This window comes from Podarcis pityusensis, assembly GCF_964106645.2.
Source record: "Podarcis pityusensis genome assembly, chromosome: 5".
NCBI classification, from domain to species: Eukaryota; Metazoa; Chordata; class Lepidosauria; order Squamata; family Lacertidae; genus Podarcis; species Podarcis pityusensis.
In genome coordinates this window covers 74,495,204-74,601,005 of record NC_138032.1, presented here as the reverse complement: position 1 = coordinate 74,601,005, position 105,802 = coordinate 74,495,204, and the positions used below count along the sequence as shown (strand labels likewise).

The window sequence follows — 105,802 nt, the reverse complement described above, 5'->3', positions numbered from 1 at the left end:
TGAAATGATCCCAGAGCCTGGTGAAATTAGATGGTCTTGACTCCTGACCAAAGGGTTGCCAACTTTTTAATTGTTCCTGTCCTCTTAACAGCAGCCTGACACACAGAAATGTAGCAGTCAATTATTTCCGCATCAATTTATCTCTAGACAATAAAAGTGTCATCTGCTGCATTTCTGCATGTCAAGCTGCTGTTATAGACACAGGTACAGGGCCAATGAAAGAGCTGGCAACTCTGTTCACTTAGGAGCTTCTTCTTAGATCAGGGGTCAGCAACCATTTTCAGCCGGACCACCGTCCCTCAGACCATGTGGTGGGCCAGACTATTTTTTTTTGGGGGGGGGGAGAATGAACACATTCCTATGCCCCACAAATAACCCAGAGATGCATTTTAAATAAAAGGACACATTCTACTCATGTAAAAACACGCTGATTCCTGGACCGCCCATGGGCCAGATTTAGAAGGCAATTGGGCCGCATCTAGCCCATGGGCCTTAGGTTGCCTACCCCTGTCTTAGATGGTGCCCCCTGGACATGTGCCTGAAGTGTGGCAACGGCCTTTCCTAGTACTGCTGTGCCATTCAAGCAACACAGGGGGACAGATGTGGTTCACTGGAATTGTCCATGATGTTGTGCTGATGCCATCAGCTCTCTATCCACTGTCACAGATGAGCATGTTTCCAGGGCAACTTACTCAAAACCTTGGCATCTGAAAACATGGGCTGCTTGAATGTTTCCTAGTTTGCTGTGGTGCCTTTTGTTGTGCCCTTACTTGCGCAATGAAGAAACACACCCCAAGGGACTGCGTTGGTTTGGCCTATCCCTGCAAAATCTACATACCGTTCTTATTTGCAGCATGGCATCTCTGTTCTTTGCTTGTGTGTGTGTGTGTGTGTGTGTGAGAGAGAGAGAGAGAGAGAGAGAGAGAGAGAGAGAGAGAAGTGGGCCGAGATGAAAACAGCCAAGTGTGTGGTCAAACTTCTGAGCTGGATGCTCACTGAACCTAAAAACAGCAACATGGTATATAGCTTCAGTCTGTAGCATTATGAGATGCTGGTCCTTGAAGAGAGACCATTTTATGAACAGTTAAGTGTAGTATCCTGTAGGTTTGGGAAAAATCTTCACCGTGTGAGGAAACCTTGAAGTGGGGCTGCCCTAACATCAGGAAGCCGCAGAAGTCAGGAAAGCTTCAATAGTAGTATTTGTGAATGGTAGAAAATCAACTCAGGATAGCAGCTATCCTGCTATACAGGATAAGATGAAGGCAAGATGAAGGTTCCCACTGAGATATGGAAGGAGTCACACTCAGCAAGGGGAAGGGAGCTTTTGTTATAGACTAGGCATGTCTCTTAAAGGGACGCTGGTGGCACTGTGGTCTAAACCACTGAGCCTAGAGATTGCCGATCAGAAGGTCGGCAGTTCGAATCCCCGTGACAGGGTGAGCTCCTGTTGCTCGGTCCCAGCTTCTGCCAACCTAGCAGTTTGAAAGCACGTGTGCGCTGCTCTGGTTTCGCCAGAAGCTGCTTAGTCATGCTGACCGCATGACCCGGAAAAACTGCGGACAAACATCGGCTCCCTCGGCCAGTAAAGCGAGATGAGCGCCACAACCCCAGAGTCATTTGTGACTGGACTTAACTGTCAGGGGTCCTTCACCATTTTAGGCATGTCCCGTACAAAAACAGGCCACACTAACTACAGGGAGGGAACCCATGCCCTCAAAGTATGGTCATGGCCGTCCACTTGTTTGGCTATAAAATAGTTTCTAGAGAAATTAATGGTTAATAAGGCTGTCGATGACTAGAGCCGCAATAGGTATGTACTTCCTCCAGTGTGGGAGGAAATATGTCTCTGCATATCAGTTGCTGGGGGGGGAAGGGGGTGGGAGCTGTTGCGCTCAAGGGGGCACTGCTTGTGGGCCTCCTATAGGCGTTTGGTTGGCTCCTGTGAGAACCTGCACTAGATGGACCAATGGCCTGATCCAGCAGAGCTCTTCTTGCATCCCTGAATGCCTCAGCCAAATACCTCCGTCCATTCCCTCAAGCCCCTCCCCTCAAAGCCCACCTTTTCCAGGTTGCCTCTGGAGCATCTCCCCGGCCCCCTACTACCATACTGTAAGCTAAATTATGTGTAATTGAAATAACTGCATATCCTTCCCATTTAGCCACCTCGAGGGGCAGGGATCTGCCAGTCTTGTTCTTTGCAAAGCGCCATGCACGTAGGATTGTGTTATATAAATAAAGGGATAGCTGAATAAATAAATGCTTTGAATTTGCATAATTTATACGCATCAGAGAACCCGTGTTTTTATTAGCGCAGAGCACCGGCAGCTCTAACAACGAGCTCGTCATGTACTGCATCCTCCCAGTTAACATCTCCATATGGAGACAGCGCGTGTGCAGGATTAAGCACGGTGTTGCCGTCGTCAGGTAATATCGGCATACAGTGCAGCGCAGCATAATTGTATCTGTTTAAACAGGTTCAGGTTTCCAGGTTACAGCTACACCAAGCAGGGCTGAGTTACATGCAGATAAGAGAAAATAGAAAATAAAAAAGTAGCAAAGATCATTCAGCTCTGTTTCAAGAATTACTGCTAAATGCCCTATGTAATTATAACAGTCTACAAATGATATCAGTGACTAACTTAGAGTTGCTTCATTTGGCTAGCTTCCATCCTTTTATCTCCATTTACTTTTCAAGCATTAACAATAAATTGTTCCATCTCTCTCTCCCCCCTTCTCTGTCCCGGTATTACTTGGCTACTTGTCAAAATGCAGCACACAATACACAAAAAGCAGTTATGTGACACCTGGAACTGTTCCACCAGAATCTCTAATTTAGTGAATGGAGTTAAATTAAGAACCATTCTATTTAACTGGCTGTTCAGATGCAGAGGGATTTCCCACCTCCCCGCCCCCCAGAATAGCTTCCAAGTCTAGGGGCTCCCCTTTTTATGTATAACAGCCGCTGCCTCCACTTGCTTGGATTCCAAGGTAAGGTCACTTCAACCTCCTGAGAAACAGAAATAGAGAGATCCACATTGCACATTTAAAGCACACTCAACAAACATTTAAACCACATGACTTCTCACAATAATCCCAGAAACTGTAGTTTGCCCCTCACAGAGCTACAATTCCAAGTACCTTGAACAAACCGCAGTTCCCAGGATTCTTTTTTTTTGGGGGGGGGGTGCAATGCTATGTGCATTGAATGTGCTTTAAATGTGTGGTATAGATCTGGTTGGCAAGTGACCCCTTTCTCTCTCTGGTTTGTTCCATTTGCTGAGTGGATACTTGAATGCTAAGCACCTCCACAAATCTCACATTCCAGGTGGTCACCTGGATCTCCTGCCGCTACACCTGGCCCTGGCCATTGGTCTGGACAAAGTTAGTGTGTGGAGCCAATTTTTCTGGCCACCCAGCCCTCGCTCAGCTCAAAGGATGGCGGTCCTGTTAAAAATCAGTAGCCAGTTATACTTAGAACAGGCATTGGTAAACTCGGCCCTCCAGATGTTTTGGGACTACAGTTCCCATCATCCCTGACCACTGGTCCTGTTAGCTAGGGATGATGGGAGTTGTAGTCCGAAAACATCTGGAGGGCCGAGTTTGCCTATGACTGACTTAGAAGAATACGCTGACTGGGGTGATTTATGCGCAAAGCATGATGAAAAACGTTAGACTGGAACTATGTTTAAGTAATGTACTATTTCTTCAGTGTTTTGTAGTGCTCCTATCAGAGGAGGGGAAAATGGCCTGCTTAGCTATGTAGCAATGAAAATAAGAGTTGTGGGTTTCCTCGTTTATGCAATTATATATTTCCATTATGACACAGTAACTCCTTCAACTTTTAATTTTCAAGATGCAATTTTTGAAGATCCCAAGTATTAGAGTTGCCAGTTCTTTAAAACCATAAAAAGAAAAGTACCTCTTGAGGAGAGCCCTCTGAGTGCAGAGACCATGGGGATTTTTGCTTTTGGCTGGTTTGGAGGGAGAGCCCAGTGGTTTGGGGTGGGTTCAATGGAGAGATATGGGACAGAGCAAAGCTATTTATTCATACAGTTAACTCGGGTGTCTGGCACTTTTTTAAAATAACTAAAGGTGATGTGCAAAAACCAGCACACATTTTTTCGGCCAGATGTCCAGAAAGCGAACTAAACAAATAAATGTGTAGCCAGGCTACACCCCAATCCGTTGGCAATCTTACCAGAAATGGTTTCCGTGTCCTCTGCTGTATGAACTATAATGAACACATAGTTCTGATTTAAATCACCTAATTCATATTCTCAGATGAGTGAGCTTCGGTTTAGCTTCATCATTATGTAAAGGACAGAATATACTTTCTATGTTCTATTACAGAGATGCCATTGCTGCAGGGGAATATAATATGAATTTTAAAGACAAGACTACATTGACTCTTGCAGCTGCCTACTGGTCAGAAAATAAAACACACTTGTTATGGCTACACTGATGGATTCTTATCCATGATACAAGGCCTACACTATAATGGGGCAGGGGGATAGTCTGACTAGAAACAAACATGCATGCTACAACATTGTAGCCATTCAGAGGAATGCAGTAACAAGGGGACTAGAAAGCAAATCCTACCAGAAAAGGAGGTACCACCAGGGTGTGTTTGGCCTAGAGAAAAGACCACCAAGGAGCATGTCTGCATGAAATGTTTAAACAAGTTTTAAACACATTTGGCTACCTAACCATGAAATCCTAAGTATCATACTTTTGCAAAGCCATTAAAAATTGCCAAGATTCCTCAGCGTTCTCTCAAATCTACAATTCCCAGGTTTCTTTGGGTGGGGTGGTAGGAGCCACGATAATCCTGTGTCAATTTACATTATTTATTTAAGTTCAGTAACAAGCATGGCACGAAAGGGGGGGGGGAGAATGGGGAGGGAAAAGGAAAACAGGCACCCACTTTTAGAGTTGCAAAGTTCTTAAAATGACCAGCTTTAATAGAAAGTTGCTCAGGGAGAGAGGAGGAACCAAATGGAGCTGGTATCCCAGCAGAACTAATAAAGTAGCTGTGTGCTTCCCATCTCTGCTCAGTCAGACGGAGCCTGTCTGCACATGCAAAAGACCTCCCTAACTCACCAAGGGCTTGAGACTCAGCTGGTTTATGTGGCACGTAGAAGCTGTTCCCAGGGATGTGGCCGCTGTTGCATGCCAACAACTTCTAGGAGCCACAGGTGAGAGCTGAGTGCAGGGTAGAGACCAAAGGCAGACAAACTACCCTCTGCAAGGAGGGCTGAGCCTAGAACTCTATGCATATCAAGTCTGTGCTCTTCCATCTTGCTGCAGGCTGTCCATCTGAAAAACAAAAGTGAAGTATACTTGGACTCCTGTAGTGATTTCATGCTCTTTATTGCAGCTTGTAAAACAGTGATTGAATTGCCCCCCAAACCTCAGGCTTTTATATACATTATTTACACAATGAGTCCTGTCTGATTGGCTGATTCTGCTTCCCTCCTGGAGCCTGATTGGTCTTTTCCTGCAAGCCAATCAGTTGTTGCATTCTACGATCCTACCAGCCTAATAGGCTAATTAACTTCCTTCTGGAGCCTGATTGGACTTTTCCTGCAAGCCAATCAGTTGTTGCATTCTAGGATCCTACTTGCCTATTGTTCTAGGATCCAAGCTTAGTACAGTGGTACCTCAGGTTAAGTAATTAATTTGTTCCGGAGGTTCGTACTTAACCTGAAACTGTTCTTAACCTGAAGCACCACTTTAGCTAATGGGGCCTCCTGCTGCTGCCGGAGCACGATTTCTGTTCTCATCCTGAAGCAAAGTTCTTAACCTGAAGCACTATTTCTGGGTTAGCGGAGTCTGTAACCTGAAGCGCATGTAACCTGAAGCGTATGTAACTTGCATAGCCAACATAGCCAATGGTTAGAAGCAATGGGAGTTGTAGCCCAACAACCTCTGAGAGGCCACACATTCCCCATTCTTGCTCTAACCAGTGTTTCCCAAACTTGTGTCTCCAGCTGTTTTTGGACCACAGTTCCCATCATCCCTGACCACTGGTCCTGCTAGATCAAAAAGTCCAAAAGCAGCTGGAGACACAAGTTTGGGAAACACTGTTCTAGAAAAAGACATTTTTCAGAAGTCTGTCCTGCTGACTGTCTTTCTAAAACGAACTGCATGGAACATAGGCTATATATCTGCACATCCATCCGTTTGTCAGCTCTGCCCTCTAATGGGCAACTGTCAGAATAGCCACCAATAACATTCCACCCCCGCCAACTTTCCTCAAGTCTATTACAGATGAAATCCAACGAAGCTGTGATTTCGTCGACTGTTCGCTGCCTTAAAAGAGCATTTCTGTGATTCCAGCATTATTAAAATACGTTTAAGTACTTTAGGTTTCAATGTTATCTCCATTTCACTCAAAGTAAGCCCTGCTGTACAAAATGGGACTCTGAATAGGCATATATAGGATTGCAGGATTAAACTGTTTTAACATGTACAAACTTGTAGGCAGGGCCGGCTCTGTCATTAGGCAAACTGAGGCAACTGTCTCAGGTGGTAGAAGCCCCCCAAATGGCAGCTCTACAGGTGCCCCTTCACTGGTGCAGATTTGTTGCCGGTAGCGGCCAAAATTGCATCCGAAATCACACCCAAATTGGGCAAGATCTCACCAAAAATTGCAGAAGCAGCAGGGTGGGCAGAGAAGCAGCAATAGGTATAACAGCAGCAGGGCAGGGAATGGCAGTATTTTCTGTTTTGCCTGAAGCAATGAAATGGGATGTGCGGCCCCTGCTTACAGTGCAACTGAAAATAATAAAATGAACAAATTAATTATTAAAATTGCAGAGCTGACAAACGGATGGATGTGCAGATATATAGCCTATGTTCCTTAAACAAAGCGAAGCTACACAGAGGCAATAACTCCATGCAGTTCATTTTAGAAAGACAGTCAGCAGGACAAACTTCTGAAAAATGTCTTTTTCTAGAATAGTGTTTCCCAAACCTCTGTCTCCAGTTGCTTTTGGACTTTATGATCTAGCAGGACCAGTGGTCAGGGATGATGGGAACTGTCATCCAAAAAGGCCTGGGCAGGCCATCGGCTTGTGGATCCATGCTTTGTAACCACATTTTTGAGCTATTGAGGCTCCACGAAATAGTGGATGCGGTTTGTGGGTTTTTTGGTGCAGGCTGTAGCTGAGGCCATGCTGTGTGATCTGATGGTGAATTTGGGGTGACCCAATGCAAAAATCCTGAGGATCCATGTGCTTTTACCTCCCCCGTCTCAGGCAACCTCCTTTATCTCTAGAGTCCCTTATCTCCCTCCCGATCCCTTGCCGACCAGGTGCTCAGCGGCTTTGTTTCAACACCCCTTCCCTCTTGTTTGCCTTAGGGTCTTTTCCTTAGCTGGAGCAGTTTTTTGCTCCTCCTTTTCTTCTAATTTCTCTCCTCATTGCTTTAATCTTCCTGTCTCCTCTCCTTGCAAGTTTGCTGTCTTTACCTCCCCGTTCTCAGGCAGCCTCCTTTATCACTAGAGTCCCTTATCACAGATATTTCCCCTTACTTTTTAGGAGGAAAAAAGTGCATCTTATGGAGCAAAAAATATGGTATATCATTTCCCAGAATGCTTTTAGAACCTTACAGGTCCACCACATATGATAGAAGGTGCCTTCCTTTTGCTTACATTTCCAGCAGATATTTGCAGGTGTCTTATACATTTTTGCAAGCTTACTAGGAGTCAAATACCATGGTACATCATTTTCATATAATTTTCTTTCAGAGTACAGCATGCTGAGAATTTCACCACCATCCAAGCCTCCCTGGCCTGCCCAGGCCGGGTCTTCCTGTTCTAAAGGTAAACAACTATTTCCTAAAAAAAAAAGGCAACAACTTTGGGGTTGACTTTTTCCAGACCAATTGGCAGCAAGATTCTGCTGCCAAAATAGCTCCTCCTTCACGGCCTGGGCAGACCATCCAACCCTAATCCAACCCCCTGCAATGCTTGAACCCATGACCTTGAGATTAAGAGTCTCATGTTCTAGTGTCTGAGCCACTCTGAACAAGTGGGGGGGGGGAACCCTGAGGAATTAAGAATGCATTTTTCAGAATAGCTCTAGTTCTCAGTGGTATGTAGAGCTGACACCTTTCCTTCTGGGCAAGGCTGTTGTTTGTGAAAGTGACCTGAAGATATATGGTAGGTGAGAGACTGCGCAGCAAACGACCAAAGAGAGGTTTTGGACAGTAAGGAAAGCCAGTGTGGTGTGGTGATGAAGTTTGCTGGAGAACTTTGGTCCAAGGATTGTTGTGAAGGCAAAATGCGTTGACCCCATTTAGGCTGCCACGAGCTTCTTGGAGGAACCGTACAGTGCCAACGTGATAAATTAGACCATGGACCCTGAGAAGGAGTGGGGCTCATCTGCAGAACAGGTTGCAACTTACTAGAGTAGTGGACAGGGGAGAATTCATATGACCCAAGATCAAACCTACCTGTGAAGAGAGCCAGATGCCCGTGACACGTGGCCAAGCAGCATGTGACCTGATTGCGTCATCGCATAGCCATACAGTTTTTGGCCCCAGAAGGTGGTTAACAGCTTCACCTGCACACTTCCCCAGAGGCTCAAAATCAAAGGCAAAGTCTAATCAGCTTCATGTTGAGTCACTCATCATTTGACCCAAGCAGACTTCACTCTTATAACCACTTGCAAGGTGTGTTACAAAGACATCCATATTCAGCGAAAGGATTTGACTTGAAAGTTTATGAGCCATGGGGCTTGACCTTGATTTCAGAGTACAGAATGGTGTTTTTTTTACATGCATCCACTACGCTCCGTATCTCATGTCATCCATAAAGGGGAGTAAAACTGGCAGATGTTAATTTTCAGTCACAGCACGCCTAACCCTGCAACTGCAGACTCAGAAAAAACGTAAAGGAAAAAGAACAGCCTGCCCATCTGCTGAATCAGCTGTAGGTAAGTCTCTGCCACCCTCATCACTGCGTGTTATGGTGCTTAAAGCCAGTTTTGTCCTCAGAGGGGTGAGCTAACGTGCACCTTCCTGCCTGTCCCTCATAGGGATCCAAAATGTTCAATTTTCTTGTGCAGAATAACCACACTACTGTATTTTCCTTCGCTGGGGATGTTATTTGCAGGCAGGGCTGTTTTGCCTAATGCAATAGCTCTTTTGGATTCTGTGGCAGATCCCATTCGGGAGATTTAGTTGTCTTAGAACCTATAGTGGCTAGATGCTGGCTGGCCTGAGATTTAAATTCCTCCCACCTGCTAAGCTAGGTCAATATACCTGGACCACCATTGTTAATTAATCCTGCAGGTGCACTACTGCTGTCAGGCACTCAGCCTTCAACTGGTCCACAACTGGATCTTCCCACATCCTGCTGATACTTACCCCTGAAGCACAATCAGTAAATCAATATTTATTTTAAAAAATCCTGATGTGTCAAAAAAGGAAGAATCCTACAAACCAATTGACCTATCTCCTCGATATACAAAATTATTCTGCAACAGGTTTCCCCTTCAGGTTGGAAGAATGTTAATCTGCCCACCCTGCAGTATTTGCATGAGACAATGGACCAGTACGAGGTACCCAGTATATATGTCTCCCATTGGCTGTTAATTTTGCTGGATAGCACTGGAACCTCCATATTCAGAGGCAGTGTACCTCTGGGTAGGGCAGCTACTCACAAGTTGCCTAAAAGACGACACAGATTTGCATAGCATTTGCTTATGCTTATATGTAGAAATTCAAATGCAGAAATAGAGAGAGGACAGACCCTCCAAGTGTCCCTATTTTCCAGGGACATCCCCGATTTAGAGAAATCATCCCTGTTTCTTATTTGATCACAGAATGTCCCACTTTTCCTTAGGATGTCCCTATTTTCACTGGATAAATGTTGGAGGGTATGGAGTTATGACTCCTGAGCTATCTGAAGGCAATCCTGTACAGGAAAGTTTTTTTTAAAAAATGTTTATTATATTTTTATATACAGTGGTGCCTCGGGTTACATACGCTTCTGGTGACATACGCTTCAGGTTACAGACTTCGCTAACCCAGAAGTAGTAAGAACTTTGCTTCAGGATGAGAACAGAAATCGTGCTCTGGCGGCGTGGCGGTGGCAGGAGGCCCCATTAGCTAAAGTGGTGCTTCAGGTTAAGAATAGTTTCAGGTTAAGTACAGACCTCCGGAACGAATTAAGTACTTAACCCGAGGTACCACTGTATTTTGGAAGCTGCCCAGAGTGGCTAGGGAACCCAGTAAGGTGTGTGGGGTACAAATAGTAACATTATCATTATGGAATGGGACTTCCCTATTTTCGTCGGAGAAATGTTGGGAGGGTATGAGAGGACTGGGATAGCTCTGCTGGTAGAACATTAATCTCAGGGTTGTGGGTTCAAGCCCTACATTGAGCAAAAAATACCTGCATTGCAGGGGGTTGGACTAGATGATCCTCACGGTCCCTTCCAACTCTACAGTTCTACGATTCTATAACTGAAATAGAGATACAGGCCTAACTGGAATAGCATGCTAAGCACAAGAACTAACCTTGGCTGGAGCTTGCGGTTAGGGATGAGAGCGCTCAGCCAAGGAGCCCCAGTTGGCTTACTTAGCAGTAAGGGGAGCAGCAAGGCAGCTGCAAACTTCTCTCCCACACTTTCATATGGCCTCACTGACCCAAGGCTTGTCTTAAGAGCAGGGTTTCCAAAACCTGGGTTTCCAGCTGTTTTTGGACTACAATTCCCATCATCCTTGACCACTGGTCCAGCTAGCTAGGGATCATGGGAGTTGTAGGCCAAAAACATCTGGCGGGCCGAGGTTGAGGAAGCCTGGACTAGATGACCCTCAGAATCCCTTCCAACTCTACAATTCTATGAATCCATGTGGCTTTAAAGTTGCGCAGGCAGAAATTCAGCAGGTGAAGCTTTCCCAAGCAACAGGAGAACTTCACCAATGAATTTGCGCCTGTCGCGGAGCGCAGTTGAAGGTGCATCGGGGAGATGCGTTTAAGACGGGAGGAGCAGGCGGACTCCCGAATTGCGGAAGAAGTCCTCTGCAAAAAAAAACAAAAAAAAAAAAAAACAGCTTGTTCCAGAAAGGCTCTTCCAGCCGAAAAGGCAAACCTAAAATGCCAAACACCAATTAGACCCGCCCACGTTCGAATTCCTTGGCAATAACAGGCGGCGGCGGGTGGAGGAGAGCACGCTCCGCAGAACCCTTCCGCTCTGGTTGCTGCGCCCGCCCGCTGCGTGGCAACGGGGCCGCTCTTCTGCCCGGCTTTGGCGCCTGCCCTCCGATTGGCCCTTTTGAAAGCAGCGGCGCGGCCCCATTGGCGCGTTGGGAGTCGGCTCAGCGCGGTCGATTTGAATCCGTCTGCGCTCGGCCTCTCTTAAGCAGGCGCTGCTAAGCCGCCGCCTCCGCTTCCTCCGCCGGTTCTTCGGAAGGTGCGTCCTTGTTTTCGCAGGGAGGCGAGGGGAACGGCTGGAAGCAGTGGGGCTGGCCCGGGCGGAGAGGGTAAGGGGGCTGCAGGGGGGGGCGTGGGGGGCGGGAGAGAGAGACCCGTGGCTGGGATAGACCAGGGCAGGAGGCTGCCGGGAGGATAAGGGGCAGGGGGAGCGCATTAAACCCCAATTTTTAAAATAAATGTGCAACTCTTGTGTTCCTGTTCATTTTTCCTTCGCTCCTCTACACTTTTGCCTGGATGAGTGGGAGAACTTAAAAAAAAAAAAAAACCACAGAAGAAATGTTGCGTTTTCCCCAAACTGCATCCCTTAACTCACTTCCTCTTTTTTTAAAAAAATAAAAAGTTTTTATTCTGAAGGCTGCAAACTTACCACCCACTGGGGATTACTTTTGAGCAACCCCTGTAGGGGGGGCGGGGGGGGAGGCTAGCCAGAGTATTTCTGAACTCTTTTTTCTCTCTGATATAGCGTGTTAAAAATCTAGTCTATCTGGTGGGTTGGAGGGGAGACAGCTAGAGGTTCTTATCTCTCCCCCATGTGCTTACCTAATCCCCAAGATCTCTTTCTCCTTGGCCTTTGTAAATCTGCACTTGACTCTCCTGGCCTTAGCATGTGGCCTCCTGTATGAGCAAGCAGACATACAGTGAGTGCAGCACTTGGGAGCAGGATTGTGGCCTTTTCAGACTGCAGGTTCTGTTGGCTTGACTATTCTCAGGATCATAGGCACGGGAAGTAGTTTTCTGGAATGCATTTAAGCAGATGTCACTTTACAGCTTGTGCAATAACTTAATGGGTCTCTCCCACTTGGCGAACACCTAGCAAATAAATGCAATATTAAGAAGTGCAAACTACTGTCTCTCATTCTTTCTATATGTATCTGCCAACCTAAAACTATATAAACTCCCAATATGGACATGTAATGATTGCCCTGGTGAAAAACTTTTGTCTGGGATTGGAATGTGGAAGTGCAACACCCCCCCCCCCCAAAAAAAAAAATTACTTTAGGACTTCTCAGTGTCCTTTGATACCATTAATCATGGCATCCTTGACTGGCTTTTGTTTAGGGAGGTGGGGACACGATACTACAATGGTTCTCTTCTTCTGAGATGGTCAGTATCTTTGGTGGCACTAGGTGATTTCTGTTCTGTCTTACTACCTTTGGCTTACGAGGATTCCATCTTATCCCCAGTGTGTCACCCATAGGCAGATGACATGCAGCTCTATCTCCTTCCCACTCAAGAAAGGGGTCCTGGTTGACTCCAGCTGCAAAAGCCGAGGCTGCTGAATAGGCCACAGACCATTTTGGCTGTGCGTCCTGCCTTGCAGGCCTTTCTCCACTTGGCCTGAGAAGGCGGGGCCCTGGCTGACTCCAGCTACAAAAGCTGAGGCTGCTGATCAGATTCCTGGATCAGGGTGTCACTTGGGTTCTTGTTGCTGTTCACTGATATTTGGTTGTGCTCTTTTAAAAGTTTTATTTTTCTTTCTTGTTTGGGACTACTTTTGTAATTATGTAAATCTTCTCATGTTATAAGCTGTTTGAGCATGGTTTTAACTATGGAAAGGTGACATACAAATAAAATGATGATGATGATGATGTGCAACCAGCCCTGGATGTGGTAGAACTCCACCTGAGGAACCAGATGTGCAGCTTGGGGGGTGCTCCTGGATTTGTCACGGTCAGACACAGGTAGCTGAGGTGGCCAGGAGTGTTTTCACAAGCTCCAGTGTGTATCTCATATGCAGCCCCTGTTTAGATCAATGATCAGACCTGGCCTTGGTTATCTGGTGACCTGCAAACTAGACTGCTGCATTTTATGAGGAACTGCCTCTGAAAACTGTCTGGAAGCTACAGCTGATACAGAATGTTGCAGCCCAAATGTTGGTGGGAGCCAGAAGATCTACATAACTCAGGTTTTCCACTGGTTGGAGTAGCTACCTGTTTGCTTCCAGACCCAGTTCAATGTGCTGGTCTTAATCTTTAAAACACTAAATTGCTTGGGACTTGGTTATCTTCTATCCTACCTGAGTGCTCTTCTTGAGTGCCTGCTTTTAAGATATGTTAGGCTGGCATGCACAAGAGACAGGGCTTTCTTATTGGTGGCGCTAAAACTCTAGAGCTTGCTTTCAATGACTTCTGCCTTGCCCCTTTGATTCTGGCACTTATGCGGGCCCTCTATGGCTGCTTTTGGTTAAACCTTTGCTTGCCCTTTCTCTGCAAATTCTTAGCCTTTTCAACCCAGACTTGAACTGCTATAGGTCAAATTAACTGGAACAAAAGGGAAGGATGTCTTCTAGTTGACTTCTTTTGCAGGATGGCAGTAATACGGCAAAATACCTTTGCTTTAGCTTAATTACAGCTGGCTGAATTACTGCAGGAAGGAAAAGATCTACGTGCCCCTGAAAACACACCAAAGTTTCTCTTTGAAAAAATAAATAAATGTAGGGATGCACCTGTCGCTACAACTGCTTGACTCTCTTTGTTCTGTTTCAGGCCTTTTCATATTGAGGAATAATGGACGACTACACGAAAATAGAAAAGATTGGTGAAGGTAGGTAACGTTTGATCTATTACATAATCTTTCTTTGTCTTGCAAAGAAGGCATCTATATACTTGGAAGCAAGTCTCATCGAGTCAGAGTCATTGATGGCACTTACATGGGTCATGAGAGTCCCCCACTCATTAATAAAATGTAGCACCCCAAAGAACTGCATGGTGTGCTAACCCACATACCTGCCTAGGGATGATCACTGAAAAGCTTGCATTGTGATTCCGAAACTGCTTCCCTAATATTGTATTTGCAATTGGCACCCATTCATTACTACTAGTGAATTTATGAAATGGGAAATTTTGTGTGGAGAAATAAAGCCCTGGAAAATTATCAGCCCCACCTCACTGAGCCCCCCGCCACTTTCCTTCGGTTGTTGCACATGCACTTGTAAACTGAATGCCCAAATAGGACATAGATGTTTGCTCAGGGCAACGTGCTTCCACCCTTGCGCTGAAAGACTTTGTATCATGTTAAGCCTATGCCCTGGTTGTCACAACATGGTGGTCTCAGTGGGGCAGTGTGGGCTCCCGGAGAGGAGCTTTGCTCCTTTACTCCCATGGCATGCTGAGCTAAGCCAGGCTTCAGCTTAGGGCATCACCTAAACCTTGTGCTTGACCTCTCCTTGGAAACCACAAGTCATAGCTAGTAATAAAAGTTGGCTACAGTGTGGTTGTTGAAGAGAGAGCTCAACCACTAGACCAGAATCAGCAAGGCACGGTTTTTGACTGGTGCGGGTCCATCTGCAATCACGTGGAGACCTCTGGATGCCAGGCTGGTGGCTGGGGGAAGCAAAATGTCACTTGGAGAAGGATCTGAAATATTTTCCTTGAAGCTTGAATTGATTTTATTCTGGATTGTTTTATTTGATGTTTTAATGTGTTGTAAACCGCTTTGAGATTCGTTCTTTAAAATCTAAAGTGGTATAAAAAGGAAATGAATAAAATAATAATACATTCCTTTGTGGCGACCATAACCCAGGTTTAAGGTGCCATTTGGCAATTAAGTTACATACCTGAGTTTCTAACACTGCAGAAGACACTGCTAGCTCAGTGGGAGTTCACACATTTGGGTTAGCTTAATGCAGGGGTCAGCAAGCTTTTTTGGGGGTGGGCCAGTTCACCACACCACAGACCTCCGGGTGGGCCGTAGTGCATGTGTGTGCACACGCATGCGCACACGGCGGAGGGGGCTTCTCTCTCCCCCAGCCCCTCCCGTCCTCCTGCATACTCAGGGTGCTGCCAGGAGGCAGAGGCTGGTGGCGGCAGCGTCGGAGGAGGAACGAGCAGCCCAAAAGGGCTGCTTTCGGGCTGCTCGTTCCTCCACCGACAGCCTCTGCCGCTTGCAAGGGCAGGCACAGCAGCTGCGCTTGGCAGAGTGGCGGCAGCAAACAGCTTGCTCTGACAAGGGGCTGCTGGAAATGCGCTCAGCCAGCTCAGCCCAACCCCCTTCCTCCCCGCGGCCATACACAGCAGCCGCTCGCCCATTGGCCAGGGCCTCAAACCTTAGCAAGTGATTGCCTGGTGATTTGCTACACTGTGAGGAGGGAGGAAGTTCCACCACGGTGAGGGAGAGGGGGGGAAATGTCGGTGGGAAAAAATGGCCCTGCTCCACAAAAAAACCCCCACAGGTTACCCTCACCTATCCATGGAACTGGTTCTGGGAGGCCCATGGGCCTTAGGTTGCCGACCTCTGGTTTAATGTAGTGTGCAAACCTGGTGTCTGAGTCCAGAGGATTAAACTGGAGCTTTCTCCCCATTAGGCACTTATGGTGTTGTGTATAAAGGCAAACACAAAGCTACAGGCCAAGTGGTGGCCATGAAGAAAATCCGGTTAGAGAACGACGAAGAAGGTGTTCCCAGCACTGCAATCAGAGAGATTTCCTTATTAAAAGAGCTACGTCATCCCAACATAGTCTGGTATGTCTACACCTGTATAACCTGGGTTTTAACCATAAAATGGGGTTTTCATCCCTTTTTTTGGCACCCACTGAGTCTCCTGAATTACACCTAAAAATGTGAGGGCGTCTTTCATGCGTGATGATGAGGGAATTGGAGTTGGAAGGTACCCTGAGGGGTCCGGCTGGTGATGAGTTAAGCAGCAGCTGATGGCATGATTGGGCTATAATGCTCACCTGACCTCTTTCTGGCTGCGTTGCTGCATGTTAGAATGGGCCAGCCTGGTTGTAAACACACCGGCAGGAGTGCTGGCTATACAGCAGTGACTCCACTGGAGGGAGGTCGGGTTGAGCAGAGCAGCTTGCTGTCCACTGTTGGTCTTTAAGACACATAAGGGCTGGTCCTTTCCAGCTTTTCTCACGTCCCCGTCCCAACAGACAGACACAAAGCAAGCCCTGCGTTTAAGGTTGTGTCCTGTGCAAAAGTGGCTGATGGTAAGCCCCACTGAACAAACCTGAAATTAAGTTCCCCAGCAAAAGTGTTTAGATGTGTCCTGCGCTTGTTCTGTTCTACATGCATATGATTCGTGTTTCTTTAGGTAGGCTGGATACTTAGTTGCCCTCTATAGACACTAAATGTAATTAGAGTTTACAAACAATCTTATGCATGTGGAGAGGAAGAGCACCTCAGTTTGCATATATTCTGCAGGGTTTTTGTAGCATGCAAGGTGGCATGTGTGGTACCAAAAGAAAATGCTTACTAAACAATCGAATGTGAAGCGTTTCAAAGTCCTTGTCTTTCAGTGGGAGAGTTCAGCATATGCTTAAATGCCTTTATGATCAGTGGGACTGAAAGATGCTTAACTGTGGCTGGACCATGCTCATTTTTTTACATCCTTGGTTATTTCAGCATACTTTTAATAACAGACTCAGACTTTCTCAAGGAAGGCTCCATGCTGCTTCAGAGGGCCTAGTTATTTTGACTTAACTTGGTAGAGCTTCTCTGTTGAACCACCACCAGGAATTAAGGCAGTTTAATTATGAGAAGGTAACTTGAGTGGGTGTTACGCCTAAAGCCTAACCTGGAGGTCTGCCCAAAATTTTGGTTAAATTTAATGCGTATCTGGCTTGAATACGACTAAATTTGTTGCTCAGAAAATCATACACTTAGTTTAAATCCAAAGCTCTTCTGAATTCAACATTTCTAAGCAGTGAATTCTTCCAACTCTACAAATCTTTTGGGGGGGGGCAGAGCATGTTCATATGGATGTATATTTTGCTCTAGGAGGCTTAGTTTGGTCAGAATCAAGTATACACCTCCAAAGTTAATGCTAAATACGTTACTTCTGGTAAATGAGTCACCATAGCAGCTAGAGGGCTGTGAAAATTTGTGTCCCGGGTTTTTTAGACTCATCTACCCATGTAGACGCGGGTGGCGCTGTGGGTTGAACCACAGAGCCTAGGGCTTGCCGATCGGATGGTTGGCGGTTCGAATCCCTGCGACGGCGTGAGCTTCTGTTGCTCAGCCCCAGCTCCTGCCAACCTAGCAGTTCAAAAGCACGTCAGAGTGCAAGTAAATAAATAGGTACTTCTCCGGCGGGAAGGTAAACGGCGTTTTCGTGTGCTGCTCTGGTTTGCCAGAAGCGGCTTAGTCATGCTGGCCACATGACCCAGAAGCTGTACGCTGGCTCCCTCGGCCAATAAAGCGAGATGAGCGCCGCAACCCCAGAGTCGGCCACGACTGGACCTAATGGTATGGGGTACCTTTACCTTACTCGTGTATTACCTGAAACCAAAGCAGAACGTTGGTTGCCAGATGTGAAGTATATTGGCATTTTTCTCAGCTCTCCCACCCCACTACAGAAACAAGGGCTGATAGTACTAAGCAGAACACTATACTGGGTTGAGTGCCTAAATGTTCACCTTTGAAACAACTATATGCACCCTGGTGAACATATGCTTAAGTAACTAAGTGTATTAAGCTAGTTTCATTTAGGCCTCTGTTTCACATTAATTTATAATTCTCAGTCATCCGTCATCTTCATAAGATTTATAGCTGTAAGCTTAATGGATCAGGCAGCATGTGTAATTACCAGCTTTCACATAGGCATGTATATGCAGTGAACCTGCAGAAACCTTAGCTCGGCATGTTACGATGGCTGATTAGATAGAAGTATAATAAACTATGGGATGTTCGTCCAGTTAGATGAAGGGGCCTTAGTGCTGCGTATAACAAACCCACATTGTATGCTTGGTGAAAAGATTTGAACTGTTTTGACTTTCTTAAATAAAAGAAAATTCTTTTCAGTCTTCAGGATGTGCTTATGCAAGACTCAAGACTTTACCTGATATTTGAATTTCTTTCTATGGATCTCAAGAAATACTTGGACTCCATCCCATCTGGGCAGTACCTAGATCGTATGCTTGTTAAGGTAAGGAAACGATACTGCAGACGGGCAGCTTTTGCCCTACCTGCCCACGGAACCCCGTCCACGTTGATCTGTCTGCCAGAGACTCTTGAGGTGAATTGGTAAGAGTAGGCAAGTTGTGTTGGGCCAATGCTTCTCCGTCATCACAGTCCTTGACATCCAGGATCCTTTTGTAAGATCCCAAAGCGCCGTGAGGATATCTAGGAACAAAGTTTGAAAATGACTGCTGTGAATTGTTCTGCAGCAAATAGCTGCAGCAGCCTGGCATAAGAACTGGTGGCCCACGTGGCAGCCAACAGGCAATTCCGAAGCCTGTCTTGAGGACCACAGGTATAGCAGGGCTTTTGTGTTCTCCAGTTCACATCTTAAAGGTTATTCCCATTGTGCTAATTCAGTGTTCTAGAATCAAAACAGGGCAGTACAGTGGTACCTTGGTTCTTGAACGGCTTGGCTCCCACACGCCACAAACCCAAAAGTAAGTGTTTTGGTTTGCAAACGTTTTTTGGAAGTCGAACGTCCAACGCGGCTTCCGACTAAGTTCAGGAAGTTCCTGCAGCCAATTCGGAAGCCACGACTTGGTTTTGGAACGGTTTGGGAGTCGAACGGATTAAGTTCGAGAACTAAGGTACCACTGTAATGGTCTTTTAGGTGGCTTACTGAAATTTGAAGCTGACCCTTTGTAAGAAGCAGCTTTTCTAGCCATTTTATCTATAAAATCACCCTAGTAAATGATGTGGAGTTGCCACTGCAACATCATATTGAAGTTAAGTGCGTGTGGATCCGCTTGTCAACTTTCATTTGTCTTTTGTTTTAGTTGGTGCCATCAGTGTTCATGATGTTTCGGTTTCACAGAACTGTAGAGTTGGAAGGGTCCCCAAGGGTCATCTAGTCCAACCCCCTGCAATGCAGGAATCTCAACTAAAGCATCCACGACAGATGGCCACCCAGCCTCTGCTTAAAAACCTCCAAGGAGAAGGAGAGCCCACCGCCCCTCGTGGGAGTCTGTTCCACTGTCAAAGAGCTCCTACTGTCAGGAAAGGTCTACCTGTTGTTTTGTTGGAGTCCTCCTTTCTTGTAACATCCGCAAAGATAGGTCCCGAGCCCCGAAAAGCTTGATAGTGGACAAGGGGCGCAAGGGATGCATTTCGCAAATGAGGTGTATGTGATTGGACTCACGTAGCCTGGATTGCAGACCGCTAGGAACCTAGTGTAAGCGGCTCCATTCTTCTAAAGCAGCCTTTCTCAACCTGTGGGTCCCCAGATGTTGTTGAACTACAACTCCCATCACCCCTAGCTAGCTCAGGAATGATGGGAGTTGTAGTCCAACAACATCTGGGGACTCACAGGGTGGGAACTGCTGTGAGGGATGGAAGGTTTTGTAATACCTATTTTTACCACACCTGTCCCTTCTTGCCCTTCTCCTTTGGGCAGACAAGAGGTGAAGTGCATGCCCTTCTGAACACGCCGTCTTCCAATGCCAACTCTGTTTTAATATTCTTTCAGAGTTACTTGTACCAAATCTTGCAAGGTATTGTGTTCTGTCACTCGAGGAGAATTCTGCACAGAGACCTGAAGCCTCAGAACTTGTTGATTGATGACAACGGAGTAATTAAACTGGCCGACTTTGGCCTGGCTCGAGCTTTCGGCATCCCTGTGCGGGTCTACACCCATGAGGTAAGGGACTGTGGATCTCTCTGCGCTAAATCCTACACTAAAAGGTATAAGCTGTGGATTGTTGAAAGAACCAATGATTTGGGGTTTAGGCAATAAAAGCATTTGTGTTAAAAGCAGCTAATAAAAAGCAGTAAAAAAACAACACCAGGAAAGATGGGGTGGAATGTCAAGAAGAAACTATAAAGGTAAAGCGTCCAGTCGTGGCCGACTCTGGGGTTGTGGCGCTCATCTCTCTTTATTGGCCGAGGGAGCCAGCGTACAGCTTCTGGGTCATGTGGTCAGCATGACTAAGCCGCTTCTGGCGAACCAGAGCAGTGCACGGAAAAGCCGTTTACCTTCCCGCTGGAGCGGTACCTATTTATCTACTTGCACTTTGAGGTGCTTTCAAACTGCTAGGTTAGCAGGAGCAGGGACCAAGCAATGGGAGCTCACCCCGTTGCGGGGATTCGAACCACTGACCTTCTGATCGGCAAGTCCTAGGTTTAACCCACAGCGCCAAACACGTCCCATGAAGAAACTATATATGATGATAAATGCCTTGAAATACCTTTGGATAATTAATTTAAAAAATATATGGAAAAAATAATTCCTACACTGAGGCTAGCAAGTTTTTTTCCCATTTAATGTTGCTTATTAAGGAGGTTGCTGCATGCTATTAAGAAGAGCCCTGTTGAATCAGTCTGTCTAGGGCTGGGTGACACCTGGTGTTCGATATCACAATATATCACCAACTAAACATTATGCTATCTCGATATATCATGCTATGTATCTGCAGTGGCAGAGGGCCTCCCGGGAATCCCTCTGGTGGCGGAGGGCCTCACTGCACCTATTCACGGTGGCGGTTGACCTCGCCAGGCCTCCCTGCGGCAGCAGAGGACCCCACTGCGCCTCCCTGTGGAAGCGGAGGGCTCTGTGGGTATCCTCGCAGCAGACCTCACCACACCTTCCCACAGTCGTGGGGGGCCTTGCTGCGCCTCCCCATGGCAGTTGGGGGCTTTTAAGATGTAAGGAAGTAGTGGACTTAATAAAAAAACCAGGGAGCTCATGGAGGAGCTTTGAGCTGGATGCTGTTGCTCTGTGTGATCTCCTTTTACATGATAGCTATGCAGATGAAATGAGGTTGAGCGTGGAAGAAAGGACAGACGATCGGGGCAAGAATTCACCTCGAACAATTAATACGCGAACTTCCTTGAGTATATTCGCTTACAAAATAGGAACTAGAAAACTCGGCGGCTTTTTTTCTTTTTCTTTGAAAAACGACTTCAGAAACTGGCATGCTGATTCCAGAAATGTATACTGGACAGTGTGGTTGAGTGCAGTAATTCATGCATAATTGTTCCAAAGCACGTTAAATCCTCCCCCCCCCCACCCAGCTGGTGGGGTTTTTTTAATTAAAAAAAGCCTTCTAATGCCCACTGTTCTTGTGCTAGGTAGTAACTCTGTGGTACAGAGCTCCAGAAGTGCTGCTAGGTTCTGCACGTTACTCCACACCTGTCGATATATGGAGCATAGCGACGATATTTGCTGAAATGGCAACCAAGCAAGCACTCTTCCGTGGAGATTCAGAAATTGATCAGTTGTTCAGGATCTTCAGGTATCTAACTTAAAACGAGAAAAGTTTGCGGTCTTGTTTTCCTTCCGCGGAAATGTTGTATCCCATTGGTCTGATAATTGTGTGAATTTAATTTTTTAAAAAAATTATTATGGTGCAATGAATTGAGGCCTGTGGTTTTCCAGTGTCATAATGGCAAACTGCTAAACAAATAGTTCTAATTTGAAACAAAGTACGGTCCTTGCTATATTTGCTTTGAAGCACGTCCCACTTACTTCAAAGAGACTGGCTTATTATTGGTAAGTATACTCGGGAGTGCAACCTTGATAGCCGGATCCTATGAACAATGCGTAGAGGATATCATAAACAGACTGTTCAGATGTTGTTGTCAGGTGAGGGTATTGCAGCAGTGTCTTGTCAACTATTTCTCTGGCAATTGCTGTTGATGCTGGGTTTGGATATAGTGAACTGATATGTAAAAAGTACTACTTTGGCAACAGCTGGCATGACGGATTATGTTGAATCCATTTCACTTCTTTTAAGTGCACTGAGCATGCTACTCACGTTGCTTCTGTATGTTATGGAGAATATTTTTATTACAAGGTTTTTTATTTTCTCTTGCATAGCCTTCTTTGTGGTTCAAAAACACAGTGCAGATATCTCCCCACTCCCCACCCCCCACCCCCCATTTTGGCAGTACAGTCTTATTGACGCACATATATTTAAAAGTCGAGAGTTCCAACACAAGGCTGCATAACTTGTGTCTCGGTTATGTTGGATTCTGAAGCATCACTGCAAGGATCTTTCAGTAGGTAACACTCAAAGTGTCTGGCTGAATCCATTCGAGCAGATTTGCCAAGGCTGCTTAATCAACCCCCTTTTGACTGTTTTCCTTGCAGAGCTTTGGGGACGCCCAACAATGACGTGTGGCCGGAAGTAGAATCCTTGCAGGATTACAAGAACACTTTCCCCAAGTGGAAACCGAGCAGTCTGGCCTCTCTGGTGAAAAACCTGAATGAGGATGGACTAGACCTGCTTTTGGTAAGCGACTGTTTCACTCTCATAAAACTTGTGTATCATTTTAAAAAAAAATCATTCTGATGCAACATAGACAGTGTTGTACCTTACTGAAATAATTTTGTTTTCCCTGTGCATAAGCCTGCATAGAGTGCAGTGTATCCAGATGTATGCAGATAAGCTGTTTAATGTTCTTGGGGTTTTGTACATCTATAAAAATACAAGACAGAGAGGCCTGCTGCCTTGGAGCAAAGGCCGACACAGTCCAGTGTTGTACTTGCCACTGGTGCCCACCTGCACACCTTTGGAAGCAGGGCGCAAAGGCTAAAGCCCTCCCCAGCTGTTGCTTCTCCAGCTGCTATTTCTAGGTGTGCTGCCTCTGAACATGGAGGTTCTACTCTACTGCCATGGCTGTCCGCTACTGATGATAAACAAGCTCATGGAGATGTCTAATCTCCCCCCAAAAAGCCATCTGAAACCGTGACCATGGCTGCAATTGTACGGGATGTGAATGCTGAAAATATAATTGTGTGAAGAAGCACTTGGGTTTTTTTTTTTTTTTTCCCCATCAGTCCTGGAACAAAAGCCGCATCAGTTTCATAGGGTGATCCAGAATTCTAGCGCACTGACAGAGGAGTCTTTTGCGCTCTTGTCTACATATCCACACTGGGTTTTATAAAAGACCTCTCTCCACCCCATCCTCACTCCTGGTTTGTACCAGTTACCAAATTGTCACAGGATGATTCCATTCTCGCTCGAGAACCTGCGGAGGTTTACTGGGCAAAGTTAACAGGCTGTAGTTGGTGCTGTGGGTTAAACCACAGAGCCTAGGACTTGCTGATCAGAAGGTCGGCGGTTCGAATCCCCACAACGGGGTGAGCTCCCATTGCTCGGTCCCTGCTCCTGCCAACCTAGCAGTTCAATAGCATGTCAAAGTGCAAGTAGATAAATAGGTACCGCTCCGGCGGGAAGGTAAATGGCGTTTCCATGTGCTGCTCTGGTTCGCCAGAAGCGGCTTAGTCATGCTGGCCACATGACCCAGAAGCTGTACGCCGGCTCCCTCGGCCAATAAAGCAAGATGAGCACTGCAACCCCAGAGTCGGCCACGACTGGACCTAACGGTCAGGGGTCCCTTTACCTTTAGTGGGTTACATTACACATTGACTCACTCTGTTGCTTTCATAAGGCGTGGATGCCAAATTCACGCCATCTCCTTCAGAAAAGGAAGAGTGGAGAAGCATCAGGTGGGTTGGACATGAGCACATTTGAGTGTCTATTTCATAGGTTAGGTCACCTGTGTAGCAGATAGAAGAGGCATGTGAAGAGTGTGCCATAGAATACTAATATATGAACTGGGGCTCAGGTCAGCAGCCCAAGTGTTGACGTTGGGAAGGAAGTGATGGTATTAAGCTAGGGGCAGGTGAGAACACATCTTTTCTCACCCTAAAGGTTTTGGCCTAGTGTCTAATACTTCTAAAAGAAGAGGAACTCGAATACTGTACATCTTGGTCTGAGATTCATCATGGAAAGTCCGGTTCTGAGGACTCTGATCTCTCTAGGCTCCCCTACATAGCAAGAGGCCAGTGTGTAACCTGCCTTTGTTTCCACTTGCAGAAAATGTTGACCTATGATCCAGCAAAAAGGATTTCTGGCCGCGTGGCTCTGAATCATCCTTACTTTGATGACTTGGACAAATCCAAACTACCAGCCAATCGGATCAAGAAATGCTAACTGCCCCTGAATGTGGTTGAAGCAGAAATACTGAAACTCGTGGTATTTTTTCCCCACTGTCGAAGTTTATTGATATCCCTGTTTTTATATGTGTCTGTCTTGTCCTATCCTAAAACTGTAGCCCTGTCTATAGAGTGCTTTGGTTTGAATCTTCCTTTAATTGTAAATATTAACCTATTCACTTTCAATAAAGCTGTACACTGCTCAGTGAAGCCCACCATTATATATAAATAATAATAATAAATAATAATAATAATAATAAACTTTAAATCTGGCGTGGGAGCAGAGGAGGTCCCAGTTCTTCAGCATCAACCTCCCAACATAACTAAAGGAATCAAATTTGCACGGCAGTTGCCAAAAAAAGGAATTACGTATCTGAGTTTTGATATGGATTTTGTGAAAAGGATTGCGGCTATTTTAACAGATTCATCTCTCTCCCCCTCTCTTCCCACCCCCAGCACTACTCCCCACACCAAAGGCTTCCTCAATACTCTGAAGATCTGGGGAAGGGGCAATAAGGCTGCTGTCACACTGATGGGAGCCTTCGCTAGATTAGCAGATGGGGCTTGTACAATTGGATACAATCCGATGGATAAAATAAACTGCTAACTACACAGGGACAGGCTTGATCTCCTCCCCCCCACCCCCCAGATGGTTGGAGAGCACTTAAATGGTTGCAGCCCCTACCCCACCTAGCTGTGAAATCAAACAATTTGCTTACATGGGTTGGAAGTAGGCGTTGTGTAATGGGGGGGGGGAGGATGCGCAATTGCCCTATGGGTGTAGCCTGCTCCTCACTGATAGGCGTAGCGAATTCGGTATGCGCAGAGCACATAGATGCAGCCCATCACACGTCCTCTCTGTCACAATGGCGAGCATTTTGCTAGTAATTAGTGCTGTTTTTCTAGAGAAAGAGGTGCCGGAACTTGCTACAAATTCCTCCCTTCTCTTGTAATGGCAATGACGCACACCTGGGAGGTGCTGGAACTGAGTTCCGGCTGGGGGAAAAAAAGACCTGCTAGTAATGTATGCTTTTCATCTCTTGTGTGTGATGAAATTATCTGGAGCTATAATTAGGGCTCAAGTGCTGCTGTTACAGGTGCAGGATTGAAGCCAAACTGCTTGCCCAGGATTATGAATTGTATGGGACTTCTTGGTAGATCTGGTTTGGTTTAACCATTGGTCAGTTTGACTTGAGCATGGCAGGGGTTTCTTCCCTTCCCAGTCTCTTCTCTGATTCCCCCCCCCCCCCCGGGCAACTTCCCACTTATTATGTGGGTTAGTTAATTTCTCACATGATCTACAGAGGAACTCCCAATTTCTTTTTTTTTAAACGGTGAACCAATGTCTCCTCCTGCCGCCAGGAGGCAGCTTTACCAGGGATGCTGGTTACAGGTGTGACTGTTCCTATTTAGATTCTTGCAGAACAAAGAATGCCGAAACTGAAGGCTTATGGGTCTTGGCAGATGACCTTCGTGTGTGAGTGGTGTTTGGGCTATTCAAGCGCTGGGACTTGGGGAACTGAGATCACTGTTGGTACATTTGATGCTCCAGTCTCTTGATCAGGCATAGGCAAACTCGTTCCTCCAGATGTTTTGGGACTGCAACTCCCATCATCCCTAACCACAAGTCCTGTTAGCTAGGGCTGGTGGGAGTTGTAGTCCCAAAACATCGGAAGAGCCAAGTTTGCCTATGCCTGCTGTTAATCACTGGAGGTGTAGCATTCTACATTGCTGCTAGGCAAAGCAGCATCTGCTGAACATCAGCCTGCCACGTTGCTCTTAACTACAGAAGAGAGAAGGTGGTAACCTTACATGCAACTGCTGCATTTAAACAGTTACAAATGGAGAATTATATGTTGCAGGTCAACAAATGAGTTAGAATTGTAAAGCATAACTATTAATATTTTTGGTTGGGGTGTCATATTGTCCTTGACCACAAGATGCCACTGCAGTATCTAAACATTGATTCTGGCAGGGGGTGGAGGAATATCTGTCCAACGGCGATCAATTTTTCCATACGAAATGGGTAGTTTAATAGCATGTATGCCTAAATGGCAAACATGAGCTGGCTTTGTCTCAGATTAGGTGTTATTTTAATGTCTGAATTTCTGGAACTTGTAATTTGGTAAGGCTGCTGGCTCAGTTTATACGTCTACTTGGAATTGTACCAGGAGAGTTTGGTGCCTAAGGCAGAGTAGACCCAATCTGGTGACCTGTGTAGGGAGCTCACCCCCAAGGAACTGGAAGTAGCAGTTTGCTGTGTTCTCTTGGCTAGCAAGAAGACATAAACTTTTGATTAGAGTTGCTGCCTCAGTCCTGGTTAAAACTATGCTTGCTGAAGTAACTTGGTTGGGAACTAAGTGTTTATGTGCTACAAATTTCACGCATGGCTATATGGCAGTAACAAACCCTGGTAACATTTATGTTTAAGAAGGGTGGGGCACCTCCAACAGGTCTAGTTAGGCCTAGCAAAGGTCCTGATTTGACATGTTTCCCACAAGCCAAGCCCATTTGCTGACTTCAGATGCAGGTAAATGCTTGGTTGCCATGAATTTGAAGTCTGTTTGCATTGGAAACCACTTTCAGTGGGACGTCAAAACTCGTGGCTCTAAGCAGAATTATTGCAAAGGCAATGTGTCTCAGCAACCATCAGGTGATCGGCGCTGGTACATTGCCTTTAAAATTCAGTTCGCAAGCGTGTTTTAATGAGACAGCTTGTTCCTCATCTTGTGTGACCCTGAGGGTCAGAGAAAAAGAGAGTTTGATTCTTTCTTTCTTTTTTTAAAACCAAATCCATAAAACATGGTGTGGTAATTAAAATATATCTGTTTAATTGTAAGGGGGTAGCGGTCTCCATTGCTGAAGCAGTCCTGGCAGGGCCTGGCCAAAGCAGTGGGTGCACTTTCTCCTTCCTTGACACTTGAGTAAGGACAGAGGCACCAGTTTGCCCCCAAGATGGGGCAGTACGTGTCTCGCATGTGTGTCATCGCACACACAATGTCACACATGTCTCCCCATACCATGCAAGGCCAGCGCAGCCTTCCCTGATGGGCCCCCTCAACATTGGTGGGGCTGGGCCACCTTCAAACAAATATTGAGGGGTCCTAAGACACCTCTGCCCCCTAGAGTTGGTGCACCTGGTTCAGGATAGGATAGTGACCAGCTTTGTGATGTGAACAGAGGTGACCATTTTAAGGCCTGTAAATGTTGGAGCAGACAGCCTTATTTAAGCTCAGAAGGGATCTGTAGCTGGTCATGACATTTTCTTCCTGATAGTGCGCGCGCGCGCATATATATATATATATATATATATATATATATGCATATGCATGCACTGAATTTCTCCCAGATCAGCACATTTGAGACAATAAGCTTTTTTCCCCAGCTTGGAGGGGCCTACTTAGGCAGAGGAACAAGAGTAATAAGTGTCGCTCTGTATAATCCTCATTAGCTGCTACAGCTTAGAGAAGGAAATCCTCAGAGGGAATTCAGGATTTCACTTTAAAAAAGAAAGAGGGGAAAGATTTGCTTATGCAATAAAATCCGGCTTGTGCATAATATGACATACACAGAGTTGTGTTTTTTTTCTTCTTTTAAAAAGGAGAGGAGCTGCAAGAGTTAATCCTCACAAAACAATGCTCAACCTAATAAAACAAAAAGGCTAACCCAAACCATTGGTTGGTGTGTGTTTTTTACTTTTGACATGGTTATAAGGTGCAAAGGAGGTCAAGGACACCAGTATCTATGCAGCAGGCATAAAACTCAGCAGATGCTGCTCGTCTCACTGCAGGTTTACAGGTGTGCAATCTAGGTCAGTTGCTCTGTTTGCTTTTTTTGTGTACACACACACACACACACACACACACACACACCTGGCTGGATTAGGACATGGCTAGTGCTTTGGTCCCGATATGCCACTCCTACTGTGCATGCAAAGGCTTTAACCCTTCTTACAGCTATTCATTTCAGTATCTCAAGTGTGTCTTACGTTGCTCAGTTTTATAGAGTGTGTTAGTAAAGCTTGGTGCCGCAGAGCATGCCGCAAGTACCCAATGTTTACTTGTGGCAAATAATATGTATGTGTGGCAAGGTTTTACAAAGCATGTCTACCGATTAGGAAAAGTGACAAAATCACCCAGTCAGTGAAATGTAGACAGAGAACATGCTAGGTACCTACCCACTGCCACAATGTTTGTAGCTGCAGCTATATACCATACTGCAAGCAATGATCTGACAGGTGTAAAAAGTACAGCCATACCTCGGGTTACAGCCGCTTCAGGTTGCGTTTTTTTCGGTTGCGGACTGCCGAAACCCGGAAGTACCGGAACGGGTTACTTCCGGGTTTCGGTGGTCGTGCAAACGCAAAGCGCCGAATAGCAACCCGCATGTGCACAGTCGCGGGTTGCAAATGCTGTGGAATGCGAATGTGCATCCCACATGGATCATGTTCACAACCCAAGTGTCCACTGTACAGTGGTACCTCAGGTTACAGACTCCGCTAACCCAGAAATATGCTTCAGGTTAAGAATTTTGCTTCAGGATGAGAACACAAATCGTGCTCCGGTGGCGTGGCAGCCGCAGGAAGCCCCATTAGCTAAAGTGGTGCTTCAGGTTAAGAACAGTTTCAGGTTAAGAACGGACCTCCGGAACGAATTAAGTACTTAACCTGAGGTACCACTGTACTCTTTAGTATCTGAATCTGGATAAATATGGTTCTGAACAACCAGCTTATCCTATTGCTTGAACAGCTCCAATGGAAAGGCTGGAGGTTGTATGGTGACATAGCTCCCTAGAGAGAGAGCAGCATTGAAGACCTTGGGGGCAAGTGACTGAATCCAAGCCAAGGTAAAAGCAGGAAGAGCCATAAGCAGGAGCTGTAGGTCAGTTCCCAAAATGAAGCATATGTACTGTGTATGCAATGAATATGCCAAATGACACCAGAGTTGGGGCTGCCCCAAGAGGAAGGACAAAATTCATCTTCCCATCCTTCCATGTACTGACTCCAACCAGGCTGGTGGCTGACTAGATAGCATTCAGCACATATGAGAGCAGTAGTTTAGGGGAAGGCAAAGCAAGACTCCCAATACCTTTTTGCTATTCCCACCCACCCAAATCTTAACTGCTGCTTCATTCTGGTGTAGTCACATGGTGACAACAGCACAACCACACTTTTGCAAAAGCAAAAAAAAAATAGCTAACTGGTTTTCTTTTGTGTGTGTGTGTGTGTGTGTGTGTGTGTGTGATATACAAGATAGAAGATATACTTGTTTTTAGTAGCTATGATGCTTTTGCACCCATAATAAAAGCCTTTATGCACTCACTTGCAATATGCTTCCTTCACCTTGTTTCCTATCTGCTTTGGTGAAATTCATTCCTTTTTCTTTTGTGCTTCATGTTGGACCATTTAACTGGAGCATCATCGACAAGTTTGCCAAGGAATTTGATACTGGTTACCTCACTGTTTAGAAAACAAAATAAATTGTTCTCGTTGCTCAAGGTCCTTAGCAGATCAGTGCTTTAATAATCAAAGACAACCAAGCAGACTCAGAAACCATCATGGTGGCCTAGTGCTGGGTGGTGGCAAGAGCCGTTAAGAACTTGCAGAAACCCATCAGCACTAGGCAGACACCAAGCAGAAGCACATCATCATGATAAAACACCTAACTCTGGCAGCATTTGTATGTTCATTCACTTGTTAAAGTGATTGAGAGCTTGGCAGCACTTCCGAAGAGGAGTGGGAGCTTGCTTGTCCTCCATGGTGAAGGAAATTGCAAACACTTCTGTTGCTGAGACACTTAAAAAGAAACCCATTCAATTAGTATTGGACAAGTTTCTATGTGTTCATAAAATAATGGCTGTTAGAAGCGAGAAAATTCACCTTTTTCTCCCCCAAAAGGCATTTTTAAACACATCTTTTGGCGACTTCCTTTATGGCTTGAAATGTAAGGAAGATTAACTTTGGCAATTTAGAAGCCTAGCTGTAAAAATAGGAAAATTGCTGCTATATGGCTGCTATTTTTTAATGGGAATTCCTGCATGATGCTTGGAGAATGTCAGTAAACAAACAAACAAACACTTTAGAGACAAATACATAGTACGCTATAAAACTGCAACAAACCTGTCTGCTACTAGGAGTGAAATCTTATCCAAAATGGAGGATGTTTCTTGTTGCTTTGTTCTACTTTGTATCTGCCCATGCATGTGTACACACACAGTCTATAAAAACCACACGCAGCTGTTTTAAAATCAGAGGGAGCATGGAAAGCCATGGGTTTGCATTTTTATACCAAGAAAAGCTGCCTATTCCTTTTCTCCGTCAGTATGCATAATCTTGCAATGTTCTGCATCATGCTGCGGTGCAATTCTGCTGCATCACAGTCAAGCAGGGTTTGTGTGTGTGTATGTGTGTGTCAAGTGTTAACGAGGACACAATTTTGTACCGCTTTTCTGCATTTTGTGCACAGCAAATACACCCAAGAGAAAGAGGATTGCTCCTACCACTCCCCACTTGTTTCCATGCACGTGGTCAAATGTGAAACCAGTAGACAGAACCTCATCTCACCTAAAAGTAGATTAAAAGCAGGCTAGTGTGCTCATGTTCCTCTGCCTGCTCACCAAATGTAGAATATGTAGGGAACAGGAGGGATCCTACCATTGCCATGTAAGGGTGAAATTCTTAGGTCCTGGAATGATGACAGTGGGCATAACCATTCTAGCGAAGTACAGGGGTGAAAAACAACGATCCCACACTGTTGTGAAAGCCAGGCTGGGAGACTGTAGAACTCTACAGTCAGAGCAAAACTTCAGGCTGAGTCTGTCTTCTCTCAATAAAGCTTCAAGGACTCAGAGGTTCCCTGAACACAAAGGGACTGGTGTTGGTGGAGAGAAAAATTATATAGGGAACAGCAATGGAACAGTTAATTTCACCGGTTCTGAATGAAAAGGACTATGTGCAGATAGAAAAATTTTATAACACATTCCGAAACCGAGATGAAGGGAAGTCAGTCAGTGTTGTGTGTTATGTAGTTAATGTAGTTAATTTGTTGTCTTATGTCAGGAGTATATATATATTTTATATATATATATATATATATATATATTTTTTTTTTTTTCTTTATTTAGTTTTTTTGGTGTGAATGTGTTGTGTTTGTCTTCTTTGTTTGTATGGTGTTATAAAATAAAATTTATTTAAAAAAAAAGAAAAGAAAAGGACTATGTGCAAACTCTAGCTTGTTGGTCTTCTTCCCTGACCTGTTAAGAATAAACCCGCCCTGAAATATTCAACATGCAATACTTTCTGGCTATATTTTTTGGAAAAATGCATCTTAAATGTAAAAGATTCATTGTGACGATTTGAAACTAGACCCAATAACCAGGAAACATTTATAGCTAAACAATTTTTTTATTGAGGTTTTTTTTTTGTTTGTTTTTTGCAAAATAAAACAAAAAGAACCCCCCACCAAGATTAAAGGCCAAAGGCAGAATTAAACCAAATGAACCAGCCACTTGGTTACAGTAGCTGATAACTAATACAGCTGGTTATTATTGCATATACCCCTGGTTCATTTATGCACGTCCATGTCAGTTTGGCAAGATTACAATCATAGAGAAGCTTTGGTTTTGTAAAACTTTAGTAATAGTAATACTTATCAAAACATATAACCTGCTAATATAATTCAGGCTCAATCTACACGGAATGGCACAGACCCATTTGTCTAAATCATGATCTGCCCCCAACCCATATAGCAAGTATCAACTGCTTCACAGGTAAAGGGAGCTAAGCGCTCTCACCTTGTGCCTCCTGTGTACTTTGTCCCTTCTCTCTCTCCATAGGACCTCCTCCCCCATCACTACCTAATATTGGATACAACTGGTTGCAGTTAGGGTACTCCTTTTGCTTTACAAAGGAGGCCCTCGGACCCAGGCTTAAAATAACAGGTCTGCTCCTTTCACATGAAATTCAAGCCTCAGCAACGGTGGTTTCGCTAATGATGAACACACTACTGCTGACCATAAGTTTATACCATCCAGCTTGCAGTCATTTTTCGCTTCATAGCCCTTTATCAGAGTGCAATGATCATTCCTTTTGGGTAAATGGAGCTGGTCTTTTAATTTCTACACTGAAACATATTTCTTACTGTCCTCGCCAGAGGTTCTAGCTTCATCTATCACCCAGAACCTGGATTATTTTGGAAAGTTGGGTGGGCTTTGCCACTTTTCCTGTCCTTAGCAACCTGGTTTGGACTCAAGGTTGGGTTATAGTAGGAACAGAAAATGGGACAGCTCTTCCAAAGGGCATGTTGAGGCACCTGCAGGAGAGAACAAAGGAAACCAAGAAAATGCAGTTGATAAGCTTGACTGGAGAACTATACGTATAGCAGGAATAGGCGACTCTTTGTTTTTCCTCTAAAGCTTCTGCCACTGCTCCCACCCCACCCCTGGCTTAAGCACAATGCTCATAACTCTAACCACAACTACCTTCTGTGGCAAAGTTCAGGGCATGCTAAGATGCCAAATCCATCAACTCTGCCTGCACATAGTGTTCACTCGCCTCCAGTCTGCAATACTTGCTTCCTAAATATTTATTTCCCTCCCTAATTCTCCATATTAATTGGTGGCCAATGTGGGGGTTAGAAAACTCCCAGCATGCTGCTCTTCCACATGGTTGGAAACAGCTGGGGCACCAAAGTAACATCTAGGCTAGATCTCAAACACTTCACACACAAAATGAAATGCCACCACATAATATGTAGTAGTGCATTTACTATTGAACATTAGCATCACTGCCAGTGGGGCTATTGCCAAAGATAAGGGAAGGAAAGTGATGGGACAGGCTTCAAGCCAAAACTGGTGTGAGTGGAAAACAATTTTAGGAGTTCATCAATTAGGTGCATAAACCAAGGCAGGTGGGGGGAGGAATCAGTTGCTGGCTGTGAATGTTCCCCTGCTTGAAAGGCAGTCTTTAAAAGCTCTCTTATGCTATCCTTCCCCCAAGTAGCTCAGAGGACAGAGATCATAGAATCATAGGATTGTTTAGTTGAAAGGGACCCTGAGGATCATGTAGCCCAACCCCCTGCAATGCAGGAACATGCAGCTGTCCTGTACGGGGATCAAACCTGCAACCTTGGCGTTATCAGCACCACACTCTAACCAACTGAGCTATCCAGTTGCTATGCATCCAGATGGAGCGCATGTTGCATTTTATCCCTGCAGCAACTCTGTAAGGTAGGTTAGGCTGAGAGAGAGAGAGAGAGAGATGGCTGCAAGGTCATAGAAGTAAGCTTCACAGCTGAACAGGGATTTGACCTCAAGCCTCCTAAGTCCAGCACATCACCCATTATACTACACTGGCTCTTTTGGGAAGGAATTATCTAGTTTACTGCTAAAATATTAAGACGTGATGCAGAAAAGCCTCAAAGCGTTGTAAGCTTGGTGTGGGGCTGTGCATGCATTATTAAAACAAAAAACATTTGTCGTTTCTCTTTTCTCTCTCTCTTTTTTTACTTCATTAGTTCTAGATATAATTTTATTGTATTGTGAAAACTTTTAATAAAAATTTCTGGGGGGGGGGGGGGGAGGGAGCTTTTCCTGGGATATCTTTTGTAGCATATTTAAAAAGGCAAGACATACTTGTACACCTTACTGACCTGACAGCAGCCATGGGTAATGGGCTTCTCCATATAAGCCTGACTGGTGGTGCCTGCAAAAACCCTTCTTTTGTTACAGGTGGCGCAGTTGTGGTGTATCCACCACAGACCTCTGGGGTGCGAACTCTATACCTGGATAGACCAGCTCAAAGTGCATTAATGCCTGATGATGCACATGGAACATCTTACAGAGGCAAGCAGTTTGCCCACGCTGCCATCATGTCTGTTTCGGTGCTCGGAGATTATTTGGGCCAGAATACCATTGATGGTGAATAGGTGGGTGGGTCGCTCCTATATGAATATAACGGAAGGGATCAACTTATCTCCATAGCCCTTACTTAACATGTGGATATTCAACAAGCAAGCAAACAGTTTTAAATATACAGATATTTCTTTAAAAGGCATAGACAACTATAAAGAAACAAACCAAGTAATTAACTAAAAGTCTTACTGCCTTTAGGTTTAGGTCCCTAGGAAATCTGCAGTGGATAAAGACATAAGTGTAATGAGGTCTTCTAATTATTTTAAAATGGTCCTTTTGAAAATAAAGACATTGAAAGCCATGGAACACATAAAAGAGGAAGTATTAAATTTCACACGGCTGTTGCATTCTGCCCTTACATGGCAAATACTGAAAATACATCGGGTGCAGCTGAAAAGGTAAATTACACTTCATATTCTTCAGCTGGGGGGGAAAAAGATATAAATTCTGTATAACTTTGTTGTCACTGGATCATGTTACATCCCATTACTTCAGAAAAAATAAGGATCTAATTGTTGTGAATACATAGTGTTTGGGAAGAAGTGGGGGTGGGGGGGGTGGGAAGCCAGTTGCCTAGCAAGAGTTGGTTTGTTGCTAGGATGGCAATTTAAGCCAGGGAGGTTTGTCAGAGATGTTCATCATATTTCATTGTACTTGCAAGAGGAGAAACAAAAGAAACATAGTCTAAATCAAAGAGTTCCACAATAACTGTGGTCTGTGAAAGAACAATGCTGAAATAAAGACCTTCACATACATACACAACTGTATAAAAATACTGTCCACTTTGGAGATTGAAATATTAATTGCTGGGATTTGTTGTCAGTTTGTATAAAAAAAGAAAGAAAAAGAAAACCAATACTGATTTTATACAGTATTTTAGCTTATAAACAAACAAACAAAAATACAAACATTTGACATTTTAAGGAGCAGTTTCACACCCACTTCAGGTGAGCTTGTGCTTGTTGACCTTAGAGATGATAAATGCACACAGGTGGAATAAAAACAAGTGCCCCAAATATCTGCACAATCCACCAGAAACTTCTGTGGAAGCACCATTGAAATGAACTCCCATTTACTTCAATGGCATCTGGTACAAGAATGGTTCTCAGTGGACTGAGGTGCTCTCCTTCATGATAAGACTTCCTCTAAAGAAATGTTCTCCAAGCCACTCTATTGATAGGTTTGCCTCTCCTTTTCTCAGACAACAACTGTGGAGGAATTCCAGAAGCACCACTTTCGTTTTGAATGATGTTTATTCAGTGCAATATCTTCCTTTTCTCTTTCCTTTTTAACACGCTGGAAATGATCTTCTTCCTTAAGGTACCACACTGGAGGCCAGCGGTGCCTCTCGAAATATTCCTGATTATCTGTAAACAAACAAACAAAGAAGTCCCCAAATAACTAACGAATTCTGTAACTAGGACAACATTTTAATTCTGCTAATAGTTAGAAATTAGTTTTTATGGCATCAAGACAGTTAAGAAAAGTAGTTACTGTTACTTCTACATACCAGAACCTGAAATCTTGTGCAAAAATCCAGGAAAATCTCAGGCTTCATTTTTCAAATCAATATGTCATGTTTCTAGTTCTCAAGGTACATGACTGGTAATGTGTGTAATTCCAAATCTGCAATGGAGAACTAAGCTCTCCTCTATCTAGTTTTGCATTTTCAGATAATAGGGAAACTAAAAAAATAGGTATTTGCAAACTGTATTTACGATACAACATACAATGCTAGAATACAATAGCTTAAAAATAGAAATTCAAACTTTGCAACGATAAGAGATGCTGCAGAAATAAAAGAAGTACACACACAACAGCAGTACATAATAGCTCTGTTCTAATGTCAGACAATAAACAGAAAGCTAGAGAGTTCCAGAAAGACATCTACTTCTGCGTCATTGACTATGCAAAAGCCTTTGACTGTGTCGACCACAGCAAACTATGGCAAGTTCTTAAAGAAATGGGAGTGCCTGATCACCTCATCTGTCTCCTGAGAAATCTCTATGTGGGACAAGAAGCTACAGTTAGAACTGGATATGGAACAACTGATTGGTTCAAAATTGGGAAAGGAGTACGGCAAGGCTGTATATTGTCTCCCTGGTTATTTAACTTATATGCAGAATTCATCATGCGAAAGGCTGGGCTGGATGAATCCCAAGCCGGAATTAAGATCGCCGCAAGAAATATCAACAACCTCAGATATGCAGATGACACAACTTTGATGGCAGAAAGTGAGGAGGAATTAAAGAACCTTTTAATGAGGGTGAAAGAGGAGAGCGCAAAATATGGTCTGAAGCTCAACATCAAAAAAACTAAGATCATGGCCACTGGTCCCATCACCTCCTGGCAAATAGAAGGGGAAGAAATGGAGGCAGTGAGAGATTTTACTTTCTTGGGCTCCATGATCACTGCAGATGGTGACAGCAGTCACGAAATTAAAAGATGCCTGCTCCTTGGGAGAAAGGCGATGGCAAACCTAGACAGCATCTTAAAAAGCAGAGACATCACCTTGCCAACAAAGGTCCGTATAGTTAAAGCTATGGTTTTCCCAGTAGTGATGTATGGAAGTGAGAGCTGGACCATCAAGAAGGCTGATCGCCGAAGAATTGATGCTTTTGAATTATGGTGCTGGAGGAGACCCTTGAGAGTCCCATGGACTGCAAGAAGATCAAATGCATCCATTCTTAAGGAAATCAGCCCTGAGTGCTCACTGGAAGGACAGATCGTGAAGTTGAGGCTCCAGTACTTTGGCCACCTCATGAGAAGAGAAGACTCCCTGGAAAAGACCCTGATGTTGGGAAAGAGAAGGGGACAGAGGATGAGATGGTTGGACAGTGTTCTCGAAGCTACCAGCATGAGTTTGACCAAACTGCGGGAGGCAGTGGAAGACAGGAGTACCTGGCGTGCTCTGGTCCATGGGGTCACGAAGAGTCGGACACGACTAAATGACTGAACAACAACGTCAGACAAATTGTGAGACAAGTCTGATTTTTTAAAAAAGAAAATGATGAATTTTAGCAGCGCAGCAAAAAATAAAAATCCTCCTAGGAGGTTAAGCAACCCATGGGCTAAGCAACCCATGATACAAGTGACATGTGTGAAGCATCTAATGTCAACCTGTGATCCATAACCCCAGATATTACCAGATAAATATAAGGGATTATTGAGCCTATGCATGCATATACTGCTTTGATGTTATATCCAGTAAGTGGAAGTGAGATGGTTCCAGAGACAGCCACCCCTCAGGGAATGATGGTATAATTCTGCTGCCACACTGAATAAGCTTCTAGGCAGGTTGCCTGATGTTTAAACAGTACTATCAATATTTATAACGCAAAGTATTAACGATCAAATAAAAAAGAGGAAGTTTAAAACAAATCCAATGTGTATCAATATATTTATTCCCTAGCTAATGAAGCAATACCCAGTCCTTTCAAATCCATAGGCTAGGCTAAGGAGAAAGCAATATTATTCTCATGTAACTACTACTACATGGGGAGGAGAGCAATGCTATCAATGAAATTCACATGCATCTCAATCTCTAGTAAATGGGTAGGCAAACTAAGGCCCAGGGGCCAGATCCGGCCCAATCACCTTCTAAATCCAGCCCGCGGACGGTCTGGGAATCAGCATGTTTTTACATGAGTAGAATGTGTCCTTTTATTTAAAATGCATCTCTGGGTTACTTGTGGGGCATAGGAATTTGTTCTTTTTTTTCTCTTCCCAAAATATAGTCTGGCTCCCCACAAGGTCTGAAGGACAGTGGACTGGCCCCCTGGTGGAAAAATTTGCTGACCCCTGACAAGTAGGGTTGTCTTCTGAAGCCATATCCATAATGTCTTTTGTGAAAGCCACAAAGACCGTCAAGTAACAAAAGTTTGGGATTTCAGGCCACAGTTTAACTAATTGTAAACACATCCCCAAATTAATATATGCTTGTCTGCCCTTTCTTAAACCTCTGTTCCATCTCTGACAAACTTCACCTCCGATTCACTTCCTGCCGTCATTCACTTTTTGCAACCTTCCAACTTGAATTCAAACTTTGGTCAATTCAGCCAGGCCTAGATTATCTTAACACCAAAGGATCACACACGGCAGCAGCATACTTAATACAGGTAAACAGAACTCTGGGCATGGCTCCTGATGCAGGGAGAGATATGGTAGATGCAGCTCCTACCTGTCGCCTCCTGGCCTTTATGTTTGGTCCCAATCTCACCTAATGTGGTAAGAAGGATTTCATGTTAAAGGTGTGGGGGGGGGGGGGAGAGATGAAAATGAATTGGCATAAGATGCTGAGGTTGCTCCTGCTGCTTCCTACTGCATGGGAAGATTTCAAGGTGTCCTGTGTCTGAATAATTAGATGACAACACCATAGAGACTCCCTTCCCTTCCCATTGTTCTCTGCCAACCCAAACCTTGACAAAAGCTCAATGAAAACCTGGGTCTTGGGAGCCAAATGAAATAATGCAAAAATGCATGTATGAGCATGTAAATTTACTTGATTTGTAGTCCCCCCCTCCTCCCCAGCTTTAGAATAGAGAGAAGACAGATGTACAAAGGTTGTAAGAAAAGGTGGAGAAAGCTTGCTAAACAGCCTTACCAGGAGATTTAGTTTTGATTTCCTTTCGGAATTTGGAACAAACACTGTTGTAGTTGGTGCAGATATAGTGCAAGCACCAAGCCGCCAGCTGGTTAGCGTTGTGGAACTGGAAAAGAAGAGAACCGAATTTATATTCTGTAGAGTTAACAGTCAGTATGTGGAACAATTCTGAAGTTAAAGGCAAGGGAGAATTACTCAGGGATTGAGACATCACAGCGGCACGTGACAAAAACTGACAAAGCCACAGATACAGTACTATGGAACCAGCAGGGCTGAAAACCAAAAGTGCAACAGCACCCCCCCAAAAAAGCTGGGACCCAGAGCAGAGCTAACTACTTTGAATCAGGGTTGCAGATGGATTCACAATCAGAAATTAATTGAAAAAGCTGCTGGGGAAGGGCTGAAGCTGAGGGACAGAACATCTGCCTTGCATGCAAAATGTCTCAGGCATCTTCAGGTAAGACTGGGAGAGAGGGAGAGACCTTGGTCTGAAATCCTGGTCACTGCCAGTCAGAGTAGGCCTTACTGAGCTAGATGTACCAATGACCTGATTGTAGACTGTAAGGTTCTACACTTAGGTAGGAACAATCAGATGCACAAATATAGAACGTGGGACATCAGGCTTGACAGCAGCACCTGTGAAAAGGATCCTGGGGTCTTAGTTAGACCATAATCTTAACAGGAATAAATGGTGTGATGCAGCGCCTTCCAACTCCACAATTCTATGATACTATGACTCAGTGTTAAGGCAGATTCTTATGATCCCAGCTTGTCAATGTAAATAAAGTATTGAGGCAGCAGACCGCCAGGAACCCCATGGTATTTATTCAGTGTTTGCTGGTCTCCCAAGACCAGAATTAAGACCAAATTTTGGGAGAGGGGGAAATGCATGAGTGTGCATTTGTAGGGGTGAGTCAGTGGGCAGGGAAAGAGTTAAGCACCACTCTCATTCTCTCCTATGGATGCCCCACCCCTGCATTATCTCAGCAAACACAGGTTTGGGAACATGTGTCTCCTAAGATGATGTACTGACTTTTCTAAAGAAATAGCAGGTTGGTGGGAAGGTATCAATTCTCAGTAACCATGGTTATCATCACAGAGGCTTTCTAAAAATTGAAATATTCCTTTGATCCTTGGGAAACAGCAACCTTCCAAGCATTATACATTCACCATCAGGAAGTTCCTTCCCTCCCCCAATGTGACCACAGATAATATATTCTACTAACCTGGGCTATTTCCAAATCGTACAGCACATCTCCATCTATGCTAACACCACTCACTGATGTTTTGGTAAGCTCCTGCACAGCATGCTGCTCTGTTGGGGTTGAAGAGAAACACAAACCAGTTTACTGTGCAGCATAAATCTAGCTCCCTCCAGCCCCTGTTTCAACTGCCTTTCATCCATTGCAAGACTGCCCAAGGAAAAACAATACTACTGTTTGGGCTGACATAGATTTCTTTTTTTAAAGTCATGGAATAATCTTGCTTCCAGCCGCTTCTCTTTGAAACAATTGGAGGGCGGGGGGGGGGGGGGAGGAAATAAGCAATTATTGGAATTAACTATCATCAAATCACTAACAAAATAATTAACCATCAGATTAGAGCAGTAAAAGTAACTTGGACTGCTCTTTTATGCAATACTTGCTTGAACTGGATTAATTTAAAATTGCCCAAGCTCCATTATTAGACCCTTAAAACAGGAATTTGCAATGGAAACTTTAGTGTTCATGCTCTTTCAATTAAGAGTAATCAAGTTGCCTAATGGGCATTATGAATTGCAGACACTTATTTGTGTTTAGTAGCTTAAGCATACACAAGAATGTGGGCTAAATTAACTCAGCACAGAAAAAGAGTGGAGGAAGCAATTATGTTTCTCTAACTGAAAATATGTACTGCAGTTTGATTTTAGGAAGAAACACTGCATGTCTGTTTTTGCCCAAAGATCGTGGAAAAAAACAACAGCTGACAATTTCAACATCACTGGCAGGAAGCTGAAGGCGACACCTGTAAAGAGAGAGAAACCTTACCTGCAAGCGCAACCAAGTGTGGGAGGCAAAATCTGTTTGCCAGTGCAATTAATTCAAGCGTATCCAACTCCTGACTGGATGATAGCTGCTTGGTGTACAGATAATCCAGAACTGCTTGCATGGAAGTCTTGTTTATATTGGGAAGAACAACCTGAGGGAGGGGTGTGGGGGGGGGAAAGGGTATTTTTAAAACGCTCAGAGCTGGGAGATGATCTACTCAAGGATAAAACACTTGGGCCATATGGCTGTTGCTATTTCCCCTCAAATGCAACTCTGCAATGCTTTTATAAAACCAGAGAAAGAGGTTGAAAATAAGAACGTCTTGTTGCAGAATAATTTTATTATTTATACCCCACTCATCTGACTGGGCTGTCCAACCACTCTGGGCAGCTTCCAACTTATATAAAAACATAAAAAAACATTAAACATAACAAAATCCCTATGCAGGCCTGCCTTCAGATGTCTTCTAGAGGTTGTATGGTTACTTATCTCCTTAGCTCAAGGGGGTCACATAACTCCATACCCTCCAACATTTCTCCAATGAAAATAGGGACGTCCTAAGGAAAAATGTGACTTCCCAGAGTCAAATCAGAAACCAGGACAGCTTCTATATCTGGGACTATCCCTGGAAAATAGGGACACTTGAAGGATCTGTAAGAGGCCCTCATAGTAAAACAAATGAACCCCTTCACAGTAACCAAACTTCCTTCATAAAAGTACTGCTCAGCTTCTGTGTTGTTAAACTAAAAAAGAACAGCGGACACATTATTTTCAGCAGGTCATCACCATCTGTTTTGCACAGCAATGTATCAAGTGGGAATGTCCTTGCAGATGGGGTAGTTCAAATTAGATACTGAACTATTTGTGCACCACAGATGCACCGGTTTCCATTCCGGGCGGCTGTTTTGCTAATGTCTTGTAAAGGACCAAGTTGGCATAGATTGACCCCTTAGGATGAAGGCTCTCCACAGAGCGCTGCAGGTTAAGCCATGGACAACAAAATCTTCCCCAACAAAATCAAAGAACTTAAAAGTCCTTAACTTCAGATTGATCATGCACATGTGTTTGTGCATATACACATGCACACACAAGCAAGGATGAATGTACATCCATCATGAGCCAAACTCCTGAAGGGGGGGAAAAAACCCTACATATATCAGGTGAAGAAAAATAATAGGCACAATATACACAATGTCAAGGGCACTTCACATTGTCATTTTTGGACTTTGCCTCTGCATTAGCTCATTCTTGTTCTTAATATAAACACTGAACAGCTAAAAATAATTCAGAGACGCTCTCTGGGCTGCTGATTATTTTTCAGCACCTAGCAGTATTACCTTTCCTAGGACAATTGCTTTCAGTAACTCCGTGTTTGCTGCTACAAACACTCCCTTAGCGCTTCCAACAACTTTCTTTCCCAAATAAAAAGTGATTATGGCTATGGGATGAGAGCCCTTTGGCAGTAATGCAGAAAGAGGCCAACCTACTCCCCCAATGGTATAAATATAACAGTGTTTTCCAAACTTCTGATACTTGAGACACATCAATTTTTCTGAATTAGACTTGCAGACACACTTCGCTCTAGGTCTGGAAGAAAGAATGGCCAGAACACCAGCCGTGCATAAGTGCATCTGGAGATCTCTTTTAAAAAGCAGAGTGTTGTAATGCCCCTCTGCCCCAGGACAAACTGAGTCATCCTACTATAGCACAACATTGAAGCACACTGGAATTACCTGCCCCTACAAAAAGAAAGGAAGCCCCAGAGCACTTTCTAATTCATTCATTAAATTCCTCACAGAACTCCAACAGGTCTCATTAAATTACAGAAAGGTAATGCTCTGAAAAATATGTTTGGGGCTTTAAAAAGGGTGTGTTGTTGTTGTTTAAAGATAATATGTGGGTCTGTCCCAGCTGCTCCTCGTGGCTGAACTTGACAAATAGGCAACATGGTACCCTTGAATATCTGTCATCCTCCTTGACCACCCAAAGGCACCATTCACGAGATACCTGGGTATCCCTTACAGCTCACAGGGACCTCCTACTCACTAATGAGAAGTGCTTGCATTGGTTCATCAGCACTGTTGTTGTTTTCTTTGACATACCTTCCCATTCTTCCTTTCTCCCTTATATCCTGCCATTATTGATTTTTTAAAAAAATGTTTGTTCCATTTGGAATTGTATTTTGGAATGACTTAGTGACATTCTTAAGGGACTGTTGCTCCATCTCCTACCCCTTCCTGCCAACTAAGCCACTTGGGATTCAGATGCACACATTTTCGTGAAAATGTGAGGAAAGCAAGTTGCCCTTGCCCAGGGTGATGAGAAAGCTCTCCCTGCTGGATAATTGGCTTGGAGCTCTCTAGCCAGAATGAAAAGCAGATGTGGTGGCACAAATACACCAGAAAGCTGGACTCCTGTACAACTGGCATATCTCATAAGGCAGGTGCAAGCATAGCTTCTCTACATTTTTTTTTAAAAAATGTGGCCCATCAGGGAAGATGTAGGTAGAGGTATAAAAAGATCAGAGAGATGCAGGTGTCATAGGTCAGGCCTACATGCAAGTGTCTGCTACAAACTTTGGTTGGGTTCACATTGTTGACTGGTGAAGAGAAGTCATAGAATCATGGAATCATAGACTTGTAGAGTTGGATATCCTGGGGGTCATCCAGTCCAACTGCCTGCAATGCAGGAATCTCAACTAGATCATCCATGAGAGATGGCCATCTAAGCTCTGCATAAAACACCCAAGAAAGGAGAATCCATCCCCTTATCAGGGACTGCGTTCCACTGTTGAACAACTCTGACCATTAGAAAGTTCTTCCTGATGTCAGAATCTCCTTCCTTGTAACGTGAATCCTTTGGTTTGGATCCTAGCCTCTGGAGCAGGAGAAAAGATGCTTGTTCCATCCTCCATGTGACAGGCCTTTAGATATTTGAAGATGGCTATTATATCTCCTCTCAGTCTCCTCTTTACCAGGCTAAACCTACCCCATTCCCTCAACTGTTCCTCATAGCTTTTCTTTATTACAGTTTTCCTCAAAAAAAAAGGGGGGGGCATGATCAAATGTGAGAGGGAGTGGTCCTACTGATGTGTGGTTAAAGGACTGAGCTACGAAGACCAAGACCAACAGCTTCCTTTAAAATATTTTGCACTGCTGAGGTACAATTACTATGTACTTTCTGGCAGGAAAATAGGCTTTAAACATCATCATCAAGATGTGGTCAATCCCAGCCTCCACCTTTTCTATAACATGTTAAATGGCCCTGAATGTCAAAGAGCACAAATTTCTGAAGAATCAGAATAAACCCTATGTTCATCACAGGATTAATTTCAAATTGTATCCTCAGGAAGTAGATAAAACTTTCATTGCAACCCAAAAAGCCTAGCAAAACCTGATTAACTCTGGTTATTTTGTCTTACCTTCGCAGCTAAATGTAATTAAAAATGTAATTCCTAAGGCCACATTTTTAAAAAAATATTCAAATACTTTCCCTGTACTTTAGCCTTTTTTGTGCATGCAAACAGTTTTCAGGGAAGAGTCATCCAGTCTCTTCCTCACCCGCCCTGTAAACTCTGTGAGACTCAGAAAGAAACAGTGAGGAATAGGAAGCAACCTTGTTCAAATTTCAGTGTGAGAGTTGTGCCAACTACTTCTCGTTAACATCCTCCCATTTCATCAGTATGTATTGCTGCTCTCTATTCCAGTGTTGTACAAGAAGAGAGGCATATCCAGAATTACATGGCCAAAACAAATACTGCCAAAGAAGGAAGTCTTGACTCGCAAGTAGGGAATCTGTCAGTTTCAGTTTCTTCCAGTTTCCAAACTTAACTTCAGTTCTTCACATCAGATTGTGATTTTAAAAAATTAAAAAAGCTCTGCCCAATAATTCATCAGCATTTTAGTGCAAATCTCTCCTAATATACACAATTTTTAATATCCAATTTTGTACAATGTACACATTTTTGGAAGGCAATGCTGCCTTATATAATGCATTTTTGTATGTTATTTTTTCATAAATGTATGCATTTTTATGCACACTTTACCTCAGTAAGTACATTTTTTGTAAACATTGGTTGGCTGCACAACTGCGCTGTAACATTCAGAGAAGTGCAAATTTCAAAAGATGGCTGTTTCCTGGTTTGTGTATTGTTTCCAAAGTGTGAATTTGGTAGATTTGCCTTTAAATGTGTTTCCAAAGTGTGAATTTGGTAGATTTGCCTTTAAATGTGAACTCAATTAAATTTCTTCCACGTCTATACTTGCAAGCTTTGACTGTTTTTTGTTTTGTTTTTTCAATTGAAAAGAAAAGGGAGGAGTTAAGTACATGCTTGCACACAGCTTCCTTTATAGGTGAGCGGCTAGAAAGAAGCAACAGCCCTCCCAAGAAATAATATAATACAGCTCCACTGTCAAATAAACAAGGTATAGGCTACAGAGTCTTCAGCATTATTCTGACTGCAAGGGGATGGGTTGCCATTTTGCCTCATGTCCTTGACAGGCACATGCAAATCTAGTGTCAGCATGAAGCAACCTTGGGTTCCTGTCACGGCACCAACAGGGTACACCTCACGGAAACTTGCCTCTTCAAAGCTTTCACCCTGGAAGATTTCTCTTTAGTGGCCACCATTGTGTTTTCCCCACAGTGAACAGGTACTACATCAGAGTGGGGATTGAAGAGGTGGGATGATGGGTGCCAGGAAAAAAACCAACATGGCTCTCAGAAGCTTTGCCATCTCCTACAGCTAAAAACGAAACAAGAAAAGCCCACAACTGTGCCACAGTGTGAAATAAGTTCTCCATGAATCTCAAGTGGGCCAACCCACATGGATGGAAGGAGGTCCAAATAAGGTACTTTGCCAAGAGCACCCTCAAACCTGGGTGAAATCTACACACATAGAAAAACCATTCTGAAAATTCTTTTTAAAAAAAATACATTGAATTTTCCATAAGGCTCACCATCGCCATCTACTGTCACATTGTATATTGCACTTAAAGCACAGCAAATGTTTTATTTGAAGCTGTATAGCCGAGGCCCCAGAGCCAGTCCTAGGAACATTAAAAGTTAGGGTGGAGCTCTCCTTCCTGCTTTGGGCATCCTCAGTTAGGTGCAACTATATTCAGCGCGCCTCAGGGAAACCCCGAGCCACCTTAAAGTAAACACTGGAGGCATTGCTGCCAAATGGAAGCTCGTGGATTTCTTGACAGGGAGTGGAGCTAACAGCTAGGCACTGAACAGGAGGCAAACTAATATTAGCAAATCTCCAAAGCTACACTATATACCTATGAAAGCAACCCACAGGTGTTCCAGAGGCATTTTGAGCAGGAGCTGTTCTTGGGGGTTGGCTAGCGAAAGTAACTATTGCAAAAAGTGCAGCAACCGTCACCTTGCTTTCCTCCAGGAAAATTTAGCTAATATGATGTTAAATAAATGCAGAATGCATTCAAGCTCAGTTGCAAAATAATAATACAGTGGTGCCTCGCAAGACAAAATTAATTCGTTCTGCGAGTTTTGTCGTCTTGCGATTTTTTTCGTCTTGCGAAGCACGGTGTCAGGAAAGTTTTGGAAAAGCTTCAAAAATCACCAAAGTCTTTAAAAACCTCAAAAAAGGCTACCACACCACGTTCTATGAGTTGCTCCTCGAAGTCAAGTCGCAACTGTATTAACGGTGTTAAGAAAAAGGAAACAAACTTGCAAGACGTTTCCATCTTGCGAAGCCAGCCCATAGGGAAAATCGTCTTGCGAAGCAGCTCAAAAAACCCTTTCGTCTAGCGAGTTTTTTGTCTTGCGAGGCATTCGTCTTGCGAGGTACCACTGTAGTAATATTTGGAACCTACTGTTCTAAAAAGACAAGCGTGGTTTCTAGCTGCCACTAGGGGAGGGCAAAGACCCACCATCTCTCACAGAGGCTTAGATTTAGGTGGATTAAATTTGAAAACTGGAGATATTTTCGTCGGTGTCTGTTGCAAGGACTAAGTGTGAATGCATGAGTTATTGCTGCAAATAACCTGTTCTCCCTGCAGAATTTCAAAACAATAAATAAATTAGAAGCAGCTCATTATATTTATGTCAAATTGCCTCAGTCTCTACGTGCAATACACATCTTGGAACCAACTACTTCCCCGTACATTTCCATGGCTGCGCTTGTACTTTTGAACTTAAAGATCTCAGTTGCGGTGCTTTATGTGCTTCAGAAATCCAAGTCTTTGCAATTAATATTTTAAGGTTACCCAGAAGAACACGAGCTATTAGGGTTTATAATTAGGAAGCAGATTGTAGAAAATGAATATATGTTCTTGTTGCAGGAGAGCTGCTTACTAAAAAATCAAGGTATGTATTTTTAATGAGCCACCTGCTGAGCGTGCCTCTGGGGAGGGAATTATGCTTACTGCTGTTTTAAAAGTAATGAGAAAAAATTTAAAGTAGAACACAGACTTCCAGAATATTAAATACAAAAAAGAAAGAAAAAAAAGAGAAAGAGAAAGCAAGCTAAGCCACAGCATTGCTAAGGGGTATCATTTTCCCTTGATGTGGATGCCTCCCTCAATACTCAAGCAGAAAGCAAAGCTGCTATAGTTAAAATGTGATAAATAATTAGGAAGCTGTCCCAAGCATCTGAGTTTCGACAAAAACTAATCAGGCTGGGATGAGCCGATCTGCCCTTCTTATTTAAAAGCATAAATACGACACAAAACCGATAGTCTCTTTCCATGTTGCCACTAGCACTTTAGCATTCCAGATGATACTTCATAGCAGTGTAGATAATGAGTATTCTTCACTTTAAGAATGGAGGTGTCTCGAGGATCTTCTTTAAAAAATAATAATTTAAGACTGTAGTAGGTTTTGATTTAGAATTCTGGTTAAGGTCTGGCCAGCGCCATACCGAAGGCAACTTTATCACAAAACTGCTCTGCGGCATTTGCTCTGTAGCAGAGAATCATAGAATCTGTAGACCCGGAAGGGACCACAAGGGTCATCTGGTCCAACCAACTGCAATGCAGGAATTTTTTTTTTGCCTGGGAAGGCAGCCCATCTAGGAGAAGGAAAACTGACCCTAAACCTCTGCTGCCTTGTGGGATATCTTTGGGAGAAGAAAGGGTTAAGGAGTAAACCCTACGTATTGCTTTGCTTTGCTTCGGACCATATCAGCGATGCCAAGGGTGTGTGTGTCTCTTATCATATGGGCAGCCCAGGACCTGACCTTGAGGAGGTCACTTCAATGCTGCTAAAGCAGCTGTTTGGCTTCACCTCCCAAGGCACACTCCATTGTCTCTTGAGACAGACAGATGCCAACAACACTGGTTGTCAGTGCTCCTTTGAGCACAGTTTCAAGTTTTGTTTCCTTTCAAGCCCTAAATAGCTTACGGCTAGGTTATTTAAAGGACCATCTGAACTGATCTGAGCCTGCCTGATTCTTAAGATGGGCTTGCTTGCCAGCCTGCCAGTAAGGTCCGCTAGGTTGCTGGGTGTAAGAGACAGGGCTTCTCAGTGGTGGCCCCACTATTATGGAGCTTCCTCCCACAGGAAGTAAACTTGGCTCTTTCATTTATTGTTTTTTTTAATGGCCTCTGGGCATCTGGTTGTTTAGATCTACTTTTAAGTACTGTATTTTTCCGTGTATAACACGCCCCCATATGTAAGACACCTCCTATTTTTGGGAACTCAAAATTAAGAAAATGGGGGGAGATTGCCCCCGTGCATAAGACCAGCCCCCCCCTTAACATTATTTTTTAGTAAATAAACCTCCTAGTCTTATACACAGAAAAGTACGGTAATTAACGTGAAGCTGCGCTGGGCTTTTAAGCGTAATTCCATTACTGTTGCTGTTTTTTAAAAATAATTTCACTGCTGGTTTTTTGACTGAATTGTTACTTACACTGTTGAATTTGTATTTTATTATTTTAATTTGCTTTATGATGCAAACCACATTGAAAGGTGATATAAAGGTAAAGGGACCCCTGACCATTAGGTCCAGTCGCTGACGACTCTGATGTTGTGGACAAATACCTAAAATAACCCAGAAGGGATGGGATTAAAATATGGATGGAAACTAAATGAGGCAGTTTGCTTGATATTTAATTATGTTTCCAATAAGATCAGGCCCTTGCGGGTGTATACTTGGCAGAGAAAAAGCTATTGTTTAGGTGTGATTTTTCATGAATGATACAACATGCATTTATTTTGTAGCCTAGATTTAGAACCCGTCCAAGATGTCACAATGATTCCATTTGAAGACATAATGTGCTGCCTAGCAATTGAGACTTTCAGAAATGCCTGCTTTGATAACAGAGTCAGGGAAGGAGGGGCAAAACTCCTATTCTCCAGAGAAGGCCTGCTGGAAAATCCTATTGCCAGAAATGCCGATCACACTCTTTGGGTTAAAAATCAGGAAGCCAGACAATACTGCTCAGGAGACCAAATTTCATCCAGGGCACATCTATCTGCGACCCCCAGAAAAGTGGCTGTTTCCCTGTTCTTCTAGTTCCTCCCACCAAAGTTCATCTAAAACGATCCTTCTTATACACAACAACAGTACAGGGACACCAACATTTAATTTACTTTAAAATTCAAATTTAGGAAACGAGAGAGAGAGAGAGAGAGAAATTACCATAACAACTGAAATTTCTTGAGAAAGGAGTCATTTAGAACCTAAAACATTTTGAAAATGCTCTCTGGGCTAGTGATGACAAACTCCAGCAAAATGTCCCCTTTGTTTAAACCACCGCAATTTATCAACCCAAAGGGTAAAGCTTATGGCACATTATTGAGGCTACACACCAAAGAGAACAAGTACCTCAGTGTTTGAGCTTTCAATGAATGATCCTCCAAACATTGCAGACATCCATTCACAGCTACAGATCAGTAGTGGCTTGTGAGCATTAATGTTTCCATCTTCCAGCTTAAACGTCACATCTGCCAATGGGATCAGAGAAACAGAACCATAACCTATGGTGGAAAGTGCTTGGAGCCAAATACAACTGGAGGAGGGCGTTACAGAAACTGGAGGAGGGCGTTACACAGCTCTCTCTGACGAATATTACTGCAAATGCATCCAAAAGGGCACATAATAATTATTTCTAAGTGAGACACAGATGACCATTAAAACCTGGGCCTGCAGAGGAGGAACAGCTTTGCACTCTTCACTTTTTGGAAGTCTGGCCACTGAAGGCTTCATATACACAAATGGAAGCAGTTTAAACTCGTCCACTCAGACACGAGTCGTTTGCTTATGTGAATACAGGCAGCACCCAGCATCTGACAATATTCCATTGTACTCTTCGTGCAATTCACCCAAGAGGATGCATGTCTCAGAATTAAGGAGCATAGCTCAGTGGTTGGTGGTGCACATTCTTTCCAAGATACCGAACATTCCCACTTAGGGCTGACCAAAGATCCCTGTTTGAAACCCAGGAGAGCTCCTGCCAGTCAGTGCACACAGTTTCTGATATAAATAGAGTAATGCTTTGACTCAGTGTAAGGTAGCTTCTTAGGTTCTTGATTCCTGGTTATGTTAGTTCTTAGGAATGGGCTATAGAGAAAAATATTAATGAATCAGTCTGCCTGCATAAAGATGAAACAGGATGTACATATGCAACTTTCATTCCTAGACGCAGGTTCGTATTGATTTGAACTAGCCAGCCAAATCTTTGCTGTGGACCTCTAGTTATTTGTACTTTTTCTTGTGCAGACTAATGGTTTTGTCTACATTAAATTAAACTGATTCAAGAGCCTCACCCTGAGATTAGGGGTGGCGGAGCCCTGTTGCTCTAGTGCAGGCATAGGCAAACTTGGCTCTCCTGATGCTTTGGGACTACAACTCCCATCATCCCTGACCACTGGTCCTGTTAGCTAGGGATGTTGGAAGTTGTAGTCCCAAAACAACTGGAGGGCCAAGTTTGCCTATGCCTGCACTAGTGGGAGTCCTTGCACTGCCTTCTGCTAGTGGAATGGGCTAGCTGAATATGGCACCAATGACCCTTATTTCACTCCCTCATCTGAGAGGTCATTAATATTATCATTTAACAGGCACAGAACTGCAGCTGACAGACATTTGCACAAGGCCATCTATCATGTGTATGGACATCCAAGATTCACTTCTAATTACTTCCTGTTGTACCACAGTGGCCTCTGGTTCAGACACTCTGTAATCCTCCACACAGCATGGGCCTGTAGCTTCAACCACATGGAGGAAGGTAACATATCAGCCAGCATATTTCCTGGCAATGATTTCCATCAATGCAGTAGAAGCATTTTTTAAAAAAAAGCTGGCATGCTCACACAAATCCCTACCAGGAAACAGCTCATATGTTGCATCCTACATGGGCCTGTACCATAGAGCTAGGGATAGAATGATTTCCCCCACATATTAGCGCAATTTGATATTTTACTTTATTTTTAAATCCTCATGAAAATTCACCAGCATTTTACCACAAATCTCTCCTAATGTAATTTTATATGCAGTTTTGACCAATGTGCAATTTTTTGCAAGCAATTATCCCCAATATAATGCATTTTTGTACCCTAGTTTCACAAATAACTTCATTTTCCCCAATATATGTGTTTTTGTAAACACTAATTGGAGAACTGCATCACAAAACTTGGAGAAGTTTGAATTTTGAAGGATAGCTTTGTTTTGGTTTGCATATTGTTTCAGAAAGTGCAGATTTGATAGATTTGGCTTTCACTGCATTTTGGATCAAATTTCTCTTCCATCTTTACATAGAGCTGCTGTCCCTGGTAGGGTTTATGATGTTGGAACTGGACCAATGACTCCTACTTGAGTGTTATATATTGCTTTATATATGGAACTATTGATTGGATGACTTTTGTGGATTAATTCAAAGGGATAATGAGGATGTATTCATGTATTCTCACCAGAAAATGTTTCTTTAGAGAGGCATTCTTTTATCCTGTTAGCTTTTCTGACATGGAAAGCCTTTGTAATTTCCTGGTTCATGAAGGCTTCCTTATTCATAATGTTTTCCACCATCATCCGCAGGTCAAACACTTCCAATATCTCAGCAATCTGAGCTACTCTGGTAAGATCCTTCTCGTTTTCATCCAGCTGCCCTGTGTACAAAAACTGCAGAACAGTTTTAAAAGGCCCAGGCTGAATAGAAGCATCTATCTTGACCACTGTTACAGCACAAGTCCTCTTTGAAACAGGGTTGACTTGCACTTCTCTATGCATGCTAACAAAGCCTTTGCCCAAAAATGTTGACGCTTGCTTCAGGCAACTGGCTTCCCCTGCTTCAAGCTCTAACCTTGTTAAAGGGTTACCACCACCTGCTAATGACGTGAGTTTGGCATTAGAAGATTTTAAGGTTGCCATCTCACTACTCTCATCTGTTTCAAGGCTGCATTTTCTGGCCATAAAGCTTCTACCAGCCTTTTCTTTATTGCAAGGAGTTTCAGATAAGTCTGGGGTTTCTTCACATTCCATTAAAAAAAGGTCATAAAACTTCGAAGAGGAGGTAGCTAGGTAGATCTTGTGAGCAAAAATGTGAGTATCTTCCTGGAGGATAAACATGACATCTGCACACAATGGATTGTCCAATAAGTATCCGGCTTCATTGATACTGGTGATGGGGCACTCTGGGATTTTGATAACCGGAGGAGGTGCCTTTGGAGGTAGAAATGGAGCTTGAAGCAAAGGCTTCTGAACTTTCTTCAAATGCGATTTCCAGAACTGTAGATGTCTCCTGGAGATCAGGGCAGCTCTAATGGCATTATCAAACACATCCTTGACGCCAAACTGGTCAAATACACTGGTTTCGTAATATGGTATCCCAAGCTCCTTGGCAACCTCTCTGCCTCTTTCTGGTGGCAAGATGTCTCCCCGTTTGATAGGCCTGTGAAGTAAACAAACAAACAAACAAACAAATAAACAAGTAGTTCATGAGAGCTGGATATGGCTTCCATATCTCATTGAAATACACCTATGCATGGGTAGTAGTAGTAGTAATAATAATTATATATATATATATATATATATACATATAAAATATCACTTAATTCCCTGATGGTTTTAAAGCACTTTATGAAACATAAAAACCAATTGCACAACACTGCTAAAGTACATAATTAAAAATATATACAATAAAACAATCCCATAGCAAATAAAAGAGGAGACTTTGGTCAATGGAATGGTTGGTGGAATTCCAGTACAGATGGGGCCTCTTGTATTTCAGCAGGAAGTGCATTCCACAACACTGCTCCTACAAGTGGAAAAGACCATCTTCATGTCACCATAAGCTGATAATCATCAGGCTGTGTGGTAAAGACTATCAACTTGGTGATCTTAATGCCCCTACTGGGCAATGAAGGGGAAGTCAGCCTGTCAGGTGACTCTGGTCCAGAGTTATTTAGGGCTTTATATGTGAGTAACAAGAGACTAAAACTGCCTCAGTGGCTGTTACACTGCAGGTCCCCTCACCAACAATAGGATGTGTGCCAGGTAAAGTGCACCAATTACCACCCAGGCCACAACATTCAACACCAGATGCAGCCTCTGGACCAGTCATAAGGGAAGCCTCATGTAGAGGGCATTACAGTAGTCTAAACATGAGGTGAGCCACAGAGGCTATCTTTGTTCAGAAAAGGGTGCTGTGGATGCACCTAGGCCTCCATGGACAAAGATGGTTCCAAGAGCACTCCAAAACTAAGTAACTATTCCTTCCAAGAAAGAACAGCCCCATCCAGAACAAAGTATTTGAATCTTGGACCTGGGAACCACTGACCCACAATGTTTCTGTCCTAGCAGGATTCCGTTTCAGTCTATTCCGGCATCCTTAACTATCCCTCCAAAGCAGTGCCTGAATTTCATGGTTATAAGCTCAGCCTGCACTTCTTTTCTTTCCACAATCATTGCCTACCCCCTCCTTAGGTGGATTTTGAGCCCACTGTGTGATACTAAAGGTGCTCTTGAATTACTGATCCACAATAATAGCCTCAGGGCAAGCTGGATTTAACTTTTCTGTTTAAAACATTTAAAAATATTTAAGTTAACAAACATTACAATCTTAATAACATGCAGGTATATGGATCAGTATTTCATTTTTCCATTGATTTGAATTGTGTGTTGTTATTGAGGTAACAATAACAATATGTGAACAATAACTGGTTATAGAAAATATGCTGTAACAGCACCTACCATCCTCAGCTAAGGGTCAAGATTCCTTTGCATCAAGTATTATGGAAGTACTATTTCACACAATGCAAGGTTAACCTTGCCAGTTAGCTCAGTTGGTTAGAGCATGGTGCTGATAACGCCAAGGGTCATGGGTTTGATCCCCATATGGGTGCATATTCCTGCATTGCAGGGGATTAGACTAGATGATCCATGGGGTCCCTTTCCAACTCTATGTTTTTATCTTTATGGAATTCATTTCTGTACCACACAACCATTTCTGTTAGCTTCAATAGCTTTTAAAAGGGTTTAGGCAAGTTCAGGATGGCAAGCTTTACCAATGAGGCATATCCAATGGAACCTCCACATTCAGGGACAACGTAGCTCTGGATATAAAAGAAGAGAGCTATTGCCTTTATCAATGAGCATCTTTCTAGCTATTATTTGAAACAAGGTGCTTGAACTCCATTCTGATCCAACGAGGCCCTTATTATTTTGAACACTGTTCCACGCAACAAGGACATGGGCTTTCTGGGTCAATCTGACACAAAATAAACATCTTTTTTTAGAAACAGAAAGCAATTGCACTTGAAAATCAGAAGTATGCATCTGGCACCAAATCAAGCAATTGGCTGCAATTGTTGGGCCAGGTTTTTTTTGGTGTGAAACCTGGACCTCAGCAGCAGAGAATATGCTTTAGAGTCATTTGGTTCAATCCAAACAGATATAGGGTACTAGGTTGCAGGTTAAGACTTCTCCTTAAGATCTTGGAGATTCACTGTCAGGTGAAACAGAGAGTACAGTGTTATATGAACCAACAACCTGACACAGTATAAAGCAATGTGTCATATACGGGGATGAGGAACCAGTGGCCCTCCGGATGTTGCTGGACTACAACTTCCATGACCTCTGACCAGTGGCCATGCTGGCTGGGACTGATGGGAGTTGGAGTCCCAGAACACCTGGAGAGCCAAAGATTCCCCATCTCTGATATATACTGTTAGGACAGGGGCAGAGAATCTGTGGCCCAAGCTTGCATAGCCCTCATCCAGCTCTTACTGTCCAGACCACTGTTCTGAGAATTGCTTCCTCTTTGTGTCTGCACACATGTAAGAGGAAAGATGTGGTGGCACCGACAGATTAAAGAGTTTTGGCAGCAGCGGGCAACCTGATGTTGTTACACTACAACTCCCATCTTCCTTGACTACTGGACCCTGCTGCCTGGGCTGAAGAGAGCTGTAGTCCAACAATATCTGGGGGGCCCCAGGCTGCCCACCTGAAGCTATGCAATCCTGCAAGCACTGCTCCCTTTTGGTTATGGCTCCACCCACCACTAACTCTGGCTCCTAATTGGCTTTTGCCATTAGCCAATGTGCCTTCATAAGAAAAAGGTGAGCCACTCCTGATTTAGGAGGTAGAAGACTACATACTCCCCAGAAGCTGAGGTGCATACTAATATTGTCACAATTGGAAACATGGATTTCTCCTACTGAATATTGAAGCCAACTTTACCTTGCTAATGGCCTTCTGGCTCGGTTTACAGCTTCCAGATCAGCATATCGAAGATCCAGTTGGCAACCAACCAGAATAACAGGTGTGCGAGGACAGAAATGCTTGATTTCTTGGTACCACATGGTTTTCACATGATTCAGGGAGTTAGGGTTAGCAATGGAAAAACACAGGACAACAACATCGGACCTGGAATAAACATGCATTGGCTTAAATGAAAATTAAATCTCATCCTCTGTGTGTAAAAAGGAAAAGGAAAACAAAAAACCACAACCCCCAAGACACCAGAGAACCCTCCTTATCCCCTGACAGGTGTCATCTTCGGTGAGTAAGAGCCATTGCCAAATTGTACAACAGCAACTACAGATGGGAATGGGCTGCCATTTTGTTTCCATCACAACATGCCAAACTCTAATTTGTAGAGAAAAGTTAGGTGGCTGTCCAGCCATTTCTTAATAGGAACATGTAAGGTAACATGACACAGAGATTAGTCAAGAGTGCCTCTCAGATTGGACCATTTCACATAGAATATAGTAAAAATACCAGGTTTGCTGCCAAGTGTAAATGCAACAGGGAGGTATCTGGCTCTCTGTTGAGGATACCTGTAGGATGCCTGCATTTCCAACATTTTTTGTCTCATTCATACATATTTAGGTGTGCACTTTAAAAACAACACCACTTGCATACGTGCATATTTACAAGATGTGCCCTTAGCTTCTTCAAGCTGGGAAAAGAACGAACTTTCTTTAAGCTGGCAACAGTCAGCCCCTGTGTACTGAATGCTATAGGCTATGTTTTTTTTAAAGATTTATTTATTTTTAATCTTGTTTTTACCCAGTGCTAAGTTCACCAAGGCCAATCACTTCTTCAACGTGTGGAAATAAACACTGACAAAAAGGTGGAATTATGCAGATGCCCTGTTAACATTTTTGCACACTGAAGCTTTTAAATAAAAATAGCTATTGCAAAAAAAAAAAAAAAGAGCTGTGCTACATAAAACAGAGAAGGACTAGATCTTTAGAAGCAAGTGATATGGTAATTATAGTGAGTGAGTGAGGGTGTGTGTGTGTGTGTGTGTGTGTGTGTAGGTATATCATAATTAGGGTTGTGTTCCAGGCAATATAAGCATGTTTTTTTAAACACACACACACACACATATATAAAACATATGATTGAACACTTTTCCTGAAACAGGTACCAATATAATTAAGGAAATTAAGGGATCAGTTCATAATTCTCAGTCATGGATAGTAACTGCAAAACTTTAATAGGTAAAGTATCAAGTATAACAGTACTAGAAAGCAGAAATGCTCTTACAAGATTCCTGCAAACATGAGTAACAACAGCAATGGTGAACCAATAAAAAAACTAAAAAATGCAAACCATTCCATTCCAATTAATTTCTATTAAACTTTAATTTAGCACCAATTTGTTGTGCCTCCACATTTGGGTAATTAACAGAGCGAGACCTGTATGAATACCAACATTTGCCTTCTAAATCATTAATGATCTACCTGTTCCATACTGCTGCTCTCCTCATTTCACAGAGGACACAGCAGCTCTATCTAGCACTTCTTAGCAATACCTAAAAATAATCTGAAGTAGAATGCATTGCAGATAGTGCTGTACGTCTATGTTTAATAGTAGACAGGTGCACGTGTGTGTTATATAAATGACTGCAAACCCATAGAGCAGACGGCTTTAATATAAAAGTTTGTGGTAAACACATTCATTTCCCTTTGCTTTTGGGAGGCTACTTCAGAGTCAGATCTTCTCTGGGCACCTCACTAAAACTATCCCACAGTCTGTAGAAACACAGTTGGAAGAAACTGCAACACTTACTTGGGGCTTAACCTTGCTAACATTTGCTATCAGTTGCTTGCATTTCAAGCATTTTATATTCGCCAGGACTATATGACAGCTTAAATCATATGATTGTAACTCAATCCTTTTAAAACATATAAAAAAATAATAATTGTCCAGTAGCACCTTAAAGGTAAAGGTAAAGGTAAAGGGACCCCTGACCATTAGGTCCAGTCGTGACCGACTCTGGGGTTGCGGCGCTCATCTTGCTTTATTGGCCGAGGGAGCCGGCGTACAGATTCCGGGTCATGTGGCCAGCATGACTAAGCCGCTTCTGGCGAACCAGAGCAGCGCACGGAAACGGCATTTACCTTCCCGCTGGAGCGGTACCTATTTATTTACTTGCACTTTGACGTGCTTTCAAACTGCTAGGTTGGCAGTAGCACCTTAGAGACCAACTAAGTTTGTTCTTGGTATAAGCTTTCGTGTGCATACACACTTCTTCAGGTATCTGAATTCTTTTATATGTTTCGACTGCGTCAGACCAACACGGCTACCTAACTGAATCTCAAACCTTTTTAAGTTTCAAGGTCTCACCTGCTTGGTGTCTTCTCTCCACCAAGAACCCTTATAGGAGGTAGAAATTCACCAGACATTTGCAATGCACTGCCTACTTAGGCCTGAAATCTTAAGTTATCCCTGCAATACAGATATGTTTCCATCGTCATAATTATAAATAAAATTGTGCTGCTATAGAAGGGTTAAGGAGACAAGTCACATCCACAAAATATATTTAAAACACATTGTTTTCCCCAAAGAATCCTGAGAACTGTAGCCTGCTAAGGTTGCTGGGAACTGTAGTTCTTTGAGTGGTCAACTACAGTCCCCACAATTCTTTGAGGGAAGCCATATGACTGTTCAAGTGGTATAAATGTCATTTAAATGGTGTTGGTATCAGCTAACTTCTCATTCCCCGCCACCCTGCATGAACCACTCTCCTCAAAGGGCCAAGCATTTCAATTGAGGAAATCTGGACTAGAAATTTATCAGGTCAAAACCACACAAGACTGAAATTTCAGGGGGTTTCTTGTGCTGTCAAAATGGTACTAAAGCCCCAGTCCTTTGCACATTCACTTGAAGTCTCATGGAACTCAATGGCATTTCCAGTAAACACACATAGAATCAGGCTGCACAATAGTTTAACACAGCAAAAACTATTCCATACATAACCTTAAGATTGCAGGGACACTTGACTCAGCTGACTACAGCACTCTAATGTTATTTTATGCTGCGTATAGTATCACCTGACCTTCAGTATTTGTATTTCTAGTAAGGCAAGGTACACTGCACTTTCAGTACTGATAGAGATTAATTATTGCCAACCCCAATGGATTTCAAATCCAAATTTTGTAACAAGGACAACCAAATCCATAACCAGAAGCCTCAGTTATGCAACCAGGTTGTACTGTGCAATGGTACATCAGACTGCTTGCTTTTAAACAATTTTGATAGCACAACTTGTCTCGTTACATCATGGAATGCATTTTTTCCCTTTGGTAGGAAAGAGAGTACTAGAGAAAGAAGGGGAGGGGTCATAGAGGCTGTATCACCTACTCTGGAACTCATCCTATTACCTATTCTGGAGCAAACACCCTCTTCACTGTTAATATTTATCTCATTGTGCAACTGCTAAAGAGTAAGGCTTAGTGCAACTCTGCACATTATTGCTGCATTTCTCCTTTTCCCATGTATAGCCTATTATTATGACCAAATACTTGGGGTGGGGAGGCGGAAATCCCAGCTGCAACTTCTCTGACTCAGAGGCACAACAAACAACACAGGGGGTGCAGCAGCTTCTGGTTGGTGTTCGCTGCAGTAAAACATGCAATATGTGGAGATATGCCACCCCTAAAAACTTGTCCAATCAGATTAGCTGCAGCCCCCTGTATTTCTGGAGGTGCACATCTCCCCCTCACACTTTGGATGCCTGCTGCAGTAAACATGTAAATTCCTCAGTGGCCCAGGGATAAAGTTAATGTTGGTCAGTCATGTCCAGCGCTGCCTGCTCTACCATACAGAAGTAAGGATTTGTCCCAGGGAACATCCATAGGTCAGTGGCAGAACACATGCTTCATACTCAAAAGGTCCCCGGATAATCCCTAGTGTCACCAGGGTAGGGCTGGAAAAGACTCCTACCTGAAACCCTGGGAAGCTGCAAACAGTCAGTGATGATAGCACAGAGCTACATCCACAAATGACCTGGCCTGGTATGTGGCAGCTTCCTATGTTTCTATATTCATAAAAGTATTTATATACTGCAATATGTTGGGGTGGTAGACAGCAATGTATGTATACAATAAAACATATAACACCATCAGAAACAGTACAAACGTACAGACCGCAAGGGCTGGTTGCCTGGGTTCCCTTTAGTGGGAATGCCAGGTCTTGACTTTCGACATGCAAATCATGTTTTATACCACTGATCTATGGCCGCTCTCCTGCATAATTTAGCCTAGGCCAAAACCACCATTACAATATCTAATATTTAACAGTCGTTCTCTCTCACCAGGGAAATATAGTTCTTTGGGGCGAGGAAATGACTAAGGATCTCCAGCAGAGAATTCTTAGCACCCTTGCCAAGATACCGTTCCCAGCATGCTTTGGGGGAAGCTGTAGTATGGATATGCCTAATGAAGCTTAAGTATTTGATCAGCATAGCTCTGGGAAAAAGCCAGACCAACTATCTGTCAACTCCATTATATTGTTTAAGATGGAGAAAATCTGCTTTTACAAATGAGTTAACCGAGGCACAATTTTCCCCATTAATAAATGCAAACAGCATTCATGCACACATTTCAGTGCTGGGGAAGACAGAACCAAAAAGGCTTGCACAGATAGCTTGTAAGCAAGGCAGTGTCTTCACAATATTAAAAGTTTCAGTAAAATGTAGCAGCAGCCACCATATGAAGATGAAGTTCATAAGTGACTGGGAGGCATAACCAAATGATGTGAAAATGAATGACTATGGCTGCGTTCAGACATCACAATAAACCATTGTTTACTGTGACAGGAATGAGCCACAGCTAGCCTTGGGGTTATGTGATCCCTGTCACTCTCTGGTGTGTTCATAAGAAGTAGCTTGGAAGCTGTCATTTCCATTTTTAAAAAATTAACCATAGCTTGTTATCTCACCAGAATCTGACAAACTGTGATTAATCTTAACTGTGGTTTCTGTGAAAGAAGTAAATGTTAAATAACAGGTTATGAAGCTTGTTTCAAACCACAGTTAAGGCTAACCACAGTTTAGGTGTAAATGTAATGCTAAAACTGTGGTTAATCAAAAACAGAAGTGAAAGCTTCCAAACTCCTCCTCATGGCTGCACTCCAAGAAGGAGTGGAAGAGGGGAAACATTTGACCCCAAGGTTTGCTGCAGGTTTTCCCCCATCATGATAAACAATGGTTTATCATGGTGCCCACAGTTACAGCCTATGAGTGCACTCTCACAACAAATGGGACTGCAATGCAAGGAGTAGACTACAATATGAGGGGCCAAGAAGACATCCAACAAAGGCATGGCAAGACCATGCACCAGCCTGGATGGGAGCAGGAAAGAAAAATCAATTCTATACTTTACCGAGAGCAGTGAGGCTTCTTAAGTAGAGGTGTTATGTGCGAAACTGTCAAAACACCCTGAAATATATATTCAGATTTTGATAGTGAGGAGCATGCAGAGGTGTTTGGTTTTCCCCCCAAAGAACTTGCGTAACATGAGATTTCAGTTGAAGTCAGTACGAAAAACAGCAGCAGCTCTTGAGGGGAAAAGGTCATTTTCAACTTATATTGTTCAATGACAGCTCTAGAAGATGAGAATACTTAATTTCTGTACTAACCATGGGCTGCTTCACAATTAACATTTTTTTCTGAGGTAGCCCTGTATACTGAAGAGCATATTAACTAGTATTGAGCTGCAGAGTACTGTTATTTTCACCAAAACCACACCATTTGTCTTACTTCATCAGCGTATTTGCTACAAGAACTCTCAAGTGGTATGATCTGCTCTTTTCTTTATGGTTACTTACCATTTCCCTCCCCTATCCCTGATTTTGAATAAAAACTCAAAGCTGACCGTTGCTCCAGTTCATTCTCACATGCTGCTGTTGCCTGCAATGTGCTTCCATCTTCCTTTTGTAAGTCACACTCTGTGGTTGCTTGTCATTCTACTGTTCAAGAGGTACCCACTGAAAACTGGATGACTAACTCAGAGGTACAGAATGCAGCTCAATACATTTTTATTTTTATTTTTGAAGTTCATCTGCACAAGGTTTTGCTATAATACTTCCTTGGAGATTGAAAAGAGCTTTCCTGATATAAAAGAAATAGCACTGCACATTTCAGAATAATATTAGCAAGAATACTAGGTAAAGAATAAAAAGGGATGCATGCATTAAGCCTAGCATAATGACACCTAAGCAGCCTTCTCCAAATCCGAACTTTCCATAAGAACAAAATATGATACTTAGAAGCAATAAATGCTTTAATCTGTATATACTTTCCTAGAAAGGCATGAATTAAAATTGAGTCAACGGTGGTCCTTCTTTGAGTTCTGCTACACAGTTCCGTAAATGGGCAACTGTATCAACAAATCACTTGTCGAGGAACCCTTCCTTGCAGTGCCAAGAGAGGAAGCTTTGAAGCAGGCAGTGCACAAGAGAAAAGGAGGAACTTTTCTTATGCCAGTGATGGTGATAGGCTCTTGAAGCTGAAGTCTAAATAGCTAAAAACCCATTAAGCCACATTCATGTATCACTTTAACACTTAAGGCTTCCCCCCAAAAATCTTAGGATTCTTAAGGGTGTTGAGAATTATAGCTCGAAGGGCAGCACCCTTAACAAACTACAGTTCTCATTATTATTATTATTATTATTATTATTATTATTATTACTATTATTATTATTATTTTGGGAGGAGCCATGCCTGTTAAAAGTACTTTCAGTGGATAGTGTGGTAGATGTGACCTAGGTACATGACTTTACTACACTGAGATGAAGCCTATCTTCTATATCCCTGATTCCAGGTTCAGAACAGGCAAGATGCCACACGAAAGCACACCCAGCCTCTCTGAATTTCAAGAGCTTCATGTCACTACAAAGAGCACGTCACATTCTAAAGACTACTCTTTATGCTCCATTAACAAAATGGAACAGATATGCAGCAAAGCAATGAAACAGTCTTTAAAATAGAATGAAATTTAATCCACTAATCAAGTAAAAGTAGTTTAACAAAACTAAACTCCCTCTAAGTATGCATTTATTTATAATCATGATTATTAGTATATAAACTAATGTTACTGGTATATAACATATTATTATATTATATTATTATTATTATATGTTATATAAACATGTGCAGTGGTACCTCGGGTTACATACGCTTCAGGTTACATATGCTTCAGGTTACAGACTCCGCTAACCCAGAAATATTACCTCAGGTTAAGAACTTTGCTTCAGGATGAGAACAGAAATTGTGCAGCGCCGGTGCAGCAGCAGCAGGAGGCCCCATTAGCTAAGGTGGTGCTTCAGGTTAAGAACAGTTTCAGGTTAAGAACAAACCTCCAGAACAAATTAAGTTCTTAACCCGAGGTACCACTGTACACATCTAAAATACTAAAAACTAAAACAAACAAGCAAATATTAAAACAATACCAAGCACAGAGACTATTCTGTGGCACCTGCCAATAAATCTTACTAGTCTAATTATTTTTGACAATTTGATGTAATTTTTTATTGTTCTGAGCCAAAAGCCTTAAAGAAATGAAAAAGGGACGGGGGAGGTCAAAGCCTTATGTCCAGCTTGTTCACACAAATAATGCATATTATTTAGAAGGGAAGTTACACGCAAAACACGTGCCCCAACCCTTACAGATTAAAATACAAGAATATCCCTCTACTTTCATACTCAAGTGACAGCCTGCACTTGTCCTTCCCCTCCCCATACTATTAAGTATTATGATGATATATAAATTAATATACACTGAAATTCACTAATTTATTCCTCTCTATTTTGTTGTGATGAATAAATGCACATAATATACCATGTTTTACCAGCATGCCTCTGCTAATTGTCATGTGATATCAGACTTAGAGGCTGCAGTAGCAGATTAGCATCTTTTATTTTTATTTTTAATTAATTAAATTTGTACACCGCCCTTCATCTGTACATCTCAGGGTGGTTCACTACACAAAAATGTAAGATAAAAAACACAGAATACTTAATAACCCCCCCTTCTCCTACAATGCATTTAAAGGCATATTGGATATTAATTAGCCAAAGGCCTGGTTGGAGAGGAATATTTTTGCCTGGTACCTAAAGGTGTAGATAGAATGAAGGGTGCCACTGCAGAAAAGGCCCGTTCTCGTGTTGCCACCCTCCTGACCTCTTATGGAGGAGGCACAAGAAGAACGGCTCAGAGTATGATCTCAGGGTCCAGGTAGGTTCTTATGGAGAGAGGCAGTCCTAAAAAGTTGAGCATGACTTCTTCTATTTGTGTTATGATCTATCGTTTGAACAATTTTTATATAACCTTCTTATATTATGTCTGACAATTAGTGAGGTCAGGAACCTTTCCCATACCTCATGCATGTCTACTGTAACAAAGCCCCAGTCGAGCAGAATGGAAATAAATTGAACGTGAATTCATGATGATGAGCATGCTAAAACACGGTTTGATCAGAAACCGAATGGAAAATATAACCCTCAAATAGCACCAAGACACCAGATCAGTTCTGCATGGCACAAAATTAAAACAGAAGAGGAGAAAACACAAAGTAATAGGTTGCAGGGAGAGAAGAGTATGTATGTATGTATGTATGTGCATATACGTGTATCAGAGAGAGGTGTGTGTTTTGCACAAATGGAAGAGGAAGTACCACAAGCTCAAAAACGTGTCCTCCATGATATTTAACTCAGCAGCCAGTGGGGGGTGGGAAGAGTCAACATTATAAACTCATAACCACAGATGTAGACCAAAACCCCCATTTCACCCATAAACACCATTATAAAGTGTGGGAAAATCCACCATTTTACTATTTCTCTGGTAGTTTAACATCATTGTTAGAGAGTGCTTTTAACTAGCCATTCCACATTAAGTGATCTCAAGGATGAAAGCACACGTTATGTGCTGTTATGCAATTCTTTTTCCAGACCATTTTTCCTCTTACATACACTGAGGCTACATGATGAAGCAGAAGCCCAGCAAAACAAGAAAAGGGGGGGGGGGGAAGCTTCTTAACCCTTTATCCTTGTGCTGTTTTATTGCTGAAAATCTCTACCCAGCTACTTTTATCCCCACTGGAAAAAAGATGCAGGCATGTTTGATTTTGAATGTCACAGCTTGGCAGCTATGAAAAACCCTTGATTAAGATTAAGAAAAGTTCATTATTGCTTTTCAACATTGAGGTAAGTCAATTTTACCAACATTTTCCATAAGGAAATAACTTTTACAGCACAATTCTAAGCCTCAGTCAGTGCTGCTGGGGATGGTGGTGGGAAGATTAGGTGGGCATTTCTGCACCCAAATCATGGGCAGTGGACAAATACAGCTGTGAGCAGCCACAGACATTGCACCCCAAAAAAGTTGGGAGGTGGGTAGCTGAGTCAGCCATGAATCTAACAGATCCAAAACTGTTCTAACCCTCTGTTGTGCCAGGAGCTGGTACAGAAAAAACACGAAAACTCCCCGCTCGCCCACCTTCTGGCCAGGCCAGCAGATTTTTGGATTCAGCAGTGTTTTGGATGCAGCTGTCATGGGTTAGCCAGCAGTAAATCACACTGTGAAGGCTGGAGTTAACTATTAGCAAAAACACGATCAACACAGTAGTGTCAGGCCTAATGAGCATAGCAACTCATCTCCGGTAGGTCTTGCCTTCATGGAGCAGTTGCAGAGACTGAAGGTCCCCATCTCCCCACAGCTGGCTAAGTCCCCTCCTCTCCAGGGTTTTCTCCCAGTAGACTGTACTTCTGCGTCACTGATCTCTACTCCACTCTTTTCAAGCCTTTTCTGGTTCTGGAGACAAGAGGGGAGCAGAGCTTGTTCACAGCAGGAACCGGAAACACTTGTCACACTTCACCAACCTGACTCATCTCTGCCTCTTGGCCTCTCTCACCCCACTCTTTTGCTTCAGCTCCTGCATCTGATCATGGCCTTGTCTCTGCCACAGACTCTCTCAGCTCACTAAGCCCTGTTAAATCTTCAGCTTCCAACACCTTCTCCTCCCAGTCTTCTCCCTCTCCGTTGTCCCACCACCAGTCCCTGGTCTCTGAGCCTTCTTCCCTTTTGGGTTCCCCAGTTGGTTCCAGTCCATGAGATTATATCCCCAGTCCCTTGTTTGGATTGCTCTGACCCTCACATAACTATTCCTGAATAAAATATGCATAACCTTTGTAGGAGTGGGCATAAAATATGTCATCCTACACCTTCTCTCTCCAAAAACTGGAACATGCCTGATTTTGCCCTCTTAATCTATACTAATCTGCTCAGTGACAGAGTGTATGTTGACATAAGGACACAGCAAGCAGGGAGACGAAGAGTAAACACAGGAACCACTTAATTTAAAACTTGCTAGCACCTAAGTAAATTAGTATTTTGTGACTTTGAAAAATGCATTATATATTTTGCAATCTTTGAACAGTGCATTCAAGTGCAATACTTAAACATAGAAAGAATTTAAATTGTATGCTTTAATTAGGGCTTTGCTTGCCTTTCAAAAACAAGCAGTTAAGGCACTAGTCACCTCTCACAAAGCTCTCTGCATCAGGAAAGTGAATTCAAAGAAGAATGATATAAAGCAGCAAGGATGGCCAAAGCGTCCAAATCAAGGAATGGCACAGCAAACCTCTTCTGTGTTTGCATAAGCTTCCCTCCCAGCCTGATGCAACACATCTCCTTATCCCTCCCATTGCTTTTGCTACTTGCTCCTGTTGCTTTTCATTGTCCTACAGCCCTGCTTTCTGTGATAACTTCTGAGGGTCACCCATACATTACAGCCCCCATTTAGGGGCTCTAATGTTTGTGAACTTTTGATCACATGCTTCAGCCTGATGGTGTGATAGGTTTTGATACCAGCTTCTATCAGAAACATGCAGTTTTGTGCATGGGGATTCGCCATACAACCAGAGATGTGCTCACAGTTAAGAGGCTTGCAAATATTATGACTGTCTCATAAAAGCCATTTCTGCAGCTTCCACGTGGGAGAGCCATAATATACGAGGCTGCCTTCATTGCTGGTTCTTTTCCTCTCCTACCCAGTATACAATTGCTGGGCGAGACACACTGAAGCTATTACATTTTAAGTGTGATGGAAGTAGTCTAAAATAACTGCCCATGCCTTGAAAATGCATGTGCATTTTTGTGACATGGTTTATTCTTAGTTCTATAAGCCTGCTGAGAGAAAGCCAGATGTCTATTGGCTAATGTTTATGGTGTTGCTAACATATCTTCCCTTCTCTCAATCCTTCACAGTGTTTATAAACTTCTGACAGAATATGTAAACAGAAGGATGAACATATATGAGTATACATGCATGAAATGCCCTATATATTTCATATCTAAGGGGGATACCTTGCCTTAGGCATACGGGAAAGGGCAAGTCTAAAAACCTGTATAAAGGAAACTGTGAAATCAGATTCCTACTGTGGATGAAGTACTGTTAAAAATGTTACATCTGTCTCCTCCCATATGACTGGACTAACAGAGTAAAATACTACCACCACTATAGACTGTATTAAACTACTAAATTACTGCCCATGCAGACATCACCCAAGTTGCAATGTACTAAGCCACCAGTACTAAACAAAGAAGGCAATACAAACTTATTATCAGCAAATGAAAGGTGAGCTTAGATGCAAATGCCAGAATTGCAAGAACCACACAACTGGTTCTGCATAGCCAATGGGGTTTGGGCTTGTAGCTCTTCATCAGCACCGCCCCCCCCCCCCCCCAGTGCTACAGGCAGGCATACAAAACTACTTCTGATACCCAAAACTTTAGGGTTATGCTTAAAGTAGCTTTCTGGATCCCGGCCAGTGGTCTGTAATGCTGATGAAAGGATATCTGATATTCAGGTAACACAACCTGTTTCCTCTAGTTACATTTAAATCAACAAAATAGGAAGTAAGTCTTTAATGGACTTCAATCAGGTTACAATTCTACATGCATTTTAAGCAATTATTACTCTAACCCTGGTCAAACTGTGCTTAGGCCAATAAATTTAGGACTCGAGGACAAAAAGCATTTCCTTCATCCACACCAACATGCCTATCAGAACTGGACACCCATGAATAGCCCGGAGAAAACGGAGTCACGCTACACTCAAATATTAAGGAGAATCTGTGTTAGTCAAATTTCACATCATATGCTTGTACAGCAGTTGTAGTTGTGAAAGATTTCTCCCTGTGCAGAATCACAAGCATTTGTATTGTATTCTTTAAAACACCTGGCAGCTATTTTAGCAATAAGTGAATTGATTACCTTTCATCATAGCCAGTCAAGCAATTGACAACACTTCAGGGTGTGTGTTTTTTTTACATTTTTGCAAATGGTCTTTGAAATGCAAAATGTTTCAAGACTTTTGCTCAAAACCTTTATGGCACTGATAAACTACATAGATAAGCTATATTCCCTTCAAAGATGTATATATTCATAACCCTTGTGATAGATGCTGTTCTTCGAAAGAAAGAGGAATGTGAACACTCTTGATAAATTTAATACCTCACATTTCACACTTCAAAGCTGCAGTTCTTTTCCCACTAGGTTTTACTTGACTTGCAAATGAAAATTTGGGCTAACTCCCACTTACCTTCCATAAGCAAAGCGCCTATCTTTGTGATGATCGCCAAATGTGTCCCAGAGCCTGAGAGAAACACTCACTTCATCAACAACATCCCGGGAACGTTCAAGAACCTGAAATAGGTACATTTCTATCAGTTAAAACCTTGCTGCAGATACAATTTCCTGAAGAAAGTCCTAATATATCTGTATCCTCTGGGACATGCTCAAAGGCTTACTTGAGAAATTGTGCCAAATCATGGTTACAGAGGCTTGATTATGTTCTGGCATGATTTCTGATTGCTGAACCAGAACCAGAAGTTAGGTTTTGAAGGCCCAGAGTGAATTTATGAAGGTGAGTATTGAGAGGATGGAAAGACAGGCAGTGCTAAACCACAGTGTTGCACATTCATAAAATTCAAAACGTGGCCTGGATTATAAACTATGGTTCATACAATACATTGTTTGGCATAATGTCTAAATATAGCCATTTATGTTCTCTCTTAATTAATTAATTTTTTAATTTTATTTTACCTGTCATAAGGTCCCGGGACAGGATACAACAATATAATATAAGGTAATGATTGTTGTAACCTACCTTGGAACCTTTAGGTGAAGGGCAGTTTAGAAAACTTTTAAATAGATATATCACTCAGACTTAGCTGCAATTAATTTGGATTCTTACGCACCGGCGTGGTTCATCTCTCTCTCTCTCTCTCTCTCTCTCTCTCTCTCTCTCTTTCTCTCTCTTTTCTTCTCCTAACAAACTGTGATTATTTGTAATGAAAGAAACAAACCACAAGTACTGATTTGCATAGAATGGCAAGCCAGATTCTAATTCTGTTTCCTCCCTGGCACACTGAAGAAAGGAGCAGAGGAGGAACAATGCATGATATTTTAAGCAACATGCACCAGCCCACATCAAACTACAGTTTGTGATATGAGAAACAAGTCACTGTGAAGCTCTGCAGCACTGAAACCTGATTTGGGGGTCACTTGTGAATGCACATGGTGAGCTGAAAGGTGAGCAGCTTTCAACTTTGGCACAGGTTTTATTAAGAACACTGTCAGCTAGAGCCACCAGATGCAGCAAAGTTCCTGAACTTTTTTTTATTAAAGTTGCACTGAAAATGAAATCCAACAAGCATAGCCTTTCTCATTCAAGGTCTATTACAGGACCTGCTGCACCTGCTGGAATTTCTTCTGTCACACTGCTATGTGGAGGGTATATCAGCCTTGCTCAGTCACCAAGACCAGAAGCCAGAAAAGAGAGGGGTGTGGGTGTCTGTGAATCAAAACAGGGTGCTGAGATATTCCCAACATAACAAAGTCCTGAAACTGAATGGACATCAACCCTTTTAAAAATGAACTACAGGAAAGATTCCATGTATTATCCACAATGTGTGTAAGACATAGGTTTTCCTCTGTTTAAACATCACAGGAAAGCTTAGTTGTCTGCTCAGGAGAGTCTAAGATATTTACAAAATATTATACTTTTAAAACAAAGGAGACTGGATAAATAAACTCTAAAAGGATGTATGTATTCAAACACAACACAGATATTTCAAACAACAACCATATAGAGCTGTCACTTTTGAACAGAATGGTCCAATGATTTCAAAATATGTTCTATCAGCACTGACAGAAGACCAGTCTACTTGGTCCATTTTGAATTACTTCTCTCTCCTGAACACCATGCATTCAAAACAGACAACTCCACTGACTGTTACAAAGCAGCAACACTTAAAGCCAATAACTGGTTGATGCCAAGGCAAACTTCTTTATACATTATTGCACAACTTGATAAAGTGGACAGTACATACCTCTTGGCAGACTCGATACTGATCAATTGCCCAGACTGTAGGAACGTGAGTTGCTAGCAGCTGATACTGCGTCAGGGTGGTGTTACATGCTCTTGCACAAATTAAGCGAGTCTTCCCCACTGCATTGTCACCAACAACCACACACTTGATGGTTTCAACGTTAGGTCTTTCGTAGTCCATGTCAGCATCCATGTACCGGAGACTGTAAAAAGACAATAATGCCAGTTTCTAACAGTAGGAAACCCTATTATTTAAAGAGAGTTCTACTTTTTCCCCCTTTACTTGCTCAAAGGTAAGGATTGAAGTTCAGACTAAACTATACTGCTGCCAAGGCTGATTTATAAACTCCACACAGTTCATAAAATCCAGGCAGTTCTTTTGACCTTGAATGCCTGCCTTCCTTATTTTCTGCTTGGTTTTCTATAAACATAAACTTGCTTAAAGGAGATAAAGCATGGTGCAGCTAGGATTGCCAACAGGACCAGACAGCAGTTGCTTTAGCCTTTGCCACACAAAGTGTGACACAGCTCCATCACATTAATGTGAGTGCTCACTGCTATTCCCTCACAGCAAACATGAAAGGGAAATACAGTTAAAACAACAGCAACCAGCTTGTATTACTTTCTGAAAAACCAGTAGCCTCGAACCTGCCATTGCCTTGGAATTCTAATAAACAAAAGCAAAAGCATCAGTGCAGTTTAGAAAGCAGTGGTTAAAATCACTGGCATTTTGAAAGGTTCAGTCTGCCATCTTGATTCAAAATGGCATCCAACTGTATCCAAACAGACAAAAACCTGCCCTTTGACCTCAGGAATCATCATAAAATTAATTTTTTATGGTATCTTAAGAGGTGCCCAAACACATAAAGAACAGACAAAAAAAAATCCTTTCCAAAATAAATAGTTTACAGAAGCGAAACTGTTACAAATCATAAGGTAAAGGTAAAGGACCCCTGGACAGTTAAGAAACAATACTTTACATTCTGGAGTCATAACCAGGTTAATTCTAAGGAAATTAGCCGAACAGATTTCTTGAGTGCCCTACAAACTGACACTAGTAATGAACAAACTTGGCTCATTATAAAATGAGCACCACTTTTGATCTTAAATCCTCACCCTTGAACATACATTGGCCATTCACAGGGCAGGCCATTCACCTGCAGCTAATCATTGGTCACCAGTGTGCATATTCATGTGCTTAAGAAAAGGTTCCTCAGTGTTATGCTGCAAAAACTATCAGCATTAAAAATGGCACAAATTACTGCTGCATAAAGCATTTTGGCAGCATCTTGACCCATCAAAATTTGGATACAAATTGTAAGCTTGTTCTTAAATGATCCACTTGTGCTTTTGGGAGCATAAAACCTGGCTGGAAAAAAATAACACCTGTTAACAACTAAAATAGGAATGCACTGCTTTACAAGCAAAACTAGAGGAACCCGTATTTTATTCTGACTCGTGTCAACTTTATTATCCTATTATACTGTGCACAGAGGATTCCATAAATCTTTGCCCTGCTCTACCTTTTTAATTCTGAATGAAAACCAACCTCAACAACAATGCGAATGATTTAGAGGCAAAAGTTTCAAGATCAACCAGATTAATGTCTAAATTAAGAGTGTACTCTCACAAGGATATGTAAAACTTGTTATCTCATTTCCAAGCAGTGTTGATAAATTTTTGGGGTTGTTTTGTTTTAACAATTTGCTACAGAAAGCACGGTGGCTTTATAGGGACGCGGGTGGCGCTGTGGGTTAAACCACAGAGCCTAGGAGTTGCCGATCAGAAGGTCGGCGGTTCGAATCCCCACGACTGAGTGAGCTCCCATTGCTCGGTCCCTGCTCCTGCCAACCTAGCAGTTCGAAAGTATGTCAAAGTGCAAGTAGATAAATAGATACCGCTTCAATGGGAAGGTAAACGGTGTTTCCGTGCACTGCTCTGGATTGCCAGAAGTGGCTTAGTCATGCTGGCCACATGACCCGGAAGCTGTACGCCGGCTCCCTCGACCAATAAAGCGAGATGAGCACCGCAACCCCAGAGTCGGTCACGACTGGACCTAATGGTCAGGGGTCCCTTTACCTTTACCTTTTACAGAAAGCACAAGTTCATATTTTGTATTTCCTTCCCACTGCCCCAAGTTTGGAGGAGAAAATTGGTGATGAAGTTCCACACAAAAGTGAAGAACTGTGTTTTGCAGATCATCACATGGGTGCTAGGTCCAAAGGTTCCCTTCTGAATGCAAACAGCACCAGACCTTGCACAGAACAGCACAAGAAAACTGGAACTAAGTCCACAAACATTACCCTGCTTCTGCATCCTCTTGGGCAAAGCATTATTGAGTTTCCCATAAGAAAAATGGATAATCATTCAATTAAAGATATCAGTGAATCTGCAAGCCCACATTGTCTAGCATATAAATACATTTCAGTGTGAATGGCTTGTAAGGGAATTAATTCACTTTTGTTTTTCAATCACCCTACATTTTCTTTTGTATTCATTTGGGTGGGGAAGGGTAGCACTGAATAATCTGACAGTCAAGTCTTGAAACGCCCCTTGTTTTCTCCACCAAATCTCTTCATCTATTTTTCTTTGGTGAGGGGAGGGGTAATTCAGCAATACTCCTCCTCCCCCCACCAGCCACATGTGTTGGCATAAAAATGTGCAAAGGTCCAAGACATGAGATTCCTGGGCCTATATGAACATGTTTGTTCACCAGTCTGCAAATGTCATGCTGAAGGGATCCAACTCTAGTGTCCAGAAGTGGCAGGGAGAATAAAGACTCATCAGAAACAAACAAGGACCCCCTAACCTGACTATTTCGCCTAGTATATATGAAGGACAGAGCCAAACAACCACCACAATTTGCAGGTGAGGGAACCCTAAGATTTTTCTGTTTAAACAGAAGCCTTCCTGGAAATGTTCAATAGCTGTCAAAACTTAATTAAATCTTTTATCGTTGCACTGTATTTTTCTACACAGAAAAGCAATTTCAGAATTAAGGAACAGGTATAATTACAGGGGCGAGCAATTTCGCCTTTATGCGTGCTGCATAAGTACAGTCCTCCCCCCTTCATAGCTATAGAATGAGCATTAAAAGCATTCTTCCAGTAGTTTTAAGTGCTATTCTGCTGTTCAATATTTGTTCTGTCCAATCAATTATACTTTGTAAAGTGCAATAAGAGATGTTTTAATAATGGATGGACTGTAACTAGTGTTAATTTTACTTTTGTTTCAGTTGACACAGCTCTTGAGACATAGGTAATGTAAAAACTAAATATTACCTAAGCAAAAGTTCACACATTGAAATGTGAAGGCTAATTATAGGGGGGATCTGACTTATAGTATATTTATTACCAGTCTAGAGTGGAGCAACAACATTACATTAACTGGTCATGCTGCTCTATGCATGTAGGAAGCTAGAGCATTAGGAAAACCACAGCGGGGGCAATTCATAGACAACTTTATGGCCACAGGGAGCATAAAAGCATAGTCAACAGAATGAGTAGAGGAGGGAAGCTGGGGGAAGTCTAAACAAGTTAAGGGACTTTGACTTGTAGTGTCACAGACAGCTACAATACATCAACAACCATGACTGTTTCTAATTTAAGCCTCAGATAAAACTATTTTGTAATCAGATAAAATTAAAATGTATGTACTAAATAAAAAAGCCAAGTGTTTGGTAAGTGTATTTCAAACACTGGTGGCACCCCATAGCTCAAGAGCTAGGGGGTCAAGAAACACTCATCCAATGCTACCTTCTAGAACTGCCCCCAGAGATAAGATTGGGATCCATGGAGAACAGTGTTCCTGGTGGCAACATCCTATAGACTGCAGAAGAGGATACCATGGTTGATAGTGTCAAACGCTAATGAAAGATCTAAGAAGAGCAACAGGGTTGTGCTCCCTCCACTCCTGGGGCAAAATAATGGATGAGTCATTATAGGGAACAGTGGCATATGAATAACAACACAAGTTCTTTTCCTTTTATGTTTTACAAGTTGTTGAAATCAAAGGAGGAGGGATGAGATAATTGCTAACATTTCTTTTCGGACTGGAGAGGGTTGAATGGGTAGAAGAGTGGCAACTGAAGAAATGTAGTGTACAACTGTTCCATCAACTCAGGTGAATAAAAGCAGGTGTAAAAAACCCCCCCCACATCTAGATGCATCCCAAGTATGCAAAATAACTTCTGGACACCCCCACCCTTACACACCTGCCCCTGCCCTCTGCACCCACCACAGAAGCATACAACACTACACAGCTTGTAGGAGCAAGAGAAAGACAAGAGAGGAAAATAAATCATTGAAATTGGGATTCGTAACTATAGCCGAAGACCATGCTGAAAAAGCAGTGCAGATGTGGTCAAACAACTGAGCTTTTAAAAAATTTACCAGGAAGAAAGATACAGTGTCATAGTCAGAACCTATAAGGTTACTCTGGTGAAGAAAGGCAATACAAAGTACAACTGGTTAGTTTCCGAAAAGAAGGCTGCATGAGAAAGCTGGGGCAGATAAAAGGAGAATGGTAGAAAGAATGCAGATGGTCAAGGACATAGAGATAAAATTTCTAGAAGTCAAAAGCACTGGCTGTCCATGAGCTGCAACAGAATAATTTGCTGTTATTCACTTCCTTCGATGCATAGCACTTTGTTTTCTAAAACTGACTATATCACACTAGGCTCTATTATTGCCTTTCCTCCCCTCTTTTCTTTTCTTCAGGTATGCTAGAGTTCCATTTCAAGATAACTACTAAAAATTGAAGTCAAAAAAGAAAACAACCACACTCATGTTAGAATTATTTGTTTGACAGAGAAACTTTGCTGCTGCTGCTGTTACATCAAACAAATTGGATTTCAGGAGGCAAAGGACAAGTTCAGCTACTTGACCAAAGGTCCGACCCAAAGGTCCTATTCTGTTGCTGGGACAAAAAATGCTACTTATTTGAGAGCAGCTAAATAAGAATAGCAGAATAGGTTTTTCTTGGCAATTCTGGACTTCATCCCCTCCCAAAGACCCAGATTTACATGCTCCTTCCATCTTGTGATAGCAGAGATGTTTCTTTTTGATCTGTAGCATATGCTGGTGCCTTTGTCGTTAAGGCCCAAGAGGTGGAGGGCATGATCACTAATATTCAAAAGCAATATACTGACACATTCTGGATCCCTGAATGTCTGCTCTTGTCACCCTGATATGGTGCTGGCCTTGAAACTTTGGGCTTCTCCAAACTCTTGAAAAACTCCAACCTTGGAAGAATAGGACGACAGGGAGTGCAATCATCTGTTCTGTTCTCTTCCCTTCTTCTAAGCTACAGTTATGTACAAACTTTGGTGTATTTTAACTCCGAAATTGTACTTTGCTAATCAAGAAGAACACACCACAGTTCCTTGATCTTATATGTAATAGGAAGGCATAGTTTAATCAAAAGTGGAAGCTTTCACCCTTAGCCTCCACATGCAGAGGAGGATAGAAGTAATGAGCAAGCCTGCAGTTCATCAGGGCAGTATCTGAGCTGATGCACGTTTTGTTTAAGAATCCTATGAGATCATTACCCCTTTAAATTCAACTTTAGAAGCAGAAGTTAATATACAAACACATGCTGCTTCACTGATAGAGTTGCTCTAGCTGAAATATTACATCTTGTGTTACACGGGCTAGCAGCCTGTATCATCTACAAAATCATACTACTTAGTGTTGGGAAAGAAAAGTTTTAGGGTATCACCTTGACAAAAAGGGGCACAAAGATGGTCCACAACAATATTATCCATACCAGACAGCCTTTCCGAAGCAATAGCTACAATCAAAACCCAACTGATTCAAATTATAGGATAGGAGATTCCATGTAAACGTTAGGAAGAACTTTCTGACAGTAAGAGCTGTTTGACAGTGGAATGAACTACCCTGGAAGGAGGTGGACTCTCCTTTATTAGAGGTTTCTAAACAGAGGTTGAGTGGCCCTTTTCATGGATTCTTTAACTGCGATCCCTGCATTGCAAGGGCTGAACTATATGACCCTTGGTATCCCATCCAACTCTACAATTCTATGATCTTCATGTTCTGCTTTTGAACTTCCAAAAATACCTGGCTGCCTTCTGCTAGAAACGGAATGCTGACTACATAGACTTCGATCTGATCTAAGCAATACAATTATTAGGTTCCCATTGTATCGTAAAGCAGTGTGAAAATAAAAGGGGAATTCCTTCCCTAGTACAAATCCTGGATTTTGCCTTGAAATTACCAGTTTCTGCAGCGTGAGTAACATTAGAACCAAAGCATGTTGACACAACAATCAACAGTCAATGCTGAGTTGGTTTATTTAGCTTGCAGCTGATGTGCAGTGTTTACACTGAAAACATCTGAAAATTGTTGTAGGAAATCACATTTCACACTGTAATGCTTCTAGTTTTCCAAATCAAAACATTTCACAATACAAAACTGTGTGCAGAAAACCCACATTATGCCATGTCTGAGTGAGCCTGTCTTTCTGCCTGTGCTCCTCCTGGGCTTGGCAGTTGGCACAAGAGACACTGGCAAGCTCACTTTCCACCACCTGTTTTGTGAGACTTCTGCACTACCATTTCCTGATGCAGATGTAACAGTGTAATATTTTCAGCATTCTGTGCTCAGCATAGAATCAGGTTCCCAGCACCATCATCGACGGACCTTTATTTTCTTGTTGGGAAATGGTACTTTCTGCTGTGCTGAAGAAATTGATGTTGTTCCTTGGTACTGGTGCATGAAGCCCGTAAGCCCTGCAAGTGTATGGCAAAAGGGAAAGTGTTTAATTGAGGCTTCCAATGGCCTCTTGCACCTCATTCTAAGGCCCTGATGCTAGTTGGCTGGCAGCTCTGGCAGCATGGTTTTCTCCTTGCTTTTGGAGGCCAGCAGAGTGCCCAGCTCTAGTTGCCTTGCACTGAATGCTGCAGCAACTCTCTCAAGACATTGCTTCTAGTTGCACTGCAATGGATGTAGGATAGGATAAAGCTCAGTAGTCCATTTGTGTGGCCAAATGCCACACCAGCAGATTACAAAAGAAGCAAAAGCACCTTTTTTGTGATGCCTTGGACCAATCAAAATGAAGCATAATTAAATGAAATTTCATTAGCTCACATTTATCCCTGATTGCCCTTGTTTTCCTCTTATCCTCTCCTCCCTTGACTCTGATGTTGACAAAATATATAATATAAACTCCTTGGGGTGGGGTGGGGGAGAGAGAGAAGGATCGTACATAGTAAAATATGTTACTCTGCAATGTGCCATGCATATTAATGGTGCTTTATGTATGAATGGTAACTTTAACAAAGTTTGAAGCAACAGCACCATAAAGCACAACAAAGGAGAAAAAGTCATACTGAAATTGTGTTTTTTGTGCTTGTCTCTTCACTATGAATCCCACCCCAAACTGTTTCTTAGTCCCCCTGCAGGATGGCCCCGTTGTAAGGAATTCTTTTCCCATATGAATCAACTCAACTGTCCAATGTAAACATTCTTAAACAGCCCTCACTGCCATTGAGGTCACTGACAGCTTGCTTGTACAAACACTCTGGCATACAGTATAAATTAAAGATATGAAAGCATACACCAATATTCTTCTTCTTAGGCTCATACAGCTGATGCATTTTCCGAGCTGGGGAAATGCTATTGTCCTCTTCTTGTTGTGTGCACAATATACACATTTATGGCTTTTCCCCCTGTTGTACTTTCATCACTATCAAACCAGTTTTCTGGTGGCATTTTCATATTTTGAAATATACCTACTAAGATTCTAACATCCCCTGGCCCAGGTTTATGCCTGCAACAGCCATCTATTGAATAGTGCCTATGACATCAATGCCAGTTTTGTGTCATCACTGATGACAAAACATAATCTCTCAGTGTCTATACAGACTAAGAACATGTTTTCATGGTTTTTACATTAGTATATGGCAGGAAATTTGTTTAAGCATTCAGCTCAAGAATGCTTCAGTAGCCTCTTAAAGAAAAAGCAGGGCAAGGTTTTCCTTTCCACACTGCAGCTCACAATGTCTAGACCCGTTGCTTTTTCTTTGAAGATGTGAGCTCCCTAGTGCCCCCTAGCACTGGAGTACACTTTTCTCTTCTTTACTATTAAAAGAAGTGCTTACCACCATGGGAGCACTTCTGCTGAAAGCACCATACGCTATAATAAACGCAAATGACAGCAACAATGTCAGTGTACCATTGCACCTCTTCCACCATTACAACAAGAGGAAGGCTTTAGCTCAATGCTGGTTTATCTGCGTTGCATGAAGAAGATGCTAGATTCAATCCCTGACAACTACAGGCAGGGCTAGAACAGTTTCTCTGCCTGAAACCTTGCAGAGCCACATTTCATCGGTATAGACCAGTCTTCCCCACCCAGACACCCTCCAGATGTTGGCCTCCATCAGCCCCAGCCACCATGGCCAGTGATGATGGAAGTTGCAGACCAACATCTGGAGGGTACCAGGTTGGAGGAGGCTAGTGTAGACAATACTGAGGTAAGTTAAACTATGTTCCTAAGCCCTCCTCTCCTTTACATTTGTACATCACTTACATTACTGTTGCTGGACTGCAGCAAGTGCCACTGTATCATTAGGAGGGAAGTTGTTCCCATTACTCTGAGAAAATGATATCAGATACAAGTCTTTATAGATGCATTATCTCTCTCCTTCACAACAAGAAAATATTACTTACTGGTATTTGAATCAATTTCTATGGCTGCCATATTTTAACACAAAAGGACTTTACCAAATAATTAAATAAACAGCCTTATTGGATGTTTCCAAACCCCACATCCCTTCCATTTGTATATTAATATGTTGCTTTATTCTATATATTAATAGATGTAGGGATGGTGGGACTTAATTATTGCCTTACTAATCCTTCTTCTTGTTAGAATGATGCCAAACTATTCATTGTCAAATAAAGCTTTTATGTGATAAAGGCCTAAGAGCAGACAGTGGAATATTAGTGCAAACATTGTAAACTTAAGCCAAATTCATATATGGATTTTGATCAAACTGTAGCAATAGTGCGTTCAAAGTTTCCTGAGAGATGATGAAAACTATTCTCCTGAGTGTGGATTTCAGTATCTAGCTTTTATTAATGACTGATTTTTTCCCAATCCACTGAAAAAAGTGTCTCCTAGATAAGAATGTACTTCAACTGATCCCAGCTATCAACTATCCAAAAGTAGTCCAGAAGCACAACTCCTCAGGCCTTTGGAGAATTGCAGATTAGTCAATGTATAGATACCACTAATGCATGCAAAACAACACTAAAAAGTGAAATAATGTTTTAACGAAGTCTTATTTGTTTGCTTTCTTGCTCACAAAACATTTAGAAGAGCTTTGCTCATTAAAACAAAAAGATAATTTAAAAGGTAATTTCAGGTGTAAGCAAAACATACTTTCTTGAAGAGGGCAAAGGAAGCATGATAGGTATGCAGAACCGTCTTCTGCAAACTTCTGACTTAGCAATGATTAATTAAGCGAACCATTCTAATGGCCATTGGCCGGGTTCCAAAAATACATACGACAGGTTGAATGAGCCACATACATGTTTTCTATCTTCTCCTATTTTAAAAAAATAGCTCCAGCACTACTTAGCATTTATTTAATGCCGCCAGTTTGCTAGGCGCTACATGCTTGGCTGCTGTTCAAGAGAACGTCCAGGAACAGAAAACAAACGGCGGGTGAGCTACTGTCAGTTGCTGAGAATATTCTGGCATCGCCTGCCAGCTCTCGCTGTGACCATATGCAGAACTTCACGGTTCCGTGCGAACAGATGTGCAAAGCCAGCTTTTCAGCCGCATGGTTTGCGTTATGGCCAGCAGCAGCCAAGTCGGTCAAAAGGACTGGCTCGAACTGCTTGCCTTGCCTTTTCTGCTTTGACAGGGATGCTGGGGCTGTAGGAAACCACAAGCTCCAAGCAAAAAGGAACGGGGCAGAGAAAGGTGGAGGAGGAACCCAATCGTTCTATTAAAATGTTTATTACAGTATAAATATCATAAGCATGATGCAGCCAAAGTTCAGGACTTCTTAAGACTATTCCTATTAGTGGCACACCTGCTGTCTTGCAGCTGAAATAAATGGCTTGGCTGGGTTGCAAGCTGTGTTTCTCCTACTCATTCAAACATTCAGCAGACTTGCTTTCCCCATGACACACACACACACACACAGGACATATAATAATATATATGGTGGGCTTCTTCTTCAGACACCAAGAAGCAACCATTGGTTGCTGGCTTGAACTTGTAGGCCCCCTAATGTGTCCATTGCAAACCCTCTCATGGTAGCCCCCTGGCTGTTGTCACAGCAACCCACAACAGACGCCGCCGACACAGCAAAGGCTAAGGCAGGCCAGTGAGCATTTGCACGGACAAAAGGGGACAAGTTATGATGCCTTTAGGTTCTGCGGCCAATACTTCCGTGATGAGCATCCCCTCCCTCCCGCCGGTCAACCGTGCCAACCTGGGAATAGTGTCCGGTCAGCAAATCTGGCATCAAGGGAGACCACCGGTGTGGGAGCGACCCTGTTATGGACTGTCACCAGCTCCCTGAGTCAAAGGCCTGAGATCCCTTGGGGCAGCCCCGCTGTTACTGCCCCCGTCAGGCTTAGTGTCCTACCGCGCTAACTTTCTGCCATATAACACTTTGGGAGAGGGTACCTTGCACGTGTGGTCGGCAAACACGCGAGCGAGCGGACGGGCGCGGGAGGAAGGGGGTGTGATGCTGGGATGCAGCGCGCGCAAAACTTGGGCACGATCACGCGCGGCGGCGGCGGAACACGGCGCCTTACCCGGCAGGGACTGGTGCCTTGCAGCCTCCGCGGCTGAGCAACGGCGGCAGCCTCCGGCAGCAGCAGCAGCCGCTCCTTACGCGGGGCGCGCAATGCCAGAGAGCCGCCCGCCAACTTTGCACAAAGGCAGCATGGCGCTGGAGCTGCCCTTCGCCCCGTTCCTGCAGCTGCAGCCGATGCGCTCTCTCCGGCTAGACCCGCTCCTCCCTCCTCCCCCCTCGGGATTCAGGGTGAATCTGGAGTGCAATGCAAAAGAGCAGAGCTCCGGAGCAGCGGTAGGAGCCGCTCTCATGGTGACGTCGGCAGCCTTCGGGTCTATTTATACTCGGCCGATTGGATTTCATTCATGAAAACGGGGCCGGGTGGCTCTGCGTAAGGAGGCGGGGACTGAGGCGACTGCCAGCGCCCAACACAGACACAGCGAGCGAGCGCCAACACTGTGTATGCACAGTCCGGGTCGCTCTGTTTACTCACCGCCCCCATCGGCAGAAATTGCAAGAGAGCCTTAGATCTGCACCGCGCGAGCTGATCTCACGGAGTCGCCATCTCAGGACCCACCTCAAAGGCATTCGGCTCCCTTGTAGCATCCCAGCCCCGAACGAAGAAGAAACTCACCTCAGTCACCGTCGTGCGGAGAGGCAGGGGCCATTCCACACAGCACACAACCTGCATTTATCACCATCTGTACACTCAGGGAGGAGCTGCAGTCACACCTGGCTCCCTGGGAGGCATGCCTGCATTATGCCCATGTTTGCAAACACATTTGTCACATGCTGCCTTTGCATCTGCTTAGAGGCAAGTGTAGCTAAGCGGCATACACATTGTTTAAGTACATAAATATGCACAATGTTCTAAGATAAAATGTAGTGAATCAAGACCACCAATGAGAAGCCTTTGTAAAATTAAAGAACCTCCACGAAAGGGAACGAGAAGCTACTCACAGCTAGATTGCCCAACACTATATTATTGAGACAAAAAAGCAGCTTATAGGGCAATTTTGAGCAGGAAAGTAGCTAGAGGAGTAAGGGGGTAAGCATCCCATGCCATTCCTTAAAACAAAACAGGAGACTTGTGTCTGTATCTGTTGCATGTGCCTTAAAAAGTGTACTGTAGTTTGGCTGAGAGGTAGTAATTTGCCCTTGCAAAATCACCTCTTTCATTCCACATCAGATGGTGGATTTCACAAACTAGGCTTGTGGTGTTAGCTCACAGTTGATCTATGCCAGAGACATGCGTGCTAAAGGAAGAAGTCTCTTTGCACTTAAAAACAAAGCGTGGGCAACAGAGATTGAACATATTAACAACACAACTATAATTTATGACATATATGCAATTTCCCCAAATGTTAGCTGCAATTATAAGTGTACATCACTTTTTCTATCTAGACTCTTGTGCTGTTAACACATGAATGATGAACCACTGCCCACCTCTTGTTGTTGACTCCAAATTCCATCACCCCCCAACCATGGAACTTCTACTTCAAACAACACCTAGAGGTCCACATATCATGCCTGCTTTCGCACAAACCAAACAGGAAGAAATGCAGCAGGGGAAACTTCACCCCATCACTCCATCTCTATGCCAAGATAAATCTTGGTATATATCAGGTAAACACATGTGCATGAGTAGTCACTTCAAAATCAGTAGGGTTAATAATGAGTAAGGCAATAAAGTTCAGGGCACTGAACTTACACTTGGCCAAGAAAGATAGGGCCTCCTAATCAAACCTCCTAATCCTTGCGATTGTATATTCATACCTGCTTGTTAATACAGTGAAAGAAATAAGGGGGATGGTATCTCTCCAGCTCTTCATGTCTGGTAACCCATTTAGTATAGACTGTACTCTTAAATTTCATTTGAAATTTGTTGATTTGCTGTAAAGACACTGAACATTTAAGTATTAGACAAGCTGCAAAGTGAGTGCAACTAATCTGAGCAATACATAGAAATCCTGGATGTCAAGGAAAGGGGACCCTGAAATTCCTAAAAGGATTAAATAAGAGGTTGGAGTACTGAGTAGTGTTTATGTTGCTTGGAGCATTTTCCAGATTATATCCAATGCTTCCATTTCTGTTAAACTTGTATAAGCTTCATAACACTGCTAAGGATAGGAGAATGCTGCCTTGAGCTACTGCTTCTCCTTTGTGACTTTGATAGACAACTTCATGGGCAGTCTTGTGGATATGCCACATATTCTGAGCCCTTGCAGCTATAAACACACCCTTGAAAGTAAACCATGTCTTGTGAAATTCTCATAAAGCCAGAGGAGCAACTGAATAGCTGGGGTGCACCCATCTTAACTCCTTGTCCTTCCTTATGACTAGCAAAAGCCAAGTATGTCACACAAAACAGTCACTGTAGAACTACTATGTGCATTTACACAACTTGCCTAATTTACACAGGTTGCAGAATTCAACTCATCCTGGGCAAAGAATTGTAGGCTTTTGGTAGGACATATGAACAGCCCTGCTCTTGGGCATAGATCAGTGTCCAAAATGCATCACTGGAGTGCCACTTTTATCCAAAAGCCTTAAGTGATGGAGTCTCACTGCAGGATCCTGTCTGAGTAGCTGATATGGTCTTAGGACTGCTAATGTAGTTCAGAGAACAGGAAAAGAGCTGTCCGCTGTCTTGTTCTCTTCACTATACCAAAACAACAGTGCCGGATTAAATGGTAAAATCAAGGACAGCTTAATCTAACCACTGCTAATCTTTGAGAAACAGCCTTGTCAAATGCAATTTACTTTGAGCGCAACGATAGAGGCAGTGAAGTAAAAGTCCCCCAGTTGTATTTTCAGTGCCTAACTCAAAGGCCATTTGCATTTTAGTCAGTTCAGCACCTCAGACAATGGCTGCTATAACATTTAGATCCACAATTTTTAAACTTGAAACGGTGACTTGAACATTACCAAAAATAAAAGAAAACATTTATCTAGTCTTCACTGACACTGAATGATGTAGCTAGAGTGTATTTAACAATTAGCAACCCTGATCCGCTGGTTTCCCTCCCCCAGCTCATTATGTAATATTTATAATTCTGTTTATTGCTTTGATAATTAAAATATATTTCTGGGGATCTGTAATTGCTTTTTTAAGCAACACACACACTCACAAGAGAGAGAATACAGTTGTAGCTGAACAAAAGGTTACAAAGAATAGTAAAGCAGTTTTGAAACATGTATTGAATCCCTGACATTCATTAGAGGTCTGTCCAGGGACATTATTCCTGGGTAGCCCAGGGATTTTATGATGGGCTGGAATACCTTGCCCCTACCCATTTTTTAAACTTAAAAAGCATGGTTTTTGACCCCCAAGCCATCTGGGTATACAACAAAGGTCAGTGTTAGGGAAACCTTAGCCATCCGCAATGCCATCCCCATAGATCATTTATGCATAGAAATTCACACATGTCAGTTTATCTCATAGCCATAGACCTGTGCCCTAAGTTCTTTAAGCAGCTAGCAACACCCCTAGGCTCAGGGTTTCCCCCATCATGTTTAGTTAAAGGCATACACACAAGCATATTTTCATGACTCCTCTTGTGAACACTGGAAACTATGGCTAACTGCAGACAGAGCCATTCCAGTGCTTTGGTGAGCCTACTTGGAAAAGGCAGAAAAATACGAGGCTGGTGATTCATTCATTTATTTGCCTGGTTGGGTTGCCCCACTCACTCTGGGACACTTACAACAAATTATAAAACCACAGTAAAACATTAAAAACTTTTAATCCACAATCAACAGCTCTCCCCAGAGGGTGCCTTCTGTGTGAATGGTACACATCTTTGAAAATAAAAAGGATGGTTTTGCAAGAGAGTTGCAATGTTAGCCCCCAAATTAGGAGAACAAATATCATGAAGAAAGGTTAAAAAGATTGCTGGTCACATCTGTATCACTTACATTAAAGACAGAAGATGACTGCAGAGAGTTAAAGGTGGATGAAATAAGCATCATTGCTAGAAATTAGTACTCTACTTCACTCTGCCCTCTCTGGAAATAACCAGATTAATTTCCTAGATGTCCTCTGGATGTCTGTAAAATTAATTCAGATTTTGGTCTGCATTTGGATCAGGACAATTAGCTGTGGCATGTGACTATCCCCTGGTTTGCACATGCCACCAAGCCAAACCAAGGCTTGGCATGAATGCATGAATTTGCAGGCTCTGAGAGAGGATACTGTGGCTGATTTGCTCTTCCTGGCTGTTTTGGTGCTGCGCTACACTGAGCTAAGCTATAGTTTGGGTAGTTTAGTAGTCCTCCTCTTCCCCAGCCCCTGCCTTACACTAGAATCAAAGAGTTGGGAGTAAGGAATACTTGAGTGATCATTCAATTCAACCCCACAGCACTACATTCCCCTTTCCCCAACTGGCATCCTCCTCCTTTCTTGCTGCAAAAGAGGAAACCAATTTTGATAAGATATGCAGGCCTACATAACTTCAGTAACTACAGTTCAGCAAACAAAATGTATGAGCTACACCTTGATACAGAGTGAAGAGTTTGCACAAAATACATTCAGTACCTGTATTTTAGCTGGTGACCAACATTGCTATATATGCATATACACTTACAATTTCCCTTTCAGGAATATGCATAGAAGAGGTAATTTAAAATATTCTCCAGGATGAATAAAACCAACTTTATTCATAAAATTTAATGTGTCTGCCTTTATGACTCTGTGTGGTTTTCCATAAGAGGGAAACAAGTGCTGTCTAGTCCCACAATGTGGTCCACGTGTGAATGAGCCTTTTTCAAGAAAAAATGTTATTTTATATTGCAGATGGCATGTTCTAGAAATAGTTAGATGAAGGATGGCTTTAGTGAAGCACTTTCATCGATCACCGCTTCTGTGACAAACATTTTCCAGGAATAAATTTCTACTCACCACCGAGAAAAAAAGGGTGTTCATAGCCATTGTAAGAGCTCAGTCAGAAAGGAATCCTTTCTTAGAGACAACTGTTCACACGTTTCCTTATCTTCCCTGTGGGGGGAAAAACATGGTGTTTTACACAATGTGAGCGGATTTGTTTTTATTTAGGACTATGCTACATTGCCCCAAACCACCATTTAGGAATCAGCTATTTGGGATAGAAAGAACTCTGAAAGTTCTTACCACCTGCTGTCTACAATTATCTAGAATTACTCACCAATCATTTACTAACCTCCAACCTGCCACCATCACATGCTCTTTGGTAGGAGTCAGTATCTGCTCTGTCTCAACCTCGTGCTTTCTTAATTGGTCAAGTTTGTATCTCTGGCTATTCCCGTTAGAAGTAAGTGTATATCAAAATGTGTGGCAAGTTAACCCAATAGATAGATGGACTTCACACACTTGATCCATTGCTTCCTTCTCATACACTTCGGCAAATCTATCTCCCTATTATGTCTGTATAGTATCACTGAAAACAACACAAACATAATGATTGGGTGTAATTGCAAAGCTGACCAACATCGATATTTCTTGCTGTTGAGCAAAACAATCTGGAGGACACATGGTGGAGCTAGCACTGAGAGGCAAACACCTCAACCTGGGAGGTTGTGAATACATTTGGATTTTCCAGAAAATTAGCTGGACCATCAACTTATGTTTTCAATGACCATCACCTCATCAATATTTGTAGGTTGTTCTGGAAGCTTTTCACAGCTGAAGAGTGAGATATGCATTCCAACAGACAAGAACAAAAATAACATTTTGCATTTATATAGTTTACATGCACATTGTAAAGTTGATTAGCCCTGCTGCCCCATATTAATAGGGCATTCCATATTATATAATACAACATACAGTGGTACCTCAGGATGTGAACGGGATCCATTCTGGAGCCCCGTTAGCATCCTGAAGCGAACGCAACCCACGACTGCGTGTCTGCACGTGTCGCAACTCGCCGCTTCTGTGAATGCGTGTGGCGTCATTTTGAGCGTCTGCGCATGCACGAGTGGTGAAACCCGGAAGTAACGTGCTCCGTTACTTCCAAGTCACTGCGGAGCGTAACCTGAAAATGCTCAACCTGAAGCACATTTAACCCGAGGTATGACTGTATTTCAAATTTTGCTTCTTTGGCAATTGGAAAATCTGGGGTCTGATCCATCCTCAGCTACAATTCTTACTGGGTGACCTTCCCACCTGCCACTCTCTCAGCCTTATCCATGCAACAGAATTGTTGTGAAGATAGAAAGGGGAAGTGAACTGTGTAGGCTGCCCTGAGCTGCTTGGGAAGACGATAGTATAAATATGCAAAAATAATAGACATACTAGGAAGGAAACTGACAGTAACATCACTGATATAGTGTACGAAGTTCTCTAAACACTCTAAAGCCACTATATAAATGTCAAGTATTATTGACTGTGCAGCTCCCTTATCTCTGCACTATCCATAGAACACACAGTGTGGGAATCTCATCCTGCAAATTGTTCCCTTTGCTTCCCTTTTTCAAAGTTGTCGGGAATGTAGTTGCAGAGCTTTAATAAGCATACCTCCATTATGCAAAGGATTTTCCCACAAAATGCTATCACGTATCCTGATCTGACCCCTAATACCAAGTCAATGCCCATGTGGCCACCATGCCCCATAAACTATGCTTTGCCTTGCTCTTAATCTACATATTAGCAGCTCGGCTCTCAGCTTCTCTCCATTTGCTTTCAAGAGATCAAATCACATGTTTTAAGATACCTTCTTCTCAGGAAGCCTAACACAAACCCACCCACCCCCACAACCACTCAGCTGCTCTCCAGTAATCAGTCATTAACTAAATGACTTGTTTTCCTAAGGCTGTGTCCAGACCATTTCCCTTTATTTAACCCCATTAGTCCCTGTTTCTTTATGTTTCGTTTCCCTTTCATCTGCACAGTTGTGCCTCCCTTCATAAGTGCATCACACTGTGGAGGGGACTCTGCACAGTGGAAACAGTGAATGGGCACACTCAGGAACTGAATTCCAGTGTAAGTTTGACTGGTGTGCTACTGTAGGCTTTGCACTTTAAACTGACCCACTCCAGTGATGTGGAGCAGAACTTTTTCCAAGGCTTTATTCCCTGCACCCCTGTGGAAAATTGTCCATTTCCTAAGTTCTTCAGTAACCATGAATGACAGCCAATTGTGAATACAATACTAAGCTTGGCAATTTCAAAGCTTTTTGCTCTGTTTACTGAATTCAAGTGAAATAAACATGCAAATTACTACCTTTATTTGCATATGAATAAAATCCTTTTCAGAATTTTACAGAAAGCCCAAACCATTGGCCCTCTCTGACTCATGCTCTGGACTAGAGTGCTGATAATAAGGCCTAGAACAGTCTTTATGCAGAGGTCATAGAACCACAGAACTGCAGAGCTGGAAGAGACCCCAAGAGTTATCTAGTCCAATCCTCTGCAATGCAGGAATACCAACATGCTGTCCCCCCATCCAGTTTGAAACCATACAGGACCCTGCCTAGCTTTGCAAATGTGCTAGCAGTTTCATTGCTGCATCAATGGGCGGCGTGTGGGGTATATTCTGCCAGACCACCAAGCCTCATCCACTCAAGATAGCTCTCAGTAGCTTCTCATTCTCTTCATCATCTTGGCTGCTTATACTCAGGACAGCTATCCTTTGTAACCCTTTGGTTCCATTACATGTAGGCTCCTCAATTACTCCAACTATAGGGTCCTTTCTCAGGGGTACTCCAGCTATAGGGACCAGATCCTACCTAGTAAGGCCTTAATAGGTTTGCAGGTTACTTTATTTATGGCATATTGTAAGGCATCTAATAAATAGGTTTCAACTAGTCTTATTCTGGCCCACTCACTTCCAGTGCATGCTGACAGTTTTCCAGCACTGAAGCGATTCCTTTAGCCTTTTATTCCCATCTCTGCTGGCAAGCTCCAGGACACATAAAGCAGATTAGCAGCTGCTGACTAGAATAACCCGCAGTCCAAGCTTGTTAGCTTCTCATTCACCTGGTGGACCTCCAAGCCAGCCTCAACTAGAGTCTCTGCAGGTGAGTTTCTGAACCTCTGACTAAAAAAATGTTCTCACTTCTGGAGGATTTTGAACAACAGAGTTCCTCCTTTCTGACCTGCTCCTTCTGGGGTAGTTTGTCCACCTTTGGTCCCCCACCCTGCACCTCCACTGCCTTGCAGGATATCTTTGGAAGAAGAAAAGGCTAAGGAGTATACCCTACACACAAATCCAGAGTGGAGTCCCTAAGATGGTTGGATGGCACCTTTTACACTTCCTTCCAGCAACTCCTGCAGCCAAGCTGGTGCCAAACGTATTGCTCAGCTTTCCATTGGATCACATCAGTGAGGCTGAGAGGGTGGTCCTGTTGTCTGGACAGCCCAACATCTCCATATACACTGCTCAGGCTTCTGCCCCATGGAGGTCACTTTGGTGCTGTTAACACAGCAGTTTGTCTTCACCACCAAGGGCACACTCCATTGTCTCGAGACAGATGGATGCCAACAATCAATCCTATTAGAAGCGAACAAACTATTGAAAGCAAGCAATATAATTGCCAACCCTGCTTCAGTTTTCACAAAGCAACAGGAAGGGCACCCTGCAGGCTGCTCCCAGTCCAACATACTCCCATCTCAAATATCTCAGCTATCTCCAAACTCAAACGCCAAACTGCTATCTTTTCTTATATCCTGAGCATTGGGTTTGAAGCCACATCTCAACTCCTAAGCTTGGCTTCTACTGAAGTAATTGCAGCCCATCATTCCTGTTAGAAAGAAAACAATCTTAAAAAGTAATGGTCGCAGAGAAGCGTCCTAACTTCCACCCACGGAGACTGTAGCACCCACTGCCCCACGGAGAAGCTCTGTCAGAGAAGCTGAAGGAGGTCAGTACAGAAATACATGGAGGAGACTGAAAGAAGAGCACATGGGGGAAGGAAAGTCCAAAGAAACAATGGAGGATATGCTGACCCTGCTGCTCCTTCCTTGCTTCTCCATCAATAACTGTGCTTATTACAGCAGAGTGGGTTGGGAAATGGACTAGCAGGGAGAGCTGCTACTTTCTATTCTTGCTGCTTTCCAATCGCACAACATGCATGGTCATCAACTGGAATGGCATGAACTGCAGCCACTCTAAAAAACTGCAAAGGTACATATATGTTAGTTTACAGCAGGAACCAAAGCTCATTTAATGAGAGAGGAAAGCACAATTAATAACTTGATGAAAATGACATTTTGAAAATCCCCTAATTTATTCAGAATTACAATGTTTCCAACGATATCACACTAATACACATTTTTTTAAAGAAATGTAAAATCAGCCTACCCAAGACAAATTCAAAATTCACCCTTACTATTACCCAAGTATTATGCTACATTCAAAATGTGGTCAAGGCAATAAGATTGTAGCAGGAAACATTTAGAAAATATAAGTGTTATGAAACATGCTTAATGGATCCCAAAGTCATTAAACTTCTGCTTAAACAAGGAAAGCAACTGCCTGAGTAAAGCTGTGAAAATTGCTTTCTCTGAGCATTATTCAAAGAGAGGCCAGCTCTCTCAAGAAGACTCTGGCAGGTTGAAAAAATTTAAGGCCTTTCCAGTGTCTATGGATTCATTCTCTCCTATAATATAAGCATATAAGTCCCTGGTGTTCCATGGAAGTGGTGTATCAAATTTCCATTATGAGAGCTCTAAATGATTAATGAAAGTGGAAAAAGTGCAAGGTTGTATCTTGCTTCTTCCATTTCAATTTTTATCAGATAAAAATGGCCATGTTGCAAGCATCCCATCTTTTCGTTGCAGCTACGTCATAAAATGGACATAAAGAACTTTTATCTAAATTATTAAAAATGCATAAATGATTCACAATCAGTAACAAAACTTGGATTCAGTGTGCAATGTTCTAGAAAGCAGCGGTGCTGGGTGTAATAGACAACTTGATAGTAACCAATCATCTCATAGCAAAGGCAATTCTATACACTATGTATCATGCCATTTCTATAGTTCACTTTAAAAGAAGAAAAGCTTATTTATAGAAGTTTGCTGTCTTTGTCAAAGGTCTACAGTCAGTCTAACGATGAAACCTACAAATCACTGAACCTGTTTTTTCTTCACTTTCCAGTAAGCATACCAGTTTAAAACTGCAACCCTGACCATACTTCACTTTCATCAGAAATGCTTGCAAATACAATGTAAGAATATAATATCAAAACAAAACAAACAAAAAAACCCTTAGGGCACATTCCAGCCAGAATTAAGCATATTCCAATGGGAATAAATAGGATTTTTAAAAAAATAAATAAATGCTCAACTGCCCTTATATAGGAGAACATTTCACTGGGTTGTATTCAACTTTTATTCAGAACAGACTCATTGATATGAATGGATCCAACTTAGTCATGGTGATGAATTGCAATGGGTCTACCGTGAACAAAAGTTAGTTAAATGCAACCCCTTGACTCAATGAACCCAGATAGGTATGCTTAGATTATTAAATTTACTGGTAGGCTCAGTGTGCCATTCTTTTTTTTAAAAAAAAAAACATCATTGCAATGAAGTAATTCATAAGGACTCCTGGATCATGGTCTGCTTAAGGAATGAGGTTTGGGGAAGTTTTTAGTCTTAGTTTTCAGATCAGCTTCACTTCTTACACTTATCAATTTACTCATACCTTTGTTCTTTCCAGTTTGTTCGTTGTTTACTTCTCTGTATCCAGTTTTAGACCATCAAGTTGCAATCCTATACACGTTTGCACAGCTAGTAGTAGCAAGCCTCACTGAACTCTGCTGGATTTACTTCTGAGTGGAAATGTATAGGACTGGATTGCAAGGGGTGTGTGTGTGTGTGTGTGTTTGTTGTTGTTGATGTTTTTTAAAAAAGGTTGCCTATACACACTTGCAACATTATCTTCTTATGTACACTTACTGAGAAGAAATGCCCACTAAATTCAATGGGATTTAATTTCATGTATGATTTAAGGTTGCAATCTTACATGGGAGTAAAAACCCTGTGTGTTGTAGGGTTCAACCGCACTTCTGTTTGTGTCGCAATTTCTAGGCACATGTTCGTGACTTCCAGGCATTGGTTCGAGCAGAAAACCTGATTGGTGTTTCTTTTCCCAAGGGAAAGCAGTGGGACAAAAGAACACTTGGACCCGTGCCTAGAAACTGCAGTGCAAACAGACGTGTGGATGAGCCCTTACTTGCAAATAAATACGGATTGAGTCAGGACATAAATGTCCTATCAGTATGTATTCACTTGCAGCTGTGGTTTTATTCTGTATTGTAAGCATCCCATGAGTTAGCTATTGGAGAGGTCACATAATACATAATTCACATAATGCATAACACATAATTCATTATACTTGTTTTCCCTTAGCAGCTTCCAAGACACTTTGGAAATACTGGGCACCATCCAGCCAGAGTTAATACAATGGAAGAGAACTGAGCCTAAGCAAATCAATGGAGCTTAAGTGTGTTTTACTTTGGCTAGATTGGTGCCCACTTTACAAGATACTACATAAAGGAAAGCAAAATCCCACTGGTGTGGGAGTGCTGAAGCTGGTTTTGCAGAATATGAGTTACCAGACTTGAAAAGAAAAACAAAAGAGCAGAACAATGTGTGATTTGTGTGGTGCTCACAAGGCCATAGTTCTGGAATCACTATACAACATCAGGGATGGCTCCTGGAATAGACACAGAAGTCATTTAAAATATGTCTCAGGACATGTGCAGAGTGCTTGTTCATCACAGCTGACATCACTCATGGAGGACTTTCAGGGGCAAATATGCAGATGTAGTTCTTTAGAAATTAATCTGTTAAGTGGGAAGCAGCTTTAACATCTTCCCTAACTAGCCATATACCGTAAGCATTGCTGTGGGAAAGACCAAAAATTAATGAGTAATGTTACTGTCCTTTGTTGTAATCAAAGAACATTGTTACAGCTACTTGGTGACCATTCTTCCTTCCTTCCTTCTGCTAACTGCTTATTAATAGCCACAGATGAGAGGCTATTTTCCTCAGTGGGAGCTAGCATTTAGGACACTAGATGTTTGGTCTCCTGAATGGCCAATATACCTGCAGCATGGAGTCTAAGACCATTGCTCTGCAAACAGGTGTAAGAAAAGGTAGCAGTTGGCAGTTCTGAATTTTGAGAGGGGCAAAAGGACTTCCAAGTTAACCGGATTAGAATCTGGAACGGGGTGCAGGGATCCACACTGTTACTCTCTGGGATGCAGGCTTTGTGGTTTTGTTGCCCGTTGTTGGAATGTAAATGTGCTAAATAAAATAGAAGTGATGCAAGGTCTGCAGAGTGCTCTTGCTCCCAAAGGAAACCAAAGGAATACCATTAAAGCACATGGGAATCACATTCTTTACCTCAGTCCCTAGGCACTGTAGTTTGTTAAGGGTTGATCGGAAAGTGCAACTGTGAGGGATAAACTGCAGGTAAACTACTGTAACCAGTGCTATTCTTGGGGGGGGGGGGGAGGTGCCATAACTCACCATGAACGCTTCCCTTGTTCTCTTCTAATGGCAATGGTGCCCACCTGAGAGGTGCAGAAACTGAGCTCAGACTGATAAAAAGCCCTGCCTGTAACCATGCACACTTACCTCAGAGCAGACACGTGCAGCGTTGCACTGTAAATTGGCAGTGCTGCCCACAGATTTCTCACCAATGGGAGAAGTGGGTATAAAACTAATACAAGTTAATGGCGAAAACTTTCCTCTGGCAAGTTGCAGAGTCTCCTTTAGTTGCTGTATATCTGCCGAGGCAGTGCATACTAACTGCACAGCTTATATACACTGTGTATAAACATAAATGCTGTTCTGTGCTTAATACCACGCAAGTGCTTCGGCGTGCTTAGACACTGCACGATATTTCTCCAAGTCAAGAAAGGGGAACGGAGTGGCTTGAAGAAGAAAAAGAAGAAGCTTGCCACAGTTCCGAATTAAATCTCTTTTTTCCTCCAGAGACCCGCCAGCCTCCCTGCCCCCCCCCCCCGCAGCTCCCCGCTTCCCCCTTCGCTCCTCGCCGCCTTCTCCGGGTGACCCGCGCGCGCCTCACCTGACAGGAGAGACTTCTCCGAGAGGGGCGCAAGCCGCGCGCTCCAGAGGGGGGGGGGCGTCGCGACTCGCCCCCCGCGGCGCCTTCGGAACCTGCGCGCGGGCAGCGCTGGCTCAACCTGGTCCGCCTCTCGCGAGCGCCGAGCTTCTTCCCTCCTTCTTCTCCCTCGCCTCCTCTCCGGCTCGCGCCCTCCCGGCTCACTGCTCCAGAGCGCCACACCCCGCCCAGCCTGTCCTTCCCCGGGCTGGGACAAGCCGCACAGGAGCCGCCACAGGTCACGTGACCGAGGCCGTGAGGCGGGCGGGGGAAGGAGAGAGGAGGAGAGGATGCTCTTCTTGAGGAGGAGGATTATGGGCTGTATCCTGCGCAGGGCCCGAAGTGAATGAATTTCCTCCTCTCTTCTTCTTCTTCTTGGCTTTTAATAATGTCATAAGGCCACTTTTGTCTCTCTCTCCCCCGCCCCCAACTATACCTATATATCAACATTCATAAGGCATAGGCCAGAGTTATTCACAGGCGTGAAGAGCAATAAACTGTCCAAATTAAAGCCCTGCCCATCCTAGACACACTTACTTGCAGGTAAGCCCAGGTGAATTCAGGCAGACTTTCTTCCTTGTAAATGAGCACAAGGTTGGATTGCAGAGAGCTATGAGCTTTCCTCCTGAATGTCCTTTCTCCATCCCAGACAAGGTGCCAGCCTTTGCTTTGGGTTTCTCACCTGTCACATCAGTGTGAGAGTTTAGCAGGTGACAGTGTCCTTTTAGTTTGGAGATCAAGGTGAGGAGGAAAGCGCCGCCTCCCAAATGTCTGCAAAGCCAGCCAGTATTTAAAAGTAACGGAGCAGGGCCAAAACAGCCACAACAAAGCTGGCAACTTTACCATTCATAAATTGAGGAGGATTTCCCCTGCTTGGTGGCAGCTATAGTTCTACGAGCCATAAATGCATGGAGAAGGGCCAGTAACCCTATATTTCTTTTACTATAAAAGGAACACGCTGAGTTAGCTGTGGCAGGGGATATGTAACTCATTCCTGTGTCTTTCTATTATATATGTGAAAACCCTACTGCAGAGGTTTTCAACCTTTTTGTGTCCACGGCTCCCTTGACCTTCTTTCTGCGGCACCCCTGTGGGGCTCAGGAGCCCAGTTATGTCACCCCTTGCCTGCAGAGCTGGCAGCTTCTCACTCTTTTTCAAACACCCTCCCTTGTAGAGTGTTCCCTCAGCCTCCTCTCTTCCTCCCTCACCTTGGGAGTTCTCCAGGCCTGGTCTCTAAGCTGTCCCCCACCCCCAAAGAGAGGTGTCTCCTCACACTGCCCCACAGGGGCCTGGTACTTGTTTGTCCTTTCCCAACAGCAAGGGCTGGCAGAGTGGCTGGCTGGGCTCGCTCGCCTGCTTGCTTGCTTACTCTGAGGCCATTTCAGCTCCTGGCAACCATCACCCTCTGGTCAGCCCCAGAAGAACCATTTGCTTGAGGAGCTTGTAGCCGGGGCTGCTGCAACAAACAGCTGTGCAAGCCTTTGGGAGGCAGAGATGCAAGAGGGCATCAGAGGAGGGAAGGAAACAGGGACAGAGGCCAGTGTTGCCCATGGCACCCCTGACCACCATTCAAGGCACCCCAGGGTGCCACGACACACTGGTTGAAAACCACTACCCTACTGAGTTCAATGATGCTTACTCAGAGAGTTGAAAGGGGTCTTGTAGGCCAAATAATCCATCAGCTCAGAGAGTATGTGTGCCAAACAATTGCAGCATCATGCATCGCTATCGTCTTTTTCTTGGCAAGTTGCCTTTCCTTTAGCAACCACTTAACAGAAGTTCAACAGAGGCTGCTCTCTCCAGAACAGTCTTCAGGCATGGGATAAGGAGGCAGGGGCAGCCCTATCATTAGACAGAATAAAGTAAATGGCAAATTCTTTGGGATGTTAGGGGGAGGGGTAGTACCTCTGGTGGGGGACACATTGGGCCACCCTAAACTGGATTAACTGGAAGTATCTCCAACTTACTTCCAAGTAAGGATGGGCAAATCTATCAGTTTTGGTTTCACATTGTACCAATCATTTCCACATCAGTTTGTTATTGTTATTATTTTTAAGTGCTTGCAAAAATTTGTCAGGATTTAGTGTGAATTTCTTCTAATATACATGTTTTTGCATGTAAATTTGTCCAATATACACATTTTTGCAAGGCATTTTTTAATAGTATAACACATTTTTGTATGCTATTTTTACTAATAGGTGCATTTTTGTGAATGTTTTGTCCTTAGTATGTGCATTTTTGTACATATTACTTGTCTGGGTAACTGCATTGGTAAATTCAGAAAAATGCTAATTTCAAAGGATGGCTGTGTTCCATTTCTCATATTGTTTTGGAAGGTATAAATTTGATAAGTTTGTCTTTAATTGATTTGAACCTCTCCCATCCCTACTTCCAAGTGGGACTCAGATACACATTATTTAGGTGTCTGGTGCCCTTGCAAAGACTAGGACATGCTTCATTGTTGTGACTAATACCCATTAAAACCAACAGGAATGCAAGGTTATTGAACGTGCAATGTGCCACCTTTACGGAACTTCCTAGACCTCTGACATCACAAGGCTGTCACGAGAAAGGCCATCTTGCCCATTTAAAAGCAGCTTAAAGGTAAGCCTAGAACAAACAAAGAAGGCCAGTAATTCATTTTTATGGAGGGGAAGGCAACAAGGTTATTTGCTCAGAGAGTCATCATGAGAGTAATTGTTTTGGGGCAGTCTAAGCACAATATATGCCAAAACTTGTGATGAAATCGGAAGAATCTAATATTTCAAATGTAAAAACATGATTTCTGAGATAAATTGGGCTGCAGTGGGGACTTCCAGGAAAAGCCAATTTATAGTCTAATCCTAAGAGTCAATGTGATATAGTACTTAGTGTGCTGGGATAGGACCTGGAGGATCAGGGTTCAAATCCCCATTCAGCCATGAAACTCACCATGTGACTTTGGACCAGTCACTGACTCTCAGTCTGACATACTTCACAGGGCTGAGAACAGACTCCACCCTTACAGTATTTGCAAAGCACTATAGTTAAGACCCTGGATTCTTTATCATAGACATGGTAGTGTAGGACAAAGAAACAAACCCTGGCACTCACTAGTTACAGTACATTTATGTTACATCCTTTCTCAAAAGTGTTTAGAATTGTGCTTTTAGCCTCATAAGTACCCTGCGAACTAGGTCAGGCTAATATAGAGTGACTGGCTCAAGATAATCCACAAGCTTCATAAAGTGAATATGGGTTGTAACTTGGTCTTCTTACACCTCCAGACACCCTACTACATTACCTGTGGCCTGTTACAATTTATGGTCTGTCAGCAAGCAAATAATCATGCCCCCCCAAACCAATAAAAATCAATAAAAATACATAGCTAACTGTGGTTCTGCCCCCCCCCAACAAAAATCTACATCCATAGTAAATAAAGATACCATGAATGGCAGGTCAACAGTGCAATCATATATATTAAGGCTACCAGATTTTTTTCAATGAATCCGGGGACACTTTTCAACTTCAGTGGATTTGTATGGGGACTGATTTGAAAATCCAGAGACTGTCTGCAGGAAATGGGGATGTCTGGTCACCTTAATATATATGTCTACCCAGAGGTAAGTCCCATTGAGTTTAGTCAGTCATATTCCCAGGTAACTAGTTAATTGCTGTCTGAGTTTCAGTTTGGCAAAGTCTGTATGAAAAGGCATACTTGAGCCCTTTGCAAACATTTACCTAAGTAGTCCTATTAACTTGATTGTGATCCCAGTAATATATTTGCCCAACTGATGACACTAAGTTGAAAGTCTCATGTGTTTGCTAAAAACATGTCCCTAATTATCATAATACATTGGGCAATTCCAGGCAGACAGGTAACAATGCAGGGTTATCTTTGTGTCAACTTAGATGGCAAAAACAAGACCTTGTCATGGTCCTAGATTTTTTAAGATTGCTGGATTTCATTGTAAACAGCAAGAGATAACAACCAGCTAATTAGCTTGCACTCTGCACTTTAAACCACAGGCCTATATTAATGTTTAATGAGTCTCCACATCTACCATTGGTTTAAAAAATCCCCAACAACAGTGTACTTATGTGACATACATGACTGACATAATTAAGAGCTATATTCTCATTTCCTTTTATCCCAGTGAATGCAGGGCAGCAGGGTCTTAGGAAAAGCATTCCATTATGTTCACAATATTGTGTGTTAGATTGAGAAGCACTGATTATTATAAGGCCTCACAAATTGCTTCATGGGATTTGAACCCAGATTTCTGTTCAGCACTGTATCTTCAACACCACAATTATTGTTTCCTCCAAGAGGGAGGAAGCTGTCCTAGGGTAACTATCTCTTATCTCCTGAAGTTGTTTGATTACCATATCCTCTGAGTTTTGGCCACACAGACTGGGGCTGCTGGGAATGCAGCCCAGCAACATCTGAAGGAACACTGATTCTACATGCCTCTCCTACCTACTGCACCTGGATAGGCCACAACAGGAAGATAAGCAGGTGTCTGAAGGAATAAGTCATGGAAGGGATTAGTTTTACTTCGTACCAGGCACTAAAGCAGGGTTTCCCAAATCTGGGTCTCCAGCTGTTTTTGGACTACAGTTCCCTTCATCCCTGACCAGTGGTCCTGCTGGATAGGGACAATGGGAGCTGTAGTCCAAAAACAGCTGGACCCAAGTTTGGAAAACCCTTCACTAGAGGCACTGAGAAGCAGCAGGAATCCCTCACTCTTCTTCTATATTTCTCCAGAGCTCAGCACAAAGTGACACAGTTCCACCCCTAAATTCTCTGCATATGCCAGAGGACTTGTAGGTGAGGAGGGATTGGTAGTGAGCAGATATAATTGCTAACTCCAAAGGCCAGACAGTGTTTATTGGTCTTGGAGCACAGTGCAAAGACAGCATGATGTAGTGGTTGGAGTGTCAGATTATGGCTCTCCTCCCACCATCCACCTCCAGCAACTGGTGTTGCTGCCTCTGATTGTATACAGCCATTGGGACTAGTAGCCATTGCTAGCTTTACCTTCTGTAAATATGAGTAATCCCCTTTTAAAGTTGAAGCAGTTTCATTTTCTAGAAATGTTGCATCAAGGTTCCTTTTTTTATAAACACACCACCAAATATTCCAACCGACCGAGAAGAGAAAAGAAGATTAAATGCTGACTATAAAGTAGGACTGCCACTGAAAATGATTTATTTACTTGACCAGCCAAGGGCTGAAGCTCTCCCCCTTAATTTGATGCCTGCTTCTATATTAGTTCATACTTTCTATCTCCCCAGAGAACCAGAGGTACACTTTGTTTCAGCCACAAGAATGTATTGTTGTTTTAAAACACTAGCTGTAGATGGCCCTTCAACATAACAAGTGCCAAATATCTGAGCCAGAACCCCTCCAAGATGGTAGTCCAGATGCAATGAACTATGCAGAAAGGAAGCTTTCAGATGTTCAGGATACCTATTCTACATGAGCTTGTTTGCCAAGGAACACCTGCCATTCTGCTAAGAGCTCTTGTGTGTTGCAGAGGATTCAGGATAGTGTTTAAGCCTGCGCACTCAGTTCTCATTGACTGCTGTGACCAGGCCTGTTCAATCAGCAAATTGTTCAGCTGTAACCTTGACAAGAACTCCACAGAAAACAATGTGGCAAAGTAGCACCATGGAGAGCTCCAAGGGAGCCACCTGCTTCAACAGAGTCTCTAAGGTGGATGTGAATCCACACAACACATTTAAAGCACACACAAATCCTAGGAATGGTAGTGTGTTAAGGGTGCTGGAAATTCTAGCTCTGTAAGGGGTAGACTACAGTTCTCAGGATTCTTTGGGAGAAACCAAGTTCTTTAAATATGTGGCGTGAATGTGACAGGCTCTGCCCCATCCTATGGATACTCAGCTTTCTGGGTATCATCTACAGTGGTGCCTCTACTTACGAATGCGATCTGTTTCGGGCTGCTGTTCGCACCCTGAAAAGCCCGTAAGTAGAGCACCACTACTGCGCATGTGCAAAGTGCACAGATCGCTTCTGCGCGAACCCGGAAGTAAACCTGAAAACCGTGTTCGTAACCTGAAAAGCTGCAACTTGAAGCAAATGTAACATGAGATATGACTGTATTTAAAAAGCAAGTATCTAGCCTAGGACTGGAAAAAGTCCTGCATCAGCTAACTGCATCAGCTCCAATACTAGTATTGGACATAGATGGGAGCCTGTGGCAGTCCAGATGTTGTAGGACTCCAGCTTACATCAGCCCCAGCCGGCATAGCCAACTGTCAAGGATGATGGGAGTTGTAGCATCGGCAGGGCTGCAAGTTCCCCATCCCCCCATCCCGTGTCTGTTTCCCCTCTCCAGCTGTTTGTAATCATTCCATTCCCACTGAGCATGCTCAGTTGTTATTGGCTGTTTAGGAGTCTTCACGGCTTAGGGGCTGGTGTCTGCCTCTTGTGCATGAGTGGTACCATTATAGATGTGGAAGGATCAGAGAACTGAGTTTGCTATCGGCGGAAGAGAAGTGTGGGAGGAAACGAGGGAGAAGTGGCTTCAGTATCACTCTGCTAATATATTGTAATAAGAATGCTACTTTGCAGTGTCAACTGAGGAAGTAACCTGTTCAGCAGTCTTTTGTTTAGCTCACAGCTTGAGCATGTTTCTCAATAGGCCCTGATGTTTTGGCAGGTACTGTCAGCCAAGACCCACCTACCTGCAGTGTGGGAGCTTAAATGAGTGGTGTATCAGTGTTTATGTGTGTCTTTGAGTGTGGGAGAAAAAGAAAGCAGTATAGCAACATGGAATGTATCTAGAGAGACACAGGTCTGATTTTTTGCAGTTGACATGCAGGCAGCCATGAAATTTGGGGCATGTTGCTAGCTGTGGGAAAACTGACACTGCTTCACAGATTAATGTTGTCTGCATGAGTGCTGTCTCCTGCAACAGGATTGTGAATTGTGTTTTCGTAAATAAATGGATGTTGGAAAAGGTACTGTTAAATCTCCAGTGAAGACCAAAAAGGAAAATTCACAGTGCAATCCTATGCATGTTTATTCAGAAGTAAATCCCACTATGCTCTGTGTGAGTTACTCTCGGGGAGGTATTGAGCCATGACACTATAACAATGTCCCTGAAGTAGGGAGCACTATATATATGTGTGTGTGTTGGTTTTAAAATGAGGGTGTCTCCATTACAAAAAAATGAAAATGCTCAAACCCTTTTACGTTCTCTTATTTCAAGCACGCACTATATGCTGCTGCAAACTTCTTTAAATTGCTTCAGCCCTGTTGTATATCCAGGCACTCAGCCCATTCATGACTTAGAACAAATAGTAAAGGATATTGAATGTGACACTGTTCTTAGCCTGGCAAGCTGAGCTCACCATGCCTAAGGCAGCTGGCCAGAACAAGCCAGTCTGTGTAATTATGGATGAAACAAGTCTTTTGCCATCTCTTCTTTCTTCTCACACAGCATGCTTAACCACTATTAAGGCATCTGCCTTTCTTACCACCCTCACTCAGAAATGGGGAAATGTTTTTCAGTTGGTAGAGACTGCTTTCTTGTCTTCTGCCATGTCTTGTGAACATACCTTCCCAGATTTGATAATAGGTAAGTCTCCTTGAAGGAAACTGACTATAAATAGGATTCCTTGATGCTGTCTAATCTTCTTACAGGCGGTTTTCACTTGTTCATTCATTCTGTCTTTGTTCACTGGGTGGAGTAAAATTAGATTTTCAAGGAAACTAGCTAAGAAGGAAATAAACATTTGTTGGTGGATTGGTGCTGTCTGGGAATCACGATCATGAAGTATGCAGATGCCCCCGAATTGGACACTGCTGTAGTAGCTGACTGGACTAGCTATGAGCCTGTAAGACCCAAGTTCAAATGCAATTTCATCCTTGACCTCAGAAGTCTGCCTTAGCGGGAAGAGAGATGCTAACTTATTTAGAAAAGTGGCACACGCAGAGAGCCACTTGTGAGGGGTTAAGCTCATATATATACTTGGAGCAGAAGCTGGGTAACTTAATGACGGCCCTACCATTAGGCAGAGTGGGCAGCTGCTTTAAGCAGCAAATGTTGAGGGATGGGCAGAGTAATGAGTGACCGTGAAGTGTTAGAAGGGTGACATTTGACCTGCATCCCTTAAGCTAGCCTGCTGTGTTCAGGTGCAGTGGAGGGCATTGTGAATTGCTAGTGTTAAAAGAGCCAATTGCTGGCTTGGTTAGTTTTTGCACACGGAATTGGGGGGTGAGGGGAGCACCCTGTCCTTCAACTTAGGCATCTTGCCTTCGTTAGGGATGGATGCATCAGCTGCCAATTTCATTTTCAGTTTCTCACTGATCCAGTCTTAAGTACAGTAGTACCTCGGGTTAAGTACTTAATTCGTTCCGGAGATCCGTTCTTAACCTGAAACTGTTCTTAACCTGAAGCACCACTTTTTGCTAATGGGGCCTCCTGCTGCTGCCGCACCGCCAGAGCACGATTTCTGTTCTCATCCTGAAGCAAAGTTCTTAACCCAAGGTACTATTTCTGGGTTAGCGGAGTCTGTAACCTGAAGCGTATGTAACCTGAAGCGTATGTAACCCGAGGTACCACTGTACAGTTCACCATCTTTCCACATCAATTTTTGGATTCCCCCCAGCTGTTAAAAAGGTCTTGCAACTATTTGTCAACATTATCAACTTGCATTTCACCAAATATATATAGTTTTGCAAGCTATTTTCCCCAATATAATGCACTTCTGCATGTTAAATTTCATTAGTACGTGCATTTTTATACAAACTACCACCTAATATGCACACTTCTTTACACATTTTTTTCCTTAGGAGAACCATAGCACAAAATTGGGATAAGTGTGACTATCAAGGATAGCTGTGTTTTACTTTGAGTCTTGTTTCAGGAGGTGTTAATTTCTTCCCCAGTTTTGAGTCATCTGGTATTTACTGGCATTGGAAATGTTACCAAGAAGTCTCTCTCCACCCTCAGAGTACTTCTGCAATTTTTTTTTAAAAAAACTTGTTTTTTTTTCTTAGTAAGGTGAAGGGTGAAGCAGTTCTTTTAAAAAAATGTATGGAAATACAGAGGGCAAGACTGATTGCTGAACTAGAAATCAATTCACTGACGCATTGAAGCTGTGAGCCTGGGAAGAAACTGGGTCCACATCATGACTGTGGGGCCTATTCTGAGTTCTCTTCTGCCTTCCACTATTTAGGCATGCCGCAGTTTCCCACCGTTCTGTTCTAATAATGGTCACAACATTGAGAGGGTTCTGAGTGGGGAGGATTTCATGGCCCAGATTTCAGGGTCCAGCAGAGCAGAGTTAGGTGAGAAAAGAAGAAGGAAATACAGGTTTCCACAGAGAGTCAAGGTCCAGATCCTGGTAAAGCAAGGCAAGGCTGAAATTCAGGATGTAGCTAGCATCTGTAGGGAGCTCAAGCTAGAAATTTAGGGGAGCAAGGTTTAGTTGTTGTTTCAGCAACAGTCAACTGCAAACAGAGCCTTAAATGGAGTTCCAGTATCAGTGAGAGAATCTTCTTCGGTTAAAGGAGTCTAGGTTGCTTATACAACTGTCAATTCCAAGGGGACAAGGAAGACCTCAGCTCCAACAGGCCTTCTGGGCTGGAGTTGTCAGCGAGAAGAGGGCACCATGAGTGCTTAGGCAAAGAACTGCTGGCAAAATGATCTAATTTGGGAGCAGAGCTTCTAGGGCAGTGGGGATGTCAAGGGTCAACACTGAGGGTAATTTCCTCTCCCAGTCTCACACTGCTTCTGTATCGAAATTGGGTCATTTTAAGAGAGATTTTCTGAAAGTTGTTTATGGGTAGAGAATATAATAATGTTGCTGGCACCCATTGCAAGAGTTCTGCTTGCGGACATTTCCTTTTTAAAGTTATGTGCCTGCACTATCAAGCGCTCTGCTGAAAGTTATTCTGTTAATTGATTCAGCTGGGAATTAGGTGGGGGTGGGAATAGTATGTACTAGCATTTCATATTGGCATCTTCTTCTTTCAATGCTCAAAAATGAAGAAATGAAGGAAGAAATAACCACACGGTGTGACACATCATATGTGCAACTCTGGAACTTATTTGGCATGGTCTGACTGCCAGAGCACACTCACATAAGAGTTTCAATGTAGAAATAGAGGAAGCTGCCTTATTCTGAGCCTCTTCCAGGGGAAGGAAACAGCTCAGCCTCTTCCAGGGGAAGGAAACCCTCTGCCACTGCCATCCCTCTTCTGGCCAGGAGTGGAGCTGGCTAGGGCTGGAGCTGAGTATTTCCCCTCCTGCGCCTACAGCCGGGGGGGGGGGGGGCTGCCTTAATAGACCGCAGCAGTGGTTTCCAATCAGCAAAGTACACCAGACACCCTGTTTTTCAAAAGCCAAGCCATGGACAGGCATACACAATGTTAGAAGATGAGCCATTAAATAGGCCTGAGATGGTATGTTTGATGTTGTTGAGTCTAGTGATGGTGTTGTCTGGGTGTATGTGGCAGCAAAGTTGGCATCTGGGTTTATTGCAGGCTCTGGTACCAGTGTCCCTGTTAAGTCTGCTTGCTGTATTATTGTGGGTGAGGAGTTGTTTAAGATTAGGTGGCTGCCTGTAGGCAATGAAAGGTCTTCCTCCCAGAGCTTGGGGAAGAGAACTGTCGTTGCTATAGTGTCCCAATTAAGGGAAGTAACACTCTGTTCTGCCTTGGTCAGACCACATCTGGAATACTGTGTCCAGTTCTGGGTGCCACAGTTAAAGAAGGCTTGAATGTATGCAGAAGAGGTCAACCAAAATGATCAAGGGTCTGGAAACCAAGCCTTATGAGGCGCAGTTGTGGGAGTTAGGTATATTTATCCAGGATAAGAGGAGACTGAGAGGATATATGATAGCCATCTCCAAATATCTAAAGGGCTGTCACAGGGAAGCTGGAGCAGGCTTGTTTTCTCCTACTCCAGAGGCTAGGACTTGAACCAATGGTTTCAAGTTACAAGAAAGGAGATTCCAACTAAACATTCGGGGAAAACTTTCTGACAGTAAGAGCTGTTTAACAGTGCAATAGACTCCCTCAGAAGGTGGTAGACTCTCCTTCCTTGGAGGTTTTTAAGCGGAGGTTGGATGGTCAATCTGTCATGGATGCTTTAGTTGAGATTCCTGCATGCATTGCAGGGGGTTGGACTAGATGTCTCTCGGTGTCCCTTCCAACTCTACAATTTTATGACTTCTGGGTCCAGGAAGGTCTTTTTATGAGCACCACAAGCACCTTTTGTTATAACCTAATATACACGGGTGGCGCTGTGGGTTAAACCACAGAGCCTAGGGCTTGCCGACCAGAAGGTTGGCGGTTCGAATCCCCACGACAGGGTGAGCTCCCGTTGTTCAGTCCCAGCTTCTGCCCACCTAGCAGTTCGAAAGCACAAAGTGCAAGTAGATAAATAGGTACCGCTCCGGCAGGAAGGTAAACGGCGTTTCTGTGTGCTGCTCTGGTTCGCCAGAAGCAGCTTAGTCATGTTGGCCACATAACCCAGAAGCTGTACGCCAGCTCCCTCGGCCAGTAAAGCGAGATGAGCACCGCAACCCCCCATTCGTCTGCTACTGGACCTAACGGTCAGGGGTCCCTTTACCTTTAATATGTTATTAGTGATGAGTGATGTAGCTCCCATTCCTGTATCATTTTGTAAACTTCAATTTTTAATAATAATAAAAAAAGAGAGAGGAGGGATCACAGTCACTGTGGGGTACCTTCTCCAGCCACAAGCATAGCACTGAAGTTCTCGTGCAATACTAGGTTGTTTTCTAAATTGGAAGAGTGGGGCAAAGCTACTTGCCTTGGCTCTTGTGCCTTTAAAAGCTACTTGATCTACAGCTATTAGCAGGGGATAATGCTTATCTCCATGCTGTGAAAAGCTTCACCTGCTGATCAAACTGCTATTAAAGGAATAATAGCAGGGTCAAGCCAGGCACCCCCTGCCCCGCCCAGTCCTTTGGCAATCTTACTATTCGCTTCCCCATATTGTTTTCATATCACAAACAAACCATACTACATTCAGCTTTTGTCTTTGCCTAGCAAAGAAAAGGAAGAAGCATGAGAAAGTA

General features: G+C 43.1%; 2 protein-coding genes across 8 annotated transcripts; one reads left to right on the top strand and one right to left on the bottom strand.

Annotated features, from left to right (window-relative positions):
• Positions 1–11,291: 11,291 nt before the first annotated feature.
• CDK1 (cyclin dependent kinase 1) lies at positions 11,292–24,494 on the top strand. Of its 2 annotated transcripts, none has more exons than XM_081005080.1 (8): positions 11,292–11,423; positions 13,933–13,990; positions 15,750–15,906; positions 18,193–18,316; positions 19,817–19,987; positions 21,418–21,581; positions 22,439–22,580; positions 24,171–24,494. In XM_081005080.1, exons 2-8 carry the CDS (start codon positions 13,954–13,956, stop codon positions 24,285–24,287), a joined length of 912 nt encoding a protein of 303 aa, XP_080861206.1. In that variant the 5' UTR covers positions 11,292–11,423; positions 13,933–13,953; the 3' UTR covers positions 24,288–24,494. The 2 variants fall into 2 exon arrangements, with proteins under 2 accessions (XP_080861206.1, XP_080861205.1); XM_081005079.1 differs by having other exon boundaries at positions 11,337–11,493.
• Positions 24,495–31,671: 7,177 nt separating this feature from the next.
• On the bottom strand, positions 31,672–93,874 carry RHOBTB1 (Rho related BTB domain containing 1). 6 transcript variants are annotated; one of them, XM_081004956.1, is made up of 12 exons: positions 93,707–93,874; positions 85,592–85,687; positions 76,574–76,662; positions 69,916–70,117; positions 68,124–68,227; positions 55,470–55,655; positions 51,704–52,680; positions 49,623–49,741; positions 40,829–40,979; positions 40,028–40,116; positions 38,802–38,907; positions 31,672–35,565 (listed from the first exon to the last, which is right to left on the bottom strand). In XM_081004956.1, exons 4-12 carry the CDS (start codon positions 70,105–70,107, stop codon positions 35,396–35,398), a joined length of 2,094 nt encoding a protein of 697 aa, XP_080861082.1. In that variant the 5' UTR covers positions 70,108–70,117; positions 76,574–76,662; positions 85,592–85,687; positions 93,707–93,874; the 3' UTR covers positions 31,672–35,395. The 6 variants fall into 6 exon arrangements, with proteins under 6 accessions (XP_080861082.1, XP_080861084.1, XP_080861083.1 ...); XM_081004958.1 differs by lacking the exon at positions 76,574–76,662; XM_081004957.1 differs by lacking the exons at positions 85,592–85,687; positions 93,707–93,874 and adding an exon at positions 80,711–80,915.
• Between the last annotated feature and the right edge of the window lie 11,928 nt (positions 93,875–105,802).

Coding starts and splice junctions, on each gene's coding strand:
- CDK1 (XM_081005080.1), top strand. CDS start 13,954: ATGGACGACTACACGAAAATAGAAAAGATTGGTGAAG. Junction 15,907..18,192: donor CGTCATCCCAACATAGTCTG/GTATGTCTACAC, acceptor AATTCTTTTCAG/TCTTCAGGATGTGCTTATGC. Junction 22,581..24,170: donor ATGGACTAGACCTGCTTTTG/GTAAGCGACTGT, acceptor TTCCACTTGCAG/AAAATGTTGACCTATGATCC.
- RHOBTB1 (XM_081004956.1), bottom strand. CDS start 70,107: ATGGATGCTGACATGGACTACGAAAGACCTAACGTTGAAACCATCAAG. Junction 52,681..55,469: donor GCCAGAAGGCCATTAGCAAG/GTAAAGTTGGCT, acceptor TTTACTTCACAG/GCCTATCAAACGGGGAGACA. Junction 40,117..40,828: donor ACACTTGGTTGCGCTTGCAG/GTAAGGTTTCTC, acceptor CAACCCCAACAG/AGCAGCATGCTGTGCAGGAG.